The sequence below is a fragment of the Oryctolagus cuniculus genome, chromosome 18 (assembly GCF_051225735.1).
Source record: "Oryctolagus cuniculus isolate XC-2025 breed Fujian yellow rabbit chromosome 18, ASM5122573v1, whole genome shotgun sequence".
Taxonomy (NCBI): Eukaryota; Metazoa; Chordata; class Mammalia; order Lagomorpha; family Leporidae; genus Oryctolagus; species Oryctolagus cuniculus.
Window position 1 is genome coordinate 18243751 of NC_142884.1, and position 116562 is coordinate 18360312.

At 41.8% G+C, this 116562-nt stretch overlaps 3 protein-coding genes and 1 long non-coding RNA gene across 9 annotated transcripts; 2 read left to right on the top strand and 2 right to left on the bottom strand.

Moving 5' to 3' along the window:
• The first annotated feature begins 300 nt into the window (after window positions 1-300).
• On the top strand, window positions 301-19045 carry LOC100347048 (uncharacterized). Its single transcript, XM_089319288.1, is given in 7 exon segments — window positions 301-386; window positions 1030-1118; window positions 4401-4482; window positions 17324-17512; window positions 17514-18644; window positions 18646-18793; window positions 18795-19045. Coding segments are annotated over 4 exon segments (1431 nt in total). The 5' UTR covers window positions 301-386; window positions 1030-1118; window positions 4401-4482; window positions 17324-17402; the 3' UTR covers window positions 18837-19045.
• A 10244-nt stretch (window positions 19046-29289) lies between these two features.
• LOC103348440 (uncharacterized) lies at window positions 29290-52436 on the bottom strand. The gene is made up of 5 exons (XR_016224664.1): window positions 52369-52436; window positions 51685-52153; window positions 51011-51590; window positions 44133-44246; window positions 29290-30512 (listed from the first exon to the last, which is right to left on the bottom strand). It is a non-coding gene; the product is annotated as an uncharacterized LOC103348440 (long non-coding RNA).
• Window positions 37005-37321, bottom strand: LOC100352574 (large ribosomal subunit protein eL38). Its single transcript, XM_089319321.1, has one exon. It carries the CDS (start codon window positions 37274-37276, stop codon window positions 37064-37066), a length of 213 nt encoding a protein of 70 aa, XP_089175447.1. The 5' UTR covers window positions 37277-37321; the 3' UTR covers window positions 37005-37063.
• LOC100346786 (uncharacterized) lies at window positions 51516-103130 on the top strand. 6 transcript variants are annotated; one of them, XM_008257202.4, is made up of 5 exons: window positions 51516-51651; window positions 53250-53300; window positions 62289-62362; window positions 65031-65157; window positions 100863-103130. In XM_008257202.4, exons 3-5 carry the CDS (start codon window positions 62354-62356, stop codon window positions 102788-102790), a joined length of 2064 nt encoding a protein of 687 aa, XP_008255424.1. In that variant the 5' UTR covers window positions 51516-51651; window positions 53250-53300; window positions 62289-62353; the 3' UTR covers window positions 102791-103130. The 6 variants fall into 6 exon arrangements, with proteins under 6 accessions (XP_008255424.1, XP_008255425.1, XP_002711527.1 ...); XM_008257203.5 differs by lacking the exon at window positions 51516-51651 and adding an exon at window positions 51677-51808; XM_002711481.6 differs by lacking the exon at window positions 51516-51651 and adding an exon at window positions 51716-51921.
• Window positions 103131-116562: the final 13432 nt, after the last annotated feature.

Below are 116562 nucleotides of genomic sequence, written 5' to 3' on the forward strand. Positions count from 1 at the left end.
CCCTTGCATCTGTGACTGTCCTTTGCGGGTTAATTGGGAAAGGTATCGGATCCCATAATTCAACAGATTGAAGTTTGGTCGAGGGCGTCCTGGTCAGCTGAGAACCCCAGAAAACCCCAATAACAGCTCCCCCGGTTTGGGCCGGATTCAGGGTTCCCGCCACGGGAAAAAGCCACCTGTCGCTTTCTGGACTACAACTCCCAGAGGCCCCCGGGCCCCGCGCTCCTCCCGCGAGAAGAGAGGGCGGGCTCTTCAGGCGACTCAAGGCTTTGTAAAGGCTGGGTTCGGTTTGTGCCGGCTGGAGTGGAGCGGAACTTACCCCGTCGCAGGAGGCGTAGGTGAGGCGGATGCGAACTGGCGTCTCCGGAACCCGTGGCCTTTGCAGGGTGTGTGGAGGAGCGGGCTGAGAAGCGGAGATTGCGTCTCCGTGGTGGGCGCAAGTGTAACCGGACACGGACTTGCGCTGCAATTAGGGTTTGTGCGTGAGTGACTGGAGTTTTTCGCGGCGTGACCGGGTTTGGCATTGTGTGGGCGAGAGTGAGCTTCCGGGTCCGCGGCTCTGTGCGTGTGTGACTGCTACACTCTGGGCGTAGGGACGCCTTGACTGAAATCTGTGGCTGTTTCCCCGTGCGTTTGTGATGTTGTTGGTGAAGGGTGCTTGTGAATTTGTCCTCTGCGCCCCCAGGAGTTTGCGAGGTGGCTGTGGGCCCTCTGTCCCCACGGAGGGTGCGATCGTGTGGCCGTGTGCACCCCTTTGTGTTTGGGTCTGGGGTGCCTGTGACCGACTGTGTGTATTGCCAGCGTAGGTGTGTGGCGTCTTTGTGCCTGTGGGACCTCGGTCCCAGGAGGGCTCGGTGCGCCCAGGGGCAGCTTCCGCCCCCAGCTGCGGTGGCCCTGCGCTTGTCTGCCATGCTCGGACCTCCTTCCCCAGGGGGCAGGCGGTGACGCCTCAGCCGCGCGGGCTCGGGTCCCGGTGGAGCTGACTCCCGGAAGAGCCCGATGGTTCCTGACTCTGCTCTCCCTTCCCAGCTCGGCCGCGCTGGAGGAGAGGCCTCCCGGCAACGCGGGGAAAGCATGGCTTAAGAATGGCTTTTGGACGTCCGCGGGGCACTGGCCAGGTAGTTTGTGGTTTCCTCAAATTCCCTGTTCTTGCTTTCTTTTGTAAGTGCCTGCTCCCCAGGGGACCCCCACCCCCGCCGATTCCTCTGGGAGGAAATGTGAGGGCTCCGAACCCCAGCTTTCCCTCCTCCCTCATACCTGAACTCCCCTGATTAATTTGTCTCATGAGTTTAATTTTTCTTTATGCTGTCTTTTTTTTTTTTTTTTTTTAAAAATACTGTTTCTTTCTGATTATAAAAGTAAAACATGACTATTTTAAATCTCAAAGGTACTGAAATTTCCAATGAAGAAAATTTGAATTCTGATTCTGTGCCTCTCTAAAACACAGAGTGATAGAGGGGTGGGAGAGAAAAGTTTTGAAAATTCCCTTTCTGATGTCCTCTAAACCTTGGATTCCATTTATATACACATTTTTTCCTTTCTTTGAACCTCTAACTTCGGCCTGGAGTTGAGTAGAAACATGCTTATAATTTCTCCTTCAAATCTTTATTGGGCTTCAGATAAGCCCAAGGTATATTGAACTTTTGAGTCAACAAGCAGGTTACTGGTAACTGCCTGGGAAAGACAGGTTAAAGGTTCTTCATACACGGTGTCCTTCCAGTCTCTGCTGTCTCCAGTTCTTTATTATTGCTTCAACTTTGTTTTATTCTTAGCCTTCTGAAATAGCTCTCTTAGATCTAGAGGGTGTGAAGATTAGATACTGATTTAGATAAAGATATTTACTGTCTAATATTTTTAATATCTATTCCAGTCAGGTCTGATTTGTTCTCTGTCTTCTACGCATCACACTTCATTTTTAACTTTCCTTTCCTCTCCCTGTACCGCAATGCTCTGTCAAGTAGTTTCTGTTCCTACATCTTTGCCATCTGTTCTCATCAACCCTTCAGTTCAAGTCTTGACTATGTTGGAAAAAGTTGTATATAATTTTTTAAAGATTTATTTATTTATTTGAAAGTCAGATTTACAGAGAGAGGAGAGGCAGAGGAGGCAGAGAGAGAGATCTTCCATCCACTGGTTCACTCCCCAGTTGGCCGCAAGGGCCAGAGCTGCACCGATCCGAAGCCAGAAGCCAGGAGCCAGGAGCTTCTTCCAGGTCTAAAACATGGGTGCAGGGGCCCAAACACTTGGGCCATCTTCTACTGCTTTCCCAGGCCATAGCAGAGAGCTAGATCAGAAGATGAGCATCTGGGACTAGAACAGGTGCCCATATGGGATGCCGGCAATTGTTTTACTTATATAAATCCCTCTGTAATAAATTCTGATCTCAGCTGCTTAATATTTGAATGAGAGATAATATCTTTCTGCAAATGTTAAGATTGAAATAAGGTGTGTGTAGAACTCCTGATGCTCATCCACTGTTTGATAATTGTGAGCTCTCTTTTTTCCTTACTTCCCATTCTTAGGCCCTTTATGGCAATTACAGTATAAAGCATTTAAATAAAGGTGTTTGGTTTTCCCAAAGAATCTTCTATGCAAGTTTTGCTCCATACAACTAGGATTGTGTCTTTTAATTCTCTTATATAAATAGCTTTTTACTCCATTTAAATTTATTTTGCTGTGTAATAGTAATCTAAATTCAATTTTTTCTCATTTACCCAGTATTATTCCAATATAATTTATTTAATAACTTATTCCCTTTGCCTTTACTTTGTACTGCCTACTTAGTGATGTACTATTTAAATAGCTTGTGTTATATTTTTAAATTTTTTCATTTCATCGACTTATGTCTCTGCTTCTACCTGTACCATGTTTAGATTCTTTTTAAAATCTTTGAATACCTGATCAAATATGTCACTTTTTTCTTGAAGATTGCCATAGTCTTTATTCCTTTCAAGAATTCCTTGTTATAGTACACTTAGGAATCATAGAGAAGCATAAGGAAAAACCAGAGGTTACTATAATTCTATAAATTAGAGATAACTACTGTCAAATTGTTAGCATAAATGCTTATTTTTTAATTAGATTCTTCTGTGGCTACTGACCTGTTACTGATTTTATCATGCCAAAATACAAATGAACAGCTGTGTTTGTCATTAATATTTATCTTTACCATGAGTTGTAATAGCCCTTTGGTGTTACCATTTCATCAAACTCCTTTTGTTGAACATACTTTACTTAAAAATTATTGACATTATAAACAATGACTATCTCCTAGTGGTTAAATTTTTTTTACCTAAATTATAATCACATGCATAATTATATATTTTTATTGTGAAAATGATTTATATATTATAGATAGGCTCAAGTCCCATGTGACAACAGTCCCTCAATCTATTGAAAGGTAACTACTGTTACCAGTTATTCATCCTTTTTATTTTTGTCTCATGCATTTAAGTATGTACACATGTCAGTGTGTGTCTGATAGGGTTTTGTCCCTTAAAAATATGTCTATACAAAGAAGATCATAAGTGAATACTGCAGAATGTGGAAAATAAAGTAACTACATTATAGATAGTTGGTTCAAAGAGTGAAGGGGTTCGTGAACCCCTAGAACAGTGCCTAACGCATTGACTTACTGTTACTGTTCTGAAACTTGCCTTTCATTCTGTGTGTAGAATTATCCACATAGTATGGAGCTACCTCACTTCCTCACTTCAGTTCCTTCGTGTAAGACCATATTTTATGGCCGGCGCCGCGGCTCACTAGGCTAATCCTCCGCCTAGCGGCGCCGGCACACCGGGTTCTAGTCCCGGTCGGGGCGCCGGATTCTGTCCCGGTTGCCCCTCTTCCTGGCCAGCCCTCTGCTGTGGCCAGGGAGTGCAGTGGAGGATGGCCCAGGTGCTTGGGCCCTGCACCCCATGGGAGACCAGGAAAAGCACCTGGCTCCTGGCTCCTGCCATCGGATCAGCGCGGTGCGCCGGCCGCAGCGCGCCGGCCGCGGCGGCCATTGGAGGGTGAACCAACGGCAAAGGAAGACCTTTCTCTCTGTCTCTCTCTCACTGTCCACTCTGCCTGTCAAAAAAAAAAAAAAAAAAAAAAAGACCATATTTTATAATACTATGGTGTGTTTAGTAATTTTCTGATTTTTAAGTATTTAGATTTTATATAGTTATCACTGTTCCAAACAATGGTCCAATGAGCTTCTATGTATAATATTTCTCTAAGATACATACTAAAAGTGAAACTACAGAGATAATAGAATATTTTCCAGGATTTGGCCACTGGGACCCATTCAGGCTGGTTTCTGTATCCTTTGGAGTTCTCTCAACAACACAGAACAGTTCTTTACATCCTGGGATGATGAGATACTCCATCCTCATTCCTAAATACGGTTCTCTTAGTTCCAGACTGGAATGAACCACTTCTCTAAAAAGCTGTTTCCTGGCAATGAAGAATATTGAGAAATGAAGATCTATATATGTGGTAGGATTACAGCATTTCTTCTAGTCTCAATGTGTTCCACAATTTTATTTACCATCTTCAGTTAAAAATCTGGCTTTCCTTGTTTTCCTTGTATTTAATTTTAATTTTAATTTTTTATTTTTAAAGATTTTATTTATTTATTTGAGAGGTAGAGTTACAGACAGTGGGAGGGAGAGACAGAGAGAAAGTTTTTCCTTCTGTTGGTTCACTCCCCAAATGGGTGCAATGGCTGGAGCTGTGCCGATCTGAAGCCAGTAGCCAGGTGCTTCTTCCCAGTCTCCCACATGGGTGCAGGATCCCAAGCACTTGGGCCATCCTCTGCTGCTTTCCCAGGCCATAGCAGAGAGCTGGACCGGAAGAGGAGCCCCTGGGACTTGAACCAGCACCCAAATGGGATGCTGGTGCCGCAGGCGGAGGATTAACCTACTGAACCTTGGCTCCTGGCACTGGCCCGTTTTCATTCTATTTACTATTTTCTTTAATTATAAGGTATGTTAGCATATAGTTTTAGAATGCTAACCTATGCTGTATTAAAAATCAAACATAGTAAGCAGAGCTCAGTATTTATAGTTCTTTGTCTTTAAACTGAGGGATTGTATCAAAGTAATGTGTTCAGGTTTAGGTGGATTGCTTTTCCCCTCATTCAGTATGGTTGTGCTTTTCATTTGAAGTACATTTAGGTTTACTTGTTTCTGTTTGTATTCTGTTTGATGTCACTCCATCTCTTGTTTATTTGATTGTATGAGTGTAAAGCATTAAAATGTTTCCAGAAGTTAAAATGATACAAAAAGCTACAGTTACAGCAGTGTCACTCTGCTCTCACAGCCCTTGTTTAGTGAGTGTTAGAGGCTAAATTGTGTACCCTCCAAATTCATATGTTGAAGAGCCTAAACCCCAGTACCTTAGAATGTGACAGTATTTGGAAGTAGGGGCTTTAAAGAGATGACTAATATAAAGCAGGGCTTTTGGGGTAAACTCTCATCCTATCTAATGTTCTTATAAGAAAGAAAATGTGGACACACAAAGATCCATCAGGGACTCTCACAGGAAAGAGCACATGAACATACAGCGAAGAAGTGAACCTCTGCATATCAAGGAAGGAGGCCTCAGAAGAAAACAGACCTGTTGATACTCTGATCTTGAACTTCTAACTTCCAGAACTGTTATGTAAGCCAGCCAGTGTGCATTTTGGTATTGCAGAGCTAGCATAGTAAGATAGTAAGGAAGTTATTTCTTCCTGGGTCACAGTAAGTACCGCCCCTGTATTATGCTGAGATCGGACCTAGATCTAGTGGCAACAGAATGATTCTGATGGGTCAGGAGAATGATCATAGCCTGAAGATATAGCTCCTGGTGATGTTAGGGTTTTCAGTTAGAGGAAGACTGTCTTTTAGACACTGAACTGCAAATTATTTCTGGCAAGAGAATTCCAAAGCGACTTAAGGGGTTCAAGATGGTTAGTTTGGTTGGTTAGATTGGTCCCAACCAGATGTCCATATTCCCTATTTCAGTACCTCATTCTTTAGCAGTCATCCCCCTAACTTTCATGTGAAAAGCATGACAAGACTGAGCATCAACTGTCGTCATAATTCAGCTGCCTGAACAATTTTCTGTTTGATTTTTAGCTATATCAGCCCTTGTGACTACGAGAATGGGAGATTCTTCTAGGATTTTCATGGAAATGTTCTTGTTCTCAGACTTGAGCTAAGAGATCTGAATTTGCCAATTTTTCTTTGTTAAGTTCTCAAGAGGAGGCAAGTGAGTGCACCCTATACAGCAGTACTTATAAATGGTCATTACTACCGTAATGGTCACATACAACTAATTGGCTTCCAGGACATGTGTTTCAGTTGCCACTATATCAAAATCAACCACAGATTGGTTGCAGCCCATCCATTTCTAGTACCCCAAAACCATTGACATGGCTTTACACTGTATTTAAATATAAAAATATTAGTAAAAAGAACAACTCTTTGCAACAGAGATTTAAGGAATGGCTAAAAAGCATGGCCAAACTAATCCCCAAGTCTCGTCTTGACAGCTCTGTCTCCTGGGACCAATTTTGTTAGAATCAATATTTGATCAAGAGACAGAAAACACATAGTAGTTTGAACTGGGAAAATTTAATATAAAAATCTTTATCCATACTGTGAATATAATGACAAAGGTTTGGCTACTAAGAAATAGAGAGACCTGTAGATGTCATTGGTATAGCAGATATAAAGAACAATCATTGTTCCTAATGGTGAAATAGAGCCCCCAACAGAGTCTTTCCCAGGGCTGCGGTCCAGACTTGTTGGATATGGCATAGGTGTGGCTCACTGAATGGCAGATCATTGCTGTGGTGAGGGTTAGGACTAAGGTGAGGGAAGTAAGGCATGTAGAAGCACTCTATCTCGGGTGTTGTTTCTACCCTTGCATTACCTTGAGAGTGAACACCTCCGATTTTACATCCTAAGTTCATCATTCTTAATTCTGTCATACATATGGAGTTGGCATCTGAAAGTGAGTATATCCCTAATTTTGCACCCTAACTGCTTCACTTTCCTTACCCAAGTTCTTTCTTTGCCATTTGCTGCACTAGTAGGACCTAATGGAAATCTGCCCTCCAGAATTTGCCAGAAGTCCACCCTCCAAGATAAAGATAGTTGTCTTACCATTGCTGCAAAATCCCCAGAAAAAAACAGTTGAGTGTTAGCTGCTGCTGTCCTGGGGAATCCTGCCAGGCAAGCGCACCAGAACTAGGAAGGATTAGCCTGCAGTATCTTCCACACATCTCGACTGACAAATCTTAACATTGTTCTGGCCAAGGAAAAATATTTAAATTGTTCGTATCCACTTTTATGTAGTGAAAAGGATATGAAGGATGAATTTGGAGCTTAGAGCAATAAATTGATAACTGGCACACAGTCTTCCAAGAGTTTTAAAGTTACTTTTTAAAAATGTGACTCATGGGGCCAGTGCCGTGACGCAGTAGGTTAATTCTCTGCCTGTGGCGCTGGCATCCCATGTGGGCGCTGGTTCTAGTCCCAGCTGCTCCTCTTCTGATCCAGCTCTCTGCTGTGGCCTGGGAGGGTGGTAGAAGATGGCCCAAGAGCTTGAGCCCCTGCACCCACATGGGAGACTGGGAGGAGACACCTTGCTCCTGGCTTTGGGTCGGCGCAGCTCCAGCCATTGCACCCATTTGGGGAGTAAACCAATGGATGGAAGACATTTCTCTCTGTCTCTCCCTCTCACTGTCTGTAACTCTACCTCTCAAATAAATAAATGAAATCTTTAAAAAATTTTTTTTAAATGTGACTCATTTAATCCATATTGATCTTTTAGATATGGATATATAATTATTTTAGCATTTTGTTTTTTCTTGAGTGGCCCATCTCTTTTTTCACTGTTGTACAACGCCAGGATTGTCTGATAAAAATTTCTGTATTTGTTTGAGTGTGTTTCTGGCTTTGCCTTATGTGTCACAGTTCTGTTTTTCCATTCCTGTACCAAGGCTTTAGTCACTTATTTGTTTCTTTTTTAGAAAGATTTATTTATTTATTTATTTATTAGAGAGGCAGAGGCAGAGAAAGAGATCTTCCATCCACTGGTTCACTCCCCAATTGGCTGCAACGGCTGGAGCTGTACCGGTCCGAAGCTAGGAGCCAGGAGCTTCTTCTGGGTTTCCCAAATGGTTGCAGGGGCTCAAGGACTTGGGTCATCTTCCACTGCTTTCCCAGGCTGCAGCAGAGAGCTGGATCAGAAGTGGGGCGGCAGGGACTCGAACTGACGCCCATATGGATACCGGTATTGCAGGCGGCAGCTTTACCCACTATGCCACAGCACCAGCCCAATTATTTATTTGTTTTATAATAAGTCTTCACATCTGATAAAGCATATCTTTCTAGTTTAAGGAGTGTCTTGCTTCTTTATTGTTCCATATGAGTTAGAGAATCATCTTATTGAGGTCCATGACAAATTCATGATTTTGGTTATAATTGCATTGACTATATAGATCAATGTGGGTAAATTGTTACCTTTACAAAATTGATATTTTTTGTTCATAACAAATAGCATTGCTGGGGCCAGCACTGTGGTGAACTCAACCTCCACCTACAGTGCCAGCATCCCATATGGGCACTGGTTCATGTCCTGGCTTCTCTACTTCCGATCCAGCTCTCTGCTGTGGCCTGGGAAAGCAGTAGAAGATGACCCAAGTCCTTGGACCTGCACCCATGTGGGAGACCCAGAAAAAGCTACTGGCTCCTGGCTTCGGATCGGCACAGCTCTGGCCCTTGCGGCCATTTGGGGAATGAACCAGCAGATGGAAGAGCTTTCTCTCTGTCTGTCTGTAAGTCTAACTGTAATAAATAAATAAATAAATCTTTTCAAAGGAATGGCATTGCCATTTATAGGTATTGCTTAAAATCTCAGTCCATTTTTATAATTTTGTCTACATACATGTTATTTTTCTGCTTTTGTTGGTGTGTAAGAGATGCAGAAGTAGCTCTTGTTGTCTGGTCTATTTCTTACAGTTTTGTGAAATCCCTTACCAACTCTAAAATTTGTTAGCCTTTTGGATTTTGGCAGGAGCCAGAGGCTTCTGGGTCTCCCACGTGGGTTCAGGGTCCCAAGGATTTGGGCCTTCTTCTACTTATTTCCCAGGCCGTAGCAGAGTGCTGGATCGGAAGTGGAGTAGCTAGGACTCGAACCAGTGCCATATGGGATGGCGGCACTGCAGGTGGTAGCTTTACTCTGTAACTTTGCTTTTCTAATAAATAAATAAATTTTTTTTTAAATCTCTCTTCTGTTACTATTAAAAAATTCCCAACTTTTTATTTTTCCCTAAAAAATATCCCATGTGAATTTGGCAATTGTCTTTTTCATTTTTCCAAAATATCCTTTTCTTGCCTGCTTTAAAACTTTTTATAAATTGAATCATTATATATGAATCTTTGTTACTTTTTTTAATTAATTAATTTATTTGAAAATCAGTTAGTTACAATCTTCCATCATGGTTCACTTCCCATATGGCCTCAGCAGCCAGTACTAGGCTAGGCCGGAGCTAGAGCTTCATCCGGGTCTCCTGCCTGGGTGGCTGGGATCCAAACACTTGGGCCATCTTCTGCTTTTTTTCTCAGGCCATTAGCAGGGAGCTGGGTTGAAAGTGGAGCATGCAGAACACAAACTGGTGCCCATACAGGTGGCAGCTTTACTCACCATGCCATAATGCCTACCCCAATTTCTTTTAATATTATTTTAATTCATGTTGAAGAGTTTAGATGTATCTTGTTCATTGTCACTGCTATGTGTTATTTCATTTTGTTTCATAAATTTTATGACTACATTACAGTATATTTTATCCAATATAATTTTTTGTACATAATTGAGTTGTATACATTTCTGCTGTTAAAAACTATTAGGCACATTCTCGTACATATTTTTCATAGTTGCTGAATTGCTGAGTCACAGGGAATATGCATGTTAAACTAGATAGTGGCAAACTCTTTTTCAAAGTGATTGTATGAGTTTCTACTTTCAATAAAGTACATTTTCCTACTGTTCCACACCTCTGCTAACATTTGGAATCATCATACTTTTTGCTTCTATAGCATATTTAGTGATAACTCATTAGGGTTTTAATTTACATTATCACCTTTACTGAACATATTTTCATTTCAGTTGGCTGATTTTCTGTTTTTTTTTTTTTTTTTTTTTTTTTTTTTTTAAGATTTATTTAATTATTTGAAAGGCAGAGTTTCACAGAGAGAGAAGGAGAGGCAGAGAGAGGTCTTCCATCCGCTGGTTCACTCCCCAATTGGCTGCAATGGCTGGAGCTCTGCTGATCCGAAGCCAGAAGCTTCTTCCAGGTGTCCCATGTGGACTCGGCCATCTTCCACTGCTTTCCCAGGCCATAGTAGAGAGCTGGATTGGAAGTGGAGCAGCCAGGACTTGAACTGGCGCCCATATGGGGTGCTGGCACTGCAGGTGGCAGCTTTACCCATTATGCCACAGTGCCGGCCCCTCTGTTTTTCAAATTTGTTTGATTTAGGTGAAATTCACGTAAGAAAAAGTTAACTTTTTTTTTTTTTTTTTTTTGACAGGCAGAGTGGACAGTGAGAGAGAGAGAGAGACAGAGAGAAAGGTCTTCCTTTTGCCGTTGGTTCACCCTCCAATGGCCGCCACGGCCGGCACACCGTGCTGACCCAAAGCCAGGAGCCAGGTGCTTCTCCTGGTCTCCCATGTGGGTGCAGGGCCCAAGGACTTGGGCCATCCTCCACAGCACTCCTGAGCCATAGCAGAGAGCTGGCCTGGAAGAGGGGCAACCAGGACAGAATCCTGCACCCTGACCAGGTCTAGAACCCGGTGTGCCGGCGCCACAGGTGGAGGATTAGCTTATTGAGCCGTGGCGCCGGCCTAAAAGTTAACCTTTTTAAAGTATATAATTCAGTGGTATTGAATGTATTAACAGTATTGTGCAGCCATCAGCTCATAAAAACACCTTATACCTAGTAGAAGCACAAAACTTTGATGAATTCAGATTGATGTATTTTTTTCATTTCTTATTCTTTCAGTGTCAAATTAAGACTCCATTGCCAAATTTGAGATCATGAAGATTTACAAATCCCTATATTTTCATGAAATACTTTTATGATTTAGCTTTTCTATTAAATTGTTGATTCACTTTGAGTTAATGTTTTATAAGGAGTAAGATAGATAGATGTTTGAGTTTATTCTCTTCCTTGTGTTTATCTGGTTGTCTGTCCCATTACCGTTTGTTGAAGAGACTTTTCTTTCCCCATTGGGAGGACTTATAATCCTTGTTGAAAATCAATTACCCATAGATGTTTGGATTTATTTCTGGATTCTTGGTACTGTTTCATTGATCTGTATTTCTGTCATTATACCAATATCACACTATTTTTATTACCATAGCTTTGTGATAAGTTTTAAAGTCGGGAGGAGTGAGTCCTGCTAGTTTATTTTTTTCTTTTCAATATTATTGAGGACCTATTCCTGTCCCATATGAATTTGACAGTTGTCCTTTTCATTTTTCCAAAGGCTATTGAAGTTTTGCTAACCATTGCATTGAATTTGTAGGTCACTTTGGGGAGTATTGCCATCTTGACAATATTGTTTTCCAATCTGTGAACAGCATATGTTATTCTGTTTTAACCCCATCTGGTGTATTGAAATTCAGCTCCAGCACTAACCACCAGAATTAGTGTTGTTCAGTTTAAGAGCCCACCTGGTCCTCAGTAAATCTGCCACTGCTTCAGACCAACTGGCTACAAAACTGGGGGCTTCTATGTCTGCCTCCTTCCCAGGATTAGTAATTTACCACAGTGATCACAGTACTAAGGAAAGCACTATCCTGAAAATTATAGTCTTAGATAGATGATTAGGATACAAGTCAGGAACAACAAAATATAGAGACATGTAGAACAAGATCCAGAAAGATCCTAAGCATGAGGTTCTGCAGTCTTCCTTTGTGGAATTGGAGCATGTCCCCTTCTGGTACATCACACCAGTATGTTCACCAACTATCAAGTTCTGCTGAGTGTTAGAATCTAAAGTTTTCACTAGAGTTTCATTATACAGAAATGATTGGTTAGTGATAGGCCATATAATTGAAAATTTTTTTTAAGATTTATTTATTTATTTGAAAGACAGTTACAGAGAGAGGTAGAGACAGAGAGGTCTTCTATCCACTGGTTCACTCCCCAAATAGCCTCAATGGCCATCCTCTGGGTCTCCCACATGGGCGCAGGGGCCCAAGGACCCGGGCCATCCTTCACTTATCCTAGGCCATAGCAGAGAGCTGGATCGGAAGAGGAGCAGCCAGAACTAGAACCAGCACCCATATGGGATGCTGGTGCTTCAGGCCTGGGCTTTAACCTGCTGCACTACAGCGCCGGCCCCTGAATTTTATCTCTAGACCTACTGCTTCCTCAGAGATTAGGCTGGCTCTAAATGTTTTTGATGACCAACTAACTGTGTAGTAGGGGTGCGTCATGAGTCAATTTATTAGTATAAACTCAAATATGATCTAATAGTAAGATATTTCTGTCACTTGGAAAATTCCAAGGAGTTTTTAGAAATTCTGCACTAGGAACCTCTGTTATAACTCTGGATAAAGACTTGTCATGTTCTTTATTACATAAACAGATCTGTTTCTGCTTATTTAGTGATTTCTTTTCTCTTGCTTAGCTTTCTGTTTGTGATTTGAGAATGATCTTTATATGGGATGCTAGTTATCTGACAGATATTTTTGCAAATCTCCTCTCCTGTGGTTTTTTTATATGGATTTTATCCATAGCTGAAATATAAATCATGTTTGCAGTGTTGTTAACTTTGCTCTCCATGTAATTTGTCCAGGGGCAGTCATTTGGCCTACAGGTTAAGACACCTACATTCCATACCAGAATAATTGGGTTTGCTACGCCTTGCCACTCCTGACTCCAAATTCCTCCTAATACAGGCTTCGGAAGACGGTGGTAGTGGCTCAAGTAAGTAGATTCCTGCCACCTATGTGGGAGATCTGAATTGAACTCCCCAAGATTTCAGCTTCAGACCCAGCTGGGGATTGATGTTAAGGACCTGGGGAGTGAACCAGTGAGTGAGAATTCACCCACTCGCTCTCCCCCAGATTAATATATAAATTTAAAAAATATTCTTGGAAAATGGGATTAAAATAAATTTATTTTTATGCAAAATCTTTTGAAAGCCATACATAATTTTCATAATACATGCCTTCCATGTACTTTTGAAAACCCCTCTTATATCACTAATTTGCATTCCAAGTCTACCAGAGACACAGTCTTTTCCTAATATGTTCTGTCAGTTTCCTGTGTTTGGAAATATCCTTCCCATAATCTTTTGGTTTTTTGGTCTGCCAACTGCTTATACAACTATTATCCTAGAATTTGTCTTTTAAAAATATTCAGTATCCTTCCATATTGTTCTTTATTTTATGTTTTCCTATTCTTGGCTTACTCCTTTTTGATAGAGATGGCATGCTCAGGGTGAATGAAAATCAGATTTTTTTGAGTTCTAGTATATCTGAAAATGATTTTACAATCATTATATTATTTCTTTGGCAAAGTATGGAATTTGACACTGGAAATACTTTCCTTCAGAATTTTTTTTAAAGATTTATTTATTGGAAAGGCAGAGTTACATAGCCAATCCGAAGCCAGGAGCCAGGAGCTTCTTCCAGGTCTCCCACATGGTGCAGAGGCCCAAGAACTTGGGCCATCTTCTAGTGCTTTCCCAGGCCATAGCAGAAAACTAGATTAGAAGTGGGGCAGCCAGGACTCAAACCACCACCAATATGGGATGCTGGCACTGCAGGTGGCGGCTTTACCTACTATGCCACAGCGGGTAAATTCTCCTTCAGAATTTTGAGATTATGAGGTTATTTTGAGGTTATAAGATTATTTTGAGGTTAAAAACTCCAAAGCCATTTTCATTCCTGATCTTTTGTTTGTATCCTATTTTTATTTTTGGCCTGTTGGAACTTTTAAGAGCCTTTTCCTTGTTCCCAGTGTACTACAGTCTAATGAAAATATATCTTAGTGTGAATCATTTTTATTCTTGATGCTAAGAACCAAGTTGACCCCTTAAATGTAGATATTTGAGTTCTTCTAGTTCTGGGAAATTTTCTTGAATGCTACTTCCAAGAAAAATCTGTTTTTTCTGTTTTAATTGAAAAGTTTTAATCATTGAGAGCAATTGAAAGAATAGTCTAGTGAATACTGTATGCCCATTGTCATAGTTTCTTATGTCTATACCATAAACTGGATAGCTTAGAAATTTATTTCTTAGAGTTTTATAGGCTCCAAAGTCCACAATCAGGATGCCAGCAGATTTGATATCTGATGACAACCTGCTTTTTACAACTTTTCTGTGTCCTCACATGGTAGAAAGGACAAGGTATCTTTCAATGGCCTCTGTCATAGAGCACTAATCCCGTCCATGAGGGCTCTGCATTCATCCCACTGTCCTTATGACCTAATCACCTCTCTGAAGTCCCATATTCTTTTTTTTTTTTATTTTTAAAGATTTATTTATTTATTTGAAACTTAGAGAGTGGAGAGACACAGACAGAGAAATCGTCCATATACTGGTTCACTCTCCAGTTGGCTGCAGCAACCAGGTCTGGGCCAGTCCAAAGTCAGGAGCCAGGCGCTTCGTCCAGGTCCCTCACATGGGTTCAGGGGCCCAAGGACTTGGACCATCTTCTGCTGCTTTCCCAAGCACATTACCGGAAAGCTGGATCAGAAGTAGAGCATCCAGGACTCAAGCTGGTTTCCACGTGGGATGCAGTACTGCAGACAGCGGCTTAACCTGCTGCACCATGGTGCTGGCCTCCAAAGTCCCATATTCTTACACCATCGTTTAGAAGATTAGATTTGAATGTGGGAATTTTAGAGAGACACAAACATTAAGGCCATAGTACCCATCACCTAAATTCATGAATTGGTAACGTATTTCCACATTTTCTCTGTCTTTGAAAATACACACACACATATATTTTCCCCTGAATCATTTGAAAATAAATTGGGGATATCTTACATTTTACATTTGATGGATATTTCCTAAGAACTAAGGACATACCATAAATCCACATGTGTGGAATATAATTTTATATATATATATATATATATACACACACACATTATTCTTGCCTGCATGAAGCTTAGCTCTGATGTATCATTCAATAGCATTTATAAATGTATATATTTATATATTATAATTTCTTTATTCATTCAAAGATGGATCCTTAGGTTGTTTCCGTATCTTGGCTACTGTGAATAATGCTTCTGTGAATGTGGGAGTCCTATCTTTACTAGGTAGTAATCTATTTGTATTTTAGATTGGTTGATAAGAAACTGATGTACGTTTCCTAATGTGATTGGCCGACTTTTAGTGCCTCCATTTCATAAACCATTTTGTGGTTCTGGAGCGTAAATTATTTCCTTTTCAGTTTTTCTTAACTTTTAGTTTAGTTTTCATCTTTCTTCGATTTGTTAAATTAGTCATCATTTATCTTTATGCTTTCTAGCTTCAAATGTTTTGTGTACAAATTTTTCTCTAAAATTCTCTTTTACTTTTACTTTGTATATTACTTTTCTATAAAATATTTATTTATTTGAAAGGCAGAGGGACAGAGGGACAGAGAGAAGAAACGGAGCAAGAGGTCTTCCATCTGCTGGTTTACTCCCTAAATGCCTGCGAGAGCTGGGGTTGATTCAGGCCGAAGCCAGTTTTCCAGAACTCCATCCAGGTCTCCCACATGGGTGGCAGGAGTGAAAGTACTTGGGGCATCACCTGCTCCTCCCAGGTGTATTAGCAGGAAGCTGGGTTGGAAGCAGAGGCAGCAATTAATCCTAGGCATTCTGATATGAGATGCAGGTACTTTAACCTGTTATGCTATGCCCACCCTTGTTCCTTTTAAAAAAAACCTCCTGTCAGTAAAAAGGTTCCCTTAGAAAGGGCAGGGATTACTGCATACGATCTACATACCATTTTTTAGAGAAAGTATGCCCTCTTTCTGAAGAACTCTTATTTTTAGGAAATTTAAAATGTTATTTAATGTATTAGCCATTTAATAAATGTATTCATCCTTTTGTATGCACTGAGATTCAAGTTGATTAAATAACACATTATTCTTGCCTTCATGATACTTGGCTGTATTGTATTAAACAGCATTAAATAAAACCATGAAATTGCAATTATAAGAGATGAATGTATAATTACCCACTACCAAAAAAAAAATGAAGGAACAAAGAAGTGCTTTGAAAATGTGGAATGTACATAATTAAGACCGAACATTCAGGAAATATCTATTAAGATATGCCAATTAGCAGAGACCTGGACGATAGGCAGAAACTTGAAATGCTAAGAGTAAGGACAATGGTTGAAGGGAAAAGAGAGATAACATTTCAGACAGATGAAATTGTGGTGGGGCATAAAGTCTTGTACATTTGGAGGACTGAAAAGTCCAGTATTTATATACCTCCTGTTATGGGGGATATCAGGTTGAAGATGCAGGCAGTAAAAAAGGTGGAGAATGACTAACACCATCTTCATTTGTTTTTATCCTTGTAATCTTTGGTGGTATCAGAGTAACTCCTTTATTCTCTTTTCTCTGGCTTTACCTTTAAAGTAAATCTACTTTTAGATTGTTAATTATCCTACTGTCCTCACTGAGTTTTCTTTTATTAATTTTTCTGTTAAGGTTAGCCTCATAGATTTTGTAAGCAAACCTTGCTTTTATCAAATGAAGTAAACAAACTGTATTCTGACTACAGAATAATCTTCCTTCTCCATTACTTATTCTGTACTCATTCAGCAATAGTTTCTCATCTGGAAACTGTTACATCTGGGATACCGTTTTCTATTTTATATGCAAATTGTGTTTGCTACTTGACTATCCCAGACTTTTCCTCTCAGACTTACTTTCTGTTCCAGTGACACTTATGAAATTGGTATAATGATAACTCATTTATAAGTATATGTGATGCTAGACTCATCCTCTAAAAATCAGGAAGGGACCAGGACATCTGTATATTTAATAAACTCCCTAATTCTGCAAAAGATTTTTTATCTAGATCACTGTTTAGGAATAATTGACCTAATCTATTTTTCTAACTATCTCCTTTATAGTGTGACATTTTCTCCTTCTGTTTTCCTTAACTGTATCTCAAATTGCTCAATCATATTTGAAAACTGTATAAGCCACTCACTTTTTATGAGAGTTAATTTCAATTAAGTCTTTCATATCTATTATAAAAGTTTCATTTCTCCCAGAACACAAGAAAAAGTGAATGTTTGCTTTTATATTTTTTTTCAGACTGTGAATCAAGGTTGAGAACAAGAAATTATTTCTGAAAAAGGATATTTATGGAATAGCATCATCCTGATGGGAGATAATGGAAAGACTTACAAAGCACATCATTGAGTGTTCAAGTTTCAGAGGTGATTGGGAATGGAAAAGCCAGTTTGAGAGAAAAGAGCTATCTCGGGAAGGACATTTCAGACAGTCCTGAAGACATGCCCACTTTCAGTACCAAGGATCAGACAATTCACACTGATGAGAAACTCTTTGAATGTAAGGAATGTGGGAAGGATTTTACTTTTCTATCAGTCCTTATTCGACATCAGCGAATTCATACTGGTGAGAAACCTTATGAGTGTAAAGACTGTGGCAAGGCCTTTGGTAGTGGTGCAAACCTCGCTTACCATCAAAGAATACATACTGGTGAGAAACCTTACGAGTGTAAGGATTGTGGGAAAACTTTTGGCAGTGGTTCAAACCTTAGTCACCATCAAAGAATCCATACCGGTGAGAAACCATATGCATGTAAGGAATGTGGGAAGGCTTTTAGTTTTGGATCAGGCCTTATTCGACATCAGATAATTCACAGTGGTGAAAAGCCTTATGAGTGTAAGGAATGTGGGAGGTCATTTAATTTTGAATCAGCCCTTACTCGGCATCAAAGGATTCACACAGGTGAGAAACCTTATGAATGTAAGGATTGTGGGAAAACTTTTAGCAGTGGTTCAAACCTTACTCAGCATCGGAGGATTCATACTGGTGAGAAACCTTATGAATGTAAATCATGTGGAATGGCTTTTAGTAGTGGTTCAGCTCTTACTAGGCACCGGAGAACTCATACCGGTGAGAAACCATATGTATGTAATGAATGTGGGAAGACCTTTAGTTTTGGATCAGCCCTAACTCGTCATCAAAGAATTCACACTGGTGAGAAACCTTATGTATGTAAGGAATGTGGGAAAGCTTTCAACAGTGGCTCAGACCTCACTCAGCATCAGAGAGTTCACACAGGTGAGAAACCCTATGAGTGTAAGGAATGTGGGAAAGCCTTTAGAAGTGGTTCAAAACTTATTCAGCATCAAAGAGTGCATACTGGGGAGAAACCCTATGAATGTAAGGAGTGTGGCAAGACCTTTGGTAGTAGTTCAGAGCTTTCTCAGCATCAGAGAATTCACACTGGGGAGAAACCCTATGCATGTAAGGAGTGTGGGAAGACCTTTGGAAGTGGCTCAAAGCTTATTCAGCATCAGCTAATTCATACTGATGAGAAACCCTATGAATGTAAAGAATGTGGAAAGTCCTTCAATAGTGGATCAGCTCTTAACAGGCACCAGAGAAAACACTGGTGAGAGACTTTTTGAATGTAAGGAATGTGGGAAAGCTTTTCATGGTGGCTGGAGCCTTACTCAGCATCAGAGAATTCATAACGGTGCAAAACGTTATGAATATAAGGAATGTGGGAAGGCTTTTCAGAGGGGTTCAGAACTTTCAGCAGCATAAGAAAAATCCTAGTGGTGAGAAACTGTGAACTGGAAACTTATGAATTGAAATTATATGGTAAAGAAAGGACTTTCAACACATGACAAAAGAAAATTCAAACCAATGAAAATCATGTCAAATGTAATTAAAGCACAAATGCCTTACGTGTGTTTCATAAGCTCATCAGCCTAAGGGAGTTCATATAGAGAAAGAAAAATCAAGATTATTCTGAATAAAATAAATGTTTTAAGATCTTTAGCTACACTCTTTTGTTACTTTCAAAAAATTCTTACTCATGAATGTTAAAAATTTAAACAACACACTTAATGTATTTTTTCTTTATTTTAAACATCAAAAGATTAATTTCGTGTTAGCCCTGCTACTTTAAATTTTAAATATTTATGTATTATTGAAAATTACTGATCCATCTCAAAATGATTTTATTTATTGAAAGTCTAAGTTTAGCATTTCCCTCCCCTAGACCTTATCCTAACACTGTTCATTGTTCAATAACTCTGTCTACTTTAATATTTCTTATTGGCTATTTGATGCTGTTATATTTTTGTTCGTATGAGGCTTGGATATCAGATCAGTGGTTTTTAAATTTGCACATGCTCCTATTGCTGTCTCACACTGTTTATAGTAGGTAACTGTTACTTTAATTATCTATCATTATCTGATGAATCTGAACCTTTTGGAAGACTTTTACTTTCCTTTTATAAATATTATACTCTTCATTTTTCAAAACAACTTCCCCTCCATAAAATGTAAATAAGAACATCAAAATAGATATGGTTATGTATAGCTTTCTCAATCATGGATTATCACTGTCAAACTTGGAGCAAACCCTTTAAGACTTTATCTCATTGTTTTTGAAACAAAGTGTGATTATGATATACTATAACCAGCCTTTGATATTCTTTTTCTGTAAATCATTGTTACTATTTTATTGGCTTTATAGTATCCACCTGCTTGTCAAATATTGAAAATTTTGCCATTATAAACGTTTACACTAATGTGTGTGCATTGTTTATTTATCCTTCATTTCAGAGATAATGTGTGGATTTCTTTTACTTATAAAAGATTTATACATTATGGATTCAGCTGTACTTCTTTTTGACCAACAGCCCTGACCTCACTTTCTCCACTATGTTAACCAACTCACTCTAACCAGATCCTTTTATATGCATATGTGATGCACATATGGTAATGTGGGCATAATTAGAGTACTTCAGAGGTTTGTTATGGACTTTATAACTGTGCCTGTTATATAATAAATGCTTCATAAATATTAGCCATCACAATTGTTATTTTATTCTCCAGGTTCATTCTTATTTATGGAAAAAATTTAACAATGATCAATTCAAAAATAAATGGAAAAAAAATCATGTAAATTAATGTAAAAAAGTTTGATTAACACTTATTCCTTATGGAATAAGAATTGTTCATCCTAATGAAAAATATGAGATTATAAAGTGTGAGAAATCAAGTGCACCACAACATACGTATGAGGATGGAAGGAAAAATAAAACCATGACAGCTCCTCCATAATAATCTGATTAACTGCCCATCTCATCATTCTTTGGATAAAAATAAGATTGAAACTAAGATTAAGTTTTCAAACTTTTAATTTCAGAAATTTTAAATTTACAAACAAAAATTGTGAAGTAACAGGATTCCCATATATCCTACACTCAGCTTCTTCTGTTGTTAACACCTTAGTGTGATATATTTGTCACAATCTGCAAACCACACCCAGCTTCCCATATTATTGTTATATTAATATATATTTGTCACAACTAATGAACCTCACCCAGCTTCCCCTCATTTTTTTAATGCAGGCTCCCTTTTATCAGTTCTACCCCAACCACTAGCAGTGAGTCTTCTATATTCAGATTGAGGGTTTGTTTTTTTTTTTTAGTTCCCACATATGCAGGAGAACATGTGGTATTTGTCTTTCTGTGTCCAACATATTTCACTTAACACAATGTCTTCCAATCCCATACATTTGCTGCAAATGACAGGATTTCATTTTTTGCTCAACAAGTATTCCATTGTGTGTTTTCTTTATCTGTTTATCTGATGGTATAAAATTAATTTTTTAAAAATATTTATTTGAGAGGTAGAGTTACAGACAGTGAGAGAGAGAGACAGAGAGAAAGGTCTTCCTTCCATTGGTTCACTCCCCAAATGGCCGCACCAGCCAGAGCTGTGCCTATCTGAAGCCAGGAGCCAGGTGCTTCTTCCCGGTCTCCCATGCAGGTGCAGGGGCCCAAGGACTTCGACCATCTTCTGCTTTCCCAGGCCACAGCAGAGAGCTGGATTTGAAGAGGAGCAGCTGGGACCAGAAGTGGCACTCATATGGGATGCGGGTGCCGCAGGCGGAGGATTAACTCACTGTGTCATGACGGCGGCCCCATAAAATTAAATTTTTTAAAAGTATTATTTATTTTCATTTTATGTGAAAGATAGAGACGGACTTCTGTTGTTTCACTCACCCAAATTCCCACAGCAGCTGGGTCTGGGCCAGGCCAAAGCCAATGGCCTGAGACTCAATCTAAGTCTCCCCCATGGGTGGCAGGGACCCAAGTACTTGAGCCATTATCCACACCCTCCCAGGGTGCGTAGGAACAGGAAGCTGGAATTGGAAGCAGAGCCAGGACTGGTACCAAGGCACTCTGAGATGCGATGGGTGAGTCCCAAGTAGATGGTTTAACTGCTGTGCCAAATGGCCTGCCTTTAAAATTACATTTTAAAAATGTCATTGAGGATCTGACAAATCTTTTTTTTAAAGATTTATTTATGTGAAAGTCAGAGTTACATACAGAGGAGAGGCAGAGAGAGAGAGAGAAAGAGGTCTTCCAACCAGTGGTTTGCTATCCAATTGGCCGCAATGGCCGGAGCTGTGCCGATCCGAAGCCAGGAGCCAGGAGCTTCTTCCATGTCTCCCACGCGGGTGCAGGGGCCCAAGGACCTGAGCCATCTTGTACTGCTTTCCCAGGCCATATCAGAGAGCTGGATCGAAGTGGAGCAGCCGGGTCTCGAACCGGTGCCCATATGGGATGCTGGTGCTTCAGGCCAGGAGGTTAACTTGCTGTGCCACAGCAATTCTGGCCGTTGTGGCCAATGGGGAGTGATCCAGTGGATGGAAGACTCTCTCCATCTGCCTTTACTCTCTCTGTGTAACTCTGACTTTCAAATAAATAAATCTTTAAAAAAAAAGATATTAGGTCCATTGATTATGACACACACAGCCCAGACCATCTGTTTCCTAATATGCTGAAGTAATACTCAGGTCCTCTCCAGTATGCTATGCCATCTGTCCAGTTAACTGCTCTTGGTGCATGTCTGGACTCTATGGCTAATAACAGAGACACCCTAAGGTGGTCCTCTTGATTTTGTCTGAAATACAGGTTAAATTCTAATAATTGCAAATCTCCAAAAATACTAATAGAATGAAAAATATATACTTTTATATGTATAGGAGAAAGTGGTAAATTTTATTACCTGAAAAGTAAAGTTTCTGTTAATTAAAAAAATAGCATAAAAAAGTCATAAGATAAACCAGGAAAAACAGTGATACAACACATGTCAAAGCATTCAATTGAATATATAAAGAAATTTGTAATCGGTAAAGATGGCCAACAATGTGATGGAGATGGAGAAATGAGAAGTTCACAGAAACATAGATAGGGTTTTTAAACATTTTGGAATAAAGATCAGTTTCACTACTGACATACAAATGCAAATGAAACTATACTAGAAATTGTTTGTCTTATTGAATTAAAATTTTGATGATGCATATATAGGATAATGCATGTTTTTCACAAGGTGTGGCAAGATGTTTTCCTTTCTCACAATACTTACAGTGCCAGTACACTAATAAATCATGAAACCATCAGGGCAAAAATCTTTTATCTCTTTACCCTGATGACAGCTGTCTGTATAGTATCTGTTATTTCCAGGTCTTTCCTCAAGAGTCATTCCTCAGTGTAAGACTCTTAACAAATAAGGCTTGTATAGCTTTTTTAAAAGATTTATTTATTTGAAAGGCAGAATTACAGAGAGAGAAGGAAAGAGAGTTCTATCTGCTGGTTCACTCCCCAAATGGCTGCGATGGCCAGGGCTGGGCCTGGCTGAAACCAGGAGCCAGGAACTTCTTCCAGGTCTCCCACATGGATGACAGGAACCCAAACACTTGGACCATCCTCTGCTGGCTTTCCAGGCCATTAGCAGGGAGCTGATTGGAAGTGGAGCAGCAAGGACACAGTGTGGCACCCATATGAGATGCCGGTGTTGCAGGCAGTGGCTTAACCCACTACACCACAACACTGGCCCTGTATAACCATTTACTGTCCTATTACACCAAATTCACTGATCCATCTGCTCCGCACTCTGAAATCCATAGTAGTTCATCAGCAAAATTCATTTATCTTTAAGAATGTTCCATTTATATGTCAAAATACTCAATATCTATTTTTTCTTACAAATCTCTCCTTTCCAGAATTTTCATTTCTACATATAACAACTCCTTCTGTCTTCTCAGACTAAAGAAACTTGGAGTCATGGTTTACTTCCCTCCTGACCCACTTTTTCAATTTTTTTTTTTTTTTGAACAGGCAGAGTTAGACAGTGAGAGAGAGAGAGAGAGAGATAGGTCTTCCTTCCGTTGGTTTACCCCCCAAATGGCTGCCACGACCGGCGCACTGTGGGTGGTGCACCGCGCCAATGCAAAGCCAGGAGCCAGGTGCTTCCTCCTGGTCTCCCATGGGGTGCAGGACCCAAGCACTTGGGCCATCCTCCACTGCACTCCCGGGCCACAGCAGAGAGCTGGCCTGGAAGAGGGGCAACCAGGACAGAATCCGGCGCCCCGACTGGGACTAGAACCCGGTGTGCCAGCGTCGCAGGCGGAGGATTAGCCTAGTGAGCTACGGCGCCAGCCCCACTTTTTCATAACACATTCAATCTAGCATGCATTTCTTTTAGCTCTATCTACAGCACATATCCATAGTCAACCACCTTCCCCTGAGCTACTAGTATGTATGGTGAAAGCCAAACATTCTCAAAATTGGTAATTTCTTGCCATTTTTATGCTTTTTAGGAAGTTATCCACATTTATAACTGTTTTAAGTAGGCTTGATCTGAGTAATGTAGTTTGCCATTTTCAGAATCTGCTACAGGGTAGCAAAGATTTTACATTGACAGGTTTGAATTTCTGTTGATTTGTATGTCAACAACATTTAAAAAGAGTGTTCTACTTGTAGGTAGTTGACATTGAAAATGTCTAATGACAAGTCTCTTGTTATTCTTGTCCATGCGCTGGAGGAATCTTCATATGCCAATGACTCAAGGCTGTTATAAGCACTTCTCTTGTACTTTAAAAAAAAGTTACCTTTCTCTTTTCAGTTGTTCTTAATTTTAAAATACCTATTAGATATATTTAGGTATTTAGGTGTCTTTTATAACGTTCATGTATTTGGCTGTTGCTCTGGGTTATATGACAATGTTTTGAGCCATCCTTCAGATGGTCTACCTTAGCCTACTTTGGAAACGATTACGCTATCAAGTTTCCCTGTTTCTCTCCTGTTGGAAATATATTGTTCAGCTTCAAAGTTTCTGTGATGTTTTGTGGTTTCTTCCTGACTGTAGCCTGTTGTAATATAAATACTATCTACAATATTGTCTCATTCTCTCTGGGAACATGTTTTAGGGTTCTGTACAGTACTCTGTTTCTGGGGACATTATTACCCAACCCTGTTTTCCTGGGCATTAGTGGTGCAGGCTGATCTCCCATCTCTGGATTGTGGACTTGTATGTGCTATATTGTTTTTCTGTGTCTATCCATACCTGTAGAAGATGGTCCAGTGTGCTCAGTTTGACAGATGACATGGTCTCTCAAGATTCTAAGGGTTTTTCATGTAATTGGATTAACAGTGGAGATATATTCTATAACATTACATAAAATTTTTCTCTCAGAGAAGATTAGAATCCTCACAATCATATGCAAACAATTTTACCTCTCATTTTATCTTAAGTACACCACTGATTATACTTGTTTTGACTTAGTACGTCTAGAAAAATGTTAAAGACTCTCACAAGTGCAACGCCACAGGATAAAGGAACTGTTCACACAACAGCATAGGAACAGTCCGCTGCCTATGGACTTGCCAGCACCAGTCCACAAACATCCACCATCTCCCAATCTCCCCTCTTCACCTACAGCCCAGGTTTCCTGACGCCTCAACTCCTGTCACCCCCAGGGACAGACCATGAGGTGGCAACTGACCACAGTTCTGCCTCTGAATTCAGAGGTGGAGCAATTCCCGGAAATAACACTGAACTTGCAGGTCCTTCGGGAAATAAAAGTCGGCATGGGGTCCCTGAGATGCAGCTGGCCTTGACACGCTGATTCCTCTGAGCGCTGTACCCCGGCATAACCCTGACAGCTCTAGGTGTTAGCGCCTGGGATCCGTCCACTGAGAAGCCGGCCTGTGGCCCGAGGACCTTGGTGGATATTGTTGACCCAGCCCTTTTACTCCCAAGTGCCAGACACCAGTTGCAGGTCTCCAGCATCTGGGCAGAAGATGATTTGCACCACGCGGTCTCTTGGGGTCACCAGCCAGGGTCCTTTGGGGTAACCTTGCCTGTGATCTTGAGACTTCTCATTTGTGCAGTGTCTCTTCTAGGTCATATGATCTTTGTGATGTAATGAAGTAAAGTGATCCTGTTTATAAAGAGAAACTTTCTTCAAGAAATTCACAGTGATTTTTCTACATTCTTTCTGTTTTTGTTCTCTGGACATTGTGATAAAGAGAGCGGTGTTTTATTCTGAGCACAAATTTTGATATATGAAAAGTACAGAGCATGACTTTTTTTTTTTTTTTTTTTTTTGACAGGCAGAGTGGACAGTGAGAGAGAGAGACAGAGAGAAAGGTCTTCTTTTTGCCATTGGTTCACCCTCCAATGGCCGCCGCAGACAGCGCACCGCGCTGATCCGGAGGCAGGAGCCAGGTGCTTCTCCTGGTCTCCCATGGGGTGCAGGGCCCAAGTACTTGGGCCATCCTCCACTGCACTCCCGGGCCACAGCATAGAGCTGGCCTGGAAGAGGGGCAACCGGGACAGAATCCGGCGCCCCGACTGGGACTAGAACCCGGTGTGCCGGCGCCGCTAGGTGAAGGATTAGCCTATTGAGCTGCGGTGCCAGCCAATGACTTTTGATAATATAGTATTGCTAAATGATACTACATGGGGTACCAAAAGGTTGGATTATACACTTGGAGACCTCTAGTAATGAAAGCAGAGTTGTGAATTCCTTTTTGCAGCCAAGAATCCAGTGAAAATCAATTCAGATGTGTAGTGAGTTCACACAGTTGGACAATGGCCTTTGTCTTGGTTTTGGGAAGTTATGTGTGCTATTCCAAGGTGTAGGGGCTGAAGAAAAGAGGAAGAAAAATTCTAATGTAGTGAGTCTTGGAGTTTCCAGTCTGTCAGTTTTCTTATGGTCCAGTTCTCTTTCTCCATATTACCATCTTAATATTCTGTTCTTGCCAAACAGAACAATTTATAGGTAGTTGGAATAAGCCACTTTGCAGGGATTAGGAAAAATACATTATTTGTGAAGCATCGAGTAAAGCTTTGTGCTTAGCTATTATAGATGAATAATTTTCACTATTCACTAGTCAGTCAAAGATTCACTTATCAGCTATGAATCCGTGCTAACAGAGACAGTGTGTGATCTCTTTCTATTTTCTTGTGGGAGGAGACTTCTCAGTCTAGGAGCTCTAAGAACTCTTCTGGATCTTCTCCCCCAGATCTGCTTTACTAGTGTGTGTGTGTGTGTGTGTGTGTGTGTGTGTGTGTTTCCTTATAAGTCAGATTACAACTCTTTCATCCTGGGTTGTAGATTTGCAAGCATGTAAGGCAGACTTTCTATGCCTTTGTCACCTCTTCCTGGAACGATAATGTTATAATCTATGCCCTGTTCTTTTTTATTGATTACACTTTCTCATCTAATCCTGCAAGTAATAGGCACTTCTGATAGGATTATCTTTATTTTACAGGGGAAACCAGGACTGAATTAGACTAAGTGCCCTTTCAAGGGTCCCAGAACTGGTAGGTGGCAGAGATGCCAATGAACTGTCCCCAGTATGGTCCTTCGTCTTGTAGGCTGCAACACTGTGATAATATAGTGTTTTCTGTATGTACCCTAATGTGGTAAAGATTGGAAGCACTGTCCTCTTGGTTCAAGATAAAGAGAAATGAATGGTAGGGAAATTGGTGACAAGAAGCTGATGACTGAGTGACTAGGGTTAGAGGGAAAGAGGACAGGGAAATCTTTGGATGTAAAATTCTCTTGTTCAAGGAATTAAATGGATTTACGAAACAAAGTTTACAGACTGTTGAGAGAGTCTTATTTTAGTTTCAAATCTGAATGGCTTGGAAGGTAGTGTTGACATGAATGGAAATCTGTAATCAATGTATTAGTTGATATCTAAACCACTGATTCATTTTAATATCACTAAAAGAGATACTAAGACATAGTATGTACTTCTTGATGTACCCTGAGCGAGTACACTGTAGTCTCACCCATGAAGTATTGTTGCTGAGGAGAATAAGGACTCTAATAAAGCTTGTTCTTTTCCTTTAAGCTACTTTTTAAGTTAACAGGAAATTGAGGGTTTCAATAAGTTCATTGATTCCGAAAGGAAGCCATCAGCCAAATCTCTCCTCTGTGTGCCCATTTGCTAGTGTCTGTACTCTGATAGCCTCTTCTTATGAGGCCACCAGTCAGATTGGATTAGGACCCACCTTAATGGCTTCATGCTAACATCATTGCCTCTTTAAAGGCGCTGTCGCCAAACACAGTCACATTCTGAGGTAGCAGGGGTTAGAGATTCAACATGTGATTCTGGAGGAGACATAGTTCACAGCCCATAATAATCTTAGATGCATTTTGGGGCAGGTCCTATAACTTTATAAAGAATCTTTCTTAAATACAGAAAGTTCTCTGATCATTTTTTGTCAAGAGATCAGTTTCTTAGTTAAATTTAAATGTCCATTTTACTAATTAAAATATTCTTTGTGGGATGGGCACTGTGGTGCAATGAGTTAAGCTGTTGCTGGGGATGCCCGCATCACATATCAGAAGTGCCTGGTTGCACCAGTTTTCACCCCTACCCACAGTGTACAAGAGTTCCCTTTTCAGCGCTGTGGTGTAGCAGGTTAAACCTCTGCTGGCAGTGCCGGCATCTCATATGTGCTCTGCTTCATGTCCTGGCTGCTGTTATCACAATCCAGCCCTCTGCTAATGGCCTGGGAAAGCAGTTGAAGATAGCCCAAGTGCTTGGGCCCCTGCACTCACTTTGGAGACCTGGAAGAAGCTCCTGACTCCTGGCTTCAGATCGGCCCAGCTCCAGCCGTTGCAACTCTTTGGGGGGTGAACCAGAGAATGGAAGACCTCTCTCTTTCTGTCTCTCCCTCTACCTTTAGCTCTGCCTCTCAAATAAATAAATATGTCTTTAAAAAGAGAGAGAGAGACATCCCTTTTCTCCATACCATTACTGAGACTTGTTTTCTCTTGTCTTTTTTAATAATAGCCATCCTGGCCCTTACCTATTATGTGTTTGTTTTCTTTTGTTTGCCCTTCCAAGTACAGGAAACACAGTTCTCATTGTCCCAAAACTCTTTTAGGACACTATGCTTTGGTTTTGGTGGCAACCTAACTTCCTGATCATAGAAATTTTATTTTCTTCCTTCATTCCCTTCTTCCTCCTTTTTTTACTTTTCTCTCCCTCCCTCCCTCCCTCCCTTTCTTTCTTTGCTTTCTTTCTCTCCTTCCTTCCTTTTCTTCTGTCTTTTGATTTATTTTATTCATTTGAAAGGCATAGTGACAGAGAGAGGGAGAGATAGGGATCTTCCATCTGCTGGTTCACTCCCCAAAATGGCTGCAACAGCCAGGGCTGGACCAGGCTGAAGCCAGGAGCCAGGTGGCAGGGCTCCATGTACTTGGGCCATTTTCTGCTGCTTTCTCAAGTGCATCAGCCAGGAGTTGGTTTGGAAGCAGAGCAGCCAGATCTTGGTCCAGTGCTCTGATGTAGGACCCTGGCAGTACAGGAGGCCTCTTAATCTGATGTACCCCAAGGCCAGCTCCAGAAGTCTCTTTCTAAATATCCTTTATCCCAATTTCCAGTTTCGCAGTTGTCCTTAAAGAGGGATTGAGACTAAAAGGAGAAAGTTAGTTTCTTTTCAGATATTTTGCAAGTCTTAAATAGGTAAACAGACCCTAAGTTTTGAAGGCCAGTAGCCAGGCATTTTTATTTTGTTTTTCTCTTTTTGGCCTCATCCAAACTGGAGACAGAAAAATGCTCATTTTTACTACCTTTTTACAAAATGAAACTTAGACATACCATTAGAAAAGAATTTCAGTACAGTACGCAGGTCGTATACAGAAATCAATGGAGTTTACATACACAGACACTCATGACATACAATAAGAGACTCCATTTCTCAACCTAGGAAGAACTTTAATAAGTATCTGCAATATTTGGGGAAAAAAACAAGAGCTCTTCAGGGGTATGATAGCAAACACAAATAAATGGAATTTTAAACTTGCATAATAAAAAATTCAAAACTCGTTGACTCATAATTCAATAAAAATACCCAATGAGATCTTCTTGAAGTAAATGAGCAAATTCTAATGTCTAAATGGGAAAGCAAACAAGTGAGAATAGCCAGAAAAGTCCTTTAAATGGAGGATAATAGGAGTAAAAGCAAGCCAATCAAGCAGTAAAATGTGTCATAAAATTGCATGATATGATTTGAACATGATTCAGGATAATAGGTGGGTTAGTGACAATAAATAGAATCTCAGAGATGGTTTGAAACACATAGTACATGCTAAGTGAGATTTTATATATATTCCTGAACTGTTCATTTTTTATTTTGTGGATATTTTACTAAAATTCATAATACTTGGTAGATGTAGATTTTTACACATAAAAGGATGACACCTCTCCATGTATTAATATGGAACCATTCTATGAAGTATTAGGATGTGAAAATAGTAAGATGAAAAAGTATCTATATATGTAAATATCTGACATCCACAAATACACAGATACGTACTCTCAAAATCCATTTGCTTTGGCTGCTAGAAGAACTTCAGGGCTATGAGATATGCTTAAGAGATGCCCACCATTTTCCTCCTTTTGAACGTATTATTCCATGGGAAAACGTTGCTGCATTTTAGTAGAGCCAAAAGAATTGCTGATGGAAGGTTGTTGGATGTAAGAGAAAGAGGAGTCGAGAATCACTTCCAGTTTTCTAACTTGACATTCAGTCAATTGAGTTACCACTTTTTTGAGATGTGAGACAGCAAGTGGAGAAAAGGTTTGAAGGTAGGTGAATTCAAGAGTGGTTTCAGGCTGGCGCCGCGGCTCACTAGACTAATCCTCCGCCTTGCGGCGCCGGCACACCAGGTTCTAGTCCTGGTCGGGGCGCCGGATTCTGTCCCGGTTGCTCCTCTTCCAGGCCAGCTCTCTGCTGTGCAGTGGAGGATGGCCCAAGTGCTTGGGCCCTGCACCCCATGGGAGACCAGGAGAAGCACCTGGCTCCTGCCATCGGATCAGCGCGGTGCGCCAGCTGCAGCGCGTGCACTGTGGCCATTGGAGGGTGGACCAACGGCAAAAGGAAGACCTTTTTCTCTCTCTCTCACTATCCACTCTGCCTGTCAAAAAAAAAGAAAGAGTGGTTTTGGACATATTGTGTTTGTGGTGATTGTTAGGCATCCAAATGTAAAAGTTAATGAGTTGTTTGTCTTTATGACTCTGAATTTTCTTTTTTTTTTTAAAGAGAGTTTAATATATGTATGTTTATTCATAATTAACCCATGATTAATTATACATAATTAGGAGGTACACTGTGATATTTCAATGTATGTATACAATGTGGAATAAGATTAATTAGCATTTCTATCAGCTCAAACATTTATCATTTCTTTGTGTTGGGAACATTCAGAATCCTCTTTAATAGCTACTTTGAGACACACAATTAACTAATTGAAAACAGCTGGGCATTTAGGAGGTCAACCTCGATGTGCCGCAGAACATTAGAAGTTACTCTTCCCATCCAACTGCACCCTTGTACCTATTAACCATCTTCCCCACTCCCCTTTCCAGTTTCTGGCAGTCACTATTCTATACTTTTACTTCCATGAGATCAACCTTTTAAGCTTTCACACGTAAGTGGGAACATGTGGTAATTGGCTTTCTGTGTCTGACTTGTTTGACTTAATGCAATGCTAGAAATAGAAATGAGAGGACTGTTCTTTTTCATGACTGAGTATTATCCCATTGTGGATATGAAAGCACATGTTCTTTAGCTCTCCATCCATCAATGGGACACCTACGTTTATTCCATACTGAAGGGCCGAAGTGCCTCCATTTTGAAAAACAGCCTCCATTATGAGAGCAGGGCCCGAGTTCCCATAAAGGCAAGCATTTCGGGGAAACTGAAACTTACAAAGGGCAGTTCAGTGGCGATTACCAAAGAAGGTAATTCCCTGAACCCAAGCCAACCAGAGACCATCCCAACCGACTAAGAGCAACTTGTTAGAGCCCCGTCCAATCAGTCAAAGCCCTGTACTGTAAGCCCCCGCTGATGTAACCTTGTGGATTTTCCCTTTAAAAACATCCCGGAACAAAGCTCAGGGCCTTTTTCCTTCCTCCACTGTGCTGGTTGGATGGATGAGGGCCCTGCTACGGCTTGTACTCCCGAATAAAACCTTGCTTTTGCATTTCGGTGTGATCGACTCCCTGGGAGTCTCTACGGGGATCCAGCGATCTGGGCACAACAATACGACTGGATTTTCAAATGAAGTGCAGGCTAGAGAGTAAATGTGAGAATCATGAGTAATATAGATGGTATTGAAAACTGTATATGACAGAATGAGAACATTAGAGAGTGGGTACAATTGACATAGAGAAGGGTTTTATTATGTCCTGATCAGGAATGTGTACTTTCACTTTATTTTTAAGTTTTTATTTATTTTATTTATGTGAAAGGCAAAAAGATAGCCTGTCAGGAAGTTACTCTTCCCATCCAACTGCACCCAGGTACCTATTAACCATCTTCCCCACTCCCCTTTCCAGTTTCCCATTCTCTAGTTGACCTCCTAAATGCCCAAAGCAGCTGGTACTGGGCCAGGCTGAAACTAGATACAGAGAACTCAGCCCTGGTCTCTCACATCAGGGGCAGGAACCCAAGTGTTTGGGCCATTACCTGCTATCTCCCAGGGTGCATATTAGCAGGAAGCTAGAATTGGGAATAGAGCTCACTCTCAAACTCAGGCACTCCAATTTGGAATGAGGGCATTCCAAGCCGCATCTTAACCACAAAGCTGAATGTGTGCCCCTGTACTTTTACTTTAAAAATTTCCTGTTAATAATATACTTGGGGGGTCAGTGCTGTGGTGTAGCGGGTAAAAGCTACTGCCTGCAGTGCCAGCATCCCATATGGGTGCTGGTTCGAGTCCCAACTGCTCCACTTCTGATCCAGCTCTCTGCTGTGGCCTGGGAAAGCAGTAGAAGATGGCCCAAGACTTTGGGCCCTTGCACCTGCGTGGGAGACCCGGAAGAAGCTCCTGGCTCCTGCCTTCGGATCAGCACAGCTCCGGCCGTCGCGACCGATTGAGGAGTGAACCAACTGGAAGACCTCTCTCTCTCTAACTTTGACTTTCAAATAATATAAAATAAAGTTCAAATAATGGTAAAATGACAACTATACATATGTACATTAAAGGCTTCATTGAATTATAGTTTAAACATAATAAAGTATATTTTTAAGGTACACAATTAGATGGTTTTTGGTATATTTACAGAGTGGTGTCGGTATTGTCATAGTCTAATTTTAGAACATTTCTTACATTCCCCAAAGAAACTTTGTACCCAATAGTAGTTCTGTCCTCTTTCTCTCCTCCCCACTAATTCCAGACTTTCTGTCTCTGTGGTGTGCCTATATAGAAAGGATAGTGCAATATGTGGTCTCTGTGACTGACTTGTTTACTTAGCATAGTATTTCAAGGTTCATGTGTTGTGGTAAGTACCACTAGTTCCCTTTTATGACCAAGTAATGTTCCTCATTTTAGGGCTTGTTTAGCCATTCATCAATCAATAGACATTGGGTTCTTTTTACCTTTTGACTATTAAGAATAATGCTGCTGGGGCCGGCGCCGCAGCTCAATAGGCTAATCCTCCGCCTGCAGCGCTGGAATCCCATATGGTCCCCTGGTACTAGTCCTGGTTGCTCCTCTTCCAGTCCAGCTCTCTTCTGTGGCCCTGGAGGGCAGTGGAGGATGGCCCAAGTGCTTGGGCCCTGCACCCGCATGGGAGACCAGGAAGAAGCACCTGGCTCCTGGCTTCGGTGAACCAATGGAAGGAAGACCTTTCTCTCTGTCTCTCCCTCACTGTCTGTAACTCTATCTGTCAAATAAATAAAATAATCTTTAAAAAAAGAATAATGCTGCTGTGAACATTTATGTACACATTTATGCGTAATTATTTGTTATAAATTTTCTTGGATATATACCTAGGAACTGAATTGCCGAGTCATGTTAGTTTTGCAGTACCACTTGTTCGAAAGACTGTCCTGCGAAGCATTACCTTGGCACTTTTATAAAGAATGAACGAACTGGATGTACATGTGATGGTTTATTTCTGGCTGTTTATTCCATTCTGTGGACATGTATTACCCTATGTATCATAGGTTCCGCATCCAGAGATTTAACCCACTGTGGATGCAAACTGTTTGAAAACAATAATTGCAACTATACTGAACATATGCAGCTTTTTTCTTTGTTCTTATTCCTTAAACAACAAATAATATAACAACTTCTGAGGCAACATTTATAACATATTTGACATTACAAGTAATATAGAGATGATGTATAGTATATAGGAGGATATATGTAGGTTATATGCAAATATTTGTGTACTTTCAATATAAAGGACTTGAATATCCACAGATTTTGGTATCATCGGGGTCCTGGAACCAGTCTCCCTGGGATTCCAAAGGATGACTATACATCTCTCCTTAAGCCTGAATCATAGTTTGATTACTGTAACTTTAGAGTAAGTTTTATAATTAGGATTTGTGAACCCTTATACTTTGTTCTTTATTTTCAAGATTTATTTTTGGCTGTTTGGGGTCCCTTAAAGATTCTATATGAATTTTAGGATGAGTTTTCTATTTCCTCAACAAAAACCCAATTGTGGGGCAGGCATGTGGTACAGATGTTAAGGGGCACCTTTGGATACCCACATCACATATTGGAGTGCCTGGGGCTGAGTCCTGGCCTTTTTACTGATTCCATCTCCCTGCTACTGCACACCCTGGGAGGCAGCAGTGATAGGTCAAGTAGTTGGATATCTGCTCCCCATGTGGGAGACCCACATTGAATTTCTGGCTCCCAGCTTTGGCCTGGGCAGTCTTCACTTTTGTGGACAGTGAACCTTTCTTTGCCTTTCAGATAAAATATATGTTTAAAAAATACCACTGAGATTTTGAGATATTGCATTGAGATCAATGGATCCCTATGAGTAATACTATCATCTAAACAATATAGAGTTTGCTATTCCATGATGACATAATAGCTTTCTATTTATTTATGGCATTTATTTTTTCATAAAACATGTTTTCTTAAAAGATTTATTTTACTTATTTGAAAGGCAGAGTTACAAAGAGAGGGAAAGACAGACAGAGAGCTGGTTCACTCCCCAAATGGCTGCAATGACTGGGGCTGGACCAGGCCAAAGCCAGAAACCAGGAGCTTCTGGGTCTCCCACATGGGTGTAGGGGTTCAAGCACTTGGGCCATCCTCCACTGCTTTCCTAGGTGCATTAGCAGGGAGCTGGATCAGAAGTGGAGCAGCTGGGACCAAGAGCCTATATGGGATGCCAGTGCTGCAGGCCGGGGCCTTAACCCACTGCTCCATAGCACAGGCCCCTAAAATATTTTCTTTTTTTTTATAAGATTTATTTTATTTATTTGAAAGGCAGAGTTACAGAGAGAGGTAGAGATAGAGATCTTCCATCCACTGGTTCACTCCCCAGATGGCCGCAAGGACCAGAGCTGTGCCCATCCAAAGCCAGGAGCCAGGAGCTTCCTCCGTGTCTCCCACGTGGGTGCAGGGGCCCAAGGACTTGGGCCATCTTCAACTGCCATAGCAGAGAGCTGGATTGGAAGAGGAGCAGCCGGGACTAGATCCGGCGTCCATATAGGATGCCAGTGCTTCAGGCCAGGGCCTTAACCCACTGTGCCACAGCTTCGGCCCTAAAATGTTTTATTTTCATGTCATTATAAATGAAATTGTTTTCTTAATTTCCTTTCTACATTGTTCATTTGTAGTATATATGATATTTCCATGTTGATTTTATATCATAAACTTTGATGAATTCCTTTAACAGGTTTCTTTTTTGTGGAATCTCTCGAGTTTACTTTATATGATATTTTGTCTACAACAGTAATTTTACTTCCTACTTTCCTGTTTAGATTTCTTACTTCTTTTGCTTGTTGAAGTGCTATGGCTAGAACTTCCAGTACTTTATTTAAAGTGCCCAAAGTGGCCATTCTTGCCTTGTTCCTGATCTTAGAGGAAAATCTTCATTCAATCTTTTTCCATTAGGTATGATGTTACTTGTGAGTTTTTAAATATATGGCTTTCAGTATGTTGGGGTATTTTCCTTCAATTCATAGTTTGCTGTTTTCTATCAGGAAGTGTTTTGAATTATGTCAGCTACTTTTTCTATGTCAACTGGGATTATTGTGTGCTTTATTTCTTTTTGTAAAAGTGTTATATTATTATTTTGATTTTCATATATTGAGCTATCCTTTATCCTATCTTCCAAGAATAACTCCCAATTATTAAATTAGGTTTATTAGTATTTTATTGAGTATCTGCATTAATAGCTAATGGGATATTTAGTGTTCTGATGACATCTCTGACTTTGGTATCTGTATAGTGTTCATGTCATAAAATGAGTTAAGAACTATTCCTTCTTTTCAGTTTTTTGAAAGATTTTGAGGGTGATTGGTGGATTTTTTTAAAGATTGATTTATTTATTTGAAAGTCAGAGTTACACAGAGAGAGGAGAGGCAGAGAGAGAGAGAGAGAGAGAGAAAGAGAGAGAGGTCTTCCATCCACTGGTTCACTCCTCAATTGGCCACAACAGCCAGAGCTGAACAGCCTATCTGAAGCCAGGAGCCAATAGCTTCTTCCGGGTTTCCTACGTGGGTGCAGGGATCCAAGGACTTGGGCCATCTTCCACTGCTTTCCCAGGCCATAGCAGAGAGCTGGAGCAGCTGGTTTTTTTTTTTTTTTTTTAATTTTTTATTTATTTATTTATTTTTTTGACAGGCAGAGTGGACAGTGAGAGAGAGAGACAGAGAGAAAGGTCTTCCTTTGCCGTTGGTTCACCCTCCAATGGCCGCCGCGGCGCACCGCGCTGATCCGATGGCAAGAGCCAGGTGCTTTTCCTGGTCTCCCATGGGGTGCAGGGCCCAAGCACCTGGGCCATCCTCCACTGCACTGCTGGGCCACAGCAGAGAGCTGGCCTGGAATAGGGGCAACCGGGACAGAATCCAGTGCCCCGACCGGGACTAGAACCTGGGGTGCCAGCGCCGCACGGCGGAGGATTAGCCTAGTGAGCTGCAGCGTCGGCCACAGCTAGGTTTTGAACCGGTGCCCATATGGGATGCGGGTGCTTCAGGCCAGGGCATTAACCCACTGTGCTACAGCGCTGGCCCTCCCCCCCCTTTTTTTTTTTAATTTGAAGGGCTGAGTTACAGAGAGGCAGAGAATGAGAGAGGGAGAGAGAGAAATAAGTAAGGTTGTCACTTGCAGTGCCGGTATCCCATATGGGCTCCGGTTCGAGTCCCAGCTGCTCCACTTTCAAACCAACTCTCTGCTATGGCCTGAGAAAGCATTGGAGGATGGACCAAGTGCTTGGGGCCCTGCACCCACATGGGAAAATCTGGAGAAAGCTCCAGGCTGTTGACTTTGGATCTGCTTAGCTTCGGCCATTGCAGCCAGTAGGGGAGTGAACCAGAGGATGGAAGACCTCTTTCTCTGCCTCTCCTTCTCTCTCTCTGTGTAACTCTGACTTTCAAATAAATAAATAAATCTTTAAAAATATATTAAAGCCAAGAGGTTAAAAAGAAAGGATTTTTTTTTTTTTTTTTTGCGCTTTAACACTTTAATGCAGTTCCAGCCGCTTCTCCGGTTCATTTCAGCTCCTTCACGGCCAGGCCTGGGGGCAGGGACTGCTTCAGCTTCTCGGCCTTCTCCTTGTCCGTGATGACCAGCGTGTAGAGGTAGCGGCTGCAGCGCACCTTGAACTTCACGTTGTCCTTGTTCTTCTTGATATTGACGGACTTGGCATCCTTCCGCCGGGCCGTGAGCAGGAAGTCCTTGATCTCCTCGATTTTCCGGGGCATGGCGACCAGGCCGTGGACCAGCACCCACTTCGCCGGAACACCGCCGGGAAGCGACTCACGGCAGCAGCGAGAAGGGAGAGAGGCGGAAAAGAAAAGAAAGGATTCTTAACACCTTCCTGACATAAACTACACATAGTAGATTGTCATAACCAAATGACAGAAAAAGCCCAAAAAACAAACAAAAAACTTCTACAAGGACATCTGCTCAGAAACTGTGTATTCAACCTTTGACTAATGTCACCATGGTTATTAATCATTGTGGTCAAACACTGTTTCAGAATATTTGACGTGATCCTCAAGTTTGCCTTCAACTTTCCCTTGCGTCATCTGTTCAAATGTGCTTGCTGTTTATAGTAAGGCAAGCACACTCCCGTTAATAACTATTGCTTGGCTGTTTGTATTCAGGTTGACACCGAAGCACAAGCACGCTCTGAGGCCGTGAACAGCAGCAGACGCACTCCCACCGGCAGTAAAGGGTCACGCACCACCGGCCGGCGGTCAGGGCCCAAGGCAGCCCCTGCTTTAGCCTCCCGGACTCCGCTCTGTGCTCCCCACCCACCAGCCAGAATTTCCACACCTGGGGGCTGAGATCTGGAGGACCCCGTCCCACACTGCCGGGCTCCAGGGCCACACTACAAGGCCCAGGAGTCCCCACGGCGGAACCGGCGTGGCGTGGCCGCCAGACGGGATTTTTCCCGGGAACGCACGCGAAGCGCCGCGTGGCACGGACTCCGCGACCATCGCTGCCCCCTGAGAATCCCGGGCCCTCCGGGAACTCCACCGGGCTGCGGTTGTGACGTCACCGCCGACTCTGTTGTGATGTCATTGGCGCGTGAGCGTTTCTAGAAGGCCGCGGTTTGGGGTGCCCTCGGCCGTGAGCGGGGGCGAGGTGGTCTCCACGGCGACGCTATCCCAGCGGGGAAGGCAGGTGAGTCCCGGGCTGCAGATTCCAGGGAAACGGTGTTCCAGGCCACAGACTTGGGGTCCGAGAGTTTTAGAGGCAGAAGCAGCCTTAAGTTTTAGAGTTGAGAAGAGGGGGAGACTGTGCTAAGATCCCGGTCTTTCCCCGCAGGAATCCTCACCCGGAGACCTCTGTGGGGCTCCTGTGTCTCCGATCTTGTTCTGTGCGGACCGCACTGCTCTGGTCTCTTCTCTCACTCGCTTTAAGTGTCGTCTTCAACTCACGGTGAACGCAGATTTTTTTTTTTCTTAAGATTTATTTAACTACTTCAAAGTCAGAGTTACACAGAAAGGAAGAGAGGAGGAGAGGCGGAGAGAGGGAGGTCTTCCATCCGCTGGTTTATTCCCCAGTTGGCGGCAATGGCCGGAGCTGAGCCGATCCAAAGCCACGAGCCAGGAGCCTCCTCCGGGTCTCCCACGCGGGTGCAGTTGGGCCATCTTCCACTGCCCTCCCAGGCCTCAGCAGAGAGCTGGATGGGAAGTGGAGCAGCCGGGTCTCGAACCGGCACCCATATGGAATGCAGCTTCAGGCTAGGGTGTTAATTAATGCATCCACCACAGCGCCAGCCCCGCAAAGATTTATTTATTTGAAAGTCAGAGTTACAGAGAGACAGAGAGGGAGAGACACACACAATCTTCCATACACTGGTTCATACCTCAAATGGCTACATGGCTGGGGCAGGGTTGGTCTGAAGCCGGGAGCTTCTTCCGGGTTTCCTTGTGGGTGCAGGGGCCCAAGGACTTGGGCCATCTTCTCTTTTTTTTTAAATCTTTTTTAAAGAAAACTTTTATTTAATAAATATAAATTTCGAAAGTACAACTTTTGGATTATAGTTGTTTTACCCTCCCCCAATAACCACCTCCCAGCCGTAAACCATCCCATCTCCTTCGTACTCCCTCTCCCATCCCATTCTTCATTAAGATTCATTTTAAATTATCTTTGTATACAGAAGATCAACTTAGTATATACTAAGTAAAGATTTTAACAGTTTGCACCCAGACACACAAAGTATAAAGGACTGTTTGAAGACTAGTTTTACTGTTAATTCTCATAGTACAACACATTATGGACAGAGACCCTACATGGGGCGTAAGTGCACAGTGACTCCTGTTGTTGATTTAACAATCGACACTCTTATTTATGACATCAGTAATCACCCGATGCTCTTGTCATGAGCTGTCAAGGCTATGGAAGCCTCTTGAGTTCACGAACTTCAGCCTTATTTAGACAAGCCCACAATTGAAGTGGAAGTTCTTTCTTCCCTTCAGAGAAAGGTACCTCCTTCTTTGACGGCCTGTTCTTTTCACTGGGATCTCACTCACAGAGATCTTTCATTTAGGTAATTTTTTGCCATAGTGTCTTGGCTTTTCATGCCTGAGAAATTCTCATGGGCTTTTTAGCCAGATCTGAATACCTTAAGGGCTGATTCTGAGGCCAGAGTGCTGTTTAGGGCATTTGCCATTCTATGAGTCTGCTGTGTATGCTGCTTCCCAAAGTTGGATTGTTCTCTCCTTTTTAATTCTTTTTTTTATTTTTAAATTTTTTTCAGGCAGAGTTAGACAGTGAGAGAGAGAGAGAGAGACAGAGAGAAAGGTCTTCCTTTTCCCATTGGTTCACCCCCCAAGTGGCCGCTATGGCCAGCGTGTTGTGGCCTGCATGCTGCGCCTATCCGAAGCCAGGAGCCAGGTGCTTCCTCCTGGTCTCCACTGTGGGTGCAGGGCCCAAGGACCTGGGCCATGCTCCACTGCACTCCCAGGCCACAGCAGCGAGCTGGACTGGAAGAGGAGCAACCTGGACAGAATCTGGGGCCCCAACCAGGACTAGAACCCTGGGTGCCAGCGCCACCAAGCAGAGGATTAGCCTAGTGAGTCGCCGTGCCAGCCTCCTTTTTAGTTCTGTCAATTATTTTTAGCAGATACTGGTCTTATTTATGTGATCCTTTTGACACTTAATCCTATCTTTATGATCAATGATAAACTTAAAATCTTTATGATCAATTATGAACTCAAATTGATCACTTTAACTAGTAAGATGACATTGGTACCTGCCAACTTAATGGGATTTGAAGTCCCATGGCATGTTTCTAACTTTCCCATTAGGCTCTTGCTTTCTCAGACCATTAGAGGGAGCTGGATCAGAAGAGCAGCAACCAGGACCCAAACCCACGCCCATATGGGATGCTGGTGTTGCAGGCCGCAGCTTAACCTGCTACTCCACAATGCTGCCCCTGGCGAAAGCCTTTTAATTAAGGCTGTACACTTAGTCTTTTTTTATTCCCCAGGATGACACTGTAAAGTCTTTATTGTAGTATTTTCTACTCATTTTTAATATTCACAAAATAATCTTCTCGGTAGGTAAAATGTTCAGAAGGGTATACACTTCTCACCCCTAGCCTACCCAGCCAGATAACTGTCTCACTCCAAAAGCAGTGAATTTTACTAGTTTTTGTTTTGAGCTTTTTCTTTTTTGTTTTGTATTTTCTTATCTTAAGGGAAATTCTGTACATTTATTGTAGGCTGTGTATACCTTATATGAAATGCTTGGGATTAGAAGTGTTTTGGATTTCACATTTTTTCAGGTTTTTGAATATTTTCATATATAGAGTGAGGTAACTTGGGGGTAGGAACCAAATCTAAATACAGAATTCATTTGTTTCACAAACACCTTATACACATATTCTTAAGGTAATTTATTCAAAATTTAAATGGCTTGACGTTTTTCACTTGAAGCATTTTATTGGTGCTCAAAAAAGTCTCAGATTTTCAGAATAAGAGATCTTCAACCTGTGTGGTGTTGTTTTTCAAGCTGTGGGATTGTCACCTAATCTGTTGTGTGTTAAAATTGATTTACTGAGCCCTAATCAAGATTTTCATTATCTTTTTATAGTGAAAAATTCAAACATGTGTACAAATAAAATGGTAATGAACCCCCATGTCACTCCCTTGCCCAGCTTCACTGATTTACTCATGGCCAATCTTCTTTTATAAATTTGCCTATCTCAGGATTCTTTTGAAGCAATTACAATATGTCATACCATTTCATCTATAGATATTTAAATATGCATGTGAATGATAGTCTTTTAAAAAACCTAACCACAATGTCATTATTAGCTCTTTAATAAAAAATACATTCTTTTAATAGAATCAGATATGTAGTTAGTACTCAGATTTTCCCACAGGGCAGGCAACTGTTTTTATATTAAAGTTTCTTTGTCTAGGTCCAAAAAAGATCCATATATTATCATTGTTTGATAAATCTTATAATCTATGAAGTCTGTAGTTTCTTTTTTTTTTCAAAAAAAAAAAAAAGCTTATTTATTTATTTATTTGAGAGGTAGAGTTACAGACAGTGAGAGGGAGAGACAGAGAGAAAGGTCTTCTTTCCATTGGTTCATTCCCCAAATGGCTCCAACTATTGGAGCTGTGCCTATCTGAAGCCAGAAGCCAGGTGCTTCTTCCTGGTCTCCCATGGAGTGCAGGGCCCAAGCACTTGGGCCACCCTCCACTGCCTTCCTGGGCCACAGCACAGAGCTGGATTGGAAGAGGAGCAGCCGGGACTAGAACTGGTACCCATATGGGATGCTGGCGCCGCAGTCAATTAACCTACTGCGCCACGGCGCTGGCCCCAGAAATCTGTAGTTTCTTACCTCATTCTCTCTCCCTCTCCCATCTTCCTTTTTATTTGCAAAGTATTTGTTGAAGAAACTGGGTGATCTATCCTATAGAATTTTGCATGGTTTGTATTTCACCATCAGTAAAATGATGGCATGATATTATTAAACCACTCCTCCCTCTCTTCTCTAGGTAAAGCTAGAGATTTGATCAGGTGCAGGCTTATTTTCTTCTTCCATCCCTTCCTCTGTTCCTTCCTTCCTTCCTCCTTTCCTTCCTTTTTCTGTAATTTAGCAAATGATTCCATAGACAGTAATGTATACTTCCAACAGGAGGCACATAATGTCTGCTTATCTCAATGTTCATTCCCTAAATGGAATGTTTCCATGAAGTATAAATTCTCTTCAGCACCTGATTTTTTATTTTAAGGTGTAGATTGTTCAAGGGGAGCAGAACAAATTCTTTCTCTTAACAGTTTTCAAGAAGAAGAAATAATGAATATTGACATAAATGTCTTTTCTCATGGATCAATAAATTTTTAAAGTTATAATAGAGGATTTCATATATTTTAGGTATTTTAGTTTATTGTACTTGTTATCTTTATGTATACTTAAATTATTGTTGTCTCATATATGACCACTTAGAGCCTTTTGAGGCTGGCTCATGGACCCTTTTGACTTAATCCTAGCTTGTAACAGCCCCCACTTAGCACTAAATTTGGAAACCAGAACTGAATTCAGATCTCCCACATTGGTGGCAGGAACCCAGTTACTAGAACCATAACCACTGGCAGTCCTAGGGTCTGCATTAGTGGGAAGCTGGAATCAGGAGGCATAACCAGTTACCAAATACAGGTTCTCCGATGTAGGATGGGGGCATCCTAAACAGCATCTTAAAAAAGAAAAAATTGAGGGGCTGGTGCTGTGGCATAGCAGGTAAAGCCACCGCCTGCAGTGCCAGCAACCCATACAGGCGCTGGTTTGAGACCTGGCTACTCCACTTCCTATCTAGCTCTCTGCTGTGGCCTGGGAAAGCTGTGGCCTTGGGCCGCTGCACATGCATGGGAGACCCGAAAGAAGCTCCTGGCTCCTGGTTTTGGATCACCCCAGCTCTAGCCATTGTAGCCACTTGGGGAGTGAACCAGCAGATGGAACCTCTCTCTCTCTCTCTAACTGCCATTCAAATAGAATAAGTAAATCTTTTTTAAAAAATTATTTGAAAGGCAGAGTTAGAGAGAGATTGATTGCATTGGTTGATCACTGGTTCACTCCTCCAAGTGGTTGCAATGGCCAGGGCTGGGCCAGGCCAAAGCCAGTAGCCAGGAACTCCATCCAGTTCTCCATATAGATGGCAGGGCCCCAAGCACTTGGGCCATCATTCTGCTACTGTCCCAAACACATCAGCAGGGAGGTGGATCAGAAGCAGAGTAGTTGGGATGGGAACCAGCATCCATATGGGATACTGGTATCATAGGATACTGGTGTCCCAAGTGGCAGCTTAACCTACTACACCACAAAGCTAGCCTTCCTCTGGGTAGTTTTAATATGCATTTCTTTTATAAGCAGAGTTGAGTATGTTTTCATATTATTAAAAGCCAGTTACATTATAGTCCGTCTTTATATAGAGTTAGTAGTCCTTTTTTAGAAAAAATAGCCTAGTCCATTTTTAGAAGCTGTTTATATATTTGGTGTATTGCATTTTTGTGAGTTTCTCCTGATTTGTCTTTATACTTTATTGTGTTTTTGACAACGTAATGGATTGGATTTCATCATGATTAAGAAAGTTTTTCCTGGGCCCAGAGCCATGGCTCACTTGGTTAATCCTCTGCCTGTGGCGCCGGCATCCCATATGGGCACCAGGTTCTAGTCCTGGTTGCTCCTCTTCCAGTCCAGGTCTCTGCTGTGGCCCTGGAGGGCAGTGGAGGATGGCCCAAGTGCTTGGGCCCTGCACCAGCATGGGATACCAGGAGGAAGCACCTGGCTCCTGGCTTTGGATCGGTGCAGCGCACCAGCTGTAGCGGTCATTTGGGGGGTGAATCAATGGAAGGAAGACCTTTCTCTCTGTCTCTCTCTCTCTCTAACTCTGCCTCTCAAAAAAAAGAAAAAAAAAGAAAAGAAAAACTTTACATCAAGAATGTGGAAAGGCCTTTATCTGAGGCTCACAACTTACTATTAGAGAGTTCATGTTGCTGCAACCCCTATGAATGTAAGTAATGTAGAAAAACCTTTATTTGTATTTCACAACTTATTATCAAAGAGTTCATTTATCATAGGAGAATACTTACGAATGTAGAGTGTGGAATGGCCTTTATCTGTCGCTCTCATGTTACTTGGCTTCAAAGAATTCATGCAATGTATGTGGAAAGGGCAGTTTTCATGGTTCAACCTGCAGAGAAACCCTGAAGTGTAAAAAATGGTACACTGCATTCATGACTCCCAACTTACTGAACATCAGACTTCATACAGGAGAAAAGCCCTATGTATGTAAGAAATGTGGGAAAGCCTTGAGCCGTGGTTCACAGCTTACTCTCCATCCCAGATCTCATAATGGCGAAAAACCCATAAATGTAAAGATTGAATGATGTCCTTTATTTGTGGCTCACAACATTGGATCCTTACAGATGGGAAACCACAGAAATGTAACCACCGTGGAAAGACTTATAGCCTCCAACTTATTCAACATCAGAGGATTCATACTGGTGAGAAACCGTGGGAATGTCAGGAACGTGGGAAATCATTTACTTGTGGCTCCCAACTTACTGAATATTTTAAAAATTCATACTTTTGTGAAAATTCTTTATATTTGGCGTATGGAAAGCTGGGAAAGGACAGAGATTTTTAAATATGTGAGGCCATTCTGTTGTTAAAACCTGCCCTCATGAAAAACTTTTTAAGACTATTTAAGCACTGTGGTATAGCTGGTAAAGCCTCTGCCTGCAGTGCCGGCATCCCATATGGGTGCTGGTTCTAGTCCCGGCTGCTCCACTTCTGATCCAGCTCTCTGCTGTGGCCTGGAAAAGCAGTAGAAGATGGCCCAAGTTCTTGGGCCCCTGCACCCACATGGGAGACCCGGAGGAAGCTCCTGGCTCCTGGCTTCAGATTGGTGCTGCTCTGGCCATTGTGGCCAACTGGCGAGTGAACCAGCGGATGGAAGACACCCCCCCCCCCGCTTCTTCTCTCTCTAACTCTTTTAAATAAACTCTTTGTAATATTAAAAAAAAAGATTTATTTGAAAGGCAGAGAGACCTTCCACACACTGGTTCATTCCCCCAAATGCCTGCAACTGCAGGACAGGGCCAGGAACTTCATCTGTATCTCCTACCTGAGCTGACATCTGCTGCTTCCCAAGCACATTAGCAGGAAACTGCACCGGGACCAGAGCAGCAGGAACTGCACCCGGCCATCTGATAAGGGATGTAGGTGTCCCACCAGTGGATTAATCTGTGCCTGAGAGGATGGCTCGAGGCCTTGGGCCCCTCCACCCATGTGGGAGACAGGGATGGAGTTCCACGCTTCTGGCTTTGGCCTGCCCAGCCCCGATGATTGTGGCCATTTGGGAAGTGAATGAGTGGATGAAAGAGCTCTCTGTTTCACTCTCTGTAACTCTCTCTTTCAAGTAAGTATTTAAAAAAAAAAGAAGAAGAACTGGCCGGTGCCGCGGCTCACTAGGCTAATCCTCCGCCTAGCGGCGCCGGCACACCGGGTTCTAGTCCCGGTTGGGGCGCCGGATTCTGTTCCGGTTGCCCCTCTTCCAGGCCAGCCCTCTGCTGTGGCCCGGGAGTGCAGTGGAGGATGGCCCAGGTGCTTGGGCCCTGCACCCCATGGGAGACCAGGAAAAGCACCTGGCTCCTGGCTCCTGCCATCGGATCAGCGCGGTGCGCCGGCCGCAGCGCACCGGCCGCGGCGGCCATTGGAGGGTGAACCAACGGCAAAAGGAAGACCTTTCTCTCTGTCTCTCTCTCTCTCACTGTCCACTCTGCCTGTCAAAAAAAAAAAAAAAGAAGAAGAAGAAAACTAACTTATATGGTATCTATCTAGCTATATCAGTGATCACTTAAAATATTGGCAGAATTCACCTGTGATGCCATCAGGTCCTAGGTTTTTCTTTGTTGAGAGATTTTTTATTACTGGTCTTTACTCATGAATAATCACATTTTGTTTCTTCATGATTCTGTCTTGGTAGTTTTATGTTATAGAAATATATCCATTTCATCTAGATTCTTCTTTCAATTAGTTGGCCTATAATTATTTCTAGTAGTCTGTTGTGATCTTTGGTTATTCTATGATGTCCATTAATTTATTTTTTAAAAACTATTTATTTATTCTGAAAGAGTTACAGAGAGAGATCGATCTTCCATTCACTGGTTCACTCCCCAGGTGGCCACAACAGCCAGGCTGAAACCAGGAGCTTCATCTGGGTCTCCCACATGGGTGGCAGGGGCCCAAGCAGTTGGGCCATCTTTTGCTGCTTTTCCCGAAAATATCTTAGAAGATTAAAGAGTAGAAAAGCTAAGATTTATGAGTATAAGGATTTTTGAGAGCTTTTAATGTGACTTTTCACAGTGTAGAAATCAAGTAAAAAGATTAAAAAAGGACAAATGACTAGATGCAAATATGAGATTATATACACTCAGAATTTATCTAGGATGACAACAGAGTAAAATGATTGAGCAAATCATCAGAAAACAAGTCATGAAATTAAACATGGTAGAGTCAACAACACGCATTTATATTTACTCAGAAAATTGCATAGATTCCCTCTGTGTAACTGTGTCAAATAAATAAATAAATATTAAAAAATTGAAAAAAAAAAGAAAATTCCATAGAATAACAGAAGAAAAAAAATAAGGACAATCAGAAAAAATCTAATATATGAGCTGTCATTTTCAAAAGCTGGAAAATTGAGGGAGGATTGTTCATAATAAAACTGATGAAAATATAATAAAGAAGAAAATTATTTATTCAACAAAATGCAGAAAGTCTCAAAAATGGGGCTACAATGCTGCCTGGGGCCTCTATATTCTATTACCGGAGTGTCCGTGTTTGAGTCCCAGCTCTGCTTCTGATTCCAGCTTCCCACTCATGCACACCTTGGCAATCAGCAGGTGATGTCTCAAGTAGGTTGGGTCCCTGCCACCCATGCAGAAGCCCCAGATGGAGTTCCTGGCTCCTGGCTTCAGCCTGGTTCAGCCTGCACTGTTGTGCACATTTGGCGGGAGTAGAACCAGCAGATGTAGTATCTCTATGTCTCTCATTTCTCTGACTTTCAATAAAATAATTTTAAATGGTAGAAATAAATATAAATATATCAGTAAGTGGCTAGACAAATATGCAAAATATAACAAACCTATTTTCAAGATATATTAAAGAAGTGTAGAAAGGCTGAACATGAGAGGACAAAAAGCTCCTTGGTGTAGCTTTATTTACATGATATTATATTGAGATAAATTAGATCTTACATAAAGGTATTATAAAGTGATCATTAACTACAAATGATAAAACATTCAATTCTCCATTAAGATATAAAAAGTATAAACTTACAGTTAGTAAAACATATTTCTGGTCGGCGCCACGGCTCACTAGGCTAATCCTCCACCTAGTGGCGCCGGCACACCGGGTTCTAGTCCCGGTCGGGGCGCCGGATTCTTTCCCGGTTGCCCCTCTTCCAGGCCAGCTCTCTGCTGTGGCCAAGGAGTGCAGTGGAGGATGGCCCAAGTGCTTGGGCTCTGCACCCCATGGGAGACCAGGAGAAGCACCTGGCTCCTGGCTTCGGATCAGCGCGGTGCGCCGGCTGCAGCGTGCCAGCCATCGCGGCCATTGGAGGGTGAACCAATGGCAAAAGGAAGACCTTTCTGTCTCTCTCTCTCACTATGCACTCTGCCTGTCAAAAAATAAATAAATAAATAAATAAATAAAATAAAATTAAAAAAAACATATTTCTATGTGTAAGCCAAAGTTAATATTTTTTTTTAAATTTATTTGACAGAGTTATAGACAGTGAGAGAGACAGAAAGGTCTCCTTCCGTTGGTTCACCCCTCAAATGCTGTGGCCGATGCTGTGCCGATCCGAAGCCAGGAGCCAGGTGCTTCTTCCTGGTCTCCCATGCGGGTGCAGGGGCCCAAGCACTTGGGCCATCCTCCACTGCCTTCCCAGGCTACAGCAGAGAGCTGGACTGGAAAATGAGCAACTGGGACTAAAACCCGGTGCCCATATAGGATGCCAGTGCCACAGGTGGAGGATTAACCAAGTGAGCCACGGCGCCGGCCCACTTTATAGATATTTAATGTATTGTATGCAGTGAATAAGACACAAAGACACACTGAAACTCATAATAATAAAATACATATTGGGCCATAAAGCAAACATCAAAAAAATTTCAAAGAACTGGTTTCATATAGACTACCTGCACTGACCACAAGAACAATTGTGTTACATGTAAGTCATCAAAGGATAATTATGGGGAGAAAAAAACCCTATATGCTTAAGAAACATAATTCCATCCATGAGTAAAATAAATCATAGAAGAAATATTTAAAACTGAATGGTAAGATTAGTGTATATCAGAAATTATAGAATGCAGTTAAAGTAATACCTAGGGGAAAATTATAAGTTTATATTAGATGTATAAAAAATAATTACTTAAGCATTCAGCTTAAAATATGAGAAAACTGGCAAAAATAAACCCAAAGAATATAAAAGCAAGGAAATCAGAAAGATAAAAAAGAAAAAAAAAATGTAAAGAGGGGGCAAGCCTTTAGTCCAGCAGCTCGAATGCTACCTGGGGCATGTGTACCCTAGGGTCAAGTCCTGAGTCTGCTGCGGACTCCAGCTTCCTTCTACTGCACACCCTCAGAAGCAGCAGGTGATGGCTCAAGTAGTTGGGTTCTTGCCACTCAAGTGGTAGACCCAGATTGCATTCTGGCCTCCTGGCTTGGGCCTGGCCCAGCCTCAGCTGTTACCAGCATTTGGGGAATGAACAAGAGGATGGAAGACCTCAGTTTCCCTCCCTTTCAAATAAATGGTTTAAAAGATTTACTTATTTATTTGAAAGCAGCTGCAGCTGGGCCAGACTGAAGCCAGGAACAGAGAATTCCATCCAGGTCTCCCACCTGGGTAGCAGGAACTCAAGTACTTTAGCCATCGTGATGTGCTCAGGATGCTGACATTGACAGGAGTTTGATGTGCATCGCTGTATAAAACATACACTCTTTACATTAATTATATCATGTGGTATGCTAAAAGTAAATCCTCAGTTTCTGCAGTCTGTATTTCTAAGAGTGTTGCCCTTTTATTTCTTTGTGAATCTCGTAAACTGTATAATTTCTTTTTCAAATGTATCAACATATATGAATTACCACAAGTTTAACAAATAACAAGAAGCCCATGCACATGGAAGCTACTCAGCTCAGGTTAACAATTCCTGTTTTTCACTTTTTAAAAAAATTAATTAATTTGAGAGGCAAAGTTACAGATAGAGAGAGAGACAGAGAAGTCTTCCATCCACTGGTTCACTCCCCAAATGGCCACAATGGCTGGAGCTGGGCTGATCCAAAGCAAGGAGCCAGAAGCTGCTTCCAGGTCTCCCACATGGATGCAGAGGCCCAAGCACTTGGGACATCCTCCACTGCTCTCCCAGGCCATTAGCTGAGAGCTGGATAGGAAGAGGAGCAGCCGGGACACCAACCAGCACCCATAGGGGATGCCAGCACTTCAGGCAAAGGCTTAGCCTACTATGCCACAGCGCAGGCCCCTGTTTTCCATTTTTAAATCAATAGATTCCTTTTTCTTGCACGTATTCGTCACTGCTATTCAAAAGCCAAGAGATTACCCAGAACCAGATAGGGGAGGCTTGAGATTAATGCACCCAGTCCAGTCTGAAACCAGAGTACACCTACCATCTCTTAATAAAAAACAGAACAGTTTACATCTCCCATATATACTGCCATAATTCTTGCTCTACTTTCATTCAGTGCAATTTTTATTTCACATAGCCGTTTCTTATTATGAACACAGGTTCATTTACTTAACAATTCCAGTCACCAACTTGTTTCTCTCATCACATTATAGGGAAGAAAACAAAATATTTGGGATATGGTCTTGAAAGAGCAAATTTTATGTCCCCCCCCCCCCCCGCCCCCGGAAGGAGTAGTGGTGAAATTAAAACGCTTACCTCCTCTGTGCTGGAGGTTCACAAGTTTGTAATTATTAAAAAATAAAAAAAGTGTCCATGATATCTTGGAGTAAGAGAAGATGGTTCAGGTTTCAGACAAACTGTACAGCCTTAAATTCCTTTCTCGGTGAGCTGAGGTTCGCTCATCAGAAAATGGGGTCAAGGGTGGCTGTTTGGCCTTGCGGTTAAGACGCGACGCCCAAGTCCTGAATCTGAGTCTCTGGGTTCCATCCCTGGCTCCTGATTCCAGCTTCCTGCCAGTGCTGCCCCTGAAAAGCAGCTGTGATGGCTTAAGTGACTGTCTCCTGCCCCTACCTGGGTGACCTGGATTGTGTTCCAGCTCCTGGCTTAGGTCCAGCCCACCACCACCTTGGCAGCATCTGGGGAGTGAACCATTGCTTTGGAGTTGTCTGTAGGCCTCTCAAACAAAATTTAAAAAAACAGAAAATGGAAACAGTGTTTTTCCTAGAATTCAGGAAATCTAATGATGTACACTCCTTTGAAGTATGTTTATTTTTTCTCATTTTATTTTACTAGTCAGTGGTCTCTCAACATTACCCCTGTAATGTCCTTATAATAAAAAATAATGGATGTCCACTTTTGGAGTCCGGTGGCAGAGAAAAAAGTTACCCTAGGATTGACTTTGAAATCTTTATAAAAAGAAAAAAAAACTCTTGATTTTGCATTCGTCCCCATAAGATATATATTTGATCAAAAAAAAAAAAAAAGTTATGTCCACATTACTTGTCAGATAAACTGACTAACCTCTTCAGATCATCAAAATGAATATCCAAGGAAGAAATAACTTGACCTTAGGTTTTTTCACTGAACACAGGCTAGTAAAATCCCTATAGAAAAGCCCATTTATAAACACAAATCATCACCATTATGGACAAAAACCAGAGATACACAGACCCTTCTCAACCACAGCAGCAGACACTTCCCGCAATATTACAAAATGCCATGACCATGCAGCTTCAAGTTCAACTCACCCCACACCCAAGGGCAGGAAGAATGACGCTCGTACAGAAACACGACGATGCACCGGGCACTGAAGACACCCCCACCCCGCAAGCCTTCAACGTCTCGCGCGGCCACCCGGCCCGCCCCCCAAGATCCCAGCCAGGCATCCGCAGGAGCCCAGGCAGTTCGCAGGCCCCAGCCGCTCGAAGCCCCAGCTTCGGCTGGGAGACCGCATCTCCCCGCGGGCGCGTCCCGGGTCCCACCCTCCTCATGCTGAGGAAGACTCTGGGTCCACTCAGCGCTCACTCCAGGGCTCGGCCACTCAGACTGAGCGTCTGACGCCTGCGCACTGCGCGCCGGCGGGCACTCCCGGACATCTCGAGGCGCGGGGGCTTCACGCACGCGGGTTCCAGCCGCCCAGCGCACCAACCCGGCAAAGTGCGTGCACCCGGCCTCCCAGTGTACGGGCCCGCCTCGGCGCTGGACTACATTTCCCAGAAGCGCCGGGTACGGCACGCGGCTGCGTTTCCGTTTCTGCGAGTTTGGGCGTCCAGGCGTCAGGAGAGGACCGCAACCGAGGAGGAGATTGGCAGCCGCTGGGCGGGCGAACTAGAACCGGGCTTCGAATCTGGGCGCCAGGTCGTGGGTCCTGAAGCGCACTTCGGCTGAGGTTAGCGCGTGCGGAGTGCCAGGGCGGAAGTACGCGGGGCCGGCGTCGCGGGCATGACGTGTGCGGCGGCGTCGTCTCCCGCGGCGTCGGTGCCTGTGGAGAACTGGGCATGTGCGGCGGTGGTTTTGTGTACGAGCGTTTGGGAGGCTGTGAGCAGGTTGTGCCTCTGAGGGTGTGTGTGACCGTGTGCTGACGTGACGGCGGACGGGCTTCCGTGGCCGTGTGGCTGTGTAGCCACGTGTGTAGCTGGAGTTTGCTGGTGACTGTGAGGTGGGCGACACCTGTCGTGACAGGGTGGTTGGGCGTGCTCGGGTCCCTTGGAGGTTGTGGATGTGCCTGGTGTCTTGTGCATGACCGGGACTTGCCTGTGCACGACAGTGTATCTGTGACACGGTGTGACTGCGTGTTGCTTCGATCTGGCACATGAATGTATTTCACTGTCAGGTTGGTCGGTTGTGTGTGTGCTCTGTGCACCACTGTGCGAGTTCGTGTGTTTGCACTACTAGGGGAAGACAGTAAAAGCGCACTGAGAAAAGGCGTTTTGGCCGGCGTGTGTCCCTGCCAGGGTGCTTGAATGTTTGGGTGTACGGCCTGTGCGTGGTGGGTTTTAAGATTAGGTGGTCCAGCGGTGTAGCATTACTGATGGTTGTGGTTTTGCCCATGTGATTGAAAATGCGATTGTCTGTGACTTCGTGTGGTCAAGTGTGTACTTTGTACTCGCTGAGCCTGCGGACGTTTCGTGGGGTACCAGGGTAAAATTTGGTTTCGGTGTTTCTGGAGGTCATCCTGGAGCTGATTCGCATGTGGCTTTTGCTCCTCTGAGGACTTCAAAGTTTTGACCACAGTGGCTGCCCGTTCACACACATAGGCTGTGCCTCATTTATGTATCTTTCCTCGGTTCACCTTGAAATTGTAGCTGTAGGTTTGCTGCTGCTTCCTGGTGGCCTCTCACCGTATAGACTTTTTTTTTTTTTTAAGATTTTATTTATTTATTTGAGAGGTAGAGTTACAGACAACGAGAGAGAGAGACAGAAAGGTCTTCCATCCGCTGGTTCACTCCCCAAATGGCTGCCACGACCGGAGCTGCGCCGATCCGAAGCCGGGGCCAGGAGCCTTCCCCACCATATAGCCTTAAGGGAACTGGATGCAGAGAAGTAGCAGAAAGGAAAGAAGTCAAATTTGAGCCTCTGAGTGAAGAATAGTTATATCCAAGCCACAGAACTGGTTTTGAGATGAGAAGTTTAGAGTTGATAGCTCCTTCAATATAGGCCATTTGGGAATGTAATGGGGTTCCAGGAGTGGAAATACTTCCAGAGGGAGTGCTGTAGGTGCCAGGTACCCACTTTAGAACTTGTACCACTCCACGGCAGGGCTCTGTCTCCATAAATAGCTTTGAATTCAGAAATAAATTCTAAGGTAGTGTGGCCGTGGCCCTCTGGGACACAGAAGGTACAGATCTGTTTTAGACTCTTTCTGACTTTTCCTTATGTTACATGAGGGGTGGATAATGGGAGTAGAGGAAGAGAGAGTGTGTTCTGATTCAGAGTATGGCCCGGGTTGGTCTAGCATCTCATTCCCATTTTCTTTTCTGAGAGCAGATCCCAGAAGTGGAAAGAATGGCCCTTGTACATTCAAAAGCAGAGTGCAAGGTAAGTAGTTCTTTTTTCATTGTTTCCTAACATGCCTTTATTTTTTCAGAACATAGGAATCTTTGTTTTATTTCTTAAACTTGCTACCTAGGCTTCTCAAGTGATGAAGGAACAAGGCAATTCTTTTTAATTTTTATTTTTTGTATATTGGAAGCAAGGAAAATCTGTAGTTAATTGTGATTGATGCTTCCCAATACTGGTTGAGTGTAGGAAAAACAGAGGATTTAAAAATGAGAGTTCTCTGTTACTTAACTTTGTTGTTTTTTAACTTTGATTGAAATTTTCAGAGGTACACAAAAATATAATGCCATCTTATTTCTAGAAGTTATCACTTGCCAATCTCACTGTGTTTTTTCTGCCTTCAGTTAAAAAGCCTTTTTAATTTGCCTTTTGATGTTTTTCATCAGTTCATGGGTTATTTATTTATTTTTTATTTATTTTTTTATTTTTTGACAGGCAGAGTGGACAGTGAGAGAGAGAGAGAGAGAGAAAGGTCTTCCTTTGCCGTTGGTTCACCCTCCAATGGCCGCCGTGGCCGGCGCACCGCGCTGATCCGATGGCAGGAGCCAGGAGCCAGGAGCCAGGAGCCAGGTGCTTTTCCTGGTCTCCCATGGGGTGCAGGGCCCAAGCACCTGGGCCATCCTCCACTGCACTCCCTGGCCACAGCAGAGAGCTGGCCTGGAAGAGGGGCAACCGGGACAGAATCCGGCGCCCCAACTGGGATTAGAACCCGGTGTGCCGGCGCCGCTAGGCGGAGGATTAGCCTAGTGAGCCGCGGTGCCGGCCCAGTTCATGGGTTATTTAGGTGTAAGTTATTTCATTTTCAAATATTTTGGGCATCTTCCAGGGATCTTTTATTACTGAGTTCTAATTTAATTCCACTGTGTTCAGAAAATGTTTTGTTTTGTGACCTAGAATTTGGTGCTTTTTAGTAAAATGTTCTGTGTGCACTTGAAGAGTCTGCCGTTCTGCTGCTTTTGGGTGGAGAGTTCTATAAATGTCAATTGGATCAGACAGATTGGTAGTATTGTTTAAATCTTCAGTATCTTTACTGATTTTCTGTTCGTTGGATTTATCTCATTCTCCTGGTAGTTTCTGCTTCGAGTGTTTTGACGTTGTTATTAGGTACATAAATTATTAGATTTTATGTCATAATAGTTAAATTAACCCTTCATGGTCTTTGTTCCTGATAATATTCTTTGTTCTGAACATCTGCTTTGTCTGAAATTTATTGTAGCCATCCTTATATTTTGGCTAGTGTTAGCATGGTATATTTTTTCTATTCTTTTAATTTTAACCTATTTGTATTTCATATTTCAAGCACATTTTTCTTTTTTTAAAGAAAATTTATTTGTTTGTTTAAAGGAGTTACAGAGAGAGGGAGAGGGAGATAGTAGGAGAGATCTTCCTTCTGCTGGTTTACTTCCCAAATGGCCACAATGGCTGGAGCTGGGTTGGTCTAAAGCCAGGAGTCAGTATCTTCTTCAGGGTCTCCCATGAGGCTGTGGGGGCCCGAGTACTTAGGCCATCTCCCACTGCTTTCCCAGGTACATCAACAGGGAGCTGGATCGGAAGTAGAACGCAGCCATGACTCGAACTGGCACCCATATGGGATGTCAGCGCTGCAGGTGGAGGCTTTACTGGCCATACCACAGTGCTGGCCCTTCTAGTGCATTTTTCTAGAGGGCAGTGTATAGTTAAGTTTTTTGTTTTTATAGAACTTGTCAATCTTTGTATTTTAATTGTAATATTAGACCATTTATAGTCTGTGTGATAACTGATGTGATTTGGTTCAAATTCATCATCTTGCTATTGTTTTACTTTTATTCTATTTGTTCTTCATTCCCTTTGCCGCCCCCCCCCCCCCTTTGTCTTTTGGACTGAGAAGGATAAAGAATTTCAAAATAAAAATAGAAATACTTTTTACTAACCATATGAATACAAAAGAATCATCAAGACCTCTTACAGTAGAATAGAATATAACCCGCTGGGATCTCTACTGAAAGTACAATACTTTTATTTGTTATATTCATTTTATTTGAAAGGCAGAGAATGACAGAAATCTTCCATCCACTGGTTCACTCTCCAAATGTCTGCAACAACCAGGGCTGGGCGAGGCTGAAGCCAGGAGCCAGGAATTCCATTCCGGTCTCCCACGTTGGCAGCTTGAATCCAAGTACTTGGGCCATCATCTGCTGCCTCCTAGCTTTAATAGCAAGAAGCTAGATCAGAAGTGGAGTAACTGAGATTTGAACCTGCATTCCAATATAGGATGCTGGCATTCTGAGTAGTGGCTTAATGTGCTATGCCCACTCCTCCATGTTCTGCACCTTCTTTTTTCTGTCACACATTTAATATATCTTGGAGATCACTCCATAGTGGCCTGTGGAGAATCTTCATCATTGTTTTTTATAGCTACATGTTTTATTGTGTGAGTATAATAGCATATTCAACCAGTCTTCTATGGGTAGGAATTTGATTTTGCAATATTTTTCCATTGTATAATGCAGTTATCAGTAACTACAGATGCAGGGTTTTTTTGGTTTTTGTTTGGTTGGTTGGTTGGTTGGTTGGTTTTTTTTTTTTTAATCTGTGAAAGTTTATCTTTGGGACAGATTTCTAGAAGTGTTCTGCTTTTAGTTTAATGGCTTTGGGCATTAAGTTCTACCTGAACTGTAACTAATATGGATGAAATTGGTGCATTTCTTCATCCTCCTTACCTACCTTTTCCTCCATTATCTTATTTTTAAAAATTTGTTGTAGAATTTATACTGCTAAATATTCTTTTTTACTCCAAATTTAGTGAGAATTTCTTTTTAAAAAATAGTTTTATGTCCTTGTGTTTAGAATTTCAGAAAGCTTTTTTTTGTTTGTTTGTTTCTGATATGAAAGTAGTACATATTTATTGGAACAACTTAGAAAATAAAAAAGATTAAAAGAAGAAAATAGCAATTACTGAAAAACTGTCCTTGAAATGAGTCACAACTTAGAAAATAAAAAAGATTAAAAGAAGAAAATAGCAATTACTGAAAAACTGTCCTTGAAATGAGTCACAGTTTCTATGTGGAATCCATCAATAAGTTTTTTAAACTTATTATTCAAAAAATTAAAACATGCAAAAGTAAAAAGAATCGTGTAATGTATCCCCATTATTCTGCTTGTTACTCAACTTCAAAACATCAGGTTTCAGCTATACATGTTTCATCTATAGCTACACTATTCCCCCCACCCCTCCAAAAAACAAAACGGGTTATCTGAAGAAAATTACAGATCCATAACTTTATCTTCAAATATTTTAATATATATTAAGATTTGTTTTCCGTTAACTTTATACACAGAAGACCAACTTTATACTAAGTGAAGATTTCAACAATTTGCACACACATACATATAAAACAAAAAACTGAGAACAAGTTTTACAGTTAATTCTCATAGTACAACTCATTGAGGGCAGAGGTCCTACATGGGGAGTAAGTGCACAGTGACTCCTGTTGTCATACATAGGAGTGTTAATTGTTAAATTAACACCAGTGATTACCCAAAGCTCTTGACATGAACTGCCAAGGCTATGGAAGCCTTTTGAATCCGGAGTCTTGGTCCGTATTTAGTCAAGGCGATAAGCAAAGTGGAAGTTCTCTCCTCCCTTCAGAAAAAAGTACATCCTTCTTCGATGGCTCCTTCTTTCCACTGGGGTCTCACTCACAGAGATCTTTCATGTAGGACATTTTTTTTTGCCACAGTGTATTGGCTGCCCATGCCTGAAATGCTCTCATGGGCTTTTCAGCCAGACCAGAATGCCGTAAGAGCTCATTCTGAGGTCAGAGTGCTATTTAGAACAAATGTCATTCTATGAGTCTGCTGTTTGGACTGCTTCCCAAGTTGGATCATTCTCCTTTTTAATTCTATTGACTATTATTACCAGACACTTGATCTCATTTAACACTCAATCCTACCTATAGTATCAATTTAACACTTAATGTGATCACTTTAACAGTTAAGATGGCATTATTACCACCCAGCTTAATGGGATTTGGAGTCCCACGGCAAGTTTTTAGCTGTATCCTTAGAAGTATGTCCATAGTAATGCATGCTGAATTATAAAGCTTTACAGTTACAAGTAAGTACTCTTTTAGTGTATTAAAATAGCCAGGGTTCAAATTTCCCCATTGTTCCTAATTTTTTGTTTTAGAATCAAGATCTAATGTCTACTTATTATAATGGTGTGATATATTTCTTAAATCTTCTTCTTTTAAGATTTATTTATTTATTTGAAAATCAGAGTTACACAGATAGAGAAGGAGAGTCGGAGAAAGAGAGGTCTTCCATCTGCTGGTTCACTCCCCAATTGGCCGCAATGGCTGCAGCTGTGCCATTCCGAAGTCAGGAGCCAGGAGCTTCTTTGCAGTCTCCCACATGGGTACTGGCGCCCCAGTCCAGGCCACCTTCCACTGCTTTCCCAGGTGCATTAGCAGTGAGCTGGATTGGAAGTGCAGCAGCCGGGACTCGAACCAGCACCCATATAGGATGCTGGTACTGCAGGCGGTGGCTTTACCCGCTATGCCACAGCACCTACCCCAAATCTCTCTCTCTCTCTCTCTTTCTTTCTTTCTTTCTCTTCCTTCCTTCCTTCCTTCCTTCCTTCCTTCCTTCCTTCCTTCCTTCCTTCCTTCCTTCCTTCCTTCCTTCCTTCCTTCCTTCCTTCCTTCCTTCCTTCCTTCCTTCCTTCCTTCCTTCCTTCCTTCCTTCCTTCCTTCCTTCCTTCCTTCCTTCCTTCCTTCCTTCCTTCCTTCCTTCCTTCCTTCCTTCCTTCCTTCCTTCCTTCCTTCCTTCCTTCCTTCCTTCCTTCCTTCCTTCCTTCCTTCCTTCCTTCCTTCCTTCCTTCCTTCCTTCCTTCCTTCCTTCCTTCCTTCCTTCCTTCCTTCCTTCCTTCCTTCCTTCCTTCCTTCCTTCCTTCCTTCCTTCCTTCCTTCCTTCCTTCCTTCCTTCCTTCCTTCCTTCCTTCCTTCCTTCCTTCCTTCCTTCCTTCCTTCCTTCCTTCCTTCCTTCCTTCCTTCCTTCCTTCCTTCCTTCCTTCCTTCCTTCCTTCCTTCCTTCCTTCCTTCCTTCCTTCCTTCCTTCCTTCCTTCCTTCCTTCCTTCCTTCCTTCCTTCCTTCCTTCCTTCCTTCCTTCCTTCCTTCCTTCCTTCCTTCCTTCCTTCCTTCCTTCCTTCCTTCCTTCCTTCCTTCCTTCCTTCCTTCCTTCCTTCCTTCCTTCCTTCCTTCCTTCCTTTCTTTCTTTCTTTCTTTCTTTCTTTCACAGTGAGACAGAGACAGAGAGAAAGGTCTTCCTTTTCCATTGGTTCACCCCCCAGATGGCCGCTATGGCTGGCACGCTGCACCGATCCGAACCCAGGAGGCAGGCGCTTCCTCCTGGTCTCCCACGTGGGTGCAGGTCCGTCCTCCACTGCCTTGCCGGGCCACAGCAGAGAGCTAGACTGGAAGAGGAGCCCCGGGACAGAATCCGGTGCCCCAACTGGGACTAGAACCCGGGGGGCTGGCACCGCAGGTGGAGGATTAGCCAAGTGAGCTGCGGCACCGGCCCCAAATCTTTTGATCTATAAGTTATTCTACCTTTTCTCTCTCTCTTGATTTTCATGCAGTTAATTTGTTCCAGAAATTGTTTCTTTGTAAAGTTACCCATATTCTGGATTTTGTTGTTTTCCCATCTGTGATGTCATTTAACATTTTCTTCTGAGTCTGTGTTTCTTGTAAACTATTTAATTCTACAGAATTGATCAAGTTCAGATTTTTTGGCTTGCTCTGCATTAATTCTTTATACATAATGAAGTATATTTCTATGAAGTGGTACATAGTATTTAGAGCTTTCCTTTATGTGTTATTAGCAGACATCGATATTACTACTTGAATCTTATTTTTTCAGGGGTTACAAAATGATGTTCTAATTCTGTTCTTTCTGTTGCATTGATTGTAATACTTTTTTTTTTAAAGATTTATTTATTTGAAAGTCGGAGTTACACAAAAAGGAGGGGCAGAGAGAGAGAGGGAGGGAGGGAGGCAGAGAGAGAGAGAGGTCTTCCATCCGCTGGTTCACTCCCCAGTTGGCCACAACAGCTGGAGCTGCGCCGATCCAAAGCCAGGCGCTTCTTCCAGGTTCCCCACGTGGGTGCAGGGGCCCAAGGACCTGGGCCATCTTTCACAACTTTCCCAGGCCATACAGAGAGCTGGATTGAAAATGGAGCAGCCAGGACAAAAACCGGCACCCACATGGGATGCCAGCACTGCAGGTGGCAGCTTCACCCACTATGCTACAGCGCCGGCCCCTGTAATACTTCTATCTTCCCTTCAAATCAAATTAAACTATAAGCTAGCTTCTTAGGGTGGAAACCTAAAGCATTGCTCTTTAATCTTTTTTTTTTAATACAGTATAAGCATTTAAAACTATAAATCTTCCTCTAAATTCTGCTTTCGCTGCAGCCTACAAAATTTGATAAGATTTTCTAATGTCTTTTGTGATTTCTTCTCTGAATCATAGGTTATTTTGAACTGTACTTAATTTCCAACTGTTGAGGATTCTGCTAGACCTCTTATTGCTGCTAGTTTCTGATTTAGTAATGTGCAAGACCGGAGAGTATATTCTGCACAATTCAGTTTGTTTGTGTTTATTGATACCTATTTTATGTCCCAGCATTTGGTTTATTTTGGTGACTTTCTCTGTGCCCTTTCTGGAGTTGTTGAAGAATCTGGCTCCTGCCACAATTCTATGGGTAGGCTCTCAGCCTCCACCAGAGACAGGTCTGGCAGGCCATACTAGGGAAAGCTGTCTTTCCCAGACCAGCCCGGGTGTACAACCAATGGATGTGCTGTCTCCACAGGGAGTTGAAATCAGGGACTCAGGGTCCCCTTATCAGCTGTGCTCTTAGGCATATCTAGCCCAGGCACTTCCATTAGGAGACCTCTCTCTTAGGCACCTCTGCCAAGACATCCTTAGCTAGGGAGGCCGGAGAAACCTTGAAGACACTTTTTCTGCATTCTGCATCAGTACTTTGCTACTCTCAGCCCCTCCTTCATCTCCCTTTCCCCTGCTTCCAGTCCATAAAATGTCATGAGCCCTTTGCTCAGGGCTCCCTTGACAGTGAGATTATTCTCCACATCTATGCTGATCCACCTGATCTTTTCCTTGTGTTGTTCCATGGGGGAAAATGGAACATTGTTGGGAGTCAGGGCTTTTCTGAGTTAACTACTTGCTTATATGAGTACTGGGTGATTGGTAAGTGATTAGAGGCTTGACTGTTACTTTTTTAAAAAACAGATTTATTTATTAATTTGAAAGAGTTACACAGAGGATGAGACAGAGACAGGTATCTTCCTTCTGCTGGTTCACCTTCCAAATGGCTACAATGGCTGGGGCAGGGATGTGCCAGGCCAAAACTAGGAGCCAGCACCTTCATCTGGGTCTCCCACAAGGGTACAGGAGCCCAGCCACTTGGGCCATCTTTCACTGCTTTCTCTGGCCATTAGTAGGGAGCTGGATTAGAAGTGAAACAGCCAGGTTTGAACTGGCACTCATAGGGGATGCTGGTGTTGCAGTGGCAGCTTTACCCTCCGTGCCACAGTGCTGGCTCTATTTCTTTTTAGCCTGTCTTAATCATCTATTCCAACACTTGGCAGCTCAGCTCTTTCCAGCTGAGTTCAGCTCATAACAAAGGGTGTTGTATTCTGTATTCTGTCAATTATGTTGTAGGAGTTCATACAGTGTTATAGAAATCTGCTATATTGTTACTGGGTTTTTTTTTCTAATAATTCTATTAGCTACCGAGCAAAAGACATTAAAATTTCCAACTCTGATTGCAGATTTGGCTCTTCCTTTAGTTCTGTCAATTTTTGCCTTATAAATTATGAAGCTTTATTGTTACATCTACATTTAGGATTGCTGTGTTTTCTTGATGAATTAGTCCTGTTAATTGAAATTTCTTTCTTATATTAATACAGATATACAAGCTTTCTTTTGTTTTTAAACAGGTTTTTGTTTCTTTGTTTTAAAGATTCTTATTTATTTGAGAGGTAGAGTTACAGTGAGAGGGAGAGATAGAGAGAAAGGTCTTCCATCCTCTGGTTCACTCCCAAATGGCCACAATGGCTGGAGCTGGGCCCATCTGAATCCAGGAGCCAGAAGCTTCTTCCTTGTTTCCCATGTGGGTGCAGGGGCCCAAGCACTTGGGCCATCTTCTGCTGCTTTCCCAGGCCATAGCAGAGAGTTGGATGGGAAGAGGAGCAGCTGGGACTAGAACTTGGGATGCTGTTGCTGTAGGCAGAGGATTAACCTACTGCACCACAGCACCAGCCCCATACAAGCTTTCTTGTGCTTAGTATTTGTGTGGTATATTTTCCTCACCATTTTACAATCAGTGCATCTGTGTCTTTATATTTAACATATGTTTACAAACTAAAATATGTTTATATAAAGTATATAATGAGCTTGTAGTTGGGACCTTCATTTTCCTCTTGTGCTGACACTCACTGTCTTTTTATTGGGATGGGTGGATTATTATTAATACAATTTTGTTTAAGTTCTGCCAGGAAAAGAGCAAAACAGTAAATATTTTAGGCTTTGTGGGCTATTCAGCTCTGCCACTGTAATGTGAAAATACATTATAAATAGTTATAAGCATAAGCATTTTGTTATCTGTATCTTACATAGTTTATATGATCACTCATAATATATTGGTCATTATTTCTACTTCTGATATAAGTATGTGTTATTTCAGAAATCAGACAAGTTATAAATATTTTGTGTCTGTATATTGAGAACACTGAGTGAGTCTGAGTTAAGAAACACCACCTATACACATCCACTCAGTGCGTATTTTGCAGGTGGGAGAAGAGACAGGAAAAAGACAGCAACAGACAATTCTAACATAATCATTTACAACTTTGCAAAAAATCTGGTCTCATTGTTCTGTGTTCTTATCCCCTCTCTGCCTTCCCCAGACTCTATACTTATCTAAGATGGGAACTCAGAAGAGGACCATTCTTTTCTGGCAGCTCTGAAAACCATGGCTCAGGTGAGTTGACGTTTCTTTGTACTCTCTGTAGTTACAATTTTACACGTTAGCATTCCTTACTCCTGAAACTTCCTTTCACATTGACCCTACTCAGGAATATGCTCTTCAGACTTTCATTCTTATAAATGATAATCTTCTCTAAGTCTTTCTTTTCTTTTCTCTTTTCCTTTCTTTTCTTTTCTTTTCTTTTCTTTTCTTTTCTTTTCTTTTCTTTTCTTTTCTTTTCTTTTCTTTTCTTTTCTTTTCTTTTCTTGTCAGAGTTATGCGATTGGGGGGGGTGTGTGTCTTCCATCTGCTGGTTCACTCCCCAACTGGCCACAATGGCCAGAGCTGCACCGATCCGAAGCCAGGAACCAGGAGCTTCTTCCAGTCTCCCACACAGGAGCAGGGGACCAAAGACTTGGGTCTTCTTCTACTGCTTTCCCAGGCCATAGCAGAGAGCTGGATTGGAAGTGGAGCAACCAGGACTAGAACCCGTGCCCATATGGGATGCTGGTGCTTCAGGCCAAGGCATTAACCCACTGCACCACAGCGCTTGCCCCTAAGTGTGTCTTCCTAATCTAACCTCTATTCACATTCTTTTTTTTTTTTTTTTTCTTTTTAAAGATTTATTTATTTACTTGAAAGGCAGAGGTACAGAAAGGCAGTGGCAGAAAGAGAGAGAGAGAGGTCTTCCATCCACTGGTTCGCTCCCCAGATGGCTGCAATGGCTGGAGCTGTGCCGATCTGAAGCCAGGATCCAGGAGTTTCTTCTGGGTCTCCCATGTGGATGTAGGGGCCCAAGGACTTAGGCCATTTTCTACTGCTTTTCCAAGCCATAGCAGAGAGCTGGATTGGAAGTAGAGCATCCAGGATATGAACTGGTGCCCGTATAGGATGCTGGCACTGCAGGTGATGGCTTTACCTGTTATACTACAGTGCTGGCCCCTCTTTTATTTTTTTCAATATTTATTATTTATTTATTTGAAAGCGAGAGGAGGAGAGACAGAGAGAGAGAGAGATCTTCCATCCACTGGTCACTCCTCAAATGGCTGCAATGGCCAGGGCTGGGCCAGACTGAAGCCAGGAGACTGTATCTTCTTCCAGGTCCCATGTGGGTGTAAGAGCCATCCTCTGCTGCTTTTCCCAGGCCATTAGCAGGGAGCTGGGTCGGAAGTGGAGCAGCCAGGACTTGTACTGGCACATGGGATGCTGATGTTGCAGGCTGTGGCTTAACTATGCTGCACCACAGTGCCGGCCCCTTTATTCACATTCTTCCGTAATCCATTCAGCATCTTTGACTAGAAACACTGATGTAACAAGAGCAGATTTTCCTGATTTTATAAAATAGGGAAGGATTTTAATGATGTTACACATGAAAAATCATTGAATTTCTCTTTAGACCTAAGTTTCCCAGTTAGACATTGTAGGAGTTGGTCTTGAATGAGCTCATTCTCTCTCTCTTTTTTTTTTTTTTTTAACATTTATTTATTTATTTGAAAGTCAGAGTTACACAGTGAGAGAGGAGAAGCAGAGAGAGAGAGAGGTCTTCCATCTGCTGGTTCACTCCCCAATTGGCCACAATGGCCACAGCTGTGCTGATCCAAAGCCAGGAGCCAGAAGCTTCCTCCAGGTCTCCCAAATGGGTGCAAGGGCCCAAGAAGTTGGGCCATCTTCTACTGCTTTCCCAGGCCATAGCAGAGAGCTGGATCGGAAGAGGAGCAGCTGGGACTAGAACTGGTGCCCATATGGGATGCTGGTGCTTCAGGCCTGGGCGTTAACCTGCTGAGCCACAGCACCGGCCACTGGGCTCATTCTCAGTATATGGCAAGAGATCATACTTTAGAAGCTTTTAAGATTAGTTCATTATTGGGGACTAAATACATAGGGATCAAGATTAAATGCATAGAGATTGGAGATATTCCCTGGGAATGCATAATTCATGAATACCAATAATGGTATCATTTTGAGATTCCACAGTATGTGATCCTGAATGAACATATCTGGATTATCTTTTCCACTTTTCTGTTGCTTAGAGTGAGGAAAAGGTACATTTATGAGTGATAAGTAGTAACAAGAAAGATTATCATTTACCTCCATAACTTGCTGAGAACTAAGAAATACTTATGAGGTTTTTATATAACCTAAAATATTCAAATATGAGCACTTAAATCAGATAATTCTCTATATGGAGCTGTTCTGTATCCCATAGAAATATTTCATAAATTACTGGTGATAAGGAAAATGTTTATCATGTAATACTCTGATGTAATGATGAATCTGAGACTTAAACATATTCTTTAATTTTAAACAAACTTAACAAGACTTTACAGAAAAATTGTAAAACTTTCTCACTTTTTTCTTAAACAGAGAAGAGAGAGAACATACGATATTTAACATAAAATATTTTACAGGGTGCTTATATAGGCTGTTTCATTTGGACATTGCATTTGTTTTAATTCTGTCTTATCTCATAATGAGATACTCTTATAACACAATAACCTACAGCAGTAAGTACTTAGGGATATGTTGATACGTAAGCAGCACCAAGTTCTCTACTGTCTTCCCAACATCACAAGCTTCCCAGTCTGTTTGCTTTTTTCTCCCTTTGCAGAGTGCCATCGTCTCCTTTCCATTGAAAGCAGTATTTTCTTTATTTCCACAACTAATACTATGTTTGTTGTTCCAGAGATCAGTGATGTTCAGGGATGTGGCCATTGACTTTTCTCAGGAAGAGTGGGAATGCCTGGACTCTGCTCAAAGGGATCTGTATAGAGATGTGATGCTGGAGAACTACAGCAACTTGGTGTCTCTAGGTAAGAATATCTGCCCCTTGTATCCCAGGACCTACTTTTGGAATGGCCGTCTTCTCTGCTATTGTTCGAAGTTGCTTTTAAAGTAACTAACTGAATTTCTTATTCTCAAAGGAAAGCTTGAAATACTGCAAGTATACATATTTCTTAGGTCACCTTTATCATTCTGTATCCTTCAGAAAGCCTTAAAGTCACCTTATAGTACCTTGCTTCCTGCCGTCTTCCTACATAATCAAGGGGCTAGATTTGAATTCTGAGATACTTGCAGTACTGTCAGATAAAACAAACTATGTGTTGTTATACTTCAGATTTGCTAACGAAACTCTAATAATGCACAGCCCCAATCACAAATTTAAGTAGATGCAAGAAATGTATGGCTGTTCTGATGAGAAGAGATTATAGATTTGTATAGTGATAGGGCAGATCAAGGCTTGCTTTTTTTTTTTTCACTAATTCAAGTATTCAAGTTACCTGAATATATTACTTAGCATGAACACATTCTCTTACTTAGTAGTAGTTAGTAGTTGGATATTACATATTAGGAACTTTGTGTTTTACGTTGAATAAATGATAGAATCATCTTTTATTGGAATTAGCTCAAAATAAATCTTTGATTCTCTTAAGATCACTTTTTTGGTTGGTTTGTTTAATAAGGGATAGAGCCCATTTCAATTAAAACTTCTATAAGTGATTTTCCTACCTGCGTGATCACTTTATTTCTTGCATTCCTTATGTCACTGGAATATAACTGTCTCTTGCCCCTTTACTTACTTTTCCTCAAGTCTTTATGAAAGTACTGATTGTTACACACCCCTGCAGGGCCAAAACTGTATGGAAAAAGTTTGTGACTTGAGAAGAAAAGCAAGGCTTTTCTTCTTTTTTTTTTTTTTTTTTTTGACAGGCAGAGTGGACAGTGAGAGAGAGAGAGACAGAGAGAGAAAGGTCTTCCTTTTGCCGTTGGTTCACCCTCCAATGGCCGCCGCTGCAGCCGGCGCACCGTGCTGATCCGATGGCAGGAGCCAGGAGCCAGGTGCTTTTCCTGGTCTCCCATGGGGTGCAGGGCCCAAGCACCTGGGCCATCCTCCACTGCACTCCCTGGCCATAGCAGAGAGCTGGCCTGGAAGAGGGGCAACCGGGACAGAATCCGGCACCCCGACCGGGACTAGAACCCGGGGTGCCGGCGCCGCAAGGAGCAAGGCTTTTCAGTATGATCTCCTTGAAGGATCCCATAGAATTCCCTACTTTTTCTTGTTTCTTTTTTATTATGATCTTTCTACTTTCAAAGGAGGGAATGGCTCTTCCTCTTGCCCAGTGACATCCTTTGTATGTCAACTTGGGAGTCAGTTCTTTTCCAGATGTTTTAAAAAATTTAGACTTTAATATATTAATCTCCTCTTTAAAATGCATTTATTCAAAATATATTAAGGCCTGTTCTGTGTCAAGGACAGTAGTATACATTGTGGAAATGATTATCTAGACAAGCCTTTCACACTCCTGTTTAACTGATATTCTTGTGGGAGAGATACAAAATAAATATGGAAACAAAATGTGTATACGTACATATATATGTGTATACGTACATATATATGCATATATATGCACATATATAGATTTATTTAATAAATATAACTGTAGTAGGCAGTGATTAACACCATAGATGAATACAGGGTAAGCAAAAAAAGGAAGGATGGTAGCTGTTTTAGATAGGTGGATTTTGGATAAAAGCCTCTCTGAAGAGGTAAATTTTTTTTTTTTTTAAGGGAAAGGGTTTATTGGGAGAAACCCAACAGACCAGAGGGAAGGGGCAAAGAAGGAAAAAGAGAGAGAAGGAGAGCGTGAGAGATCCAGAGTCAAAGAGATCAGGAGATGGCGAGAAAGAGATGAAGAGGTAATATTTGAACAAAGAATTGACTAAAGTGAGGGCATGCATCAGACCAATATTTGGGAGAACAGTATTCTAGTTAGAGTAGTAACTGTAAAGGCCTTGGGTGGGTATTAACTTTGTAGCAATAACAGAAAAGCATTATATCTAGAAAAAAGTAAACAATAGAGTAATAAGAAATAAAGATGATTAGGAAATAGAAAACAGTTGAAATTTTATTCTCTAAGGTGGTGCCCTATGACTCCTGGCTGAAGCAAATGCAAATTTCTGGAGGAAAATTAAGAGGCCTATAGAAATCTTCTCTGGAGGAAAAGTAAGAGGCTTATAGAATTCCCACAAATTAAGATCAACAAAAGGTGAGCTCACAAAGATTGTCACATTCATAAAGAAACAGGTCACAGATGAGTAATAGATAATCTGAAGAAGTAAGAGATTACATGGCTACAACAGTACTTATTGGAATTATCAAATGTTGATATAAACTACTGAGGAAATATTTAAAGACATAAATATTAAATCACAAGAATGAGAAGTGATGAGGTTTTCATAAGGGGAGAGATATGAAACAGAACCAAACAGATCTTTTCTAAAGGTTCTGTTTAATTCTTTTTGAAAATAATAATTAAAAGATGGATACATTGCAATGTGTGAAAATTACTCTTATCAAAAGACAAAGAAAGTAAAAGACAAGCAATGAATGGGATAAAGATATTTGCAATACATATAAACAACAGAGAAATTAGTATTCAGAGTATAAACAGCATCTACAGATTGGAGCAGGCATTGTGGCATAGTGGATTAAGCAACCACTGGGGATCCCCACATCCATTTTGGAGTGCCTGAGATCGAGTCCTGGCTCTTCAGCTTCTGATCAAGCTTCCTGTTAATGTGTCTGGGAGGCAGCATATCGTAGCCCAAGTACTTGGGTTCTTGCCACCACATGGGAGTTCCTCACTCCTGGCTTTTGCCTGGCCCTGTCCTGGCTGTTATGGAAATTTCTGGAGTGAACCAGTAGATAGAAGATAGATTCTCTCTCTCCACTCTTTCTTTCAAATAAGTAAATAAATCTTTTTTTTTTTTAATTTTTTTTTTTGACAGGCAGAGTGGACAGTGAGAGAGAGAGACAGAGAGAAAGGTCTTCCTTTGCCGTTGGTTCACCCTCCAATGGCCGCCACGGCCGGCGCGCTGTGGCCGGCGCACCGCGCTGATCCGAAGGCAGGAGCCAGGTGCTTCTCCTGGTCTCCCATGGGGTGCAGGACCCAAGGACTTGGGCCATCCTCCACTGCACTCCCTGGCCACAGCAGAGAGCTGGCCTGGAAGAGGGCAACCGGGACAGAATCCGGCACCCTGACCGGGACTAGAACCTGGTGTGCCAGCGCCGCAAGGCAGAGGATTAGCCTATTGAGCTGCGGCACTGGCCTCAAATAAGTAAATAAATCTTTAAAAAGAAGTTTCTATAGATTAGTAAGAAAGAGGTAAATAACTTTTTGAAAAATCACATAAAAGTTATTTATAGGCAATTTGGGGTAAAGGAAATGGGCCAGTAAACATATTAAAAGATGATCAACTGAAAATTAAATTAAAATCACTGATAATTATGTCACATGCCACAGATTATATTTTTGACATTTGGAGGTAGAAGGTATACTTCCTTATTCACAATGGCCAAAAATGGAAACAACCTATCTATTCTTCAACTAATGAAAAGATGAATAAAATTTGGTCTATCCTTCTAATGGAATATTATTCAGCAATAAAAATAATGAAGTTCTGATACATGCTACAGTGTGGGTGAACTTTGAAAACATGTTAAATGGAAGAAGCCAGACACAAAAGGCTACATATTGGATAACTGCAGTTATATAAAATGTCCACAATTGGCAATCCTATGAAAATACAAAGTAGATTAATGGTTGCCCAGCAAGGAGATAGGATAAGGGCAATGGGGAGATGAGAAGTGACTGTTAATAGGCACAGTGTTTTTTTGGTGGTGGGAGGGGAGGTGATAAAATATTAACAAAATTTTGTACATGAAAAACCATTTAATTGTGCACTTTAAATGAGTGAACTGTAGGTACATGGATTATATCTCATAGAATTGTTTCATGGTATCAATTGGCATAACCACTTTATAAAACAATATGGAAGTAGTTTCTGAATTTGTATGCACTTTAGAAGTGGCTGAGGTCTTAAAAATTTCAGAGCCAAGGGCATACCCCATACAATTAAAACTATCTCTGGGCATGGGACATAAGTATCATTATTTTTTGAAACTCTTCATGTTGTTCAAATATTTACACATTTGATAACCACTATAATACGGTATTATCAGAGAATTTAGTTTTTAAATTTGAAGGTTCACTCCATGTAGTTAACTGTTTACCTACCAGTATGCTTGGATTTATTTCTTTCCAATTGTATGTGTTGTTTACTAACTTTACAGGCTACCCATACTTATTCTCTTTCCCTGTTTAGAATGGATATAACTGTTTTTCTTTTTTCAAATCATATCATTTTGCCCCCTTGTTTTCTTTGGAAGACATACACTATTTATATACTTGTTCAAGTTATCTTTTTTTTTTTAAAGTATTGCTCAAGCTTTTTTTGTTGTTTTAAAGATTTATTTATTTATTTGAAAGGCAGGGTTACAGAGAGAGAGAGGGAGAAACAGAGATAGATCCTCTACCTGCTGGTTCACTCCCAAAATGGCTGCGTGGCCAGGGCTCATTCGGGTGGAAGCCAGGAGCCACGAGTCTCATCCACATGGGTGGTAGGGGACCAAGCACTTGAGCCATATTCTGCTGCTTTCCCAGGCCATTAGCAGGAAGCTGGTTCAGAAGTGAAGCAGATGAGACTCAAAACTGGCACTCATGTAGGGTGCTGGCATCACAGGCAACAGCTTTACCCACTTCACCATAACGCTAGCCTCTCTCTCTCTCTCTCTCTCTCTCTCTCTCTCTCTCTCTTGTTTTTTTTTTTTTTTAAGATTTATTTATTTATTTGAAAATCAGAGTTACAGAGAGAGGGGGAGAGAGATTTTCTGCCCTCTGGTTCACTCCCCAAATGGCTGCCAGAGCTGGGCCAGCCCAAACCTAGGAACTGGGAGCCACATCCAGGTCTCCCACATGGGTGGCAGCGGCCCAAGCACTTGGGCCATATTCTGATGCCTTTCCTGGGTCATTAGCAGGGAGCTGGATCAGAAATGGAACAACCAAGACATAAACCAGGACCCACGTCAGATGCTGGTGTTGAGGTGGTGGCTTTACTTTGTATACCACAACGTTGGCTCTACGAGTTATCTTTTATGTTTTCATCATATGTATCTAATTACTTAAAAAAAAAAAAAGACGATTTATTTGAAAGTCAAAGTTACACAGAGAAAGAAGGAGAGGCAGAGAGAGTTCTTCCATCTGCTGGTTCACTCTCCAGATGGCTACAACAGCCAGTGTTGGGCCAGGCTGAAGCCAGGCGCCAGGAGCTTCTTCTTGGTTTCCCACATGGGTGCAGGGACCCATGGACTTGTACTATGTCCCATGGCTTTCCCAGGACATAGCAGAGAGCTGGATCAAAAGTGGAATAGGGGCTGGCACCTGCAGTGCCAGCATCCCATATGTGCGCTGGTTCGAGTTCCGGCCGCTCCACTTCTAGTCCAGCTTTCTGCTATGTCCTGGGAAAGCAATGGAAGATAGTCCAAGTCCTTTGGCCCCTGCACCTGTGTGGGAGACCCAGAAAAAGCTCCAGGCTCCTGGCTCCTGGCTTCGGATTGGCACAGCTCCAGCCAGCGTGGCCATCTGGGGAATGAACCAGTGGATGGAAGACCTCTCTCTCTCTCTTTCTGACTCTCAGTAACTCTGCTTTTTGAATAAATAAATAAATCTTAAAAAAAAAAAAAAAGTGGAGCAGCCAGGACTTGAACCAGTGTCCACGTGGGATGCTGGCACTGTAGGCAGCAGCTTTACTGGCTGTGCCACATCACCAGCCCCTCTAATCCCTTTTAGTGCAAATCAAGTTTTGCAGTTTTTATTAATAATTGTACCAGAAGATATACATATTTAATGATTATTAAATGTTTTAATGGATATTAAAACAATTAGTCAATCCAAATACAATGTTTAGTTTACATAGTGCTTTGCAGAAATCTTTCAGTAAAATACAAGAGTATTTTAAAAGTTCTTGAATAGTGGAATTAAAAGATAACTTTAGGGGCCGGCGTTGTGGCACAGTAGGTTAATCTTCCATGTGCAGTGCTGGCATCACATATGGGCAGTGGTTTGAATCCCAGGTGTTCCTCTTCTGATCCAGCTCTCTGCTATGGCCTGGGAAAGCAGTAGAGGATGGCCCAAGTGCTTGGTCCCTGCACTGTGTGGGAGAACTGGAGGAATCTCCTGGCTCCTGGCTTTGAATCGGCTCAGCACCGGCCATTGTGGCCAATTGGTGGGTGAACCAGTGGATGCAAGACCTTTCTATCTCTCCCTCTCACTGTCTGTAACTCTACCTCTCAAATACATAAATTAAATATTTCAAAAAAGAAAAAAGAGATAAGTTTATTAAGGGAATGGATATTTGTCTCAGTGGTTAAGATACCTGTTGATGCCTGTATCCCATATCAGAATACCTGGGTTTGAATTGCAGCTCCAGCCCTGAATCCATCTTCATTCTAATGTAGTCTCTGGGAGGCAACTAATGAAGGCTCAAATAGTTGGGATCCTGCTACTCCTGTGGGAGACCTGGACTGACTTCCTGGCTTCCAGCTTTAGCCCCTGGCTATTGCAGGCATTTAGGGAGTAAACCACTGCATGGTAGGTTGCTCTGTCTACCTGCCTGTCCATCTGTCTGCTTCTCTCTGCCTCTCAATAATTTAAAAAAAAATTTTGGTACAATAAGTATTGAAATTCATGCATAGTTTTTTTTTTTTTTTTTTTAATATGCATTCCATTTCCATAAACTTTTTGAAGACCTCACATATGCATGGATTTCAACATCTTTTGCACTAAAATAAACTTACCTTTTAATTCCATTTTCCACAGACTTTTGGACATAACCTTGTATATGCCTTCCTCCCACCTCTAGGATATCTAGGCTAACAAGTTGAAAAACATAAAGGATAGTACACCATGAAATAAATTGGCTGTTATGGCAATGAGGTTCAATAGAGAGATGAGAAAAAATTAACAAAATCTTAAAAAAAAAAGTCAGAGATGGAGATCTCCCATCTCCTGGTTCATTCCTCATATGCCCCTAACATGTGGGGCTGGGCTAGGTGGAGGTCTAGAGCTGGGAACTCAATCTAGGGCTACCTGGTGAGTGGCAGGGACTGAATTACTTAAGCCGCCATCTGCTGTCTCCTAGGATGTGCATTAGCAGAAAGCTGGATGGGATTCAAACCAGGTACTCTGATATGGGATGCAAGCATCCTAAGCCTTGTCTTTACTGCTGTACCTAATGCCTGCCCATCACAGAATTCTTATCAGCAATTTACCAAGAAGTATAAAAGTGTGCTCTTTTGCTATACTTTTATCAATACTGGATATTATCATTTCAAGATAACTTTGTCAACTTTTTGTAAAAAATAACATTTCTGCCATTATTGCTGAATTGAAACATTTTTGGGGTATTTTTTTGCCTGTTTTGGTATTTTAATCATTATCATTATTGTCTAAGTCATACACACACACACACACACACACACACTGAATTCAGCAACAGCTAAAATTAACATCTAAATTCCCCACCCCCAGGACAATAGAAAGGAATATGGAATGCTTTAATTTTGATTTCTCTCATCTATTATGTTGTCTGGTATTTTAGTTTTTAGTTCTGTTCTCTTTTTAACCTCTAAAACATGCTTTATTTTTGTTTTATAATGTCAGTGTTTACTTGTGAATTTATTCTATGACTAATCTTTTATTTGCAAACTACTTTTCCATCATACATTCCTTCCATGGTCATTTTATTTATGATGAAATAGATTAAGGAAAGTTTTTTAGTAAATCCTATGCATTTTAATTTTTGTTGATTTTGCAAAATAACCTGTTTCATGGTCATTCTTTCCTGGTGATTTAACTGGGTATAAATTTCTATGCTGACATTTTTTTCTCAGCACTCTGAAGATACTATTCCACTGTCTTTTGGCTTCTATTGTTGCTCATGGGAAATCTGCCATCTGTTTCATGTTGTTCCTTTTGTAAGTAATGTGCATTTTCTCTCTGGCTGTTTTTAAGATTTTTTTTTCTTTAAGATTTTCATTTAATTGTTTAAATTATTTCAGTTCTAGATGCTTGGTATTCTCCCCTTATCTCAGATATTTTTAAAACTTATCCTCTTCTTTTGGTTTTTATATGATATTTCATATATTTTAAGCATTTATATTCAGCAATTCAGCAGCTTTCTGGGGAAAGTTCTAATTTTGCTATTTCATTCACAAGTGAGATCTCCTGTATAATAATAAATTATCCATAACAATTTTTTTCTTCTTTTCATTAAGAGACCAGGACAAGACTGAGATGTTCCTTGTCATTTTCCTTTAAAGTCAGATGGATTTTTTTTTCCCTCTATTTGTCTGAACTGGAGGCCTTGGATAGTTCCACTTTATAATTATAAAGAGGTTTAATTCTAACACCAGCTTTCTTGTGCGCTCATTGCTTTATCTCTTGGAATTTTTCAGACCAATATGATACTTTTAGGTAAATAAAGTCAGTAGATGTCCTGAGGGTATCTGTAACTTAACAGCATGTTTACTTCTCTAGTTTCTAATTCTTATTTCATTTGCCACTTCTGACTCTTTACTGTCTTTTAAGCTTAGCGTGCTCTTAAAAGGATGGTTGTCGTATTTTATCCAACATTCATTGATGTTTTTCAGGATTAACAGTTTTTACTTTTTTTATGTCCTCTGTATGTTCGTTTTTTTCTCAAAGGTTCTTGTGCATTTCTTCTAAGCAATTTCCTTAGAGCTTCAGAAATTTTATTAACATAATGAATAGAATATTTTCTATGACATTATCTAAATGGTTAGCACATATTATATATTTATGTATGATGTATGTATTGTACATATTTGTATAATTTATATATGTGTATACATATAAATATCCATTTGTGGAAATTGTCAATAACCTGATAGAAATATCTAACCATATTTTAGTGGATAATACTGGATTTTAAGGTCTTGGTTTCTAAATATATCTTTCCTTTTTCTATTTATCTGTTGTTTTTTTTTTTAAAGATTATTTATTTGAAAGTCAGAGTTACACAGAGAGAGGAGAGGCAGACAGAGCGAGGTCTTCCATCTGATGGTTCACTCCCCAATTGGCTGCAATGGTCGGAGCTGCACCGATCCGAAGCCAGGAGCCAGGAGCTTCTTTTGGGTCTCCTATGCAGGTGCAGGGGCCCAAGGACTTGGGCCACTTCTGCTGATTTCCCAAGCCATAGCAGAGAGCTTTGATCGGAAGTGGAGTATCCGGGTCTCGAACCAGTGCCCGTATGGGATGCTGGCACTTCAGGCCAGGGTGTTAATCCGCTGTGCCACAGTGCCAGCCTTATCTTTTTTTTTTTTTTTAAATATTTATTTATTTGAAAGAGTTACAGAGAGAGAGAGCCAGAGAGAGAAAGAAGTCTTCTATCTGCTGGTTCATTCCCTGAATGACCACATCGGCCAGAGCTTAGCTGATCTGAAGCCAGGAGTCAGGAGCTTCTTCCAGGTCTCCCACGTGAGTTTAGGGGCCCAAGGAGTTGGGCCATCTTCAATGGCTTTCCCAAGTCACAGCAGAGAGTTGGATTGGAAATGGAGAGGCCAGCACTGTGGCACAGTGGGTTAAAGCCCTGACCTGAAGCACCGGCATCCCATATGGGCACCGGTTCTAGTCCCGGCTGCTCCACTTCCTATCCAGCTCTCTGCTGTGGCCTGGGAAAGCAGTAGAAGATGGCCCAAGTTCTTGGGCCCCTGCATCTGCGTGGGAAACCCGGAAGAAGCTCCTGGCTCCTGGCTTTGGATTGACGTAGCTCCTGCCATTGCGGCCATCTGGGAAGTGAACCATCAGATGGAAGACCTCTCTCTCTGTCTCTACCTCTCTCTGTAACTCTGTCTTTCAAATAAATAAAATAAATCTTAAAAAAAAAAAAAAAAAAAAAAAGGAAATGGAACAACCAAGACTCGAACTGGCACCCATGTAGGATGCTGACGCTGTATGCTGGGGTTTTAATCTGCTGCGCCAGTGCTGACCCCTCTATTTATCTTTTTTGGAAACTATATTCAGTTGGCTATTTAGCAGAATTTGAAAACAATTTTTTAAAAGATTTTTATTTATTTGAGAGATGGAGTTACAGAAAGAAAGATCTTCCATCTGCTGGTTCACTCCCCAAATGGCTGCAATGGCTAGAGCTGGGCAAATCCCAAGCCAGAAGCCAGGTACTTCTTCCAGTCTCCCATACAGGTGCAGGGGCCCAAGCATGTGAGCTGTCTTCTATGCTTTCCCAGGCCATCAGAGGGAGCTGGATTGGAAGAGGAGCAGTCAAGACATGATCCGGCACATATATGGGATGCTGGCACTGCAGGCAGTGGCTTAGCCTACTACGCCTCAGCGCTGGCCTCTGAAAACAATTTTTTTAAAAAGATTTTATTTATTTAAAAAACAGATGAGAGAGCAATAGATCCTCCATCTGCTGGTTCACTCACCAAATGGCCACAGGAGATGGGATTAGACCAGGCTGAAGTTCACCAGGAGCCACAAACGCCATCTGGGTTTCCCATATAGGTATAAAGAATTTAAGTACTTGAGTAATCCTTTACTGCTTCTCAGACACATTAACAAGGAACTGGACTGGAAGCAGAACAACTAGGACTTGAACTGGCACTCTGATATGGGATGTGGGTATCCCAAGTGGCAATTATAACTGCTATGCCACAATGCCTGCCTCCAAATATTTTGGTGTTTTTTTTTTTTTTTCAAACTTTATTGGCAATGTATTAATGTTTATTAAATGTATTTCTATATGTGTCTGGTAAATATCCCTAATTAGATTAAGGAAGAACTATTCTGATTTAAAGAGTTTTTTGAAAAATTATATTTGGTGGAGGTGCTGTGGTATACTGGGTAAAGCTACCACCTGTAGTGCTGGCATCCTATATGGGCACCTCTTTGAGTCCCATTTGCTTCACTTCCAGTCTAGCTCTCTACTATGGCCTGGGAAAGCAGAAGATGGCCCAAGCGTTTGGGCCCTTGCACCCGCGTGGGAGACTTGGAAGAAGCTCCAGGCTCCTGGCTTTAGATCGACCCAAGCTCTGGCCATTGTGGCCACTTTGGGAGTGAACCAGCGGATAGAATATTTCTCTCTTTCTGCCTCTGCCTTTCAAATAAATCAATAAATCTTTAAAAAATATCCCGGTTGGGGAGCCGGATTCTGTCCCGGTTGCTCCTCTTCCAGTCCAGTTCTCTGCTGTTGCCCAGGAAGGCAGTGGAGGATGGCCCAAGTGCTTGGGCCCTACACCCGCATGGGAGACCAGGATGAAGCACCTGGCTCCTGGCTTCAGATCGGCACAGCGTACCAGCCATGCGGCCATTTGGGGGGTGAACCAATGGAAAAAGGAAGACCTTTCTCTTTGTCTCTCTCTCTCTCTTTCTCTAACTGCCTGTCAAAAAATAAATTAATTAATTAAAAAATAATTATATTTATTTGAGACACAGTATATCCACTGGTTAATTCCTCGATTATCCCCAAGGGTTGGACGCAGGTAGAAGCTGAAAGCCAGGACCCAGGAACTCAGTTGAGGTCTCCCACATAGGTGGCAGGAATCCAACTATTTGAGTCATCACCACTGCCTGTCAGGGTCTTCATTAGCAGAAAGCTGGAATCAGAAACCAGACCCAGAAACTGAACTCAGGTAATCTGATACAGGATGTAGGTATTCAAGCCTACAGCTTAACCATATACCCATCTCAAATAAGCCATATACACATCTCAAATCTCATATAGTTTTTGATAAATGGTCTTAAAATACATTTTACAAATTTTTTGTGGGGCCGGCATTGTGGCATTAAGGGTAAAGCCACCACCTGTGATGCCAGCATCCCATATGGGTGCCAGTTTGTGTCCAGCTGCTCCAGTTCCCATCCAGCTCCCTGCTGGTAGCCTGATAAAAGCAGCAGAGGATGTCCCAAGTGTTGGGGCCCCCATCACCCACATGGGAGACTTGGATGGAGTTCCAGAATTCTGGCTTAAGCCTGGTCCAGCCCAGGCCATTGTGGATATTTAGGGATTGAACTAGTGGATGGAAGACACCTTTCCCCAAGCCCCCCTACTTTCAAGTAAATAAATAAATCTTTAAAATTTTACCTATGTTTATTCCTGAGATTGACTTCCTGAGCTGTGTGTCTAGTTTTATTATGTGAGTTCATTTAACTTCATAAAATACTTTGGTAGATTTCCAGAGTTTTATATATTCAACAACACTTGTGAACGATCTGAATTATACTCAGATACTCTTTAATGGATTGGATGGTCTTGCCAGTAATATCATTAGGCATCATCAATATTCAGTGACCCTAAATCCCATAGATCCCATGATCAATATATACAAATGACCTGTCGTCATCAGAACTATTACCTTTTAGGAGCAGGGCCTTTAAACTCAAATTAAAAATTCTTTTTGCTTCTTTTCTTTTTATTTATTTTTATTTTTTATTTTTTTGACAGGCAGAGTTAGAGAGTTTGCTTATTTTCTAATGTAAATTGACAATTATAATTGTGTATATATATATATATGGGGCACTAATTGATTTATGAATATAATGTGGATTATGTAAATCAAGCTAAGCAGAACATTTGATATTTAGCAATTTTTGTAATGTAAACTACACTATTAATTATTTACCATGCTTTTAGGCAAATTTCAAAAGTAAAAAAGCCCTGATTCCTCCTATCTGAGATTTTTGTATCTGTTGACCATGATCTATCATTCCCTTACTCTCATTTTTTAAAAAAGATTTATTTATTTATTATCTGAGAGGCAGAGTTACAGACAGAGAGAGTGACAGACAGGGAGAGAGGTCTTCTATCTGCGGGCTCACTCCCCAGATGGCCGCAACAGCCACAGCTGGGCTGATCTGAAGCCAGAGCCAGGAGCTTCCTCCAGGTCTCCCATGTTGGTGTAGGGGACTTGGATCATCTTCCACAGTTTTCTCAGGCCATCATCAGGGAGCTAGATTGGAAGTGGAGCAGCCAGGATTCAAACTGGTGTTTATATAAGCGGCTGCAGGTGGCTGCTTAACCTGCTACACCACAGTGCTGGCCCCTCTCTTAAATTTTGTGACTACCATTCTATTCTTTGCTTCTGTGGGTTCTACCATCTTTGATTACACATAATTAGAAGTATGTGTTGTTTGTCTGTGCCTGGTTTATTACACAATATAGTGATCTCCAATTCAATACTTATCACAAATGACAGAATTTCCTTCAAATTTTTGTGTATACACCCACACCACATTTTCTTTCTACCTGTTGATGTGATCCTTAGGCTGATTCCATAACTTATTGATTGTGACTAGTGCTTCAGGGGAGTAGAGGTATCTTCAACAAACTGATTTCAAATCTTTTTAGTAAATACTCAGGAGTGGGATTACAGATCATATAGCAATTCTTTCTTTAGTGTTTTGAGGGATCTCTCTGCTTTTTGTGAATGGCTGCAGTGATTTTACAGAACCACCAAAAGTATACAAAGGTTCCCTTGTGTACATATCATTGCTGACATGTACTCTCATCTTTCTGAGAATAGCCATTCTGACAGGTATGAAGTGATAACTCATTGGGTTTTAATTTCTCGAATTATGAGCAGTGCTGAACTTTTTTTTTCACATATCTCTTGACCATTTGTGTGTCATGTCTTCAGAAATATCCATTCAGGCCCCTTGGTTATTTTTAAATTGTTTTTGTTTTCTTTCTCTTGAGTTCTTTATATATTTTGGATATCAGTATCTTTTCAGATTTAAGGCTTGTGAGTATTTTCACCCAATTTGTAGATTCTCTTTACACACTGAATTACATCCTTTGCTATGTAGAATCCTGTAGTTTGACATATTAATTTTGCTTTTATTGCTTTTTAATTTTGCTTTCATTGTCTGTTCTTTTGGAATCAAATCAGAAAATCATTGCCCAGATAAATGTTGTGTAGTTTCCCCCATTTCTTTTTAGTACTTTTATAATTTCTAGCCTTTAATCCATTTTGAGTTGATTTTTGAAAGAAGGATACAGTTTCATTTTCCTTCATGTTTTCCCAATACCGTTTCTTGAAGAGATTATCCTTTTTCATTTTGTTTTCCTGGCACCTTTGTTAAAAATCAGTCAGATGTGGGTTCATTTCTGAGTTCTCTCCTGTCTCATTACTTGATGTGTCTGTTTTTGCCAGCATTTTAGTTTTAGTTTTAGTTTTAGTTTGAAATTAGGTAGTATAATGTCTCCAGATTAGTTCCATGTTTTTCTTGCCCATGATTTCTGTGGCTGTTTGGAGTTTCTTGTAGTTCCAAATGAGCTTTATTATTATTTTTTTCTGTGTCTGAGAGGAAAAAAATAACATTGGAATTGTGATAGCAATTGTATTGAATCTGTAAATCACTTTGGGTAGTATGGGTATTTCAGCAGAATTAAGTCTTCCAATCCATGAATGTGGAATATCTTTCAATGCTTCTGTTTTTCTCTTCAATATCTTACAGTTTTCAGTATACAAGTCTTTCACCTCATTTGTTAAATTTATATCTGATTTCTTTTTAAATTGGTAACTATTGTAAATAGGATTATTCCCTTGGATCTTTTTGTTGTTTCTGTTTTCAGATAGTTGTTGTTTGCACAAACTGTTGATTTTTTGTATTGATTTTGTGTCCTCAATTTTACTGTATTTGTTCATTAATAGTTTTTTGGTAGAGTCTAGATTTTTTTTTGATAGGCAGAGTGGATAGTGAGAGAGAGAGACAGAGAGAAAGGTCTTCCTTTTGCCGTTGGTTCACCCTCCAATGGCAGCCACGGCTGGCGCGCTGCGGCCGGCGCACCGCGCTGATCCGAAGGCAGGAGCCAGGTGCTTCTCCTGGTCTCCCATGGGGTGCAGGGCCCAAGCACTTGGGCCATCCTCCACTGCCTTCCCGGGCCACAGCAGAGAGCTGGCCTGGAAGAGGGGCAACCGGGAAATAATCCAGTGCCCCGACTGGGACTAGAACCCGGTGTGCCGGTGCCGCTAGGTGGAGGATTAGCCTATTGAACCGCGGCGCCGGCCAGAGTCTAGATTTTTTTTTACATATAAGATCTTGTCATAAGCAAACAATAATGATTTCCTTTCTTTCCAATTTGAATGCCTTTTATTTCTTTTTCTTGGCTAACTGCTTTAGCAAGGATTTCCAGTATCATGCTGAATAGAAGTGATGAGAGTAAGCATTCTTGTTTCAGATCTTAGTAGAAAGCTTTCAGCTTTTCATTGTTCAGTATAATATTAGCTGTGGGCTTTATTGTGTTGAGGTACACTGTTTCTATTCCTAATTTGATGAGGGATTTTTATTATGAAATTATTTTGAATTTTGTTAAATAGTTTTTCTATATTTAATAAAATTGTCATATGGTTTTGTCTTTCATTCTATTAATATATTACATTTATGGACTTGTCTTTGTTGAACCATGCTTACATTCCAAGGATACATCCCACTAATTCATGATTGGTGATCCTTTTAATGTGTTGGTGAATTTGCTTTGCTATATTTAGCTGAGGATTTTTCAATCTACATAATTCATCAAGATGTTGGCTTTTTTTTTTTTTAATGTCTAGCTTTGGTATCATGGTAATGCTGGTTTTGTAAAGTGAGTCTGAAGTATTTGTATTTCCCCCTCTTCAATGACTGGAAGAGTTTGATAAGGATTGATATTGCAAGTATTCTTGAAATTTTGGTAGAGTTCAGGAGTGAAACTATCAGATCCTAGGCTTTTCTTTGAAGGAATGTTGCTGTTGTTAGTGATTCATTGCTAGTGCTACTTATTACTCTATTCCTTCATTATTGTCTTTTTAAAAAATTTTTTTATTTATTTATTTGATAGGTAGAGTTATAGACAGTGAGAGAGAGAGACAGAGAGAAAGGTCTTCCTTCTGTTGGTTCACTCCTCAAATGGCTGCTACCGACGGCACTGTGCCGATCCGAAGCCAGGAGCCAAATGCTTCCTCCTGGTCTCCCATGGGGTGCAGGGCCCAAACACTTGGGCCATCCTCCACTGCCTTCCCGGGGCCACAGCAGAGAGCTGGACTGGAAGAGGAGCAACCGGGACTAGAACCTGGCACCCATATGGGATGCTGGTGCTGCAGGTGGAGGATTAACCAAGTGAGCCATGGCGCCGGCCCCAATTATTCTGTCTTAATAGATTGTATACATCTAGGAATTCATTTCTTCTAGTTTATCCAATTTGTTGGTATGTAGTTGCTCATAGTAGTTTCTTATGATTCTTTTTTTTCTGTAGTATCAGTTGTAATGTCGCCTCTGATTTTGAGTTTTTTTCTTAATCTACCTAAAGGTGTGTTAGTTTGTTAATCTTTTTTAACAAACCAACTCTTCTTTTTGTTGATCTTTTGTATTATTTTTCTAGTTTTTTTAAGTTTCCTCTCTAATCTTTTATTATTTCATTCCTTCTACTAACTTTGGGCTTAGTTTGTTCTTTTTCTAATTCCTTAAGGAGAAATGTTGAGATCTTTCTTTTGATGTAGGCATATATTGCTGTGAGCTTTGTGACTAGCTAGCATTTTAATTTATCTCGTTATTTTTTAATTTTCCCTTTTAATTTCTTTATTGGTCCATTGGTTATTCTGGAGCTTGTTTAATTTTCATGTGCAAATATATGTGGGTTTTCTAAAATTCTATCTGTTGTTGATTTCTAATTTCATACCATTGTAATTAGAAAAGATATGTGCTATGATTTGGATCTTAAATTTATTAAGCTTCTTTTTGTATCCTAACATGTGATCTATCCTGGAGAATGTTTCATGTGTAATTGAGAAAAATGTACATTTTATTGATGTTGAATGGAATGTTCTGTTTATGTCTGTTAGGTCCAAAACTGAAGTTAAAGTGTTGTCCACATCCAGTGTTTACTTACTAACTTTCTGGCTGGATGATTTGTCCAGTGTTCCCTACTATTTTTTTTTTTTTTAAGATTTATTTATTTATTTGAAAGTCAGAGTTACACAGAGGGAGAAGGAGAGAGAGAGAGAGAGAGGTCTTCCATCCACTGGTTCACTCCCCAATTGGCTGCAATGGTCGGAGCTGCGCCAATCAGAAGCCAGGAGTCAGGAGCTTCCTCTGGGTATCCCATGTGGGTGCAGGGGCCCCAAGGACTTGGTCCATCCTCAACTGGCTTTCCCAGGCCATAGCAGAGAGCTGAATTGGAAGTGGAGCAGCCGGGACTTGAACTCATATGGGAATATGGGATGATAGCACTGCAGGTGGCGGCTTTACCCCCTATTGTCACGGTGCCGGCCCCAAAGTTCCCTACTATTAATTGTATTGCACTCTCTCTTCTTGTTCAGATCCCTTAATATTTGTTTTCTTTATTTATGTTCTCTGGTGTTAATTGCATATATATTTGTATTTGTCATATCCGCTTACTGAATTGAACTCTTCATCATAATATAATGTCCTTTTTTGCTACAGTTTTTGACTTAAACATCTATTTTATCTGATGTAAGTTCTCCCCGCTGTAGTTTGGTTTCCTCATGTGTGGATAATTTGCTGTGTCCCTTTACTTTCAGTCGGTGGGTGTCCTTATAAATGAGATAACAACTCATTTTATAAGCAGCATGTAGTTGAGTCTTTTTTTTTAATCTGTTCATTTGCTATGTTGTTTTTCTTTTAAAGATTCATTCATTTATTTATTTGAAAGGTAGAATGACAACGATGGGTAGGGGATGGAGAGAGAATCATCTACTGGTTCATTCCCCAAGTGGACATGACAACCAGATGTAGGTCTGGGACAGGCTAAGAACTCCATCCTGGTCTCCTACATGGGTAGCAGGGGCCCAAATACGTGGGCCATCTGCTGCTGCATCCCAGGCACATTAGCAGGAAGCTGAATCTGAAGCAGAGTAGCCAGGACTCACACCAGTCCTGAGATACGCGATGCTAGAGTTCCAGTGATGGCTTAACCTACGGTATCATAATGCCCACTCCACGCTCTGTACCTTTTGAAGGGAAAAATTAATCAATTTACATTCCAAATAAATGTTGATATAGGTAAGGAAAGGTAATTGTTTATATAGGTAAGGACTACAATTTTATTGTTCTGTTTTCTAGATTCTGAGTTTTTTCCTTTTTTGATGTCTTCCTTAGTGGGTTGGTAGTTTTCTGTAGTTACATGCTTTGAATCTTTTCTATTTGTTTTATGTGTCTCCTGAAGATTTTTACCTTACAGTTAGTTTGAGGCTTATAGAGAATATTGTGTAACAGCTTATTTAAAGGTGATAACAACTTTGCATGCAACGTTTTTACTGCTTTCTTTCTCTCACATTATGTGTTTTTGATATTTACATCATTTTGTAATGTGTGACTTGACTATTTTTGCTGTGTGTATTAATAATTTTGTCTTTAACTCTTGTACTAGAGATAAAATGATATGTCATCATTATAATTGTGTATCCTGAATATGGCTCTGTTTTAATTACTATACTTATTGAATTTTGTGCTTTCATATATTTCATATTACTTAGGAGCCTTTTGTTTCAGGACTTTTAGTACATCCTGAGTGGCAAGCTTACAGTTAATGAACTCCCTTAGCTTTTGTTTGTCTTGGAAAGTTTTTATTTCTCCATTTCTTTTTTTTTTTTAATTAAGATTTATTTCATTTATGTGAAGGGCAGAGTTACAGAGAAAGATGGGAGGAGAGAGATCTTCCATAATCGTTCACTCCCCAAATAGCTGCAGTGGCAGGGCTGTACCAAAACCAGAAGCCAGGAGCTTCTTCCAGGTCTCCCACATGGTTGCAGGGGCCCAACCACTTTGGGCCATCTTCTATTGCTATCCCAGGCCATTAGCAGGGAGCTGGATCTTATGTGGGGCAACAGGGACTGGAACCAATGCCCATATAGGATGCTGGTGTTACAGATGGTGGCTTTGCCCACTATATCACAATGCCAGCCCATCGATCATTTCTGAATGACAATTTTGCAGAGTACAGGTTTCTTAGTTTGTAATTTTTCTTCAGCACTTGGAATATATCATTCTGCTCCCTTTTGGCCTACAGGGTTTCTTCTGAGCAACCTGCTGATAGTACTGTTTGTCACTCCTTTGCATGTTACAAGTTTCCTATGTTGTGGCTTTCAGAACTTTTTCCTTATCTTTAATTTTTGAAAACTTGATTATTACATATCTTGGTGAATTCTTTGAGTTGAATTCAATTGGAGGGCTCTATGTTTTTTAATTCGTGGATATTGTCATCCATCATCATCATCATCATCAGCCCTTACTTCCTAAAATACGCTTTCTGGCCTCTTCTTTCCTTCTACAAACTTCAAAAATGTGGTCAATTGATGGAAATTTCCATAATTCCCAGACTTCTATTATTCTTTTTCATCTTTTTGTTCCTCTGAGTAGATAATTTTGGATGTGCTGTCTTTGAGCTCACTGATTCTTCTGCTTGAGTTTACTGTTGAAACTTTCTATTAAATTTTTAAGATCTGTAGATCTGTTGCATTTTCTATCTCTATGATTTGCTTTTGGGTCTTTTTTTTTTTTTGCAAACTTATTTATGTGTTTTTCACATTTCATATAATTTTTATCAATATTTTCTTATAGTTAACTGAATTTATTTAAGAGCCTTGTTCTGAATTATTTGTCAGTTATCTCATAGATACCCATTTTGTTAGGGTCCATTGTTGGAGCTTTATTCATTTCTTTTGAAAGGTTCCTTGATTGTTCCTCATTCTTGTGTCTTTGCATTTCAGTGCTTTTATAGAGACAGTTCTTCTTTTGGCCTTTATAGAAGCTCTTTGTCAGGGAAAGAGCTTCACAGCTTAATTTAGCCTGTGGTTCTGGAAGGACCAGCTGGTAATAGCTCTGGTCAGGCAGAGCTGTTTTAGGGTCTGTAGTTGGCTGTCATTGCCTTTGCTTTGACATCAAGTGGGGCTGCGGGCTAGACTTACTGTCTGGCAAGACCACTGACCAAGGTGCTGTTATGTGGAGCTGCTGGCAAGGTACTACTATGGCTTCTGGTCACAGAACTGTTCTGTCTGAGCAGTTTTTTTTTTTTTTTTTTTTTTTTCCCCACAAAGTGGACAGGGAGAGAGAGAGAGACCGAGAGAAAGGTCTTCCTTTGCCATTGGTTCACCCTCCAATGGCTGCCGCAGCCGGCGCGCTGTGGCCAGCGCACCGCGCTGATCCGATGGCAGGAGCCAGGTGCTTCTCCTGGTCTCCCATGGGGTGCAGGGCCCAAGCACCTGGGCCATCCTCCACTGCACTCTTGGGCCACAGCAGAGAGCTGGCCTGGAAGAGGGGCAACCAGGACAGAATCCGGCGCCCCGACTGGGACTAGAACCCAGTGTGCCGGCGCCGCAAGGTGGAGGATTAGCCTAGTGAGCCGCAGCGCTGGCCTGAGCAGTTGTATTTTTGCAATTGGGCAGGTCTGTGGAGTAGCCTCTGAGGTTAGGTGGAGACACAGCTCAAGTGGGCAGGCCCCGAGGCCATGCTGCTGGGAAATACATGACAGAGGATTGCCTCCATGTCAGGGTGGAACCATGGAGTCTTTTCTTGGCTGAGTATAAAATGTCATTGATCTAGGGTTAGCAGATCTAGCCTCTTGCTTCTTCGAAGTTCACACAGTCTGCCTACCTTTGTGGGGTCATTGGGTAGGCTTTTTGGTTCTTCACTGTTGTAGCTCCTATTTATTAAAAACGATTAGAGGCAGGCATCTTCCTGCCTCAGCAGTGTCATTGGGGTGGGTCTGAAGGTAGGTGTGGAAAATAGCTAGTTAGAGACCCAAGTTAGTTGAACTTTGCACTGGGCTTCTAAAGGTAACCAGCTCAGCTTTGTGTGGCAAGTTGCTGGTACCTCTTACTATGTAGGTGTGACTCAAGATCTACACACTGGTCACCATGGCCTCTGCCTGATTTCTTCGTTTCTTTTTGATCTCGGGTGATTTAGCCATACTCTGATCCTCGAGATTAGACTGGAATGGGAAGTTTCCTGGGAAATGTATCATACAGATTTTATTTGCATTTCCCTGATGGCTATTGAATACTGAGCATTTTATCATACATTTGTTGACTATTTGTATTTCTTCTTTTTTAAGAACTGTCTATTCAGTTCTTCGCCCATTTCTTTTTTCTTTTAAATATTTATATATTTATTTGAAAAGCAGAGTTGGAGAGAGAGAGAGAGAGAGAGAGAGAGAAAGAAAGATCTTCCATCCACTGGTTCACTCCCCAAATGGCCACAATGGCTAGGGCTGGGCCAGACAAAAGCAGGAACTAGGAGCTTTTTCTGGGTCTCCCACATTGGTGGCAAGGGCCTAAGCACTTCAGCCATCTTTTACTGCTCTCCCAGGCCATTACCAGGGAGCTGAATTGGATATGGAGCTACTGGGACATGAACCGGTGCCCATTTGGGATGCTGGCATCACAGGCTGTGGCTTAACCTGCTACAGCACAATGCCAGCCTCTCTTTGCCCATTTCTTAATTGGATTGGTTGATTATTTTGAGTTGCTGATATATTTTGAATATTAATATTTTGACAGATAAGAAGCTTGCACATATCTGCTCCCATTCTGTCAGGTGTCTCTTCAGTTTAACTTCACTTTTACTTTCCTGTGCAGAAGCTTCTGAATCTGATATAATCCCATTTTAGATTTACTTTTGTTGCCTATGCTTTGGTGGTCTTATCCAGGAAGTCATCACCTACAATCAATGTCTTGAAGTATTTCCCCTACATTTTCTTCTTGTTAGAAACTGTTGTTACATAGTCTCAGGTCTTTGATCCATCTTGATTTTTTTATATAGTGAGATACAGGGATCTAATATGTACATCCAGTTTTGCCAGCACCATTTATTGAAAAGAGTATCCTTTTTCCAATGTATGTTCTAGGCAGTTTTGTCAAACATCAGTTGGCTCTACGTATGAGGATTAATTTTTGGGCTGTCTGGCCGGCGCCGCGGCTCACTAGGCTAATCCTCTGCCTAGCGGCGCCGGCACACCGGGTTCTAGTCCCGGTCGGGGCGCCGGATTCTGTCCCGGTTGCCCCTCTTCCAGGCCAGCTCTCTGCTGTGGCCCGGGAGTGCAGTGGAGGATGGCCCAGGTGCTTGGGCCCTGCACCCCATGGGAGACCAGGAAAAGCACCTGGCTCATGGCTCCTGCCATCGGATCAGCGCAGTGCGCCGGCCGCGGCGGCCATTGGAGGGTGAACCAACGGCAAAGGAAGACCTTTCTCTCTGTCTCTCTGTCTCACTGTCCACTCTGCCTGTCAAAAAAAAAAAAAATTTTTTTTGGGGCTGTCTATTCTGTTCCATTGATCCTTGTGTGTGTGTTATGGTAGAATCATGCTGTTTTAATTACTATAGTTTTGGGGCCAGTGCTGTGGCTCAGCAGGTTAAAGTCCTTTCTGAGGCATCAGCATCCCATATGGGCACCAGTTCTAGTCCCTGCTGCTCCTCCTCTGATCCAGCTCTCTGCTATGGCCTGGGAAAGCAGTAGAAGATGGCCCAAGTCCTTGGGCCCCTGCACCTGCGTGGGAGACCCTGAAGGGACTCCTGGCTCCTAGCTTTAATTGGCACAGCTCCGGTCTTTGCAGCAGTCTGAGGAATGAACGAGCGGATACAGGACCTCTCTCTCTGTCTCTACCTCTCTCTGTAACTCTGTCTTTCAAATAAAATAGATACTTAAAAAAATAATGACTATAGTTTTATAGTATGCTTTGAAATCAGGTGTTGTAAGGCCTCCAGCTTGATGTTTTTTGCTCAGGATCACTTAGGCTATTCTGGATCTTTTGTGATTCCACATGAATTTTAGGATTGCTTTTTGTAATTCTGTAAAGAATGCTATGGTATTTTGATAGAGATTGTATTAAATCTGTAGATTGCATTAGGTAGTATAGACACTTTAATGCTATTAATTCTTCCAATCCATGAGCAAGGAATATCTTTGCATCATGTGTCCTTGATGATTTTCTTTGATCAGTATTTTATAACTTTCATTTATAACTTTGCCTTCCTTGGTGAACTTTATTCTGAAAATTTTTTTGTTGACTACTGTGAATGGCTCTCTTTTGTGATTTCTCTTTCAGCAAGATCATGATTGGTTCTTTTCCTTTGTATGTTGATTTTTTTTTTTTTTTTTTGACAGGCAGAGTGGACAGTGAGAGAGAGACAGAGAGAAAGGTCTTCCTTTTGCCGTTGGTTCACCCTCCAATGGCCGCCGCGGCTGGCACGCTGTAGCTGGCGCACCGCGCTGATCTGAAGCCAGGAGCCAGGTGCTTCTCCTGGTCTCCCATGCGGGTGCAGGGCCCAAGGACTTGGGCCATCCTCCACTGCACTCCCTGGCCACAGCAGAGAGCTGGCCTGGAAGAGGGGCAACCAGGACAGAATCCGGCGCCCCAACCGGGACTAGAACCCGGTGTGCCGGCGCAGCAAGGTGGAGGATTAGCCTATTGAGCCACAGCACCGGCCTGTATGTTGATTTTATAACCTTCAAGTTTTACTGAATTGATTTATCAGTTTTGAAAGCTTTTTGGTGCAGTGTCTAGGTTTTTCCATGTACAACATGTCATCTGCAGAGATAATTTGACTTCCTACTTTCTAATTTTGATACCCTATATTTCTCCTTCCTAATTGCTCTTCCAGTACTATATTTAATAAGGATGTCTACTTGCACTGTTCTTATCTTGTTCCAGATCTGAAGAGAAATACTTTTAGCTTTTCCCCATTCAGTATGATTGTGGCTGTTTTGTCATATGTAGCCTTTATAATTTTGAGGTATGTCCCTTCTATATATCTAAATTGTGGAAAGTTTTTATGAGGGAAGGTTTAATCTTATCAGATGCTTTCTCCACATGTACTGAGATGATTCTATGATTTTTGTTCTTCATTGTTACTGTGATTTATGGCACTTATTTATTTTCAAATGTTCAACCACCTTTGCATGTCTGGGATAAACTCCAGTTGATAGTGATATATGAGCATTTTATGTAGTATTGGATGCAGTTTGCTGGCATTTTGTTGAGAATTTTAAGATCCACATTCATAGGACAGTGGTCTGTATTTTTTTGTGTTGTCTTTTGTTTGGTTTTGGTATCAGAGTGATGCTGCCCTCCCAAAAATAATATGGCAGAGTTTGTTACTGTTCAGTATTTTGGAATAGTTTGTAAAGTATTGGAATCAATTCTTCTTTAAATATTTTGTAGAATTCAGAAGTGAAGCCATGAGGTTCTAGGCTTTTCTTTGATGGAAGACCTGTCAATCTTGGCTCAGAATTTCTGCATCATCTTGATTTAATCATTATAGATTATCTATCCAGGAAGCTATCCATTTCATCCAGGTTTTCCACTTCATTAGCATGTATCTCGTAATTTCTTATGCTCCTTTGTATTTCTGCAGTATCAGTTTTAATGTCCCCTTTTTTCATCATATTTGAGTATTTTTTTTTCTTTGGTGGTCTGGATAAATGTCTTGTTTATCTTCTCAAAAGCACAACTTTGCAGTTTGATCTTTCTGTACTTTTTTTTAGTTTCAATTTCATTTATTTATTCCCTGATTCTTTTTTTTTTTTTTTTTTTTTTTTTTTTTTTGACAGGCAGAGTGGACAGTGAGAGAGAGAGACAGAGAGAAAGGTCTTCCTTTGCCGTTGGTTCACCCTCCAATGGCCGCCGCGGCCGGCGCGCTGCGGCCGGCGCACCGCGCTGATCCGATGGCAGGAGCCAGGAGCCAGGTGCTTTTTCCTGGTCTCCCATGGGGTGCAGGGCCCAAGCACCTGGGCCATCCTCCACTGCACTCCCTGGCCACAGCAGAGGGCTGGCCTGGAAGAGGGGCAACCGGGACAGAATCCGGCGCCCCGACCGGGACTAGAACCCGGTGTGCCGGCGCCGCTAGGCGGAGGATTAGCCTACTGAGCCGCGGCGCCGGCCTTCCCTGATTCTTATTGTTTCCTACCTCCTGCCTATTTGGAGTTTAGTTTGTTCTTGTTTTTCTAAGTCCTTGCAGTGCACCATTAGGTTATTTGAGATCTTTCCATTTTGTTAATGTAAGAACTTATTGCGATAAACTTCTCAATATTGCTTTTGTTGTATCCCACAAGTTTTGCTATGTTGCATTCTCTTTTTCATTAGTTTCAAAAAAATTATTTCCTTTTTCTTAAAACACCCATTGGTTATTCAGCAGCATGCTGTTCGATTTCCATATATTTTTACATATTTTGTTCTTATTGTTGATTTCTTGTTTTATTCCTTTGTGGTCTGAGAAGATACATGGTATGATTTCAATCTTTTAAAATTTACTGAGGCTTGATTTTTGACCTAATATATCGTATCATCCCAGAAAATGTTCCATGTGCTGCTAAGAATGTGTACTGTTAGCTGCTGGGCGAAATCTAATGTAAAGATCTCTTAGGTCCATTTACTCAATAGTCTAGTTCAAATATGATGTATCTTTGTTGATTTTCTTTCTTTACAATATGTTCATTGTTAACAGTAGGGTTTTGAAGTCCCCCCCCACTATTACTGTATTGGAGTCTATCTCTCCCTTTGGGTTTAATAATAATTGTTATATATACCAGAGTGGTCTTGTGCATATATATTTGTTACGGTTATATCTTCTTACTGATTCAGTCCATTTATCAGTATATAATGGCTTCATCTCTTTTTAGTTTTTGATATAAAGTCTTATGAGTACAGTTCTTCCCACTTATTTTTGGTTTCTGTTTTCCTGGCATTATGTTTATCCACCCTTCATTTTAAGTCTATGTGTATCTTTATTTATTGAGTTTACTATCAGGTGTTGGGTTTTTTTTTTGTTTGTTTTAAAATTTTATTCATTTATTTGAGAAGCAGAGTTAGAGGGGCAACAGAAAGGTCTTCCATCCCCTGGTTCACTCCCCAAGTGGCTGCAGCAGCTGGAGCTGGGCTGATCTGAAGCCAAGAGCCAGGAGCTTCAGGCTTCTCTAGTCTCCACGCAGGAGCAGGGGCCCAGGCATTTGTGCTGTCTTACACTGCCTTCCCAGGCCAATAGCAGGAGGCTGGATTGGAAGAGGGGCAGCCGGGACATGAACCAGCCACCCGTATGGGATGATGGCACTGAAGGCGGGGGCTTAGCCTTCTAGGCCACAGCACTGCCCCCCTCTTATCCACTCAGCTGAGGTGTATCTTTTTACTGAGGAATTTAACCTGTTTATAATCAAAGTCAGTGTTGATAAGAGTTAATACCTGTCATTTCTTGATTGGTTACTGATAGTATCAACTTTGATACTGAGTTTGATAGTATTAGGTGTTTTCATGATGTTTACCTTTTTTTAGATTTATTTATTTTTGAGAGTTAGAAAGAGGGAGAGACAAAGAATCTCTCATCCGCTGGTTCACCCCCCAGATGACTGCCCTTGCCAGCGCTGTGCTAGACTGAAGCCAGGACCCAGGAGCTTCAACGGAGTCTCCCACATGGGTGGCAGGGGCCCAAACACTGGGGCCATCTTCTGCTGCTTTCCCAGGCCATTAGCAGGAGCTGGATTGAAAGTGGAACAGGTGGGACACAAACCAGTGTCCATACGGGATGCCAGTGTCACAGGCAGCAGCTTTATCTGCCGTGCCACAACACCAGCCCATGATGCTAAAGTAAGGCTTCAGAGTTTCCTATAAGGCTACTCTGATGGTGATGAAGTCTCAGTTTTTATATTTCTGGGATATACTTTATTTCTCCTTTACTTATAATGGGTAGTCTCACAGGATATAATATTCATAGCTGGAATTTTTTCTTCCAAGATCTTGAATTCATATCATCCTACTTTCTTCTAGTATGCAGCATGTCTGCTCTTGCTCTCATTGATCTCCCTTAATTTTAGCTTGACATTTTTCTGTTTTTAGGATTCTCTCCTTGTCCTTAACTTGGACAGTTTGACTGTTATCTTGGAAAAGGTCTTTTTGGTTGAGTCTGGAAAGTTGCCATTATTTTATTTAGTCAGTCTCAATGCATTTTTCCTTCTGTTCTCTTTGAGATATCTATTCAATGAGTATGTGTTCACTTAATGGTATCCTGTATGTCTCATACACTTTCATCATTATTTTCTTTTAGTCTGACTGCATTATTTCAAAAGTCTTGTCTTCCAGAACAGAAATTCTTTTCTTGTCTTGCTCTGTTCTGCTGCTGACATTCTCAAATTTTGTTTGGTTCATCTCATCTACTGCTTTCCTCAATTTTTTAAACTATCTGTATTCTTTTGCATTGTACCAATTTTCTTTATAATCATTGTTTTGAATTTTGTTTCTGGCATTTCTCAGATTTCCTTCAGTTCAGGATTATTTCTGGAGAACTGTTTTGTTCTTTAGGAGTTGTCATGCTTGCTTCTTGTTTCCTTTGTCTCTACATTGATGACTGCCCATCTTTTTTTTTTTTTTTTTTTTTAAAGATTTATTTATTTATTTGAAACTCAGAGTCACATAGAGAAGGAGAGGCAGAGAGAGAGAAAGGTCTTCCATCCACTGGTTCACTCCCAAACTGGCTGCAACGGCCAGAGCTGCACTGATCAGAAGCTAGGAGCCAAGAGCTTCTTCCTGGTCTCCCACATGGGTGCAGGGGGCCAAGGACTTGGGCCATCCTCTACTGCTTTTCCAGGCCTTAGCAGAGAAGTGGATCAGAAGTGGAACAGCCAGGACTCGAACTGGTGCCCATATGGAATGCCAGCACTGCAGGCAGTGGCTCTACCTGCTATGCCTCAGTGTGTCCCCCCCGCCCCCCGCAAATCTGAATGGTCACTTCTTTATGGAGTTTTGTTGGAAAATAGTTTTTTGTTTCAGTGGAGTACAAGGTATCACTTGGATTGTTGCCTTGCCCTTGGTTCTAAGCGAGCTGAAAAGTATAACCTGATTTTTTTAATCAATGCCTATAAATGCCACGGTGGTCTAGTCTGCAGCAGTTTGTGAAGGTAGAAGAATGACTTTGAAGTGGATTTGGGCTTCCCAGTGTATGTATCTTCAGTTCCCAGAGAATTGGGTGTCAGTCACACTAGGGTTTGTGGTAACTATAACCTTGTTCTTGATACTGAGTGACTTTTCCCCTGGGCAAGCCTGAGTGATGCTGCAGCTTGTGGCTTATAACACCAAATTCCCTAGTTCCCAGAACTGCTCCAGTTTTATAGGGTGACTACAAGATATACTGGAGATTTTGCACTGGCAGGGGTAGGCCCAGCGTAAGTTCTTCCCTGGGTCTCACAGGATAGGTTCTGGTGAATCTGTGGAACCTAGTACTAATTGTCACAGTGTTGTGCTTCAGGATGCAGTAAGATCGCTACCCCATTCAGAGTCTGACAGCCAGCCTGCTGGGAATTGTGCACTGGTAGCTTCCAGCCTGAACTGACAGTAAGAGAGGAATGCAAATACAGATGTCCAGGTACAACTGAGTGTGACTTATTCCAGAGATTGTAACATCAACATCAGCAGTCCTAGATCTGCAAGGTACAGATGGAACTGCCCCTGCTAGGGCTTGTGCACTGGGCTCCCAGTGAGCTAGGAGGTGCAAAGGGACCTTCCTTAGGTCTAGTCCTCTCAGACTTTTTATGATGGTAGCCATAAGAAGCCAGCGGGAACCCCCTACATCACATAGAGTGAGTAAGCGCAGTTCTAGGGCTTATGCCCAGAACTCCACAGCTGCAAGGCACCAAGCTTCCACTCCCCATTTTGGGAAAGTGCCCTGGCTCTGGTGACTTCTGGTAGCTGTGACGCTGCTTGCTATCCCCTAGATTGGTACAGAGTTCAGCAGCAGCTCTACCACAGTAGAGTAGAGTCTGGCTCTTTGAGTAGAGGGAGACAATTTGGATTACCTTTTTGGAGCAAACCAGTTGCTGAGACCCCAGGTCAGCTCTCCATGTTGGAACTGAAGTCACTGAGGACTGTGGGATTCTCCTGTAGTTAGGACTGCTGGTCCATGTTGCCAGCAAGGAATGCGGTGCCCTCTTACCTTTTCTGGTAGTGGTGTGGAAGCTGCCACTACCACGGCCGTCAGTTGCATTTGTCCTCCGTCCGGTGGCCTCGGAGTCTCTGTGCTGTTGTACCACTTCTTTACTGAAGATTTCCCCCTGAAAACACGGTTCTTCCTTTGTTGTTCTGGTGTTTTACTATGGCTGAGGTGAGTATGGCTTCTCTATTCAGCCATCTTGTATTCTGTCTTATTTCCTAGTAAGTGTATTTAGGATTAAGTTTTCTCCAGGTACAACTGTAGTGAAACACATGGGATTTCACCTGAGGTTTCTTTTGGTAGAATAATAGGGACATAGTCTGAGAAATACATCAGGTGATTTCATTTTTATGGATCATAGAGCATATTTTCACAAACTAAGATGCTACACTCTCACTAGGTGATACAATCTTATAGTACTGCTGTCTTGTGTGTAGTCAATTGTTGACCAAAATGTCACTAACTAGTGCATGACTATCAGTTCTAAATCATTTGCAAGTTTTTATTTTCTCCTATAACAAACATGTATAGAAGTATCTTACTTAAGTCTATTAATATTTTTTGAATTTCCAGTTTTATGCTACTGTGATAATTAACAATCTGATGTGGTTTATCTTTATTATATTCTAGTCTTTTGTCTTTATGTCCTCCATCATGAGTAGAGTTTATCAATTTCTCTTTGTATTTCTGTTTTTATTTACCTCAAAGCTAAGTTGTTAGTTGTATAATGGTCATGACTTTTTTTTTTTTTTTTGACAGGCAGAGTGGACAGTGAGAGAGAGAGAGAAAGGTCTTCCTTTTCTGTTGGTTCACCCTCCAATGGCCGCTGTGGCCGGTGCACTGTGGCCAGCACACCGCGCTCATCGGAAGCCCAGAGCCAGGTGCTTCTCCTGGTCTCCCATGTGGGTGCAGGGCCCAAGGACTTGGGCCATCCTCCACTGCACTCCCGGGCCACAGCAGAGAACGGACTGGAAGAGGGGCAACTGGGACAGAATCCAGCGCCCTGTCCGGGACTAGAACCTGGTGTGCTGGCGCTGCAGGCAGAGGATTAGCCTGTTGAGCCGTGGCGCCAGCCATGATCATGACTATTATAATTTCCTTGGCTGGACTCAACTGATGCCTTTAGGTGACTTCACTGAAAAGTCTGAGGCATTTAGGAAAGACCTTCTATTAAGTTTCTGCTGCCTTATCAGTCAGTCTGCTTAACTGAAAATATATTCTTTCTACATTTTTTTATGACATATGAACCTATTTGTTTACCTAAGGCCAGTTCCTTTACTTACATACTAAATGACATTCTTTCTCATTTTTTTAGGGATACTTTAGGAGAAATTAGTGCAGTATCTACTTGTCTGTGTCTGTCATAATTACAAGCTGCAATTTCTTCTATCTAAAAAGGAAAAACAAAACAAAAACAAATCTCTTGACACACACGTTTTCTTCTTGAAATAACCCTATTTATCTGCTACATTTTTTAAAAAAGATTTTCCTACCCTATCTCCATCTCTTCTCCCACTCTCATTAATCTGTTCCAATCCAAACTTACACCCATTACTCCACCAAAACTATACTTGAAGATAACCCATTATCTGTTAACTTCTTTATTACTAAATTAGAAATCAGCATTTTACTTTGTTTCTCAGCATTTGAAGAATTGATAACACTTGACTTGGCTTCTGGGATTCCACAGTTTCCTGAATTTTTGGCTGTCGCCGCTTAGTCTTCATTGTTCATTCTTTCTTATCTTCCTTCCTTACAATGATGATGTACCCCAAAGCTCAATTCTCAAACTTCCCTTTTCTTCCTTTCACTTCTCTACTGTATCCAGATACTCCTTGTTTGATCTTATCCAATCCCCCAGGGTTTAAATATTATCTATTTGGTGATGACCCCTAAATTTATATCTCTAATCTGAGTATCTCCCTAGAACCACATATTTGTGTCAATGCGTGTGTAATAAACACTTATTACCATATCTAAAAGTTCAAAATCAAGCAAGTCTCTTCTAAACCTTCTTCTGCTATAATGCAAAGTTCTCAGTATATAGTACATCCATAGTTCCAGATGCTCAGACAAAAAAGTATTCCTTGTTTTGTTTTTCATATTATGTGTTCATTCTATCACAAAATCCTCTTCATTAGAATGTCAAAATATATTCAGAATCCAATGATAACTCACATCTTCTACCCCTACATTCACAGTCATCTGGCCTGAACCATTTGGATTGCTATAACCTCATAACTCTGTGCACCAAGTTTCAATTCCTAATCCCTCATCTCTGTGGGCCCGAGGCCTTGTCTCTTGAAGTTTTTCAGATTATTAACATTCAGACTCAGTCAGGTGAAGTCACTAGATGTCTCAGGGGAAGCTGTGACTAACTTTGGAATATGTTTGTGTCTAGTTTCTGTTCTCATTTCATTGTGGCACCTCTGAATCTTCTTTTCTAACCTTGGCCATACTTGTAAAAGGGTTTTCTTTTTTTAAAATCATATTTTAAATAACCAACGTTTATTGCCATTCCCCAGGCAATCTGATACACCATTCACATGTCAAGTATATCCACTATCAGAGTTTTACTATTGCCAATCCCCAAATTCTCACACTATTAGCTTTATATTACTACATCAAAATACTTCATGCAGCTTTATAAGGGGAAAAGGGTTTTTTTTTTAAGCTCAGTTTTGGAATCTGAAGTCCAAGATTGGATGTCTCCATTGACTTGGCATCTGGTAAGGGCAATGGATGACAGTGGGAATAAGGATTACTTGGTGAACCAGGATCAGACAGTGGTTAGGCCCAAACACAGGCTTTTATAGTAACCCTCACATTAGAAATACCTTCTGACATCATGTTCCCAGTAACCTAAGGACAACCATTAGGGCTTATCAGAAAATACCAAAATAAGTTTCCACTTTATTTTTTTTTTTATTTTTTATTTTTTTTACAGGCAGAGTGGACAGTGAGAGAGAGAGAAAGGTCTTCCTTTTGCCATTGTTCATCCTCCAATGGCCGCTGCGGCCAGCGCGCTGCAGCCGTTGCGCTGCGCTGATCCGAAGCCAGGAGCCAGGTGCTTCTCCTGGTCTCCCATGGGGTGCAGGGCCCAAGCACTTGGGCCATCCTCCACTGCACTCCCGGGCCACAGCAGAGAGCTGGCCTGGAAGAGGGGCAACCGGGACAGAATCTGGCGCCCCGACCGGGACTAGAACCCAGTGTGCCAGCACCGCAAGGCGGAGGATTAGCCTAGTGAGCCGCGGCGCCGGCCAAGTTTCTACTTTAGTACCATTAACTGAGGCTTAAATGTCCTGCCTGAGTGCAGGGGCTAAATCATATTCAAACTATAACACTTTTCTTTTTTTAACTCCTTCTTCCTTTTCCCTAGGCTATGAAAACTACTCACCATTCACTACTTACCATTCCTAAAGTTTTGTCTTTTCAAGAATGTCATACAGGGGTGGGCATTTTGGTGCATCAGGTTAAGCTGCTGCATAAGATGCCTGCATTTCATTTTAGAATGCTGATTTGAATCCCAGCTCTTCTACTTCCAGTCCTGCTTTCTGCTAATGCATCCTGAAAAGCAGTACGTGATGGCTCAAGTATTTTGGTCGCTGCCACCCATGTGGGAGATCCAGAGGGAGTTCTGGACTTCTGGCTTTGGCCTGGCCCAGCCCTGGCTGTTGCAGGCATTTGAGCAGTGAACCAGTGGATTTAAGAGAGGGTGTGTTCACTCTTGTTCAGTCTCTCTGCTTTTCCAATAAAAATAAACATTTTTAAAACAGAATGTTATATAAATGGGATCAAAATATGTAGCCTTTAGGGTCTGGCTTTGTTCACCTAGCATATATTTAAAATTTGTCTGTATTATTGTATGAATCAATAGTGTGGATCTGTTTCCCGCTAAATAGTATCCCATTGTAGGGAAGTATCTAAGTTTGTTGATTCATTCATCTTTTAAGGAATGACTGGGTTGATTCCAGTTTGGAGAAATTAATAAAGCTGCTATAATATTTGGTATACGATCTTTGTCTTAACATAAGCATAAATACCTACAAATATGCTGCTGGATCATACACTAAATATATTTAAAAGAAACTATCTCACTTTCATTGTGGTTATACCACTCTGCATTCCCAGCAAGAGTATTCTGGTTCTTGATCTGTATATCCATCTAAAAGAAGTCTTTTATAGAATTGCTAGAATCCTTGTCATTCAGACTTTCCAACATTCTCAACATTGCATAAGATTACAGAGCCCTGCATTATGTCTTAAGTTATATAGCTATGCCTGGGAAATGATAGATATTTTTCTGTGATGAACACCTAGAGTTGGGCTTGGATATATAAGTAAATGAGAGATGACAGGAGACAGGAATGAAGGATGAAGTAAAGATAAGTAAACAAAGGCAACTAAATATCTTGTTTGAAAATAATAGGGAAAACTAAAGGTAATCATGGCTACTATCTGGGAAGCAGTATGCAGGAGGCAGGTCACTTGGAGACTGATATGATCATTAATTTAGTGTAGATAGCTTTTGTTTCCATATGTAAGTAATTAGTGGGGAAGCCACAGATAAGTGGTTTCCAAGCATCTACCTCTAGGATGGCAGGAAGAGTTAACTACAAAGGGGTACCCAGGAGTGACAGAAGTTTGATAGGGGGCAGGCACTATGGTGCTGGCTATCCCATATGGGCACCGGTTTGAGTCCTGGCTGCTCTTCTACCAATCCAGCTCTCTGCTATGGCCTGGGAAAGCAGTGGAAAATAGCCCAAGTGCATAGGCTCTTGCATCCACATGAGGGACCAAGAAGAAGCTCCTGACTCCTGGCTTAGGATTGGCCCCAGCCATTTGGGGAGTGAATCAGTGGATGGAAGACCTGGCTCTGTCTGTCCCTCTCTCTCTCTTCTCTAACTCTGCCTCTCAAGTAAATGAATAAAATCTTTTTTTTTCTTCTTAAAGTTTGATTGTAGGTACATGATTTGAGCTATTTTGGTTTTTCTTCTGTTTTTCAGTTGTCTTATGCCCTAGTTTTACTGAGTGTTAGGCATTATAAAGAAGATAACTCTAATAAATATTTAATTGTACTGTGGCAAACAATCTTGAATTACCTCATTCCAAATTCTGAATTTTAGATAGTTCAGAAATGATTCAGGCTTCAGACCTTGCCCAGACTGACCAACATTTTCTACATTATTCCTCATCATAGCTCTCAAGAGTTCCCAACCTAATATATGGAGAATTTACAACAGGACTTACTTTCCAGCTGTTGTCACCGAGTCATTTGCAGACTTACTTTCCAGCTGTTGTCACTGAGTCATTTGCAGCAGTCCAAAACACTGTTTAGTTTCTCTACCTCTCAATTTACTCTTCTGCTTAGGGAAATCTTAGTGGACCCAGATATTTTAAACTTTTATCCTATTAGCTGTTTATTTAAATATTAACTCTCCAGTGTCTTCATTCAAGTGCTTTTTATATGTTGCCTAATTTATGTAACTGCTTTCAACAGGAATGGTAGTCTGAATTACCTAAATTAACAGAAATGAATCCTTAAGATTCAAGAACTGAAAAAGAGAAATTCAGTTTGTATAGTCCTATGGAGAACCATCTAAGGTTTTGGCTAGTTGTAGGTGCGATGGGAAATGCCTTTGTGGGCTTTTCAAAGTTGAAAGGATGCTTATGTGTTTGGTAGATAGTGATCAAAGCTGAGAAGTATCATAGGAAAAGTCATATAGATAGGTATGGACCAGACTAGGGAGGGCTTTCTCAAAGTTATAGAAGAGTTTGGATGCTGTTCTAAGTTTAACTACCGGGCCAGCGCCATGGCTCACTTGGTTAATCCTCTGCCTGCAGCGCCAGCATCCCATATGGGCACCAGTTCTAGTCCTGGCTGCTCTTCTTCCAATCCAGCTCTCTGCTGTGGCCCAGAAAGGCAGTGGAGGATGGCCCAAGTGCTTGGGCTCCTGCACCTGCGTGGGAGACCAGGAAGAAGCACCTGGCTCCTGGCTTCAGATGGGCGCAGCTCCAGCTGTAGTGGCCATTTGGGGAGTGAACCAACAGAAGGAAGACCTTTCTCTCGTCTTTCTCTCACTGTCTATAACTCTACCTGTCAAATAAATTTTTTTAAAAAGTTTAGCTATTAAAAAGTTTTAAGCAGAGATAGAAAATCACAATCCAATTCCAAATATGAATCAGTGAGAAATGTTCTAGAGACCTCCATGTTCATCTTCTGATTCACTAGATTCAGTCAGTCTCATGGAATAAATTGGACATCTTTAATTTCAACAAGCTCTCCTCATGACTTTTAAAGTTTGAAAACCACTGATTTCAAAGTTTCCTTTTAAAGTCTCTTCCCTTATGCTCCCAAGTATTCATTATTCTGACCTCTCAGCTACCCTCTTTTCATTCTAAGCTAATATTTCTTTCAAGCTCTAGGTAGCAACATTACCATGTCATAAGTTTAGTGGGTTTTGATTGAGAGAAATAGAAAGGAGTAAAATTTATAGCACAGAATACAGCATTTTATAAAATTGTATTTAGTGTGAAATGTACGTCTAACTACAGGTCATGGTAAACAATACTTTAACACCACTTAGGTAAGCCTATTATTTCATATGGTTATTATTTTGACTTTTCTCCTATTGAAATTATATTTCTCCTAAATTATTTAATGTTGTCTTACCTTTCAGATTTGCCTTCAATATATGGAAGTAAGGACTTCTCTCCAAAAAGGGATACTTATGAAACAGAATTATCCCAATGGGAAATAAGTGACAAGCCTGGAAACCGTGATCTTCAGGAGTCTAATTCTAAAAGTTATTTGGAAATCCAAGGCAACTTGGAAAAACAAGAAAATCAGAAGGAATATTTCAGGCGAGGGATGATTATATATGACAAAATGTCCATTTTCAATCAGCAAACCTACTTATCTCAGCATCCACAATGTCATTCTACTGAGAAACCCTATAAATGTAAGGAATGTGGGAAAGCCTTTAGACGAGCATCGCATCTAACTCAACATCAGAGTATTCACACTGGTGAAAAACCCTATGAATGTAAGCAGTGCGGAAAGGCCTTTAGTCGTGACTCCCAGCTCAGTCTTCACCAGAGACTTCATACTGGTGAGAAACCCTATGCATGCAAAGAATGTGGGAAGGCCTTCACTCAAAGCTCACAACTTATTTTACATCACAGAATTCATACTGGTGAAAAACCATATAAATGTGAAGAATGTGGGAAAGCCTTTATTCGTAGCTCACAACTCACTCGACATCAGAAAGTCCATACTGGCGAGAAGCCGTATGAATGTAAAGAATGTGGAAAGGCCTTTACTCAGAACTCACAACTTACTCTGCACCAGAGACTTCATACTGGTGAGAAGCTCTATGAATGCAAAGAATGTCGAAAAGTCTTTACTCAGCTCTCACAACTAATTCTGCATAAGAGAATTCATACTGGTGAGAAACCCTATGAATGTAAGGAATGTGGGAAAGCTTTTATTTGTGGCTCACAGCTTTCTCAACATCAGAAAATTCATAATGGGGAAAAGCCATATGAATGTAAGGAATGCGGGAAGGCCTTTATCCGGGGCTCACTCCTTATGCAACATCAAAGGATTCATACTGGTGAAAAACCCTATAAATGTGAAGAATGTGGGAAAGCCTTTATCCGTGGCTCACAACTTACTCAACACCAGAGAATTCATACCAATGAAAAGCCCTATGAATGTAAGGAATGTGGAAAGACCTTTAGTCATGGCTCACAACTGACTCAACACCAGAGAATTCACACTGGTGAGAAACCCTATCAATGTAAGGAATGTGGGAAGGCCTTTAATCGTGGCTCACTCCTCACTCGACATCAGAGGATTCATACTGGTGAGAAACCCTATGAATGTAAAGAGTGTGGAAAAACCTTTAGTCGTGGGTCAGAACTTACTCAACATGAGAGAATTCACACTGGTGAGAAACCCTATGAATGTAAGGAATGTGGAAAGTCTTTTATTCGTGGCTCACAGCTTACTCAACATCAAAGAATTCATACTGGTGAGAAACCTTACGAATGCAAAGAATGCAGAATGGCCTTTACTCAGAGTTCACATCTTTCCCAACATCAGAGACTTCATACTGGTGAGAAACCCTACGTATGTAATGAATGTGGAAAGGCCTTTGCTCGTGGTTTACTACTCATACAACATCAAAGAATCCATACTGGTGAGAAACCATATCAGTGTAAGGAATGTGGGAAGGCCTTTATTCGTGGTTCTCAGCTTACTCAACATCAGCGAATTCATACTGGAGAAAAACCCTATGAGTGCAAGGAGTGTGGGAAGGCCTTCAGTCATGGCTCTCAGCTTACTCTACATCAGAGAATCCATACTGGTGAGAAGCCCTACGAATGTAAAGAATGTAGAAAGGCTTTTACCCAGAGTTCACACCTTTCTCGACATCAGAGAATACACACTGGTGAAAAACCATACCAATGTAAGGAGTGTGGGAAGGCCTTTACTCGTGGCTCACAACTAACTCAACATCAAAGAATTCATATCAGTGAGAAATCTTTTGAATATGAGGAATGTGGAATAGAATTTAAGCATGCCTCACAAGTTTATGTATGAATTATCGGATTCTTTGCAGTTAACAGATTTCTCTTGCAAAGAATTCTTACAGATGTGAATATGGGGGCACATTTGCGTCATAAAGGTAAACATCAGAGAATTTGGATGGCATAATGAAAATGTTAATGTAATCCATGTAGAAAAGCCTATCATTTCTGGAAACCCACTAAACTTTAGCAAGTTAAAACAGAAAATAATTCTGTTAATGTAGAAAATGTAGAAAGGCTTCTAGCCTTAGCAAATGTCTTTTTCAAAACTATCTTGGCTCTGAGAATTCATTTCCTTCTGCTTTGGTTTAATCATTTGTATATAGACTTAAGAATAAATACCTTTCTCAGTATTCACGGAAGTATCATGTGTTATTTTATGTAAAAGCTCTTAGAACAGTGCACTGAAGCATATTGTAAGTATATCATATTTTAAGTATCAAATACCATTTCTATTATTTTAGAAACATTTCATAAGAGGAGGGTGCTATCAAAAATATTTCATTAAACATTTACTACAGATTTGGGGGAGGACACTGTATGTTATAAATATGAGAAAGCTTTTATCCAAATCTCATCAAATATTCTATAAGAGGAAATCCGTCCTGAACAAAAGCACTGTGCATTAATCAATGGGTTATTGAGAGAAATGTTAGAAAATACAGAATTTGTATTTTCCAATATCCCTGGCTAAAATTTAAGAATATTATTTATAAATGAAAAAAATTTTAGCAGAAATACACCTAGGGGAGAGCATTGTGGTACAGTGGGTTAAGCTGCTGCTTGCAATGTTGGCATCCCCTACTGGAAAGTCAGTTCAAGTCCTAGCTGCTCCACTTGTGACTTCCTGCTAATGTCCCTGTGAAAACAGCAGAAGATGGCCCAAGTTCCTGGGCCCCTGCCACCCATGTAGGAGATCAGGATGGAGTTCCTGGCTTTAGCCTGGCCCAGCCCTGACTGTTGTGGCCATTTGAGGAATAGACCAGCAGAGACAAGATCTCTCTCTTAAATAAAGGAATAAATCAACTTTAAAAATAACCCTAGAAAAAAACAATCTATTATAACAAACAAAAACTGTATCTAGGAAATTTTTTTAAACCTCAGTGAACAAATTATGAATTATACAGAAAATAAAATCTGACATCATAGACTAATGAACAATGAAAATTTATGAGTTTGTGTCAGAGACTGTTTCCACATTCAATAGCCAATCTTCCATTCTTCAGTAACAAGTCCCAGAGTTAAAACTATTTTAGTCTCTCCTAAAGGTAAACAAGATAGAAGGGATATTTGTGAATAGGATATTTAAGATCCTTTTATCCTCCATGTATATTCATACAATGTAGACCTGTATGCCAGAGTTCCAGCAGTCTCAAGGGGACATTGAGAATAACATCTGGGTGGTATAGAAGGTGGAGAAGAAAACAGAGTAGGTTCTGCAACCCTAATGATTTTTTTAAACAGTCATACCAACTCTGATCTGTTTGCCTCCGTTCTTTTTCTGGGAACTAAACCTTTTATTGATACAGTTTTAGTTCTCTTATTAATAATCAAATTTCTTAAGAATATCAGAAATATGCCTAGAAGTGGCATTCTGTGGGCAAAAGAAATCAAATATAGCCTTAAATTAAGGCCATAGATAATGATGATCTACCCCATTCAGGCTAAAATACTAAGCATTCTTATTTTTATAGTTATGGCATTTATTGAGATTGCCTCCTGTGCCAATCCAGGCTGTAATGCTAGAGGAAATGATAGGAGTGATTAAGGATGTGTTTCAGAGATCAATTCAGAGGAGAGCTAGCCAGACCACTAGTAAGAGATAAAAGTTAAGAGATGCTATCGCCTTGGCTGCAGGTAATTTATCTTCTACCTCACTGACAAACCATCATAATTTAAAGGGCTGGCCTAGGCAAGAAATGAAACCAGTACCCATTTTTACAAAGAAAACTAACCTGATAATAAAAGTTTATGCTTTCCCTTCCCATGCCTGTTGTTCTAAATTTCACTGAATGCTCACTTTATTCCAGCCACTATGCTTATTGTTTAGAATGTATCAACGAACAATTCTTGTGTGGAGAGAAAAGATAATGAATGTAGAATATTAAAATAGTGGTACAGAGTGAAAAAATCATTCAAGAAAAGTTGGGAGGTTATGACAGTTTAGGTTGATACATGAAACACAACGACTCAGGATAGACCATTAAGGAGGAAATATCAGAATCAAGATTTGAAGGGGTGTAGAGTAAAGGAAAAAAGAGGAAGAGACCTATAATGAAAATTCCACAGTGTGTTTAAGAAATAGCAGGGATGTTACATAGTTGTGTACAAGGAGATGGCTGATCAGACAGGAAATCAGATAACAGATGGTCTCATCCAAAGCCTTACAGTCATTGGGGATTTTATTTTAAGGGAAATAGCCATTGGTGAGTTCTGAGCAGAAGAGGTGATGTAACATGTGGCTACTGTTAGAAAAAAAAGTTTACCATCTATTTTTTTAAAAAAGTAGGTAAGAGTAGGATACTAAGGCAGTAATTCATATGAAAGATGGTGATGGCTTAACCAGGGTGGTAATGATACATTAAGAATTATACCCTAAATATATGCTATGTAATGAAACAAGCAAATTTTCTTTAGTGGTTAAATGTTAGGTGTGAGAAAAGTGCAAGGGGAAACTGACATGGAGACTTTGGTCTTCAGCAAATGGAAAGACAGAAATTCATGAAACAAGGTGGGAAAGCTGAAGGTCCAGAAAGTCTGTTCGGGAAACTGGTAGTTCAATTTGGAATAAGCTTGCAATGTCTTAGACACAAAATGGCAATACTGACTACAGCTATGGACCTAACAGCTTCTAGGAGAGATTATCCTTATTTGGTAGTTAGTACTTACATTTATCTAGAATCATCAGGCAACAGGATCATTATTGAGTATAAAGAAAAGAGAAACATGAAGCATTCCAGCATAACACTTCAAGAAGAAAAAGGACATGCAAGGTGGACACACAGAGAAGGCCAGTCTTGCTTGCTCCTCCACCAAGGAGGCCCAGCGCAACTGCATCTGGAGGTAAGTGCCTAAGCAAGAGTACCTGACACAGTAGAACAGTGACAACACACTAGGACACTAGTTAGCCGGCACCGCGGCTCACTAGGCTAATCCTCCGCCTTGCGGCGCCGGCACACTGGGTTCTAGTCCCGGTCGGGGCGCTGGATTCTGTCCCGGTTGCCCCTCTTCCAGGCCAGCTCTCTGCTATGGCCCGGGAGTGCAGTGGAGGATGGCCCAAGTGCTTGGCCCTGCACCCCATGGGAGACCAGGATAAGTACCTGGCTCCTGCCATCGGATCAGCGCGGTGCGCCGGCCGCAGCGCGCCGGCCTGGGCGGCCATTGGAGGGTGAACCAACGGCAAAGGAAGACCTTTCTCCTCTCTGTCTCTCTCACTGTCCACTCTGCCTGTCAAAAAAAAAAAAAAAAAGACACTGGTAATAGGCAGCAGCATAGGGAAAAGAGAAAGAGGAACAAACCCAAACCAGCAGTGTCGAAAGCCTCAGCCTTGAGGCCAGAGGAGTCCCTGTTCTGGGGGGAAAGGTGATTAGGACAGTCGGTGTAAGCAGAGCCTACAGAAACCTCTTACCTGGGTCGTCCTCCCCAGGGAAATCCAAACAGCACAGACCAACAGCTCAGGAAGGAGGGTTCCATGGAAAACTCAGAGCTCCTCGACTCAGAGAAGGAACTTGCACGGTTCCTTCCCCCACCCCTCTATCTTGAGAGGAGAGTCACTGTCAAAGTCCACACTGGACTGAGACAGAGCCTATGTCTTTCTTTCCAGGGGCCCGGAAGACATTCCTGCATTCCTTCAGTCTACAAGGCAGACTGAAACCCCATGTCCAAATGGGCCCAACAGTGCAACCATAACCCCACAGCCTGAGCCAGTGGGAGCAGGGGAGCTGGGATACACAGCCTTCAGGACTTTGGAAATAAGGGAACCTGCCCTGTCAGAATTGGGAATTGTATTTCCTACTGTCTTCCCTTTCCCCAAACACTTGGAAAACTGCAGGTTGTGGCTGGGTTTCCAAGCACCAACCCGTCTGCCTATGCAGAGGCTCAGAGCTCCTGTATACTGGGGACAGATCTCACAATGGGATTGGAGGGCCCATTAGACCTTACTGGTGCCCTGGATGTTGCGTGTGTCAAGGGAGGAGGGGTGAAGTGTACTGGCACTGTGCACTCAGCAATGCATCAGCTGGTTTGCACTGGCACAGTAAAGGGATAGGAAACTGAACACATCAGTCAGCCCCTGCAGCTTCCTCTCCACTGACAGCCACCAGAGGTGCTGCACCATGCCCATCTTGAGTCCTGCTGTGGACTCTTCCTCCTCCAAATGGACAGTGGCTGGAAATCCTCAGGCCCACCAAGTGCGTGACCCAAGTCTAGTGTAAGTTTTATGCATTCCAACTAGCCCAGCAACACAGTGCTAGCTGGGACAACTGGGTGGGCTCTTTGTACTGAGCGGAACACAGATTCGGCTTCCTGGGATCTCTGGCCCAGAGTATGTGTGTTCAGGCCCAGTGTGGGGCTTAGGGCTTCAAGCTCCAGCCCCTCCCACAGAAGCTGCTAGAGTTTGGTTGCTACTGCTCATTTGATGCTCCAGCCTGAGGTAACTGCACCCAACCCAACCCAATAAGCAACACAGAGTGGCCCAAGACAACTTGTCCTGCTGTTGGAGGGCCAAAGTCAGTCTCACAGATCCAGCCACTTGATAGCGCCTGTGGGTCCTTCCTCCTGCACTCAACATTAGTGCAACTAGGAGCTCTGGATCTCAGCAGTGGCTAGGAGTCTCTAAGTCCACCCAGCTCCTATACTCAGCATTGGTCTTGCAACTCCAGTGTGTGACAAGGATATTGGTTGGGAATCTATATGCCAGACACACCCAGAACACCAAGACCCGCTCCCAAAACCCAAGAAGCTCATCACACCAGTCCTTTCCTAAAGAGACAACTAGAAGGCCGGTGCTGCGGCTCACTAGGCTAATCCTCCGCCTGCGGCGCCAGCACCCCAGGTTCTAGTCCCGGTTGGGGCACCGAATTCTGTCCCGGTTGCTCCTCTTCCAGGCCAGCGCTCTGCTGTGGCCCGGGAAGGCAGTGGAGGATGGCCCAGGTCCTTGGGCCCTGCACCCACAATGGGAGACCAGGAGAAGCACGGCAGTAGCACGCCAGTCGCAGTGGCCACTGTGGGGTGAACCAATGGAAAAAGGAAGACCTTTTTCTCTGTCTGTCTCTCTCACTGTCCACTCTGCCTGTCAAAAAATTAAAAAAAAAAAAAAAAAGAGAGAGACAACTAGGAATCTCAGTGACCACACCAAGCCACAGCAACAGTCCAGATCTCTAACAGCTACCATCAACAACAGCAAATAAAGGCATTGAGAGCCTATAAAATGTAATTGGAACTAAAGCTAAAGCACTCTACCAAACCAATACCCAGAGAGGTATGTCTCCATCAATAAAGCCTTTAAAACCATCCTCTAGAACTGATAGAAACAAGAGATCCCCTAGATATGTAAGAATCAATATAGAAATCCCAGAAGTATGAACAAACTAGGCAATATGATTCCTCAAAAGGAACACAATTAATATTGGACTGTGGAAAAAGGGAGATTGATAAAATTCTTGAGACAAGGATTCAAACGAATGATTGTGAGGTTACTCTAAAAAATACAAGAGTATACAGAGGAACAGTTAAATGAAATAAGGAAACTGGTATATGACATGGATGAGAAACTCAAAGAGGTTGAAATATTGAAGAAGAACCAAATAAAAATAGATATGAAGTACCAATAAGTCAAATAAAACAATTCAGTCAACAGTTTTACAACAGACTAAATGAGGCAAAAGAAAAAATATCTGATCCAGAAGATAAGTCTTTCGAAATATATCCCCCCAAAAGAATAAAAAATTAGAAAAAATGAAAAGTGTTTTGGATCTCTGGAATATCATTAATCAACCTAATACACATATCTTAGGAATTCCTGAAGGAATAGGAAAAAAAATGCATGGTCTGGAAAACTTACTCAATGAAATCAATGAATAGGAGAATGAAATAGCAGAATATTTCCCCAATTTGGAGAAAGATACTGACATTTAAATAGAGAAGTACACAGACCCCAGATAAACATGATCAGAAAAGATCCTCACCACAACACATTACAGTCAAACTTTCAAAAGTAAAGCATAAACAGAATATCCTAAAATGCAAGAGAAAAGCATCAGGTCATTTTTGAAGGAAATCTCATCAGACTGGTGGAGAAAGATACAACAAAAACCGAGAACTACAGACCAATATACCTGATGACATAAGTGTAAAAATCCTCAACAAAATACTAGCAAATTGAATCCAACACCACCTCAAGAAGATCATCCACCTGGACCAGGTGGAATTTATCCCAGTGAGGCAGGGATGGTTCAACGTATGAAAATAAATGTGACACAGCTAAAAAAATGCTTTATGGTTTATTTTCAAAAAGTAAGGCCAATCTTAGACCACCCATAACACAGACATCCAGCTGCACATACTGTAGTTTTACAAAAAAGTGGGGGGGGGGAACCCAACTACTAAACTTGCTAAACATGTTTTGCACACTCTATTTGTGTGATCTGTAAAGCCATCTGTAACCACAAGGCTCCTGTCCTTGGGATAATTCTGAACAACTTTAACAAGTCTTCCCATACAAGGCCTCTGCCACAATCCCAGCCAGTCCCCTAACCTTCTGTTTGCCTAGCAACTGGTTTGGGCACCCAATCAATCACCTGCCCTGTCTTAGGCAATGTCCAAGGAATCAGACTGTGACTCCCAAAGTACTCAGCCAATGAGTAAATGGGGAAGGGATCTGCACATCAGGGGATGACAGAATGCTTGGTTCCTGTCTGAAGTGTACCTGCCAGCAGACACCAACCCTGCAAGGTCATGAATAAAGCCTTGGTTCTCACTACCTTTATGTGTCCTGAGTTCATCCTTCAGTGGGTAAGTTGTCTCAAGTGGGCTTATATCCTACATATATCACATCAACAAAATGAAGACTAAAAATCATATGATAATCTCAATACAGAGAAAGCATTTGATAAAATACAACTCCCTTTCAAGATTAATACCTTTAAAAATTAGGTATAAGGAGAGACAGAGAAAGGTCTTCCATCTGCTGGTGCACTCCCCAAATGGCCACAATGGCCAGAGGTGGGCCAATTTGAAGTTAGAAGCCAGGAGTTTCCTCCAGATCTCCCATGTGGGTGCAGGGGTCCAAGGGTCATCTTGGACCATCTTGGGTCATCTTCCAATGCTTTTCCAGGCCATAAGCAGAGAGCTGGATCAGAAGAGTAGTAGCCAGGACATGAATCAGTGCCTATATGAGACATCGGCACCACAGGTGAAGGCTTAGCCTACTACACCACAGTGCCGGCCCCAACATGATTTTTAATATAGGGAAACCAAGAGACTCCTTTAAGAGACTATGCAAAGTGATAAAACAATTCAGCAAAGTTTCAGGATATAAAATCAACACATAAAAATCAATTATATTATACACCAAGAATGAGGTGGCTAAGAAAGAACTTACAAGGTCAGTCCCATTCACAACAGCTACAAAAAAAATTAAATACCTTGGGATAAATCAGAAAAAACAATTCTAAAGTTCACATGGAAACACACACACAAAAACAGAATAGCCAAAGCAATCTTAAACTACAAAGTTGGAGGCATCACAATCCCAGACTTCAAAATATACTACAGTGTTATGATAATCAAAACAGCATGTAGACCAATGAAATAGAATAGACAGCCCAAAAATAAATCTGCACATCTACAACCAACTAATTTTTGACAAATGGGCTAAAGTCATTCCCTGGAGAAAAGACAGTCTCTTCAACAAATTGTGGTGGGAAAATTGGATTTCTGCATGTGAAGTCTGAAACATCACCCCTAAATCAAATTAAAATGGATCAACAATCTAAACTCATGACATGAGACTATCAAATGACTAGAGGAAATATTGGGGAAAATGCTGCAACACATTGGCATAAATAAAGACTCTTTAGGTAAGTGCTCAAAAGTGCAGGCAATAAAACAAAAAATAGACAAATAGACTATCAAGCTAAGAAGCTTCTGCACAGCAAAGGAAACTACAAAGTAAAAAGACAACTGACAGAATGGAAGAAAATGTTTGCAAATGATGCATCTGATAAAGGATTAACATCCAGAATATAAAAGGAGCTCAAGAAACTCAATGACAAAACAATCCAGTTAAAAAAAATGAGCAAAGGATACAAACATTTTTCAAACAAATGGTCAATAGGTACTTGAAAAAATGCTCAGGATCACTAGCCATCAGGAAAATGCAAATAAAAACCACAATGAGATTATCACTTTAGAATGGCTATTATCCAAAAATACACTGTCCACTCTGCCTGTCAAAAAAAAAAAAAAAATGAAATTCAGACATTCGCAACAAAATGGACAAACAGAAGATGATTATTTTAAGTGAAATAAACCAGACCCAGAAAGACAAGTATCATGCCTTCCCTTATCTGTGGAAGTATAAAAATTGTATCGATATCATATCATTTGGTATAGTTATACATATTGCTTCAGTGGATTATACCAGATACATGGTAATATATCATTCTTTCTCCACATTATGATCACTGTCACAAGTCCTTCATTGTATGATATTAATATCCCTACTTTCAAGAATAAATAGTATATATGTGTATGTATATAATGTCTACACAAGAAGTGAATGTGACAAAATGTCTATAAATAGTTAAATTTTAAACGTAAAATATTTACCTAAAAAGAATTTTAAAAAAAGAAAAAAATGACGGATCAGTAAAGGAACTAAGATGGAGGAACAAATGGGTGGAAATAAACAGAAGGGAATTGTAAAAACAAACAAAGGTGAACAGAAGGATGATCACTGACAAAAGACACACTGGCAGATTAAATAACACCAAGCTTCGAAAGTGACTGTTATATTTACAATTCCAACAATGATAATGTCCAGGAGATGAATGCAACTGTTTCTTTCCAAATAACAGGTAGAAAAGTCTGATAAGGAATAGAGGACAAAATGACCAGACACATACCAATGGGGAGCAAAGCACTTAATATGCACAAAGGCAATCTTCAATGAGAATGTGAACACAGATAGTGGCAGCCGATGCCAACACTAGTACGTGAAGTCAACATAATACCTTCAGTAAGTCCTGCAGATTTGGAGTGACCAGACTGCTGGGTTGCTCCCTGCTTGGAAGCATGATATAGCAAGAGCTGACTCCCTCATGGATCTGGCTGCAAAGCCGAGATGGCTTGGGTGGGAAGTCTGCAAAATGGTGGCAAGGATGAAATCTGGGCATGGGGCCTACCCAGGACGTTGACACTGTTCAGTCTGAAAGTGAAGGTGTCAACTAAAAACACACTGACCCTGGGTCTGCTGTCTCTCTTCCACCTGGACTCAGCAGGCCACCAGAGAAGTGCTGATGGAGGCTAAGCCAAGGTCCTGGAGGGTGGCAGAGATGACAAAGAGGCCTCTCAAAGGAGCATGAGCCCCAAACAACCAGCACTCCACTTACCCACACTCCAAGTCCTGCTTCTTTAGTGAAAACTCTGGAAGCCGAAACATTCACTGTAGACAGGGAGTCATATGGTAAAGCAAGAGCTGGATGTCACCCCGATAAAAAGGACAGGAAATGACACTGCTGCCGACAAGGTGAAGGCTAGTCAGACCAGTACATCCTATCAAGAGTGGGTCAAAAGGGGCATCTCTGATCGATTACCAAGACCAACAGCTACCTGATATGCAGGAGGCAAAGACAGGTACCCAGAACTCCATGGTAATCCTACCTGCATGGTCATTAAGACAGTTGTATGGAAAAGGAAAACCTTATTAACTGTACCCCCAAGTATCTGTCCTTGAGTAACGGAGAAACCCATCTTACTTACAAGTGACCAAAGAAAAACTGGAGCACATGAACCACATGAAACAAATGTAAGAGGACACACCCAAGAAATCACTCAGCAGCCAGGTGAGTCTGACATCAGTGGGCAATTGCTGAATTGGCCATAAATGTACCTCACTTAGCTAAACAACCTGCTGCCCAAGTTTCTTGCCTTTTCTTGATTACCAAGCTACGGTGAGGATTCCTGTTTTGAAAGACAGCAACGGTGAGACCAGCACTTTCTTTAGCCTGCATGCCACTTTCCTCTTAGGTCTAAACTACGTTCCCTGCTGAGTTCCTGTGAGTGGAGCGGAGTGGGGTGTTGGTTCTGTGCTCCTTCCGTGAGCTGACCTCTAAAGTCCGAGACTACCATTCACGATTCAAGAGCCCTAACAAACCCAACCGAAAAAAGAAAAAACCAACCACATCTGGCCACAAAACACCCAGATAGCTAGACGGGTGCTCAGTCCATTCACAAATCCTCGTACAAAGATGCATCCCAAGCTACAGGGCTCTGCCCCAGTACCTACGACCCTATGGTTAAGAACAGGGCAACTCACAAGCACCGGCAGTACCTTCCCGAGGTGAACGGGCGGATTCCCCTGAGGGGATGGTAATACGCTGGGATCCTGCAGTCCGCCACTTGCTACCAAAGCCGCTTCTCTGGCTGCCCCCTGAACTCCCGCGACTCCGGCACCGTCACTCTAGAACCACACGTGGAGACAGGCCTGAAGGAGCTGGCAGGGTGCACGGGAAGACATGGCGACCAGATCCTCCCCACTGCTGGCAAGCTGCCGCAGGCCGAAGCCGGCTCACTGTGACGTCAGCACCAGGCTTGAGGCGAACGCATGCGCTGTGGCAGGTCCTGGAATGCCGGGCCGCTGCTGCCTGATGGGAAATGAGTGCTGCCACCTGCACGGATGAGGCGGGCCAGCCCCGGCCTCGCCTTCGCGTTCCGTTCAACCAGACGCCTTGCTCGCTCACTGCCAGGAGACTCTGCTGCGGACGGCCTGCGTGGGAAGTGGGCTAGCTGACCGCCCTGACGAAAATCGGTAACAAGTGAAGGGCCTTGCGAATTCCTCTCCCCTTGTTCGTCACGGAGCTGTGATGGGGTTTCTCAGAACCTTTTAAAGGAAGAGCAGGAGTTGTATCACCAGCAACTGTGTACTCCTCTTCCACGGATTTAAACGCAGCTTCCTGGAAGATTTGTTTGGTTGCGCATGGCTACCGAGTTCCTTCCGCTAGTTGCTCCCCGCTGTCCGGGACAACCACCCAACTCAAGACCCCAAAATACCTGTACAACTGAAAATTGAAAAACCCACACCCTGTCACGCAACGGATACACCACACACCTGAAGCTGGGATGGTGCAGCCGACCGACGAACCACGCCGCGGCTTCCAAATGATCTGTTCTCCTGAACTCCTGGGATTCCCGCACTGTACCCTTCGGAGGTGCGAGGAGGCCAGAAAGCACAGGGGTGCGAAGAGGCAGGGAGGGCACTTAATCCGCTCTTCCACCCAACCTCCAGGAAATAGCTCCAAGCAAGCGCCGAGTTCATTGTGACGTCAGCGCAACGCGCACGCATGCGCAGTGGCAGGGCCGGATTGGCATCCTGGACGCTGGGGCTGCTGCTGCCGGCCCCAAGACAGTTCATCACAGTCCCATCCCCCAGACACCTACACTGCTTCGTGATTCAGGGCGTGAGATGGGCTCGGTAGACTACTCTGGTTTTGGATGCAGAGGCTGGGTGGAACTGGGTAGAATCCCGGCCGCGAAATCGCCTAAGGCGGCAGTGGGCCTGCCCAGGACAAGGACTTCTGTGTCCAAAACGCAGTGAATATTCACTCACTCTGGGCCCAGTGCCCCCTTAGACCTGGGCCTAGCAGGGGCCAGCTGTGCAAACCCCGGGGGCCACTCATTCCATGAATCGCCTTGGTGAAAATGTTGATGTAAGTGCCTCAAAGTCTAAAGTATTGCCATTGTCAGATGGGCCACACATACAACTGGGATCCCGGGGGTGGGAATGGGAGTGATCAGAGCAAGAGTGGGATTCAGACTGATAGTGACCCTAAGTGGTGTTTCCTGGACCCTTGAGAGGACAGCCTCTTGGGCCAAGAAGAGCCAAAATCATAACCTGGAGCCGCAACAGAAGCTGTGCTTAAGGCCAAACCGAGTTACTGGAATGCTACAAAGGGGATAGGCCTCTCGAAGGACCACCGGACCTTCACCTTGCACGGCCACCATCCCATTTCCACTCACCCAGCCTCCCAGTCCTATTTTCTCAGTGAAAACACTGGAAGCCAGAACATTAAGTGCGGGGAGGCAGTCACACACAGGCAAGCCGGTACTAGGTATCACTCCAATTTAAAAGGAAATTAGAAATGAAAGAAAGACACGGTCCCTGACAAGATGAAGGCTGCTCACACGTGTGAACATTCCATCCCCCGTGAGTCACGAAGAGCTTCCTTCTGATAGGGCACTGAGACCAAGAGCTAGCAGTGAGTGCAGGACATACACAGGGAAACCCAGAACTCCATGGTAATCCCCACCCTGCACAGCCATTATGAAGTATGCATGGAAAAAGAAAGGCACATGAACTGGAACCTCCAAGCATTTGTCCTTGAGTAACTGAGAAACCCATCATATTCAAGAGTTACCTAGGAAAAAATCAAGTCCCACTCCGCATGTTAAAGATAGGAATGATGGAGCACCCAGTAAAGGGTAGAAGTCAGAGGAGAATCACTCCCCAGGGGGCAGCTGGATCTGGTACTGACAGCGGGAAGCTGCCCAAATGGCTGTAGCGTGTCCCCATTTGAAGTGACCATCTCCTCCCTCAGGTTCCTCTCCTCTTGATCACGCTGTTATGGTCAGACTTAATGTTACCTTTCACAGGGAGGATGGGAGCAGTATCAAGAGAACCTCCTTTGATCTGTGCTGATCTTCTATAGATCTAAACAGAGCTCGCTGGCAAGGTTGTGTGGCTGGGGTTGGGACACTGGTGCTGAGTTCTTTCAGCTTGCTGCCCCTATACTCCCAGGCAACCACCCAAATCACTATCCCTAGCAGATCCACGCGAGACCCAAAACAAAAACACATCCTGCCATGCAAAGAAAAGTACATACACTGGTACAATATATCCAGGAATGAGGCAAACTGGGCAAAGGGCTCAGTCACCCTAATCAAAGCCAATCATACTATGGGGCAGTATGCCAGCCCCGATTCCCTAGAAAAGAAAGCTAGGCACAAGCATGTTGGGGGGAGGGGTCCCCTCCTCTGGGTGACAGGGCACATTCCCTTCAGGGAGAGCCACATGCCCTCCATGAAGCAGGAAATTTGAGGTCCCTCAGTGATCCAGAGTCAACAGGTGCTACTTCTTCACCAGCTGTGACCTCCTGGGTTCCTGGAAGGCTAGCACCATCCCTTGGAACCACCTGAGGATACAAGGATGCACTCAGGTGTGGTGCAGGGACAGTGTGTTAGGTAAGTACACAGATCACTAAGACCACAGCATCAGGAGGGTCTGGATTGCATGTACGTGCTGTGGTAAGGCCAGCTTGGAACCCTGGAGGCTGGGCAGGAGTCAAGGTTGCAATCTGCAAGGATCAGATGAAGGGCTGGCCCCAACTTGCCCTTATGTTCGCATCAATGAGATGCCTGGTTTGCTTAGTGCTTTGGGCTTGATTCAGCCACAGTGAACTCCCCTTGGGACCAAATACAAACACCAGATAGCCTGGGTGGGAAGTAGGTAGGTCAAATGATGGCTGAGATGAAACCAGTTAAGACAGGATGTGGCCTGTGTAGGAACTG

Bases quoted from the DNA above. Each gene is read 5' to 3' on its own strand.
- LOC100352574 (XM_089319321.1), bottom strand. From the start codon at position 37,276: ATGCCCCGGAAAATCGAGGAGATCAAGGACTTCCTGCTCACGGCCCGG.
- LOC100346786 (XM_008257202.4), top strand. The intron at 65,158-100,862 runs GTAAGAATATCT...CTTACCTTTCAG, and splicing joins CAGCAACTTGGTGTCTCTAG to ATTTGCCTTCAATATATGGA.